Source organism: Pseudophryne corroboree, chromosome 11, assembly GCF_028390025.1.
Source record: "Pseudophryne corroboree isolate aPseCor3 chromosome 11, aPseCor3.hap2, whole genome shotgun sequence".
Classification (NCBI taxonomy): domain Eukaryota; kingdom Metazoa; phylum Chordata; class Amphibia; order Anura; family Myobatrachidae; genus Pseudophryne; species Pseudophryne corroboree.
Genome location: NC_086454.1, coordinates 155,899,114 through 156,043,292, shown reverse-complemented (window position 1 = coordinate 156,043,292; position 144,179 = coordinate 155,899,114).

Below are 144,179 nucleotides of genomic sequence, written 5' to 3'. Positions count from 1 at the left end.
CTCGCCTTTGAAGGGGCGAGGCTTCACTATGAGAGGATCCAGCAGCTCACGAGCGCCATTTTCCCTCTGCAGTGGACACAGACGCTGACTGACAGGGACGCGCAGCTCCTCCGGTGTGACTCCAAATTACCTCAGCAGTACCAGGGGGTCAAAGCAGGGGGGGAGCGTCTATTAGTATACTAAGGGGTCATTCTGAACCGTTCACACGCTGCAATATTTCACAGCCGTGCGAACGGGTCAGAACTGCACATGCGCGCGGGCGGCAATGCGCAGGCCCATCGCTGCCTGCCGAGGGCCGTTGCCGGGCAGCGAAGAGACTAAAAAAGAAAGCGTTCGCAGCGGCGAAGGCAAGAAGATTGACAGGAAGAGGCCGGCCGGGGGTATCAACTCACTGTTACCTGGGAGTGCCGAAGAAAATGCAGGCATGTTCGGCCGAATGCAGGGAAGGACCCTGACGTCAGCTCCAGGAAGGATCATCGCAACGGTGAGTAAGTCTTGAGCTGTGCAGAGACTTCACAAACTTTTTGCTTGTGCAGTCTCTGCACAGCCGATCGCAGCCCTGCAAAGCCCTAACCCCCTCCCCTGTAGGCGGCGATTACCTGGTCGCAGCAGTGCAAAAAATAGACTGCTTGCGACCGGGTCGGAATGACCCGCTAAGTTCCCTATCAGGGTACTTGGTCTGAGACCCAGCTAAGCTTGGCATTAGCAGTGAGGGCGCGGTGGGGGCTGGCACCAACAACTCTATGTCTCCCTTAAGGGCTCTTTGTGGGTTAATTGTGCTTAACCTTTTCCTGTGTGTGTGTGTGCTGTCACATTTACATTATGTCAGGCAAAGAGTGTGTTTCATGTACAGCGGAGTGTACTTCTTCACCAGAGGGCTCACTACTGGATACTCAGGGCAGTGCACCTTCCCAGAATAGCTGGGCTGGACCGGAATGGGTTAATTCTTTTAAATAAATGATCTCCACTCTTTCTACAAAATTGTCCCGCAACGAGACAGAGATGCAATACTTAAAACAGACTGTGGATGAGTTTATGAACAGAGACTCAGTCCCCAAAACAGCATCTCAATCCCCTCCCATTTGTCCGCAAAAGCGATCTCTGGCCCATATCCTGCAGTCTGACTCTGATGCTGACAGGTCATTCCATTGACACTGAGGAAGCCGCCGATGCTTATGAGTAGGCGGGGAAACGCGTCTGTCACGTACTCTCACACAGACAGCAGCATTTGGTACATCAGCTGGTCGGTGAACACAACACCCCGAAGGCAAGGGGAGGTGTGTGCCAATTTTTGCCTGACATCAGTCCACGAACCTCTGCTAAGGCTGACGAGCAGTAATACCAGCCGGGCGGCCAAGCGCCAGGAGGATAAGAGCGGCGAGTGATATAAGTATATCCCCCTCCAGAGAAAGCGGACGGTGAGGAAAAACACTAACCAGGAGGGACGCCGCATGCACGCATGCAGGGTGGACAACAGAGGCATTCTACACGGTATACTAATCTTTAATTGCTACACAGTAGTTCTAATCAGTTACAGTTGTAACAAAACTAACTTTGTGAACTGCCTAAATGGAACTGTTCAGCTGTCAGAAAGGCTGTGTTCAACAGATTGCTACTAACCACTTGCTTGGCTACAGTTACTTATCTGACTATGAATGCATGGCTTTACTCAACAGATTGCTACTAATTACATCTTGTGCAATAAGTTGCTTAATTGATTCATGAATACATGGACTTGGGCAGATTGTTCATTATCAGGAAAAGTGATTGTAGGATTTGTCTAAAATCCCAGTGCAAACGAATATATATAAACATTTAAGATTCGTTTATTGAAATCATGTTTTAATTAATTATATATAAATACTATTTGCACTCAGTTAAAATAGTTTTTTATGTGGCCGGTAGATTGTATATAACTGTGATAGTTAAATGTATATATATATTAATTTTTTTTTTAGAATTAATAAAATCTACATTGGATTTGAAAAGCGCATTCTCAGATTGTATTTCTTTTGGCCTATTCTTGGGGTAAATGACCTATTACCCCTGAGAGAGCTGCTTTCAAATCCGACAATTGCAGCGCCAGGAACATTGTGGTTGTTCAGAGATAGAGGAGGCTGAGGTGGATTTGGAGGGGGGAGGGGGGGGGGGGAGATGCAGCTCTGTCACAGGGATCTGAGGCTCTTATAGAGGCTATCAGATATGTTCTGCATATTCCTGATAAGGTGTCAGAGGAGTATGAGGAATCTTATTTTAATGAAAAAAAGAAGTCCTCAGTCACTTTTCCTGCGTCAAAGGAATTGAATACCCTCTTTGAAGAACCATGGGTTAATCCTGATAAGAGATTTCAAATCCCTAAAAGGTTGCTCTCATCTTAAGGTAGAAGAAAAATGGGAAAATCCGCCCATAGTGGACGCATCAGTCTCTAGGCTGTCATGAAAGATTGTATTGCCTGTCTCTGTTGCAGCCTCCCTAAAAGACACAGCTGATCATAAAATTGAGACTACACTCATACATTGCTAAATGGTCAGGTAACCTAATTGAGGGGTTAGATTCCTTGCCTAGGGGGGATGTTGTTTTACTCCTGCAGCATATACAGGACTCTGCAAACTTTATGGTGGAGGCCATAAAAGAGATAGGCTTGCTTAACGCACGCACCACCGATATGGCAGTGTTGGCACGCAGAGACTTGTGGCTACACCAGTGGACTGCCGACGCGAACTCCAGGCGTGGAAGGTCTATCATTCAAGGGAGAGGCCTTGTTTGGAGATGAACTAGACAAATGGATCTCCAAAGCTACTGCGGGTAAGTCTACATATCTTCCTTCCGCAGTCCCCCCAACCAAGAAGACTTATTGAGCTTCTAGATTGCAGTCCTTTTGGACGGCCAAGTTCAAGGGCAAACCCAGAAGTTCTTCTACATCCTCCAGCGGTGCAAGAGGTAAACCACGCAAACCAGCAACTGCAGGCACTCAGGAACAGAGCTCAGTCTCTGCTTCATCAAAGCCTTCAGCATGACGGTGGATCGCAATGCCTGGAAGGCTGTCAGGTGTGAGCCCGACTACGGTTCTTCAGTCAGATCTGGTCAAGTTCATGCCAGGATCCCTGGGTCATGAATCTTATTTCCCAGGGCTACAGACTGGCGTTCCAAGAGCTCCCGCCTCACAGATTCTTCAAATCAGGCTTAACAGTTTCACAAGAGGCAAGTATAACTTTACAGCATGCCATTGAAAAACTGGTACAGACTCAAGTCATTGTTCCAGTTCCACCTCATATGCAAAAAAAGGGGTACTATTCCATCCTGTTTGTAGTACCGAAGCCGGACGGTTCGGTAAGGCCGATTCTGAACCTCAAGTTGTTGAACCCGTATTTACTAGTGTTCAAATTCAAGATGGAGTCTCTGAGAGTGGTAACCTCAGGTCTGGAGGAGGGGGAATTCCTAGTGTCTCTGGATATCAAGGATGCGTACCTTCACATTCTGATCTGGTCGCCTCATCAGGCTTACCTACAGTTTGTACTGCAGGACTGTCACTACCAGTTCCAGGCCCTGCCATTTGGTCTCTCCACGGCACCGAGGGTGTTCACCAAGGTGATGGCAGAGATGATGTTTCTACTCCACAAGCAGGGAGTGAACATAATTCCATACCTGGACAATCTCCTGATAAAAGCACCGTCCAGGGAAAGGTTGCTGGACAGCATTGGTCTCTCAACCAAACTCCTCCAGGATCACGGGTGGATTCTGAACCTTCCGAAATCTCGCCTGGAGCCAACACGGAGGCTTCCATTCCTGGGAATGATACTGGACACAGAGTCGCAGAAAGTGTTCCTTTTGTTGGAAAAGGCATTGGTAATCCAGTCGATGGTTCAGGATGTCCTGAAGCCAACCCGGATATCGGTGCATCTATGCATTCACCTTCTGGGAAAAATGGTGGCCGCTTACGAGGCGCTTCAATATGGAAGGTTTCACGCAAGACCCTTCCAGCTCGATCTGTTAGACAAATGGTCCGGATCGCATCTTCACATGCACCAGAGGATCCGTCTGTCGCCAAAAGCCAGGATCTCCCTTCTGTGGTGGCTACAGACTTCTCACCTCATCGAGGTTCGCAGGTTCGGAATTCAGAACTGGATTCTGTTAACCACAAATGCAAGCCTCAGAGGTTGGGGAGCAGTCACCCAGGGGGTGCAGTTTCAAGGAAGATGGTTGTCAAAGTCAGAAAAATATCTCTATGCACACTACCATATTTGCACCTCACACAGGTCCGTGCTGCGCATGCGTACGCTTTCCCGTGCGTGCGCATACTCACAGTCGCGGGCACCCGCAGGCGCACGGTATGCGTATTTACGGTAGAGTTTATGTGATCGTAGCGTGCGACTCAATCGTTACATATTTTCAGTAATAATGTATTTTGTAGATCATGGTCCCATTGATAGATTCGGAAAGTTTAGTTAACATAGCATGTTCCTGAACAGAGAGATCCCTCTTTGTATTGTACGAAGGGTCTAACAGGGGTCATACAGTAGTGTTTGGTACCCATCGGAAGAGTATTTAAATAGCAATATTCCGGTGTTGGTTTGGAGCGGATTAGTCGCTCGTGCGAATAGTTATGGACATAAGAAGTTTATGTCCATTTACTATTATTTGTTCTTACTTAGTCATGCGGCGGGAAACCCAGTATCCCACCCACCTGAACAGTTGGAAACAGTCACAGCCCACCTGTATGAATCAACCTATGACCTTTTGTTATAATGCGAAGCCGAATTCCTGTGTCCAATGAACAATGAGATTGTAGGGACCATTGAATTGTATTGTGTGTGGAGCATAAATAAGACAAGCCTGTGGCATCCAGCACTCACTTCTCTTCAAACGGTTCTCATTGCTGATAATCGGGAGCTGGATGTCCAGAGGCGCTTGCGATCGTTTCCCCTTGTGCGTAAGTTTTCTCCGCAATCATATTGTCTTGATGTTATTGTAAGCCATCTCTCTCTCCTCTCTTTTTCCCTTATTTTCCCTTGATTGTATTGTATTGTATTGTATGGTATTTCCTGTGTAGTTATTTGGTTAGTTAGTCTATGTTATATTGTAGTGTATGCTTTGTAATGTGATTCTTTTGCAAGTATAATAGTCATAATACATACAATAGGTTTTGGACCCTAAGCCCAGGTATCTGTGTATTTCTTATAGTGTTAAGTATTCCCTGAGCGTCGGTGACGCCCAAGCAGCTTTGTAGTTAATCAGGTTACACCAGGTTGCATTTACACTCTATCACCACACTAAGGTTTACTGTATATTTCGTTGTTAAAGGTATAGATATAAAGGTTTAACGTTATAAGCGTCTGCAATAGCGTGCCTGCCTGTGATCTCTGGGCCGTAAGCGAACGTGACGCTTGAGCGTCTCGACTACGGTTGAGCGATCGTTACGCAACTTGCGTACCCTTACGGTACTTCATACATAAATAGCGTACAGTGTTCTTAGACCTCATAAAGGGTATTATATACGATAAATATTTAGCTTTATCAATTGGGGGCCGTCCAGTCCTTCACATATCTGCACTAGGTAGATCAGCAGACATTATCCATCAGCAAAGGGCGGGAGGTTGTATCCCTCGTAGTGCTGACGGGATAAGCGTCTGCTTCGCTTAGGTAAAGGGTGCTGAAGGAATCCGGGAACCGGAGGTAAGAGCAAAACGCTAGTGTCTTTTAAAACTGTTTATTTTTCTGTCTTGCGTACACACGCACGCACACATATATATCTGCATTTCTTTTTCATTTATGTATTTTCGTATATCACTCTCCTGTTTGCCAGGTTTATAGTTGATAAACGTGCTAAAAGAGATTTGCCGTTATTTCATAGTTTAAGAATAGAGGTAATATAGTTAAAGTATAGACAAACACACAGTTTTTGCCTGGGAGATAAGGCGAAGTCAGTGTGTTGTGTGGTAGATGATCAAGGATCAATCTACATTGATAAAAGTATAAATTGTGTTACGGTGGATCTTTGCTTTGCGTACACGTGTCTCTAACAAAGACTTGCGTACACAATCCAAAGGCCGACGCACGCAGCGTATATTACGCAACGGAGCGTCTGTGTACGCCCACGTAACTCAAACCACAAGTTGATTTTAACAGGCGATAAATAGCGCAACGCGATAAATAGCGCAACGCGGTAAATAGCGCAAGGCGATAAATAGCACAAATTGATTTCAGCTTTCCAAAACTTAGTTTAAATACCTTACTTTACTGTAATACCTCTGGGGAGAGCTATCAGACTACGGGAAATGATTTTTCTGATCAGAAAACTATAAGAATGATAGTGGGTTGAAAACGGTATGAGTGTATTGAATCCCGCTTTGTGGACTTTGTGGTCTATGTGATAAAACGGTATTAAATCCCGCTTTGTGGACTTTGTGATCTGTGTGATCTATGAGCACGGCCTGAAGTGAAAACGTGCAACAGAGTGTGATAAAGTTTTCGTTGTGTTACGCTCTGGCTGTTTTGGAGCACAGTAGGGAGACTCCAATGATCCTACCATTTATGGGCAACAAGTGTCTATAAGTGGTACGATTGGACCGCACGGTTGTATGTGTGACCAATAACGCAACGTGATATGAGGTCGTATATCCATGCGTAAATCTTGCCCTCATACGTGTTGTAGGGAGCACATGCAAGCGTGATTTGTGTAAAGAAAAAGGAAGGGAATTTTCTCAGGAAAATCTCTAAAGATAGGGCCTGCAACGGCTACACGTGTCTGCTAGAAGGCGGACCGGAGATACCCGGAGCAGAAGAAGTTCAGTGGAAGAGCTTTAAGGATTTCCAACGTAAATTTCTGTGTTTGGTGCATTTTAGGAAGTTTTTCTGTGTAAGGTCCACAATGGCAGCCAAGTGCACAACACAGACGTTCAGCAGTCAGGATTCAGACTCCAGAGGCTTGCAGACCCCGAGGGTCTGCTCGGTTAGTAATGTGGGGGAAATATGGTCCCCACACTGAGACCTTTTGTGATGAATGGACACGAATGACTGCGGGGGATAAGGCACCATTTCCCGGGATAGGTAGTTTTGACTCAGAGGTGTTGCATAATTTAAGGAGAAGAATATGTCTCATTAAATCAGCAAAGAGACGAATCAAGCATTATGATTGTTTACAGTTATGGCAACAGGAGGGTGAAATGCAAAGAAATGTAACTCACATACCTAACTTTCATCTTGAGAGGAGAGACATGGCAATGGAGGGGATTGTGGTTGCGGAGAAAAGCACAAGGGTGAACAATAAAAACGCTCTTAGCAACTGTAGTATAGATGATAAGAATAAGTGTAATAAATGTAACAATGCTAATTGTAATACTGTTGAATGTACAACTATTAACCCATGCAAGTCGCACCCCATGTTAAACTTCCCTCAGGAACACCAACAAGAAAGTGAACCCAGAACGATGTCGGCACCTCTTCCAGAAGCCATCACACAAGACATCCAGGTGGACGCGACCCAATCGGTAAAGACTGTAAACAAACCCCCTAATGGAGGGTCAGGTGAGGTCGTGTCCACAGGTACGTATGGTATTATACATCACACACAAACAAATGTACCTCATATTGTAGAATCAATTCAGAATGACGTTACTGGACTTATTCCTGTCAGGGTAATTGCAGTACCAAATGGGAAAACTGACTCTTCAGGAGTCACCCCCGTCAGGAACATCGCCATGTACTGCCCTTTTTCCCGAACAGAATTAAGAACAATTCTGTCTGAATTTCCTGATCCCAGGAAAGACTTAGTTGCTTGTCAAAGATACATTAGAGTGCTAGGACACACTGCAGAGCCAAATAACAAAGATTGGAGGACAGTTTTGAGGGCATGTTTACCCCCCGATGTTGATTCATTGAAATTTATCACTGATTGTAAGCTAGATGAGGAAGTGCCACTAACAGACGAGTATAACCAAGATAATGTAAAAAGAATTAATCTACAGTTGAAAGAATATTTTCCTACAGTAGTAAAGTGGAATAAAATCTTCACAATAAAACAAAAAGAAGGTGAATCCGCATCAGAGTATTTTCACCGGGCTCTGCAGGATATGGCTAGGTACACGGGTATAGATGACATTGACACTAATGTACACCACAGAGAGGTAGCTGTGTCTGTATTAATGAACAACTTAAAAGACACACTAAAAATTAGGGTACAAACTTCCATACCACATTGGAGAGGTATCTCGGTGGCGGCATTAAGAGAGTCCGCTATCGAGCATGACCGAAATATCCAAAGAACCAGGGAAGCGCAGGGAGAGCGGTTAATGGCACTGAACATCCAAGCACTAGAGGAGGCATCAAGTCGACCGGAACCCCAGGCCCCTAGCACATGGAGAAAGCCAAGGATTTGTTATCATTGTAGAAGAGAAGGGCATTATGCCAGCAACTGTAATAACCCACATAAAGTTAGACCCCCTAGACCAAGAAATGAGCAAAGTTATAACACACAAAATTATAATCAGGGATCATATAGGAAAAATTTTGGCCCACACCCATAATGTGCAGTCAGGAAAGGTGATTATTAGGACTGATGGTAAGCCTGAGGTAACGGTTAATAAATTGGGAGGTCATTCACTAAAGACACAGGAATGACCGGGTGAAAAGTTGTAAATGTATCTGTGAAATGTTTCTTTTTCTATCCCCATCTCTGACGATTATTGGTAAGAATTCAAACATTGCATATCCGCTTGGTCCTTGCAGAAATCTACCAAACCCCAGCATGACCTATCCGCCACAATGTATTCTGGCCAGATACAGACAGTGGAATATGGAGGTGCTGGTGGGGAGGGACTGCTCAAGGAAACCATTAGACACGTAGATATGACAGCCTGATAAATCTGACAATGTTTTCTTAATGCTGACCATGTTTTAAAATGTTTGAAAAAAAAAAAAATGTTTAATTTCTCTTTTCCTATTGGTGTTTATTGTTGAGTTATGTAATATGTATATATGCACATGAATTGTTCTCTATCTCTTTTGTTTTTTTTGTTTTCTCTCTCTTCTCACTCATGTTTTCATGGTTTAAAGATGGTATGTCACCCCTCAGTTGGACCAATGGTAATGCCAGATTTTTGCTCCTTACAGAAAGATCGCTGGTTAGGAAGGAATATTGCATCACCAGAATGTTCATTTGGAAGACTGAAGAGACAGCACCTTTTGAGAGGACAGCAGAACAAGAAGAACAACAAGACGAGAGAACTTATTATCGTAACAAGTTCTCTCCCCCACAAACTGTTTTCTTATACCCCCATTACAAATTTCTTCTTTTCTCCTCCTGTAAGATGGACTTGTCCCAAGAGACTGTGATATGGATTTTCATGTTGACCCTGATGTTGACCAGAGCAGTCTGTTTCGGTGAGAGTACCAGTGAGGTCGAGAAAGGATCCAGAAAGGTTCTGATGACTGAGACGGAGGTGTAAATTTCCAATAGCAACCCAATCACCAAGCAAAGGCGAGTACCGGACACGATCTAACAACCTTGTTATTTGTAAACATTTTGAAGGATTGTTAGCTGAAAAGAGAACTGTATCTGTAGGCTCTGTGACAATGTAGTTGAGGATGGGTGCATCAAGAAATGCCAATCCAGTTTTAATATCCATATGGACCGGCATCCATTGAGTGACTATCACTCCTTAGTGGGTAGCGTGTTAAATAAAACAGATTGTTGGGTATGCTCTCAAGTACCTCAAGGTCATAGCAAATCAGGACTAGTACCATTTCCTTTAACGTTAGGGGAGGTACTTGAGTTAAGTGGTGGGAGACCGGTGGACAGGAGGTTTAATATCTCCAGCCCTCCTAGTTTGAAGCTCCACCAATACCATGTGGATAGGTCCCTATTATGTTTTAACATCTCCAATCCCCGAAAGCCGGGAAATTGGGAAGTGTCATGGAGTAATCAGACCATGACCTTTTCGCATAGAGCAGATAGAATGCCTACAGATACAGAGCTCATACGCCACATAGCCGATAGTGGAAAATATTTCCGATATAGGTATACCCTAGGAAGTAGGATTACGAGAGTTGGAGAGGTATCACTAGGATACAGTGCACAGATCGTACAAACTGATAGGTGTACTAAACAGATGGGAGAATTAGGGTTAGGAGAGTTCACATGGAAAATGTGTAACATGGTAATGACATACTCCGTCCCATATGTTCTCCCCGATGATGCATATTTCATATGCGGGAGAAAGGCGTATAAAGTGGCTTGCCCCAAACTCTGAAGGATTGTGTTATATTGGAAAAGTACTACCTGAGGTAATGAGTTTAAGGAGTGAGGAAACTGTAATTAACCTGGACTTGATTTATGACCCAAATGTAGAAACAATGATGTGATGAAAATGCGATTTCTACGGTCCGTTTCTTTCACCTGTTTTTCCGTTTTCTTCAAGGTAACAAGACCCACTTGGACGAGGAATTTGATGAGCCGATATACAGACAACAGAGGGATTAAAGAAGAAGTTTTGACCACTGTAGATACGGACATTTGATGAACTTTGCCATGGATCCCCAGTTTCCCTAGAATTCTTAAACTTACGCTAGCCCAACATTTTTTTTTGTAAATCTAATGGCATTGACAAAGCTTTTTGCTCGCACCTAATGGGCAAAACAGCGCAAAGAAGACGACTTTCAACTGATACCGAACAAAACTTCAACCGACAGATGTACATTAACCTGACATAGAATACCACTGCATTTTCCATAAGTGTTCTTTATCTTCATCTCTACAACCCTCAGGTAATAACACACATAGTCGATAGGGAATACAGGCACAGATATCAGCAACCACATACCTCCCCTATTCATGTATCATCAACTAAAATGTGCTCCCCCATTTTGTTACAACCAAAGCCGAAAAGAGCTCGGTAAAGTTTGACAGCCCATCCACAGACCCGTACCACGGGATAAGAAGGAATTCAAATGTATACTTCGCAATACCTCGAAGCTTGATTTACAACACGTACGGCACGATGATACATGACCCCCCAAACATGGACTCATACACACATGCTTCTGCTATCTCACTAGGTCATACCCTTTTCCTACCATCTCCTCTCCTCCCTTACCCAACCATGTAAATGTATTAACCCCTAACATATATTTTTCTCCTTTTGAAATGTTTTCAGGAAGTGGCAGTTATTGTTGACTGCCAAAGGGTGGACTGTCAAAGTCAGAAAAATATCTCTATGCACACTACCATATTTGCACCTCACACAGGTCCGTGCTGCGCATGCGTACGCTCTCCCGTGCGTGCGCATACTCACAGTCGCGGGCAGGCGCACGGTATGCGTATTTACGGTAGAGTTTATGTGATCGTAGCGTGCGACTCAATCGTTACATATTTTCAGTAATAATGTATTTTGTAGATCATGGTCCCTTTGATAGATTCGGAAAGTTTAGTTAACATAGCATGTTCCTGAACAGAGAGATCCCTCTTTGTATTGTACGAAGGGTCTAACAGGGGTCATACAGTAGTGTTTGGTACCCATCGGAAGAGTATTTAAATAGCAATATTCCGGTGTTGGTTTGGAGCGGATTAGTCGCTCGTGCGAATAGTTATGGACATAAGAAGTTTATGCCCATTTACTATTATTTGTTCTTACTTAGTCATGCGGCGGGAAACCCAGTATCCCACCCACCTGAACAGTTGGAAACAGTCACAGCCCACCTGTATGAATCAACCTATGACCTTTTGTTATAATGCGAAGCCGAATTCCTGTGTCCAATGAACAATGAGATTGTAGGGACCATTGAATTGTATTGTGTGTGGAGCATAAATAAGACAAGCCTGTGGCATCCAGCACTCACTTCTCTTCAAACGGTTCTCATTGCTGATAATCGGGAGCTGGATGTCCAGAGGCGCTTGCGATCGTTTCCCCTTGTGCGTAAGTTTTCTCCGCAATCATATTGTCTTGATGTTATTGTAAGCCATCTCTCTCTCCTCTCTTTTTCCCTTATTTTCCCTTGATTGTATTGTATTGTATTGTATGGTATTTCCTGTGTAGTTATTTGGTTAGTTAGTCTATGTTATATTGTAGTGTATGCTTTGTAATGTGATTCTTTTGCAAGTATAATAGTCATAATACATACAATAGGTTTTGGACCCTAAGCCCAGGTATCTGTGTATTTCTTATAGTGTTAAGTATTCCCTGAGCGTCGGTGACGCCCAAGCAGCTTTGTAGTTAATCAGGTTACACCAGGTTGCATTTACACTCTATCACCACACTAAGGTTTACTGTATATTTCGTTGTTAAAGGTATAGATATAAAGGTTTAACGTTATAAGCGTCTGCAATAGAGTGCCTGCCTGTGATCTCTGGGCCATAAGCGAACGTGACGCTTGAGCGTCTCGACTACGGTTGAGCGATCGTTACGCAACTTGCGTACCCTTACGGTACTTCATACATAAATAGCGTACAGTGTTCTTAGACCTCATAAAGGGTATTATATACGATAAATATTTAGCTTTATCATGGTCAAGTCAGGAAGTCATCCTTCCAATCAACATTCTGGAACTCAGGGCTATATACAACACCCTTCTGCAGGCCTCACATCTTCTTCAAGATCGGGCCATTCAGGTCCAATCGGACAATGTGACGGCAGTAATGTACATAAACCGACAGGGCAGAATGAAAAGCAGAGCAGCAATGTCGGAGGTGTCAAGAATTCTCATCTGGGCAGAAAAAAATGCTGTGGCATTGTCAGCGGTCTTCATTCCGGGAGTAGACATCTGGGAAGCAGACTTCCTCAGCAGATATGACCTGCACCCGGAGGAGTGGGGCCTTTGCTCGGAAGTGTTCAGGTGCTTGACACGTCGATGGGGATATCCACAGATCGACATGATGGCCTCTGGCGGTATTGTTCCAGGTCGAGAGACTAACCGGCAGTGGCAATAGACACCCTGACGACTCCATGGGTCTATCAGATGGTATATGCGTTTCCCTCACTTCCTTTGATCCCAAGAATTCTAAAGCGAATAAAATGGGAAAAGGTTCAAGCAATACTCATTGCTCCGGACTGGCCATGAAGGGCCTGGTATGCGGACCTTCTGGAGATGCTCCTCGAAGATCCGTGGCCTCTACCTCTTCACGAGGATCTTCTGCAACAGGGCCTGTTCATCTGTCAGGACTTACCGTGGCTACGTTTGACGTCATGGAAGTTGAATGGCTGATTCTAGCCAGGAAAGGGATCCCTAACAAGGTTATCCCGACTATGATACAAGCCAGGAAGGGGGTAACGTCTAAGAATTACCATCGTATTTGGAAAAAGAAATTGTTCTGTGGTGGAATTTCATCTGGGACGTTTCCTGCTTTTGCTGCAGGCAGGTGTAGATGTGGGCCTACGTCTGGGCTCCATAAAAGTCTAGATTTCGGCCTTGTCCATTTTCTTTCAAAGACAATTGGCTTCTCTCCCTGAAGTCCAGACTTTCTTGAAAGGTGTTCTGCACATCCAACCTCCCATTGTGCCTCCCACGCCACCTTGGGATCTCAATGTGGTGCTGCAGTTCCTCCAATCGGACTGGTTTGAGCCGTTACATGAGGTGGACGTAAAATATCTTACATGGAAGACCGTCACACTGTTTGCCTTGGCTTCAGCTAGACGTGTGTCGGAGCTGGGGGTTTTGTCTCACAAAAGTCCCTATTTAATTTTCCATGAGGACAGAGCTGAACTCAGAACTCAATAGCAATTTCTTTCTAAAGTGGTGTCTGCTTTTCACATTAACCAACCTATTGTGGTTCCGGTTGTTACCGACATCTCTGCTACTTCAAAGTCTTTGGATGTTGTAAGGGCTTTGAAGGTGTATGTAAAATGAACAGCTCGTCACAGAAAATCGGACTCACTGTTTGTTCTTTATGATCCCAATAAAATTGGGTGTCCTGCTTCAAAACAGACAATTGCACCCCGGATCAGGCTTACTATCAAGCAGGCTTACTATCCAGCATGCTTATTCCAGGTTTGACATGTCCAAAATCTGTACAGGCCCACTCTACTAGGCCAGTGGGTTCTTCCTGAGCGGCTGCCCGGGGTGTCTCGGCTTTACAGCTCTGCCGAGCAGCTACTTGGTCAGGTTCGAACACGTTTAAGTTCTACAAGTTCGATACTTTGGCCTCTAAGGACCTTCCGTTTGGTCAATCAGTTCTGCAGGAACCTCAGCACTCTCCCACCCGATTTGGGAGCTTTGGTACATCTCCATGGTACTAAATGGAAACCCAGTATCCTCTAGGATGTAAGAGAAAATAGGATTTTAATTACCTTTCAGTAAATCCTTTTCTCGTAGTCCGTAGAGGATACTGGGCGCGCGCCCGGTGCTTCATTCTTCCTGCACTGTTACTTGGTTAAATATTGTTGGTTCAGCTGTTGCTGTTCCTGTTTAAAGTTAGGTTAGTATAGCTTTCCTCTGGTTTGTGTCTGCTGGTTCGGAATATCATCACTATCCTTTTATATCCTTCTCTCAAAGTATGTCCGTCTCCTCGGGCACAGTTTCCTAGACTGAGTCTGGTAGGAGGGGCATAGAGGGAGGAGCAAGCCTACACTATCAAATTCTTAAAGTGCCCATGGCTCCTAGTGGACCCGTCTATACCTCATGGTACTAAATGGAACCCCAGTATCCTCTACGGACTACGAGAAAAGGATTTACCGGTAGGTAATTAAAATCCTATTTTTTCTGTGCAGGGTAAATACTGGCTGCTTGTGCATATAGGGCCTAATTCAGTAAGGATTGCTGAATTGCAAAAATGCAAATCGTCCGATTATCAGCAGACTGAGCATGTGCTGCGAAGGCATTTTGTGTGCATGAAGACCAAAGTGCAAACGCTCTGCAGTCACAGGTCCAGTGAAATGTGACCGCAAAGTGATTGACAGAAAGTGAACGTTTGTGGGAGGCAACATGGCGTTTGTGTGGAGTTGGTGGGAAAATACAGGTGTGCATATGACGTCAGCTGTGATCGCTGCACTGAAAAACATGACACCCGGGGGCTAATTCAGACCTGAACGCATGCTAGGTTTTTCGCTGTGCTGTGATCAGGTCAGAACTGCACATGCGTATGCACCGTAATGCACAGGCGCGTCGTACGGGTACAAAGCGAATCGTTGCTGTGGGATGGATTGAATGAAGATTCCATTCGTACATCCGATCGCAAGGAAATTGACAGGAAGAAGGCGTTTGTGGGTGGCAACTGACCATTTTCTGGGAGTGCTTGGAAAAACACAGGCGTATTCAAGCGTTTGTAGGGCGGGTGTCTGAAGTCAAATCCGGGCCCGGACAGTCTGATGTGATCGCAGTGGCTGAGTAAGTTCTGGGCAACTTAGAAACTGCACAAAACTTTTTTGGACCGCCCGGCTGCATATGCATTCGCACATTTGCAAAGCAAAAATTCACTCCCCTACAGGCGGTGACTATCTGATTGCAGCGCTGCAAAAAATAGCTAGCGAGCGATCAGGTCTGAACTAGGCTCCCGGTGTGACTGCAATTGCATTATTTTCAGTAAGCATGGGTCAACCGCAACTGTCGATGGTGCTTGTTTTTTGTGTATGCATCGCAGTTATGCGACTGCATACGCAAATTTGCGAATGCAGTGGTGGGCATCCTTTTCAGTTTTGAGACAATCGCTATTTCAGCCTCAATAGCGATCCTTACTGACATAGGCCCAATGTCCACAAATGTTAGTCAGCTTTATTTTTACATTGCAATTTAGATTTCAGTTTGAACACACCCCACCCAAATATAAATCTCTCTGCACATGATGCATCTGCCCCACCTGCAGTCAGGGCCGGTTCTAGACCTTGTTGCACCCAGGGCGAACGTTTCCTTTGGCGCTCCTCCCCCCCCCCCTCCTCAATCAGGATGTGACAGAGGAGGGGTGTCAGGTGCATGGGGGAGGGTGTAATGTGGAAAGGGGGCATGAGGGGTGTCTGGGGTATAAGGGGTGATAAAGGTGTTACAGTGGAGGGGTGACAGGGTATGAAGGTGTCATGAGGGATGTCTGGGGTTTGAGGGAGGGAAGACATGAGGAATCTCTGGGGCAGGGCCTGATCAACCAATAGGCTTATCAGGCTGCAGCTTGGAGCGCAGAATCCTGGGGGGGTGAAGCGGGTGCGGATGTCATGACCACGCGCACGCTGCACATGGACCCTGCTACCTGATCTCCCACAACGCCGCTCGGTCATTGCCGCCCCGCCACACGCCCCGGTCATTCACTCCGTCTCTCTCCAGGCTCTCAGAGTCCTGGGCTGGACTGGTGATGCTGCTGCTTATCGCAACCTGCGCGACACTAATACTAGCGGTCACGGGCTGCGCCGGCACTGCACTGTGTGAGTGACTGTGTTCCCACCCCTGGTTTACAATCCTCCTCGCAGCGTGCGGGTTGTGATGTCACGAAGCACACCCGCTCCTGTCCTGGCTGTTCTGTGCTGTGCCAGAGTAGAGGGGCCGAGGAGCAGTGCTGGGGATGGTGATGTGTATGTGCTCACACACAATACATTCTTATCTTGCGTAAACAATGGCTGACTTTAGATTACTAATGTGACTTTGTGAAGCTGTGCAAGTTCTGTCATTTCATGTCAGTAATCCAACTACCCGCAGAATGAGATGTGAGTTAAATCCCTACTGTGCGATTAATTGGTCACAGTATTGAGTTATCTGAAATATGACTTAAGGATGAAGGCTGGTATAATGTGATATGAGATGCTTGTATAATAAATCATTACTTGTCTAGTTACTCTTTAACTTGTGATGACCTCTGTTCCACCTGTAGGGCATATATGTATCTGGCACTGTGGGGCATATATGTATCTGGCACTGTGGGCATATATGTATCTGGCACTGTGGGGCATATATGTATCTGGCACTGTGGGGAATATATGTATCTGGCATTGTGGGGACATGTGTATCTGGCACTGGGGGCATACTGTATATGTATCTGGCACTGTGGGGACATGTGTATCTGGCACTGGGGGCATACATGTATCTGGCACTGTGCAGGCGGGTGGTCTTCAGTATGCCGGCGGTCGGGCTCCCGGCGACCAGCATACCGGCGCCGGGAGCCCGACAGCCGGCATACCGACACTTATTCTCCCTCGTGGGGGTCCACGACCCCCCTGGAGGGAGAATAAAATAGTGTGGCGCGCGTAGCGCGCCACCATGCCCGTAGCGTGGCGAGCGCAGCGAGCCCGCAAGGGGCTCATTTGCGCTCGCCACACTGTCGGTAAGCCGGCGGTGGGGCTCCCGGCGCCGGTATGCTGGTCGCCGGGAGCCCGACCGCCGGCATATCGTAGTGAACCCGTGCAGGCATGTGTATCTGGCACTGGGGTCATGTGTATCTGGCACATTGGGGGCATATATGTATCTGGCACTGTGGGCATATATGTAGCTGGTGCTGGGGGCATATATGTATCTGGCACTGTGGGGACATGTGTATCTGGCACTGGGGGCATATATGTATCTGGCACTGTGGGGTATATCTGTATCTGGCGCTGTGTGGACATGTGTATCTGGCACTGAGGGCATATATGTATCTGGCACTGTGGAGGCATGTGTATCTGGCACTGTGGAGGCATGTGTATCTGGCACTGGGGGCATATATGTATCTGGCATTGTGGAGGCACTCATTTTTTGGCGTTTTTATATGTACAGTATGTGGCACTGTACTGGGGCATTATATGTGTGTGGCACTGTACAACATGACTAAAAACAGGGTTATGAGCAGGGCCGGTTCTTGCCCTTGTGGCGCCCCGGGCAAATGATAGGGGCGTGGCTTAATATGGGGGCGTGGTCAGTCACGCCGCCATTTGTAGCGCCGCTGAAAGGAAATAATAAAAATTAAAAAAAGTATACTTACTATACCGCTCCTGACTCCAGAGCTGCAGACTTCCGCCGGCGCCTCTCTTCTCCTTGGATCTATGGGAGAGACGTCAGTCATAACGTCTCTCCCATAGCACAGCATAGGCACTAGAGGTCAATTATGACCCCTAGCGTCTGTGCCACAATGCTGTGCGGTGCGCGATGACGTCATCGCGCACCGCACAGCAAAGGTCCTCTCCATGAAGGGAAACTAGACGCTTAGCGTCTGATTCCCTTCACAGCGGGGGGGGGGGGGGGGGAGGGGGGGGCAGTGCCACGAAGGAAAACCAGCGGGGGGGGCACTGCTGGGGGGCACACTGCACAGTGGCGGATCTTGCCATGGTGCAGCGCCCTCCGGAAGGCGGCGCCCCGGGCAAAAGTCCTGCTTGCCCGTGGCAAGATCCGCCACTGGTTATGACACAAGGTCATACTCCTACAAACGTCATACCAAAAGGTGTGAGCACAAAAAAAGGCCCTGACTGCAGGTGGGGCAGATGCATCATGTGCAGAGAGATTTATATTTGGATGGGGTTTGTTCAAACTGAAATCTAAATTACAATGTAAAAAATAAAGCTGACTAACATTTGTGGACTACGGGCCTAAGTCAGTAAGGATTGCTATTGAGGCTGAAATAGCGATTGTCTCAAAACTGAAAATAATGCAATTGCAGTCACACCGGGAGCCTAGTTCAGACCTGATCGCTCGCTAGCTATTTTTTGCAGCGCTGCGATCAGATAGTCACCGCCTATAGGGGAGTGTATTTTTGCTTTGCAAATGTGCGAATGCATGTGCAGCTGGGCGGTCCAAAAAAGGTTTGTGCAGTATCTAGGCTGCCCAGAACTTACTCAGCCACTGCGATCACGTCAACCTGTCCGGGCCCGGAATTGACGTCAGACACCCGCCCTGCAAATGCTTGGGAACACCTGCGTTTTTCCAAACACTCACAGAAAATGGTCAGTTGCCACCCACAAACGCCTTCTTCCTGTCAATTTCCTTGCGATCGGCTGTACGAATGGAATCTTCATTCAATCCATCCCACAGCAACGATTCGCTTTGTACCCGTACGACGCGCCTGTGCATTACGGTGCATACACATGCACAGTTCTGACCTGATCGCAGCGAAATAACCTAGCGTGTGATCAGGTCTGAATTAGCCCCCGGGTGTCATGTTTTTCATTGCAGCGATCACAGCTGACGTCAGATGCACACCTGTATTTTCCCACCAACTCCACACAAACGCCATGTTGCCTCCCACAAATGTTCACTTTCTGTCAATCACTTTGCGGTCACATTTCACTGGACCTGTGACTGCAGAGCGTTTGCACTTTGGTCTTCACGCACGCACAATGCATTCGCAGCACATGCGCAGTCTGCTGATAATCGGACGATTTGCATTTTTGCAATTTAGCGATCCTTACTGAATTAGGCCCTATATGCAAAAGCAGCCAATATTTACCCCGCACAGAAAAAATAGGATTTTAATTACCTACCGGTAAATCCTTTTCTCGTAGTCCGTAGAGGATACTGGGGTTCCATTTAGTACCATGAGGTATAGACGGGTCGGCACTGCACTGTGTGAGTGACTGTGTTCCCACCCCTGGCTTACAATCCTCCTCTCAGCGTGCTCGTTGTGACGTCACGAAGCACACCCACCCCTGTCCTGGCTGTTCTGTGCTGTGCCAGAGTGGAGGAGCCGAGGAGCAGTGCTGTGGATGGTGATGTGTATGTGCTCACACACAATACATTCTTATCTTGCGTAAACAATGACTGACTTTAGATTACTAATGTGACTTTATGAAGCTGTGCAAGTTCTTTCATTTCATGTCTGTAATCCTACTACCCGCAGAATGAGATGTGAGTTAAATCCATATATGTATCTGGCACTATGGGGACATGTGTATCTGGCACTGGGGGCATATATGTATCTGGCACTGTGGGGCATATATGTATCTGGCATGGGGGGGGACATGTGTATCTGGCACTGGGAGCATATATATATCTGGCACTGTGGGGACATGTGTATCTGGCACTGTGCGGGCATGTGTATCTGGCACTGGGGTCATGTGTATCTGGCACATTGGGGACATATATGTATCTGGCACTGTGAGCATATATGTAGCTGGTACTGGGGGCATATATGTATCTGCCACTGTGGGGACATGTATATCTGGCACTGGGGGCATATATGTATCTGGCAATGTGGGGACATATGTATCTGGCACTGGGGGTATATATGTATCTGGCATTGTGGGGTATATCTATATCTGGCATTATGGGGACATGTGTATCTGGCACTGAGGACATATATGTATCTGGCACTGTGGGGGCATGTGTATCTGGCACTGTGGGGGCATTTGTATCTGGCACTGGGGGCATATATGTATCTGGCACTGTGGAGGCACCCATTTTTTGGCGTTTTTATATGTACAGTATGTGGCACTGTACTGGGGCATTATATGTATGTGGCACTGTACAACATGACTAAAAACAGGGTTATGGCACAAGGTCCTACTCCTACAAACGTCATACCGAAAGGTGTGAGCACAAAAATGGGGTGTGGCTTTGTAACAACTAGGTCATGCCCCCATTTTTGCGTGCGCATGGTAGTGGCTTACCCTTGACTACAGATCTTTTCTGGTTCTTTGCCTCTGACTGGTTGTCCAAGGGGATGAACAGAATAAGAGACAAGAGGGAATAGTTGGAATGATAGAAATAAATGGATAGAATAAAAGACAGGAGGGGAAGAATATTAGCTTAAAAAATCTAAGCAATAAAATTGGTGGGGGGGAGGGGGGGCGGGGACGGCCCCTTCTGTATTAGTTTAGGGCAGCTGGAACTCTTAATCAGGCCCTGGTCTGGGGTATAGAGGGGAGCAGTGTATGAGGGGTGTAATGTGTGTGGAAGGGGGCATGAGGGGTGTCTGGGATATAAGGGGAGCAGTGTGTAACAGAGCAGTAGTGTCAGGTGTATGAGGGGTGTAATGTAGTGTGGAGGGGGCCATGTGGGATGTCTGGGGTGTAGGGGGAGCAGGGTGTAACAAAGGAGGGATGTCAGGTGTGTGGAGCGGGTATCAAGGATGTCTGGGGTATAGGGGGAGCAGGGTGTGACAAAGGAGGGGTGTCAGGTGTGTGGAGGGGGTATGAGGGATGTCTGGGGTATAGGGGGGAGCAGTGTGTGACAGAGCAGGGGTGTCAGGTGTATGAGGGGTGTAATGTGTGTGTAGGGGGCCATGAGGGATGCCTGGGGTATAGAGGAGAGCAGGGTGTGACAGAGGAGGGGTGTCAGGTGTATGAGGGTTGTAATGTGTGTGGAGGGGGCCTGAGGGATGTCTGGGGTATAGGGGGAGCAGGGTATGACAGAGGAGGGGTATCAGGTGTATAAGGGGTGTAAGGTGTATGGAGGGGGGCATGAGGTATAGGGTATGGGGTATAGGGGGAGCAGGGCGTGGCAGAGGAGGGGTGTCAGGGGCATGGGGGGTGTAATGTGTGGGGAATTGTCAGGTCCGGGTGTTTTTGTGAATCCGTTAACCCTGGACCAACCACAGGTGTAGGTGCTGGGGTATGAAGAAAGCAGGGAGGACGAAGGAAGTTCCGTTTCATATATTTATTAAGATAACAATTCAGTAAGGAGTTAAATGACTAGTTGTTAATCATCATTTTATACTGAAGTATTGCAGGAATGGCAGAAATAATATGCTAGAGAAAACTCACAAATAAATAAAAGAAGTGTTCATGGAAACATATGCAAAGACAAGCTGATGAATAAATGTTGAATTGTCCAAATATAAACAAGCTTGATGCTGAACTGCAGAATGTGTTTAACTGGTTAATGCAGACATGAAGAAATAACTGTAAGGATTTGCAATGGAGTTTTGAGAGTTAACTGAGAAACTGTGAAGAATTATCCTTGTTATGACAACATAGAAAATATAAAGTACTGAATTGGGTTACTTGCGGGTTCCGGAGATCACTGTGAAACTGTAGTAGATGACAAGGTGATGAATGGGTTAAATGCAGAGTTGAACAAACGAACATCTGAGGTAAATGGAATCCTCCAAACTTTGAATGGTAGGCCGACAAGGTAACCTCATGCAAGACTCTGGGAATTCAACTGCTTCCAGTAGGTGAGCAATTAACTGACAGCACAGCGGAGAGCTGGTGGATCTTTCAGCAGTGAAGGCTGCAGACGAACCTCTGGGAACGGAGGCGATATCTGGACCACGGGAATCACACAGGAATGCACGGAGAGAGCTCAGAGCTAGAGCACAGCGTTGATACAACAAAGCACTGGCCCAGAGTAACATAATCCCAGCCTACTTAAAGGCAGCACAAGCACGGGATTGGCTTACACCTGCCCACAGGTTTTTTCACAAGTGCTCTGTATTACCTATTTGGTCTCCAACATGGCCACCTCCTATACAGCAGACACACCGCAGTGCCTTAGGCCATTTGGTCCCCGCACTCACAGTTCCCAGATTCTGCATTACCTGTGCCACCGATCACGCCGCGTCCCCACACGGGCGCACAGCACCGCGAGCAACCGCACTGGCAACGGATGAACCCCAGAACCCGCAAAGGTAAGAGACCGGTTCGTGACAGTACCCCCTCTTCTACGGGTGGTCTCCGAACACCTTTGAACCTTATCAGGATTTTTGGAGAAGTATTTCTGTACCAGTCTTGGAGCATGAACATCTTCAGAGAAAACCCAGGATCTCTCCTCCGGACCGTAACCCTTCCAGTCGACCAGAAACTGTAAACGTCCATATCGGGAACGTAAGTCCACAATCTCTTTAACTTCAAATTCCTCATTCTGCAAAGAGTGAACTTTAGGAGATTTGGACTGGGTAGTACGGAACTTATTGAGAATCAAAGGCTTCAGTAAAGATGTATGAAAGGCGTTAGGAATTCTCAAAGACGGTGGCAACTTGACTTTGTATGACACAGGGTTGAGTACTTTTACAATGGGAAATGGACCAATTATACTTGGGAGCAAATTTCTTAGAAGGAACTTTGAACCTGAGATTGCGCGTAGAAATCCAAACTTGGTCTCCCACCTTGTAATTCGGTACAGCTTTACGTTTTCTATCTGCAAAAGATTTATAACGAGCGGAAGTTTTGACCAACGACTTACGCACACAACTCCAGATTCTGGATAGACGTTGAAGCTCTTGATCTGCTGCTGGAACCTCTAGGGCTGGCAATGGATGGAACTCCGGCACACGAGGATGAAAGCCGAAGTTAACATAAAAGGGCGTAGATTCTGAAGACAAATGGAAGAGATTATTATGAGCAAATTCTGCCAATGGAAGGTAGTCAACCTAGTCATCCTGTGAGGACGATATATATAGCCGGAGAAATGTTTCAAGGTCTTGGTTTACTCTCTCAGTTTGTCCATCTGTCTGAGGATGATATGCAGAAGAAAAGTTCAACTTGACATTTAAAGATGAACAAAGCGACCTCCAAAACTTGGCCACAAACTGTGTTCCCCGATCAGAGATGATCTCTCGAGGAAGGCCATGCAACTTGAAGATTTCAGAGATGAACAATTTGGCTAGTAAAGGGGCTGATGGTAATCCAGTTAATGGAATGAAATGTGCCATTTTTGAAAATCGATCCACTATCACCCAAATGGTATTTCGCCCTTTTGATGGAGGTAGATCGGTCACGAAATCCATTGAGATATGAGTCCATGGTTGCTTGGGTATGGATAATGGATGTAATAAACCTGGTGGAGAACTTCTTGGACTCTTATGTTGGGCACATTTAGGACATGCTGCAATAAACTCTTGGACATCGGCTTTGAGACGTGGCCACCAATAAGACTGTTGAATAAACTTGAGAGTCTTTAGAACCCCAGGATGACCCATGAAGGAAGAGGAGTGAGCCCAGGTAAGCAGCCGTTTTCGAAGATTTGTGGCGACAAAGGTCTTACCAGGCGGAGGAACTGGAGAGGTTCGAGTCATTAAAAATGACGTAGAATTCACAATGGCTTGATTCGTGGTAGCATCATTTGATTCAGAAGAAGCAAAGGACCGAGAAAGGGCATCTACCTTTTTGTTCTGAGACCCTGGACGATAGGTGAGCTTGAAATTAAATCGTGTGAAGAAAAGCGCCCATCGAGCTTGTCGTGGATTCAAGCACTGAGCTGACTGCAGATATAGAAGATTCTTATGATCAGTATATACTGTAATGCGATGTTGTGCTCCTTCTAGAAGGTATCTCCACTCCTCAAATGCTAACTTGATGGCAAGTAATTCTTGCTCGCCGATTGCATAATTACGCTCGGCCGGGAGGAACTTACGGGAGAAATATCCGCAGGGATGGACCTTTTTATCTTCAAAGACTTGTGACAACACAGCTCCTACTGCTTCTGTAGATGCATCCACCTCTAGTAGAAAGGGCCGATTCAAATCAGGCTGTCGAAGAATGGGGGCTGACACAAAGGCTTGCTTTAAATCAGAGAAGGCTTTGATTGCTTCAGAAGACCAGTTCGTAGGATTTGCTCGCTTGCGATTTAAGGCTGTGATGGGAGCAGCTAACGTAGAATAATTCTTAATGAATCTCCTATAGAAATTAGCAAAGCCAAGAAATCGCTGAATCCCCTTGAGAGTTGTAGGAGTGGACCAATCTCGGATAGCTTGCGTCTCTGGGATGGATAGCGGATAAATTTGGCCCCTAGGAGGGGTTTTGCCCAGAACCAGGACGATTGGGCAGTCCCATTCGCGATGAGGAGGTAGAGAGTCTGCTGCTTGTTTACTGGAAACATCCGCAAAGGATTGATACACCGGAGGTAGATCGGGAAGGCTAATTGACCGGAGTGGTACAATTGAAGCTACACAGTCCTTGGTACAAGATTTACCCCACGAAAGGACTTCCATGGTTTGCCAATTAAGTTGAGGATTATGTTTCTGCAGCCAAGGTAAACCAAGTATCACATCTTGAGAGGCTTTGGGAATCACGTAGAAGGAGAGGTATTCAGAATGGAGCACACCAACTTTCATCTTGAGACATACGGTTCGATGAGTAATTATACCATCTGGAATTCGACTTCCATCCACTGCTGTAACAGCAACTGCTGCTTCCAGAGGCATGGTTTGAACTTTAGACCGTATGACAAAGGCTGAGGAGATGAAGTTCTCGGCTGCCCCGGAATCTAGGAGAGCTGAAACTTTCACTGTAGAACTTGGAACTTCTAATTTAATAGACAAGGTTGGCTCTTTCCCAGAACGTGATTCTAAAGTAACTCCTAGCTTAACCTCTCTTGAATAGGCTAGGAGGCGAGAGTTTCCCGGTCGGAGTTTGCAGAATTTAACTAAATGTTCGGAGGACCCACAGTACATGCAGAGGTTACCCTGTCGACGACGAAGTCGTTCTTCCTCTGTGAGGCGAGAGCGCCCAATCTGCATAGGTTCTTCTGTCGTCACCGGAGACTGTGATGAAGAATCTTGTCGAGGACTAGGATGATAACGTGGACTGGATCGCTCTGCCCTGGATTTCTCTAAACATCGCTCCCTGTAGCGTAGGTCAAGTTTGTTATAGAGAGAAATCAATTCATCCAGTTTAGTAGGCACATCCCGGATAGTTAAATCATCCTTGATTCTCTCAGAAAGTCCATTCCAAAACGCGGCGATCAGGGCCTCCTCATTCCAGTTTAACTCTGAAGACAACGTGCGAAACTGAATAATATATTGACTGACAGGACGTAAACCTTGACGTAGACGGAGAATCTCCAAAGATGCTGAGGTGGTCCTGCCTGGTTCGTCAAAGATTCTCCGGAAGGATGATACGAACTCTTTGTAATTAGAGAGGATAGGATCACCTCTTTCCCATAATGGTGATGCCCACTCCAAAGCCTGACCGGAGAGGAGGGCAATAATATATGCAACCTTAGAACGAGCTGATGGGAAACTGGCGGACAACAGTTCGAACTGGATCTCGCATTGATTCAGGAATCCTCTGCAAAGTTTTGGAGTTCCGTCAAACTTACTCGGAGAGGGTAACTGCAAGCGGGACGTAGGCAGCGTCACAGGAGAAGCTGTAGTGGTTACTGGGACAACCGGAGTTGGAATCTGGACTTGAGACGTTTTAATAGCCGTATGAAGAGTCTCTAAACGGTCTGCCATAGTTTGCATAAACTGCACTATTTGTGTCTGTATAGACTCCTGGTTTTCCAGACGGGAAAGGATATCTGACGTAGCACCGCCTCCTGCGAATTGGTCACTTGACGGATCCATGTGGCCAGTGCTTACTGTCAGGTCCGGGTGTTTTTGTGAATCCGTTAACCCGGGACCAACCACAGGTGTAGGTGCTGGGGTATGAAGAAAGCAGGGAGGACGAAGGAAGTTCCGTTTCATATATTTATTAAGATAACAATTCAGTAAGGAGTTAAATGACTAGTTGTTAATCATCATTTTATACTGAAGTATTGCAGGAATGGCAGAAATAATATGCTAGAGAAAACTCACAAATAAATAAAAGAAATGTTCATGGAAACATATGCAAAGACAAGCTGATGAATAAATGTTGAATTGTCCAAATATAAACAAGCTTGATGCTGAACTGCAGAATGTGTTTAACTGGTTAATGCAGACATGAAGAAATAACTGTAAGGATTTGCAATGGAGTTTTGAGAGTTAACTGAGAAACTGTGAAGAATTATCCTTGTTATGACAACACAGAAAATATAAAGTACTGAATTGGGTTACTTGCGGGTTCCGGAGATCACTGTGAAACTGTAGTAGATGACAAGGTGATGAATGGGTTAAATGCAGAGTTGAACAAACGAACAGCTGAGGGAAATGGAATCCTCCAAACTTTGAATGGTAGGCCGACAAGGTAACCTCATGCAAGACTCTGGGAATTCAACTGTTTCCAGTAGGTGAGCAATTAACTGACAGCACAGCGGAGAGCCGGTGGATCTTTCAGCAGTGAAGGCTGCAGACGAACCTCTGGGAACGGAGGCGATATCTGGACCACGGGAATCACACAGGAATGCACGGAGAGAGCTCAGAGCTAGAGCACAGCGTTGATACAACAAAGCACTGGCCCAGAGTAACATAATCCCAGCCTACTTAAAGGCAGCACAAGCACGGGATTGGCTTACACCTGCCCACAGGTGTTTTCACAAGTGCTCTGTATTACCTATTTGGTCTCCAACATGGCCACCTCCTATACAGCAGACACACCGCAGTGCCTTAGGCCATTTGGTCCCCGCACTCACAGTTCCCAGATTCTGCATTACCTGTGCCACCGATCACGCCGCGTCCCCACACGGGCGCACAGCACCGCGAGCAACCGCACTGGCAACGGATGAACCCCAGAACCCGCAAAGGTAAGAGACCGGTTCGTGACAGGAATAGTGAAATGCTGGGGCAGGGGATACAGGCAGGAACAGTCTCATAGTCCCGAGGTCCTCTGAAGAGCTCTTCCGGTCTCCACAGCACCAGCAGCACCATGACCCCCCACACGCCAGCATCTTCCTGTCTCCCTGGAGCTGCCCGTCATATGATCAGTTGTGCCGAGAGAGGGAGGGAGAGGGTACACATTATCCGGGCCCAGGCATGCCAGGGTGCCCATGCCAGAGCACACCAGTAGCCATTTTGTTTTTTGTTTTTTGGGGTGGGGGTTATTACTTTTCTTTATTATAAATCAGGGTATGGGCGGGCGGATGGGCGAGCGGCGGGTCGGGTCAATGGGAGGAGGGATGTATGTGTGTGTCACTTGGCTGTTTGTCCCTTGTCGGGGACGTCCCTCACAGCCACTTCCAGCCAGCGTACCGCTGCTAGGATCTCATGAGATGATGATGTCATCATCTTGCAAGTCAATATCTGGATGGCCTCTTCAGAATCAGTAGCCTCCAGGTGGTGGGCAAGGGAGGGGCAGGCATGCAGCTGGCTGGGCGTGGCCCATGGGTTTAAGAAGTGGCGCAGCTCAGCTCAGTTGTAAGAATCAGCAGCAGGGCTAGTCATCTCATCAGGAGCTAGCCTGCTAGTCTGCAACATTGTGAGATGAGAACTGTGAGTGACAGACAGAGCACTGTGGTGTTGCAGGCAGCTGCTAACAATTTATAATTATATATACTATATATTCTATAATACATGCATCCATACATTACCATTAGTGTTAGTATTATATATATATATATATATATATAGATCTATATGTATATTTTTATATAAATATATATATATATTATCAGGTATAGAAATTTACATAGCTTAAAGTGGTCCTAGAGAGGTGGTGGAACTCACCCCCCCCCCCCCCCCATATAATAAATAGATTGCACGTGCCGCAAAAAAGAAAGGGGTGTGGTCACGAAATAGGATCCTCAATTCAAATTATGCCGCACAGTAGCACAATCTTATTCATATTACACCACATAGTAGTGTCCCTTATTCATGATATGACACACATTAATGGCCCTTATACACAAAACCCACAGTAGCAGCACCCCTAATACACATAATGCCCACAGTAGTGTCCCTTATACAATGCCCACAGTAGTAGTGCCCCTTATGTCCCCAGGAGTGATGCCCCTTATGAAGTGCCCCCTATACAATGCCCTCATTAGTAGTGTCACCAGTATTAATGCCCCCAGTGGTAATGCCCATATGTAGTATTGCCCCTGTAGTAGTGCCCCCAGTAGTAATGCCCCCTGTAGTATTGCCCCTGTGTAGTAGTGCTCCAGTAGTAATGCGCCCGTAGTTATGCCCAATGTAGTATTACCCCCAGTAGTTATGCCCCCAGTAGTATTGACCCTAGTGGTAATGCCCCCATATTTATGCCCCCATGTAGTATTGCCCCCAGTAGTAATGCCCCTGTAGTTATATACTAAATGGACTTTTTTAGAAGGTTCCTGCACTAAGATGCAACAATATCTTTACGGTTCCACAAGGATATAATGCCTTTTTTTGAGGATAATATTCCATGTTGGCATAAATTACAGGTGCTACCCACTGACTCTATAAATACATGTTCATCTTTCCCTTTCTCTTTGCACTGTAGTTATGCCCCCATGTAGTATTTCCCCAGTAGTTATGCCCCCAGTAGCATTGCTAACATAGTTATGCCCAGTTCTGTCTCACTTTAACCCCTGGATATATATAGATAAATATACATACTGTGGCCACACCCACTCCGGGGGGGGGGGGGATGGGAAGTTGTTGTACCGGTGCCCGGAATTTCTATTGGCAGCCCTGCACATGATACACCCAGCAATGTGTACTCAGACTCAGACATTGCCCCGCTTCCGGTAGGAGGAGCTGTATGCGCTCTCTGGATCATCACTGGAGGTGGGTTCGTGCACACAGTGGCTGGGTGATAGCGGCTACGGAGGAAGTGAGAGCCAGTGCGGGCAGCATGCATGAGTACGCAATTGAGATGGTGCTGGCTGGGTGACTGTGGCCGTGCTCCAGGCGCCCGCCCTACTCTCCCACACCTAAAATCGCTCCTGCTTGCAGTACAACATGGTTCTGCCCAGTCTTTCTAGGTGCCGGTTGTTGAAATCTGCAGCTATGACAAGGAAACTTTGTTCTCCAGACATCAAAATGACCTAAATTCTCTCTTCTTTTGTCAAAGCCATCTTCAGTCCTGTTGGAGAAAGAGTGCTATATAAATAAAATTCTTCTTCTTCTTATTCTTCAGTTACCTGCAACAAAAAAAGTGTTGTAACTTTTGAACCACAACTGCTATTTAAAATCTGTTTTCAGCAATAAACTTTTCAGCAAATTCTGATGTTGTTTGACATGTTACACAACCCCCTTTCCATTTGAAATAACTGACTTAGATTCAAGATGGCCGATATCAAGATGGCGCCCATGTTCGGTACATACCTTAAAAGATAGCCCACCTCACCCATACCTTTCTGGAGTATCCAGTTTTCCCATTTCCCTGCACAGGTTTTGAAACTTTTGAATCACCCTGTAAATGTACATAATGCACCCTAGGAATCACAAATTGCATGACAAGATTATGCATAATTTTCCAACTACTGAGATTGCCATTAGCTAAGGATACAATAAGAAAAAGAATATTAACACTTACTTTACTGCCTTGTAGCTATATAAAAAAAGAACATTTGTACATCATCACAACAGTAAAGGTAAGGGTGCAGCTCATGGGAATTATTTAGTCTGGCCTGTTCTCTGGACATGACCTTAGAGCTCTCGCATGACCCGTATTAAATTGCTAATGAAGTGATATTAAGACATGGCTTTGCTATTATCACTGTGATTAAGGCATATAATCCCTTCTAGTAAGCCAGTTAGAGTCAAAGGGAGGGCAGCTCTCTCTGCTTTTATTTATTACATGGAACAACTCCAGCTGGCAGGAGAACATCAACGATCTACTGTATATCTAGGGAAACAAGGCTGTGCGTCGGTGGTTTGTGAAAAATAACTTCAGATGCTTAAAATACACTTTGCCAATACAGCAATTCTAAACAAAGCACGCACATATACAAGTAATGGTATTTGCCTATATGTGAAGTGCTGCATATATCATATATATATATATATATCACTAGTACACAAACATATGGTTATATAATATTTACAATCTGAATTACCCCTTTAATAATGAGGATGTAAATATAAAATACTGTATATAAGTTTTTTTTTTTTAAACTGTTTTTATTTTCTTATTTTCATAATGTAAAGAGTTACATACAGTGGTAAATCAAAAGAAAAAACTACACGAAGGGCAGAAATACATACATCCCCGCAATCCAAGAACTGTGGGTATCACAGTCCCCTTCAACTCGTGCCACCTAATTCCGCATATCCTGTACTCATACACTGTAAACTATTGTCAACCACTGGTAAACTTTATAAAATGATAAGGGGAAAAACAAGAAGGGAGAGGGGAAGGGGGGAGACAAGACAAGACAAGACAATTCACTCCGTAGTCGCATGGAGTACATACAGTACAAACAATCTATGAACTCATCAACCTCAAAACAGCAAGGTGTATACTTATATCAATTAGCATCCACATGTTTATAAAGAATCCAGGAGGTATTTTTAAAGAGCCTTTCAATATGGCCCTGTGTAGCAATGTCTAGACCAGGGGTGGGCAATTATTTCAGCTGGGGGGCCGCTTAACACTTCCAGCGAATATTCGAGGGCCACACACAAAATACTCAAAAAGAGTCCCCTTTTTACACATTACGGCAGATAGCGTCCCCTTTTTACACATTACAGCAGACATCGTCCCCCTTTTTACACGTTACAGCAGACAGCGCCCCCGTTTTTACACATTACGGCAGACATTGTCCCCCTTTTTACACATTACGGCAGACTGCGTCCCCTTTTTACACATTACGGCAGACATCGTCCCCCTTTTTACACATTACAGCAGACAGCGCCCCCGTTTTACACATTACGGCAGACATCGTCCCCTTTTTACACATTACAGCAGACAGCGCCCCCGTTTTTACACATTACGGCAGACATTGTCCCCCTTTTTACACATTACGGCAGACTGCGTCCCCTTTTTACACATTACGGCAGACATCGTCCCCCTTTTTACACATTACAGCAGACAGCGCCCCCGTTTTACACATTACGGCAGACATCGTCCCCTTTTTACACATTACAGCAGACAGCGCCCCCGTTTTTACATATTACGGCAGACATTGTCCCCCTTTTTACACATTACGGCAGACATCGTCCCCCTTTTTACACATTACAGCAGACAGCGCCCCCGGGTACTAATGGTTCCCTGAAGGAGGTCTATTATTGGGATCCCGGTGCCCTCCGGAGGGGACTTTACTTCTAGTCAACGGTTGTGCTGCCCGTGTCCAATATATATATATATACACACACACATATATATATATATATACACAGTATATGTTTACAAATACTCACACACACACACACACATATATATATATATATATATACACACACACATATATATATATATATATTACACACAAACACACATTACGTATACACACCAAGCCAACACGATACAGAGCCAAATATATTCCAATTTAATAAATAGCAGCATTATAAAAAAAAACTAAGAAAAAAAAAATACAGCCAGCTTACTTTTGTCTCTGCTGCTGGCAGGCTACAAGTGACACTAGGGATTGCCATCCGTAAGTGACAGGAGAGCGAGAGTGAGAGCTCGTCCCTCCACTCATGCACCCTCCGCTGGCTCCACGTTCCACGCTTCTTTTTGCACTGCAGCCTGCATGCCCAGTAAATGACTGAGCCGTAGGCTGCACGTTTACTCTCCATTGGACAGCTGAGCCGTTGCAGCTGTCCTTCACTTCTATGCGGTGCCGCGGCTGTAATTAGGTTGTCAGGGCAACCCATGGGGAGCGCAGCGCCGCAGATCGGAGGTCTGATCTGTGTGCGGGCGCAGGGGGCCCTTTTAGGAAGGGGGGGCCTGGGGTACTCACCCCCCCCCCCCCCGGGCTCCCCCCTTAATCCGGCTCTGCGCCCAGCGCGATTGGTAACAGAGGAAATCCCGGTCAGCTGACCCTGTGACGTGACCGGGATTTCCTCAGCGGCGCCTCGTCTGAGAGCAGTGCAATGACAAGCGGCCTGTCGGGCCGCTTGTCATTGCACTCTAATGGGGCACAGCGGGCCAGGCACGATCGGTCCGCGGGCCGCCTGTTGCCCACCCCTAGTCTAGACTGTCAATGTAAAGCTCCCATTTCGAATAAAAGCGAGCAACACCCCTCTCAATGTCTGGCAAGGTGGCTTGGCGTTCAAAATAGAGAAACCGTAAAAGCACATTTTTAAATTCCCCTAAAGAGGGAGACGACTTTTTCGTCCAATGATTCAGAATAACTTTGTTAGCCACCGTGAGAATGACCGTGAGAATGGGCGTGACTCGCCTCCTATCTGGGCCAAGAGGCCAGACCTCAAAACAGTTGCATAAACAGGCTATGGGGTCTCCGGCAACCCCCAATGAGAGAGTTTGATTAATGAACACAATAACTTTGTTCCAAAACATAGCAATTTTCCTACATGTCCAAAAGCAGTGAAAGAAGGAGGCCCTTGACACGCGGCATTTTAAGCATTCACTAGTCCCATCGGGATCATATGTGCTCTTTGGGCTGGGGCTATATAAGCCCTATGTAGTAACTTAAAATACACTTCCTGAAGCTGAGCCGAGTGTAAATATTTAAATGTAAATTGACAGGATTTCAGTAGGATTGACTGCGCCGGGAAATCCGGTATATCCCCCTCCCAATTAGAAACCGTACGGTTCCACAGCTTCTCCGCCTGCACCACCTGTAAATGATCATAATAGTATGATAATCGATAAGTAGAGGCATTCGTGAGAGTGAGGAGAGTGGCTATCGGATCCGGCATGTCTGGCGAGGCCATAGTAGTGACAAAATGTCGGGCTTGCAGGTACATATAAAAATTTGAATTCGATATGCCATATCTGGACTTCAATTCCTCAAAGGACAGCATATGCCGTCCACCAGGGTCAAATACGTCTCTAATAGACGAAATTCCCAGCTCCCGCCACTGCTTAAAGTTAGCATTTTCCAGCCCAGGACTGAAACAAGGGTTCCCCCAGAAAGTTGTGTAACGGGAGGAGGTCGGGTGTCTATGTAATTTAGAATTGGAATAGTGCCAGGCTCCATGAGTATCAGAAAGAATAATATTTGTCTTAAGTGATGCCGGCAGTTTCTTTCTTTGTTGTGTGAAGGAGAGCGCTTGGGGAGAAGAGGCAAACAATTCCTCCTCCAATGTGTAATTGGTGAAGCAGGAACGCTGCCATAACCAGTCCGTGACATAACGGAACATCACTGCTCTACTGAACACTTCCAAGTCTGGAATCCCCAGCCTCCCCTCCGCCCGTGGCAACTGAAGTTTAGCATAAGAAATCCTAGGTTTCCTCCCTCCCCATAAAAATTTAGAGAACATGGAATTTACAGACTTACAGTCTTTTTTTGTAATGCGTAATGGCAGCATCTGCAAAATATATGAGAGCTTCGGGAACACCACGCTTTTAAGGACTGTGGCCCTACCCAGCAAGGACAAAGGCAAATTAACCCACCCGTTTAGGAGGACACGGACAGCCATCAGGGCCGGTGCAACATTAACTGCATATAACAGTTCCAGTGACGTGGGAATCATTATCCCCAAATATTTAAGAGCCCTCTGGGTCCTAGGGAACTGGGATAAAACCGGATGCGTATCTCCCAATAGAGGCATTAGTTCCGATTTGGAAAGATTAACCCTGTAACCCGCAAAGAATCCAAAGCTGTCAATGATGGAAACTATAGGTCCTATTGATCTGCTGGGGTCAGCGATAAATAGCAACATATCATCAGCAAACAGTGCTATCTTAACCTCCAGCCTGCCCACAAAAATGCCTCTAAAGGAAGACGCGTCACGGAGGGCTATCGCCAGTGGCTCCAGGGCCAGAGCGAAAAGCAGTGGGGATAGGGGACAGTCCTGGCGGGTGCCTCTCTGAATGTAAAAGGGGGAAGAAATATAGCCATTTCCTAATACCTGCGTGGCAGGGTCTTTGTATAAGCGGGCCAACACATCTACAAAGGCAGACGGTGCCCCAAACCTATGTAGGGTATCAAATAAATGGTCCCAAGTCACCATATCGAATGCCTTTTCGGCATCAAGTGATAGGATAACATTGGTGCCCGTATCTGAGGAAGACTGTAACCTCTGCATTACTGTTAAAACTGATGGCCCCAAATGAATTCCAACTGATCTGGGTGGACAATAGAGGGCAATATAAGTTTCATCCTGTCAGCTAATATCTTGGTAAACAACTTACAGTCCGTATTAAGCAGGGAAATAGGTCTATAAGATTCCGGGAGTTCCGGATCCCTACCCGGCTTCGGCAACACCCTAAGGAACGCTGAGTTAAAGAAACTAGGCAGGGCCTGACCTGAGAGCAATTACTTAAAAAATACCTGCAATGTGTCCCGGATATGGGGCAATAGGATTTTGTAATAATCATTGGAGAGGCCGTCCGGTCCCGGCGCCTTTCCAGTTTTCAGTGCCTTAATCACCCTCTCCACCTCCTCCCCCGAGATGGGTGCCATAAGGGATGAGGCCTGACTGTCAGACATCTGAGGTAAACTCATATTAGCCCAAAAGGCCTCTTTATTTGGCAGATTACTAGGAGGCTGAGAATACAATTGGGAATAAAAAGAACTCAGCACCTCAGTAATCTTGGCATTTGTCATGCAGCCGCCGCGGCCGCCATACTTACCTCTCCGGTGGCGCTGGGTCTCCGGGCGGCCGCCCTCGCTGGCGGTCTCCGGCTCCCGCCGTTCCGTCCAGAGCTCATAGTGTGGACGTCGCGGGTACGCCCGGCGTCCACTGAAGGTGCGGCTGACGTCATCAAGCGCTTCCCCAATCAGACGCTGGCGGGAAGTTCAAATTCAGACGCCGGGCAGAGCTCCGGCGCCTGAGTATCATCTATTCTGCTACAGAAGTTGTGATCTCCAGAGCTCCCGTATCCCTGTGGTTTCCAGCCTTCCCAGACGAACCCCAGCGCCTCCAAGCACCTCAGTGCCTCCAAGCACCTCAGCGCCTCCAAGCACTTCAGCGCCTCCAAGCACCTCAGCGCCTCCAAGCACCTCAGCGCCTCCAAGCACTTCAGCGCCTCCAAGCACCTCAGTGCCTCCAAGCACTTCAGCACCTCCAAGCACCTCAGTGCCTCCAAGCACTTCAGCCCCTCCAAGCACCTCAGTGCCTCCAAGCACTCCAGCGCCTACAAGCACCTCAGTGCCTCCAAGCACTTCAGTGCCTCCAATCACCTCGGTGCCTCCAAGCACCTCAGTGCCTCCAAGCACTTCAGCGCCTCCAAGCACTTCAGCGCCTACAAGCACCTCGGTGCCTCCAAGCACCTCAGTGCCTCCAAGCACCCAGTGCTCTCAAGCACAGTTTGTGCCTCCAGCATCCGGTACTCTTCACTGATTCATCAGCGCCTTTTCAAGTTCTGTCTTTCAGGAGACCTCCAGCGTCCACACGTGCCTCCTGTCTGCCGACCAAATCCTGCATGAGGAAAACCTACATTCGGCCATCTCTGCTGCGGTCACCGGAAGAAACCCCGAGTCCACAACACTCCCAAACCAGGTCAGTGATAGTATACTCAGGCCTCATGGACCCAGGGGATCGGAACACGGACTCAAGTGCCATCCAGAATTTGGCTTCCCGCGTGCAAAATCAGGAAGCAGCACAGGGCCAAGTAATGCAGTACCTCCAGGAGTTGTCCGGTCGTTTGGATCAGATTCAAGCATCCTTAGCTTCTGTAATTCCGGCCCCAGTTCCCATAGCCACACTAATTGCCGTGCCCAGCAATGTTCAACCATCGGCTGGTATCAGTCCGCGCCTTCAACTCCCTACTCCTTCCCGTTATAATGGGAATCCAAAAAATTGTCGAGGTTTCTTAAACCAATGCGAAGTTCATTTTGAGCTACTCGCACATAATTTTCCCACAGACCGGTCCAAGGTGGCATATATTATTTCTTTGCTTGAAGGATCTGCATTGGATTGGGTGTCTCCACTATGGGAACGATCTGATTAATTGGTTTCCAATTACACCGAATTCATCACGTCTTTCCGAAGAATTTTCGACGAGCCCGGCAGGATGACCACGGCCTCTTCTGACTTGCTACGCATCCGTCAGGGCTCCCGATCCGTGGGCCAGTACGTGGTTCATTTTCAGACCATTGCTTCTGAACTTCACTGGAATAATGACGCCCTGAGAGCTGCTTTCTGGAACGGTCTCTCTGATCGCCTGAAGGATGAGTTGGTCACTAGGGAACTCCCGGATTCGTTGGAGGAACTGACTTCTCTCTGCGCCAAGGTGGATCTCTGGATGCAGGAACGTGGAGGTGAACGTAGTCGATCGGAGCGTTCCAGGTTCCGGCTTCCTCCCTCTAGGCAAGCGGTGGTACCAAGTCCGGACGAACCCATGCAGATTAACCGGTCCCGATTGTCTCCGGAAGAACAACAGCGTCGTCGTGAGGGCAAACTCTGTCTGTACTGCGGGGCCGCAGATCACTTCATCAAATTCTGCAAATCCCATCCGGGAAACGAGCAGGCCTAGCTTGTTCCGGAGGAGTCAAGTTGGGGGTCACGACTAAATCTTCTCCGACTTTGGATTGTTTGCTTCCTGTGTCTTTGATCACCAAGTCAGTCTTCAAGTCTTGTGAGGCCCTGTTGGATTCCGGAGCTGCGGGGAACTTCATTTCTTCTTCCTGTGTCCAAAGCATGGATTTAAAGATACGGCCTATCGAGCGGCCTATTTCGTTGACGGCTATCAATGGTACTAGAATATCCAAGGGTCTCATAACGTGGCGCACGGAGCCAGTTAAGCTGCAGGTCGGAGCTCTACATCAAGAATGTCTGGAATTCTTGGTGATTCCGGAAATGCATCATGATCTGGTCCTCGGAATGTCTTGGCTCAAAATTCATAATCCCCACATTGATTGGAAGTCTTCTCAAATTCTGTCTTGGAGTTCTTTTTGTCACGCTAACTGTCTCACTCCCGTCTGTCCGCTCCGTGTCTCTTCTAAGTCGGATGAAGAGCTTATTCCGGAGGCGTATCAAGGGTTCAAGGATGTGTTTTCGGAACAGGCGGCTGACCAGTTACCACCCCATAGGCCTTGGGACTGCCCCATTGACCTTATCCCAGGGAAGATGCCGCCCCGTGGCCGCACATATCCTCTGTCACTTCCTGAGACTCAAGCTATGTCGGACTATATTAAGTCCAATCTGCTCAAGGGATTCATTCGCCCCTCTATCTCCCCGGCTGGAGTGGGCTTCTTTTTCGTGAAGAAGAAGGACGTGTGTTGAGACCATGTATCGACTACCACGGCCTAAACAATATCACCATCAAGAATAAATACCCCTTGCCACTAATCACAGAGTTATTTGATAGGGTTCGTGGCGCCCGCGTTTTCTCCAAGCTCGATTTGAGGGGAGCCTATAATCTTATACGCATCCGAGAAGGGGATGAATGGAAGACCGCCTTCAATACCAGGGATGGGCATTATGAATATCTGGTGATGCCGTTTGGCTTTATTAATGCCCCTGCCGTCTTCCAGGGATTCGTCAACGAAATCTTCCGAGACATGTTATATCGAAGTGTTGTGGTATATTTAGACGACATACTGATTTTTTCCAAAGATCTTGCTGAACACAGGACACAGGTCAAAGAGGTGCTCCACCATTTACGAAAGAATCATCTCTATGCTAAAATCTCCAAATGTACCTTCGAAGTAATATCAATTCCGTTCCTCGGTTATATCATCTCGGGGACGGAGCTTCGCATGGACCCGGAGAAACTCTCTGCCATTTGTGACTGGACTCAGCCCCTCTCTTTGAAAGCAATACAAAGATTCCTGGGCTTTGCGAATTATTACAGGAAATTCATTAGGGGTTTCTCTACTATAGTTGCACCCATTACCGCCTTGACCAGAAAGGGCTCCAACCCGGGTTTGTGGTCTCCCGAAGCCATGGAAGCTTTCACCTACTTGAAATCAGCTTTTATGTCAGCCCCGGTACTTCAACAACCAAAATTCGAAGAACCTTTTTTCCTGGAAGTTGATGCGTCCTCGGTCGGAGTCGGAGCCGTTCTCTCCCAGTACTCCTCGGATAAGAAATTGCATCCGTGTGGCTTCCACTCTCGAAAGTTCTCTCCGGCCGAACGGAATTATACTATTGGTGATCAAGTACTCTTGGCAATAAAATCCGCTTTGGAGGAGTGGAGGTATCTTTTAGAAGGGGCCAAACATGTGATTACTATTTACACCGATCACAAAAATTTGTTGTACATTAAACCCGCACAGTGTTTGAATCCTTGTCAAGCTAGATGGGCGCTTTTCTTCACTCGATTTTCTTTTGTTATCAAGTACCGGGCCTGGGACTTTCAATACTAAAGCTGATGCGCTCTCTCGTTCACAAACTCCCACAGATGAAGAGGATTCTTTTGAACGGAGTTTAATTCTGAATCCAATTTCTGTTTCCGCTGCTTCCACTACTCCGGGTCCTCCCCCTTGGAGAATGTCTGTACCAACTAAATTCCGGCCGAAAATACTGCAGTGGGCCCATATCTCCAAGTTCTCTGGTCATCCCGGCGTCCAGAAGATGCTCAAGTTTCTGCAAAGATCTTACTGGTGGGACACCATGAGGAAGGATATACAGGATTATGTTAATTCTTGTCCACAGTGTATGCAGCATAAATCTCCTCGTCTACCTCCTGCCGAGTTGCTTCATCCTCTGTCCATTCCTATGAAACCCTGGACTCATATTTCCATGGACTTCATTACCGAGTTGCCCTGTTCCAAGGGTTACAATACCATCTGGGTGATTGTCGACCGTTTTTCAAAGATGGCGCACTTCGTTCCATTGACAGGTCTGCCGACAGCTCCCAAATTGGCTCTATTGTTCATCCGGGAACACTTTCGGTTGCATGGTTTACCTCAAGAAATAGTCTCTGATCGAGGGGTACAGTTCACCGCAAGGTTTTGGAGAGCCCTCTGCTCAGCCTTACTAATTACACTTAAATTTTCGTCTGCATATCATCCCCAAACGAATGGACAAACGGAACGAGTCAACCAAGATCTAGAGACTTTCCTCCGCCTTTATCTCTCCCCTTCACAGGACAACTGGGTGGAGTTGTTACCTTGGGCTGTGTTTGCCCATAACCATTCCTTTCATTCTTCCACTGGCGAGTCTCCGTTCTTCATCAACTATGGGTTCCACCCACGAGTTCCGGAATTACCAATTCTTCCGACAGAAGAGGTACCAGCTGTGACTACCACTCTACTACACTTCAGACAAATTTGGAGTAAGATTCATGCTAGTCTTAAAAAGGTTTCTGTCCGATACAAGTTCTTCACGGATAAGAAACGGCGAGCCGCTCCTCAATACAAGGTTGGTGATAGGGTATGGCTTTCCACACGCAATCTCCGGTTAAAGGTGCCCACTATGAAGTTTGCTCCAAGATTCATCGGTCCTTATCCTGTGCTACAAGTCCTGAATCCTGTGGTCTGTAAGTTGGGTTTACCTTCTCACCTACGTATACCAAATGCCTTCCATGTTTCTCTTCTTCGTCCTCTCGTCCTTAATCGTTTTCATTCAAAGTCTTCTAGCCCCACCTCAGTAGAAACTGAAACCGGAACAGACTTCGAGATCAAAACTATTCTGGACTCTCGTTACCATCACAAGAATCTGCAATATCTGGTGGAATGGAAAGGTTATGGTCCTGAGGAGAGAAGTTGGATAAAAGCTTCTGAGGTCTCAGCTCCTCGACTAATCCGGATTTTCCATTCTAGACACCCTACGAAATCAGGAAAGTGTCCAGGGGCCACTCCTAGAGGAGGGGGTACTGTCATGCAGCCGCCGCGGCCGCCGTACTTACCTCTCCGGGGGCACTGGGTCTCCGGGCGACCGTCCTCGCTGGCGGTCTCCGGCTCCCGGCGTTCCGTCCAGCGCTCATAGTGTGGACGTCGCGGGTACGCCCGGCGTCCACTGAAGGTGCGGGTGATGTCATCAAGCGCTTCCCCAATCAGACGCTGGCGGGAAGTTCAAATTCAACGCCGGGCCGAGCTCCGGCGCCTGAGTATCATCTATTCTGCTACAGAAGTTGTGATCTCCAGAGCTCCCGTATCCCCGTGGTTTCCAGCCTTCCCAGACGGACCCCAGCGCCTCCAAGCACATCAGTGCCTCCAAGCACTTCAGCGCCTCCAAGCACCTCAGCGCCTCCAAGCACTTCAGCGCCTCCAAGCACTTCAGCGCCTCCAAGCACCTCAGCGCTTCCAAGCACCTCAGCGCCTCCAAGCACCTCAGCGCCTCCAAGCACTTCAGCGCCTCCAAGCACCTCAGCGCCTCCAAGCACTTCAGTGCCTCCAAGCACCTCAGTGCCTCCAAGCACTTCAGCGCCTCCAAGCACTTCAGCGCCTCCAAGCACTTCAGCGCCTCCAAGCACCTCAGCGCCTCCAAGCACCTCAGTGCCTCCAAGCACCCAGTGCTCTCAAGCGCAGTTTGTGCCTCCAGCATCCGGTACTCTTCACTGATTCATCAGTGCCTTTTCAAGTTCTGTCTTTCAGGAGACCTCCAGCGTCCACACGTGCCTCCTGTCTGCCGACCAAATCCTGCATGAGGAAAACCTACATTCGGCCATCTCTGCTGCGGCCCAGTTGCGGTTCCTCTTCCCGGTCACCAGAAGAAACCCCGAGTCCACAACACTCCCAAACCAGGTCAGTGATAGCATTAGTCCGGACCCTAGTACCGTCATTAGTGCGGAGGGATTTAATTATCGAAGAAGAGTGACGCCCTTTCAATAAGAAGGACATTAATTTACCTGGTTTATTACCATATCTATAAAAGGAGGCATTTCTATAAAAGGTGTGCTTGGTTTCCAAATGGTTTAGAATATTATCGAAAACGCCCTTTTTATTATTATAATCAGCCCTATTAGTTGGGGTTGATGATTGCTTAAACCTTTGAAAGGCCGTTGTCAAGTTAGCCTGGGCTTCCAAGTATGAGCCATCTAATTGCCTATCCCTGTGTGCACAGTAAGACATAATAACCCCTCTCATGATGGGCTTAGACGCCTGCCAGAACGTCAGAGGCTTCTCAGACTCACAACTAGAATTATTACTTATGTAATCTAGCCATGTTACGGAATTTCAGTGAATTAGCCAGATGCGCCGGGAACCACCACTGCCTTAACAGGCCCTTATCTACGTGCACCGACAGTTTAATCCAACATAAGGCGTGATCCGAAATGCTAATAGCTTCGATCTTAGCATCCATGACCTTAGGGAACATATGTTCTGACAACAGCAGGTAGTCAATGCGGGAGCGCGCACCATATGCAGCTGATAAGCAAGTATAATCCTGTTCTAGCGGATAGCATGCCCTCCACACATCTACCACTCGCAGTCGGCGTGTTAAATACTGAACACCAACTTTCGGGGTGCTATGCCCCCGACTCGAAGCCACATTCCTATCTAAAACATGAGACGAAACCACCTTGAAATCCCCCCTAGCACAATGTTAGAATCTGTATGACCATACAATTTGTTCAGCATATCTAGGAAAAATGCTTTGGGGCGGTTATTCGGAGCATATATGTTACATAGCAATAAGCGTGTGCAATCTACTGTGACGTCTGCAATAACATACCGACCCTGCGGGTCAACCTTTACAGAATGGACAATATGAGATAGTGAGTATCTAATCAGTATGGCCACCCCCCGTGCCTTAGAGGGGTATGGGGTCGAGGCCAACACTGACCACCGAAGTGTGTTAAGTTTGGCTATCTCTAGAGGGAGGAGGTGCGTTTCCTGCAGGAATGCTATATCCATGCGGAGCTTGTTCAGATACATAAGGATTTTTTTCCTCTTAGCCGGGGAGTTAATATCCCCCACATTCCATGTGCTAATTGTTAGAGACGACATGCAGCTAATCTAAACAAACCCAATGAAGTAATGACGAGTACATAAAGGAAGTAGTGGTTCAGCCACCGCTGCTCCATCCACCGCGACACTTGAGCAAACATACAGGGAGGACAAGACTAGACACAAAGAGGGTAGCAACACAAACAAAAAGAGACATAACAGGACAAGAGGCATCAACTCGCCTCCACCGTCCAAGAAATAAGAACTTCCAGCCATATAGAAACCCGTAAGGCTAACTTCAAACATGGCGTGCTTATCCCTAGCACACCCCAGCCAGTAGCGACATTCAAAGAGATAAATAAGAATCCCAGCTTCCACCCAGCCCAACTGAACAGATTAAACTGAGGCTAAGGAAAAGAGGGTGTCTGGTACTTATAAACTAGATGAGAATCATTTAGGCAGTTATTCCCCGTTCATGGGTACCATACAAATAGCAGGCATATGAGCAGTCCCGGCCAGAACCCCCAGGCCATCCATCAAGTAACGCATGCAACTCCCGACTCAGGATCTATGATGTGGAACGTGGAGAAGTAGGGGAAGACGAATGTCCCGATTTCCTTCCTTCAGACAGATAGCCAGCTGCGTCAGCTACATTACAAAAGTCACGAAAGGAGTCCCCCTCAAAGAGCCGTAAACATGCAGGGTACAACAGTGCAAGCTTCCTGCCCTCCTGGACCAGGCGAGAGCAAATCTGGGAGAAGTCCTTGCGAGCTCAGGATACTTCTGCAGAGTAATCCTGAAAGAGACGAATGTCCCCACCATCCCATGAAAGAGCCCTGTGTTTCCTGGAAGCAGATCAAAATAGCTTCTGTATGAAGAAAGTTTAAACAGCGAAAAATCACCACACGTGGCCTCGCGTTCTGACCCGTCCTGGGCGGTCCTAAACGGTGGGCCCTCTCCACTACCATGTCTGCGCATGTGTCTTGGATTTCCAACAACTCCGGGAGGGACACCTGTAAAAAACGGTACAGGTCTGGCCCTTTAAGAGATTCTGCTAGGCCCATGGGGGGTAATTCTGAGTTGATCGCTGCAGCAAGTTTGTTAGCAATTGGGCAAAACCATGTGCACTGCAGGTGGCGCAGATATAACATTTGCAGAGAGAGTTAGATTTGGGTGGGTTATTTCGATTCTGTGCAGGGTAAATACTGGCAGCTTTATTTTTACACTGCAATTTTGAATACACCCCACCCAAATCCAACTCTCTCTGCACATGTTATATCTGTCCCCCTGCAGTGCACATGGTTTTGCCCAATTGCTAACAAACTTGCTGCTGCGATCAACTCAGAATTACCCCCTATGGGGGTCATTCCAAGTTGATCGCAGCAGGAATTTTTTTAGCAATTGGGCAAAACCATGTGCACTGCAGGGGGGGTAGATATAACATTTGCAGATAGAGTTAGATTTGGGTGGGTTATTTTGTTTCTGTGCAGGGTAAATACTGGCTGCTTTATTTTTACACTGCAAATTAGATTGCAGATTGAACACACCACACCCAAATCTAACTCTCTCTGCAAATGTTATATCTGCCTCCCCTGCACTGCACATAGGCCCTCATTCCGAGTTGATCGTTCGCAAGGCGATTTTAGCAGAGTTGCTCACGCTAAGCCGCCGCCTACTGGGAGTGTATCTTAGCATCTTAAAATTGCGAACGATGTATTCGCAATATTGCGATTACAAACTACTTAGCAGTTTCAGAGTAGCTCCACACTTACTCGGCATCTGCGATCAGTTCAGTGCTTGTCGTTCCTGGTTTGACGTCACAAACACACCCAGCGTTCGCCCAGACACTCCTCCGTTTCCCCGGCCACTCCTGCGTTTTTTCCGGAAACGGTAGCGTTTTTTCCCGCACGCCCATAAAACGGCCTGTTTCCGCCCAGTAACACCCATTTCCTGTCAATCACACTACGATCGCCGGAGCGATGAAAAAGCAGTGAGTAAAAATACTATCTCCATTGTAAAATTACTTGGCGCAGTCGCAGTGCGAATATTGCGCATGCGTACTAAGCGGAATTTCACTGCGATGCGATGAAAAATACCGAGTGAACGACTCGGAATGAGGGCCATTGTTTTGCCCAACTGCTAAAAAATTTCCTGCTGCGATCAACTTGGAATTACCCCCTATGATCCTGAGGTTATTCCTCCTCAACCTGTTTTCCAGGTCGTCTAATTTAGTCATAACTTGGTAATAGGATTTCTGCATAGTGTCAGCATTCGTTTTTAATTCTGCCACATCTTTAAATACTTCCCCCAATCTTTGCTCAGTGTATAATACTCTCTGGGACAGCTGTTTCATCTGAGACTTAATGTACTGTGCCACCTGCGTCAGCTTAGCAGCGTGCGCGTCCATGAGGGGCCCCATCGTTACCTGGATTGCTTTCACTACATCCTCATATGAAACTAGAGCTGCAGGGTCAGGAGAGGCAGGCCGAGATCTGTCATCCAGCGGCTGAGTGCCCTCCAGTGTTTCTGGTGCGGTGGCCATACTGGAATCTGCCCGGCGCCGCTCAGAGCGGGATCTCTGCTGCTTTGCCGGCATGGGAGAGGTGAGAAAATTCTCCATAAGATGGAGGAGCCCTTCCCCTCACCGAGGCTGCGGTAACCACCAGGATTGAAGCCGCTAACGCGGCGCTGCGTGCTGTGCTGGCCGGGGTAGCAGCAGAGCTCTCACACCAAGCACCCGATCACATGGGAGCCGGAACCAGAAGTCCATATAAGTATTATTAATGCACTTTATTTATAGGGCGCCACAAGTAGTATGCAGTGCTGTACATAGGGCAAACAATCACACAGCACAGTACAGTAGTCATCAAACTACAGTAAACAAGTAACAGTTAAACACCATAAATTCTCATAACCCGTTACAGAAGCAAGGGGCAAGGGGAGCCTTTAGCGTAAGCTGAGTCCTATACTCATTTATGTCGGCACAGCTAATTGGTTGAGAGCTGCGGATAAGGTGCAAAAGCAACAAAAGGAGTGGCTATTGGGGACAGACAGCCTAATGAGGAGGTATAGAGTGTAGATGGGGTGCAAGAGATCTAGGGCAAGATATACAGTAATAAGGTCCGAGATCATCGGAGGGGAGGGATGATGGCCGATCTTGGACGTTATTTAAAGAGGCAATCACTTATAAGGCAAAACCATGCCTTGTAAGTGATTGTCCCTTAAAAAAAGTCCAAGACAGCCAGCATCCCGCATCTTCAGTGGTCTCGGGCCCTATTACATCTCGCCCGTAGTCTGTGAAAACAGCAGGGTGGAGGATTCTGCTAATGCTGTTTGGGGACTGGGAGGAGGCAGAGATTGCCTCCGTTTCTCCAAACCAAGGTATGTTGCCTCTGTTGCAGAAGAGGGAAGAGGCCAGGAACTCCATCAGAGGACAGCATTTTCCTGGCCTCTGTGTAGGACTTGTGGTGGCCAGCTTGCGCAATTCCAAGAGTCACACAGCCAGCCAATGGTGCCACTGGAAGAGCCAATACTACGTACTTGGACGCAGTTCAGATCAGTAATGCAGCAGGAGGTGTGGCACCGCCTGCTGTATTACCATATTAATGCTATTTCTGCAGCTTAAATGTATCTCCAACTCCAACCACATCTGAAATAGCCACTTTGAGGACGCAGCATTTCATGTTTTAATATTTTCACATTTGTTCACATTTTCCACGTGATATTTTGCTGGTGTTTTGTCCGTCCTCTATAGATTGCAGTAATCGAGCGGGTTGGTAAGAGATCAAAAGCTGCTTCAAGTACCTTGGGCCCTGGTCATGTATGGCTTTGAAAGTAATGCTGGGTACACACTGGCAGATATATTGGGCGATCAGTTGATCGGCCAATATATTGTTAACTGATCGGCAGGTGTGTACAAACAATATGTCATTCACAGACATATTGAGTCGGCCCTGCAGCACAGCCGATGACCAATATATCTACAGATATATTGGTTCATCATTCTGTGTATATAGCTGACCCACCCATAATAGGTCGGCCGCTCAGAGCTTCAGCTGCATGGGCCGGGTTACTGGCCAATGGGCAAGGCTTATGGAGGGGTACAATGGTGCTGGTAGGGTGCAGGCAGGCGCCAGTCGACATACTGTACTTGATGGCGATGGTAGTAGTGGCGGCATTGGTGTCTGTAGTTATGGTTATAGAGACCCTATGGCGTGATAGCATTCCTCTCCTGAATCCCGGGAGAGGAGCACTCTTTATTGGTAGAGCTGCCAATTAAATAAAATCAAGATTGCTGTGGAGAGCCAAATGTGGCTCACCGCATCATCATCCCACCCCCTTGGGGGCAAGCAGTATGATGGCAGAGGAGGAACTGGCGAGTGCTCCTGAAGACTCTAGAGTCCTGGGTGGGTGGGGGCCAATGCAAAAGAGTTCACATGGCCGCCACCCCCAGGTGAACATCACAGAAGAAGATGTCGGAGGAAGCCCTGGGGTGGCGGTGGCCATGCAAAAGTGCTCAAATGCCACCGCCCCCTAGGCGAAGGTGCAGAGAAACAAAATATTAAAACAGTCAGTGTGTTTAGTTTAATATTTCCTGTGTGCTGGTACTTGTGGTTCTCCAAGTACTAGCATGTGGGGCAGGATTGCTGGGACTTGTAGTTCCACTGTAAAGGACAATATTACTTTATACACGAGTACATGCTTTGAATCCCGCACCTACCGCCCAGGGGTGTGGGGGATAACCCTAAGCTTCAGACTAGTTAGGGGGATCAATGCTTCTTCCACCTGACACTGACAAGTGTGTCTCCTGGCTGTTGTATTACCCCTCCTACTAGTGAAGCCTGGTGCTGGTTCAGAAAATATGCAGGACCCCTACTTATTCGCCCCACCCCCCATATTTTTAGAACCAGTACTGGCTCCATGGGCCTGGCATTGGTTCATTAAATATGGGGGTTCTCTGTGAATTTTGCTTCCCATATTTTTTGAACCAGGGCTGGCTCAAAGATCCAGGGGCTGGTTATGCTTTGGAGAAAGACTGTGGGAGACGGAAGGCGTAAAAGAAAGACAGTGTGATAGAACACAGAGAAAACCCTATTTTCTTAACGTGGGTGCCCTTGAGAAGGTCAGCCCATTATGTAAACTGCAAGAAGATTTGACACATTTCATGATGACGATATGCCAGTGTGTAGTGGAAAGCTTAATTGGCCAATGTCCTCAACAACAGATATACAGTATCTGCAGAAGGCAGTGGTGACTGATCAGTGTGATTGGGTGTGTATCCAGCCTAATACTGGGTACAGACTTGTAGATATATCTGCAGATCAATTGATCTGCAGATATACAGTATCTACAGACGGACTGGGCAGTGTGTTGTTGACGTCACAAACTGGACGGGCACTTACAAGCGCCTGCCCAGTTGTGCTGTCAATCACCGCCGGCGTCTGCAGTAAGTGTACGGGCAGTCAGCTGACCGCCTGTACACACAGCACGATGCGCCAATATATAGTTAGATGTGCTGCAGAGCCGATGCGAAATGTCTGTGAACGACAGCGTTCACAGACATATTGCTCGTACACTCTGGCCGACAGACCTGCGATATGTCGGCCATTCAATAGAACGGCTGATATATCCGCCAGTGTGTACGCACCTTAAGCCAATCTTGAAAACGATTCACCATCTTACAGGCATTCCACACATGTTAAGGGTTATGTAGCTCTGAACCCCTAAGTGTAAGTCCTGTTGGTTGGCTATGCTGCAGTTTTGTCCGTTTTTTTTTTTTTAATTCAATGTTTAGTAGCAGTCACAACAAGTACAGACAATAGGCAGGATGTAATGAAGTCCAAGTTGGCTGGAGGTGCAGGTTCCCAGCCAAACTCTATTTTTTTTTTAAAGCGGCAATCATGTACAAGGCAAAACCGTGCCTTATAAATGATTGCAGCTTTAAAAACGTCCGAGTTTGTCCGGGAAACTGCACGTCTGGCCAACTTGAACTTCATTACATCTGGCCCACTAAAGGCATTCTCCAGTACAAGTATAGTATGAGTGCAATTTTTTAAACATAAACAGTAATAAAGCATACAAACAGAACCGAGATGGGGAGGGCGGGGAACAGGGTGGGAACACAGTGGAAGACAAACCCAAGGGAAGGATGGGGAGAGGAAAGGTTGTACGAAACTGGTTCTGTAAACATAATAGGTAATAGCTCTGGGGCAGTCATAAGTGGGAAAAAAGTATGTAATAGGTTCACCCTGGGTCACAAAATCTCTATAGCCAGGTCCGGTATCAGTGGAATCCTTATATTCCAACCAGGCAAACCATGTGGAAACAAATTCCTAATATCTAACCTGGCTAGAAAGTGATATAACCTCCATATCCATGAACATATCAAGTCTCAGAAACCAAACGGATATCAGAGAGGAGTGATGGGCCTTCCAATAAACTGGGATCACACCCTTAGAAGAGATTTTTTTATACTTAGAGATAGGGAGATCTATAGAATTAAGAAGCCAAGAGCTAGGGCCAGACAGTGGGGTAAATTTACTAAGATTCGTAATTTTCCGTTTGAGGTCAAAGTTCAATCACGAATGACATCGAAAGTGTAAATATGCAACTTTTTGAATTTAGTACGACTAATTTACTAAGCTGCCGTATTCTGCATTTTCGGTTTTACCGATGTCGATGTCATTCGTTTTTTTAGGCAGTGTTTTACGTGAGTGACTTGTAAAACACTGCCGACTTTAATACAATGAATCTCGGCCGGATCTGAGAGATCCGTGCTGGGCTTCATTGTGCACTTTAAAAAAAAAAAAAAATCAGTGTTAAATTAAAAAAAAAAAATGCGTGGGGTCCCCCCTCCCAAGCAAAACCAGCCTCGGGCTCTTTGAGCCGATCCTGGTTGCAAAAATATGGGGGGGGAAATGATAGAGGTTCCCCATATTTAAACAACCAGCACCGGGCTCTGCGCCTGGTCCTGGTTCCAAAAATACGGGAGACAAAAAGCGTAGGGGTCCCCCGTATTTCTGAAACCAGCACCGGGCTCCACTAGCCAGATACATAATGCCACAGCCGGGGGACACTTTTATATAGCTCCCGGCGGCCCTGGCATTACATAACCAACTAGTCACCCCTGGCCGGGGTACCCTGGAGGAGTGGGGACCCCTTCAATCAAGGGGTCCCCCCCCTCCAGCCACCCAAGGACCAGGGGTGAAGCCCGAGGCTGTCCCCCCCATCCATGGGCTGCGGATGGGAGGCTGATAGCCGTTGTGTAAAAAAATGAATATTGTTTTTAGTAGCAGTACTACAAGTCCCAGCAAGCTTCCCCCGCAAGCTGGTACTTGGAGAACCACAAGTACCAGCATGCGGAGGAAAACCGGGCCCGCTGGTACCTGTAGTACTACTACTAAAAAAATACCCCAATAAAAACATAAGACACACACCTTGAAAGTATAACTTTAATACATACATACACACCTCCATATACACATACTTACCTTATGTTCACACGAGGGTCGGTCCTCTTCTCCATGTAGAATCCATGGTGTACCTGTGGAAAAAATTATACTCACAAAATCCAGTGTCGAAGCCTCTTCTTCTTTTAATCCAGTTGTAATCCAGGTACTTGTCAAAATAAAAAAACGGACACCCGACCTCGCACTGAAAGGGGCCCCATGTTTTCACATGGGACCCCTTTCCCCGAATGCCAGGAACCCCCTCTGACTTATGTCTAAGTGGGTTCCATCAGCCAATCAGGGAACGCCACGTTGTGGCATCCTCCTGATTGGCTGTGTGCTCCTGTACTGTATGACAGGCGTCACACGGCAGTGTTACAATGTAGCGCCTATGCGCTCCATTATAACCAATGGTGGGAACTTTGTGGTCAGCGGGTGACCGAAAGTAACCTCACCCGCTGACCACAAAGTTCCCACCATTGGTTACAATGGAGCGCATGGACAAATATCAAAAGGAGATCCCGGCGTCCAGTTTGTATATATCGGAGAGAGTATGCCGAGGTGCTATCGAGCAGTGCACAAAGATTCAAAGGGAATGAGAGCCTGATTAAGTCTCTCAAAGATGTTTTTGTATGAAGTGTTTCACTTGAATGTAACGCCATAACTCCTCATCCGGCATATTTTATTTTGCCTGCAAAAAGGGGAAGGATGTAATCGCATCATTCTCCACCAGCTGACGGAGACGGATCAGGCTCCAAGTAAGTCAATGTGGTAAGGAGCAGTAGCGGCTCTTGCGACGGGCAAGCAGTACTTTTGCCCGGGGCGCCGCTGTCCCAGGGGCGCTGCCGCCGTGGCAAGAGCCGCTACTAACTAGGATGGCGGCGGTGGGTTTGAAAAGGTCCTGTCAGTGAAGAAAATCTAGACGCGCAGTGAGGTAGCATCTAGTTTCCCTTCGCGGAGAGGACCTTTCTGTGCAGCGCTATGGGAGAGACGTCATGACGTCTCTCCCATAGATCAGAGGAGCGGCGCCGGCGGCGGAGACAGTGCAATGGTCGGGAACAGGAACGGGGCTGGTAAGTATTTTTTATACAACTAATGGGGGCACAGCCGCAGGGGGCGCAACTATTGGGGCCACAACTAATGGGGGCACAGCTGCAGGGGGCACAACTAATGGGGGCACAGCTGCAGGGGCACAGCTGCAGGGGGCACAACTAATGGGGGCACAGCTGCAGGGGGCACACTAAGGGGGGCACAACTACTGGGGCCACAGCTGCAGGGGGCACAACTACTGGGGCCACAACTAATGGGGGCACAGCTGCAGGGGGCACACTAAGGGGGGCACAACTACTGGGGTCACAACTAATGGGGGCACAGCTGCAGGGGGCACACTAAGGGGGGCACAACTACTGGGGCCACAACTAATGTGGGCACAGCTGCAGGGGGGGCATAACAGCTGCTGGGGGCACAGCTGCAGGGGGCACAACAGCTGCAGGGTGCACAACACAGCTACTGTGGGCACAGCTCTACAGGGTGCCCAACGCTACAGGGGGCAAAATTACAGGGAGCAGAACTGACCACGCCCCTTTCCCATGAAGCCACGCCCCCAATTTTTGGCGCGCACTAACCCTGTTTTGCCGTCGGGGGGGGGGGGTGCGGGGAGCACCAAAGGAAACTTTCGCCCTGGGCGCCACAAGGTCTAGAACCGGCCCTGGTAAGGAGAGAGGGTGCAGTTCAGGTGGAAAGTCAGGGTTGAGGAAGAGGGAGGTAAGTGTTGTAGGTGCTGAAGATATGTACGTTGAGAATCCTATAGGGTTTGCAGTAGGACAGTGTAGGAGAAATGAGTCCGGGATGGGAGATGGGTGAACCCAAGGAGCCACTTTAATGGGGACAAGCAAAACACTGTTTGTAGGCTATGCCTCTTGACCGATCAACTATACAACTAAGGGGGTAATTCAGACTGGATCGCTGCAGCGGCAGCGATCACAGTCTGAATCCGTTTGTGGAGTGTGCTTGCGCACCCCAGTAGCCCAGTGAGATGCTAACAGCATCTCAGGGCTGCGATTGCCTCTGCCTGATTGACAGGCAGAGGCGGTCGCGGGGCGGGAGGGGCAAGGTCCGGACAATGCAGGCGCAGGGGCGGGCCACGGCGGTGTAACCGCTGCGACCTGGCATGCGGCGAGTAGCCCCCTGCCACAGGAGTTGCACAAGCATTGCTGCGCAGGCAGGGAGCTACTTGCGGGAATGGGGGGGGGGGGGGCAGAGCCAGACATGCAGAGCGGACTAGCTCTGTGCTGTGCGTCCCCCCGCATGTCTGATCAGATCTGAATTACCCCCTATGTAGGACAGCCTGATAGTAATACAAAAAGCTGAGAAGTTGAAGTCTCCCTTGATGTCAGTGTATAGAGCAGGCTTTCCCAACCACGGTCCTCAAGGCACACTAATGCATGTTTTAGTGATATCCAGGCTTCAGCACAGGTGACTTAATTAGTAGCTCAGTTATTTTGATTTAACCATCTGTGCTGCAGCCTGGATATCACTAAAACCTGCACTGTTGGTGTGCCTTGAGGACCGTGGTTGGGAAAGCCTGGTATAGAGGATACAATGTCTAAAACTCAGTCTTTTGTTACTCTACACAAAGTCTTCGAGTTTCTTATGAAGGGGGAATAAATATGGGTATTGTCTGAAATAAATGGAGCACCCTGGGAAGAATGTTAATCTTAATTATACTAATGTGTCCTAACTAAGAAACGTGCCAATTAACCCAACGTTGAAGGTCTATTTTAATAGTCTGAAGAAACGGATAAAAGTTAAGTCTAAGCAGTGGTGTAAGTAGAAATATTTTCTTAGTGGTACTGAGTGTCAAAAAATGGGCTTGGTCATGTCTTGTGAGGGGGCGTGACCACGACACTAGGGGGAATGGCTACATGACACTAGCGGCACGGCCACATGACACAGACCCTTTTCTTTGCACTCTGGAGGCAAGGCTAGAAATATATAGTAATGCCTCCAGTATAATAGAAATATATAGTGATACCCTGAGAGGGGGCGTGGCCTGTGAGGTGACTGGAAGCTCTTGCACTGGGCTCCCACCTCAACTGATTAATTAAAGGCTTTATTCCTGCCATAACCCCTTACTGAGCCACCACAGCTTCATATACTCCCCCCTAGGGCCCCCCTGTACCTAACTTGAGAAGCCGCGGAGCCGGGAGACGTCTCTGCACGTCTCTGCAGGTTGCGGCCTAGCCGGGTCCGGAAGCCGGGGGCTCGAGTGCGCGCCGCACCCGGGATTCGAGCTCCGGAGGCCGCGCGAGTCGCGCACCGGAGGAGAACGGCCGCGGACGCCTCCCAGACTACCTGCAGTGCCTGCAAACACGCCTGGACCCCTGGGCACGGAGCTGGAGGTGGAATATCTGCCTTGCATAAGCCCACACAGGGAGCTTCTAAAGCAGCAGATCTAGCAATAGGAGGCCGTGGCGGCCATCTTGGAAAATCCCTGCTGACCCTGGAGCTGGTATTTACTATCACCTGCACCCTCAACACCCCTGGGCTCAGGGGCTGGGTGAGTGCACCTTTATCACCATCTGCTGCACCCTGGCTCTGCTGCAGGCAGCTTGGTGGGATGCTGCAGTGAATCTTTGATGTGACCCTCTCTTGCCCTCCTCCACCACTCATGCTTAATGTGTCTACCACCTGACGGTCCTCCGTGTCCCGCATCTCTGTGAATAAAGTAACCTACCGCTACGCCTGTCCTGGTCCTTTACAACTACCTCTGTACTCCTCTATCATGGCCCCTAAAAAGGTAAAAGGAGCACTGCCTTCTAAAGTGTCTTTTCCTAAGCAGAAATCACCTTCGACCTCATCTTCCCCGCGGGGAGAACGCCCAGCTACTGCCTCGACCCCTCTGAAATCAAGTAATTCACTGGGCACCATGTCGATTGCTGGCATAGATGTGGACTCTGAGGCGCCCCTGACGGTGAAATCTCTATGTCAGATTCTGGTGGCATTTAAATCTGATTTAACTACCGATCTTACAGCGGCTATTAGAGAAGTCAAGACAGACTTAACTGAGGTTGGAAACCGTACAGATCATTTGGAGCATAAGATGGAGGAACTTGTGTCGTCTCACAACGATCTCATCACCGCACATGACCAGCAGAGGGCCGATCTGGACGCGCTACGAGATAAAATGGTGGATATGGAGGACCGTTCCCGCCGGAACAACGTTAAAATAAGAGGCATTCCGGACTCGGTGACTAACTCGGAATTGGAAGGCTACACCATGACCGTTTTTCGCAAGCTGTTGCCGGACGCTGACACCCGGGATTTACTTATCGACCGTATACACCGCTTGCCTCGCCCGCGTACGGTCTCTAACGATCTTCCCAGAGACACTCTACTACGCGTCCACTTCTTTTCTACCAAAGAAAAGATTCTCAAAGCGGCAAGGAACGTAGGAGATTCTGATGTTCTGGGAGGACTCCAAATCTTCCAAGACTTCTCAGCTGTAACAATGGCGAAAAGAAGGAACCTGGCTCCGATAACGACAGCACTCCGTGCTAACGACATACCCTACAGATGGGGTTTTCCGGTGAAGCTGATCATCACTAGCGACGGATCCTCGTATGTCGTTTCCTCTCTGGATGCCGGAATCAAGCTACTGTCGGACTGGGACATCTCCGTTAAACAGCCCCAGGGCCTTGGCAGTCGCCCTGGAATACGAGCCGAGTGGTCTGCTCATTGAATCTCTTGATCCCTTCTGTTGGCTAAAATATCTTGATTACACCGGGTTGTTGGTTGTTTCCTGTTCAGGACTATACCTTGCGATTGGGACTATCCCCTGGGACTATGTGAGTTATATGACGACCCAATCGTGCACACAGTAATTTTTGATATGTCACTGTGATTCATGTGTTGAGTTTTTACGTTCTCTCTCTGCCTAAATGTTTTGTTTAATTGCTGTTTAGGTTATGTTACTTATAAATTCTAAGCGCCTCGGTTGATTAGCTGTCCCGAATGTGATAAATCGGAATTATTTTAATAGTATATAAATGAGTGGCATGAGTGGTGGCGTCAGGCCACATCACCCCCTTCCTCTTGTTATTCTACTGCACCTGTTCTTCCCCTTGCAGTAGCTATGCAGGCCCGATATACAGGGCCTTCTTGGTTTATTCCCCTTTTATCTATGCCCAATTTTAGTTTATACCCATGTACCTTTCTTCCCCTGTTTCTTTTCTGTCAGTTATTTTTTTCTGGGAAACATCTACTATTTGGTAATGGGTTAGGCCGGTGGTTCACTGTACGATTGGTGGAGACTGCTGACATACATTTCATTTATCTAAACCATGGTTCGGATTCTGTCTTTAAATGTTAAGGGGTTAAACTCCCCTAATAAGAGGAGATTGGCTCTTACATACTTTTTTAAACAGAAGGTGGATATTGCTGCGGTACAAGAGACCCACTTCTCATCTTTGAAACCCCCGGTCTTTGGCGACCAAAGATATCCCCAGCGTTTTTTTGCAAATGGCCCGTTTAAGCGTAATGGGGTGGCGATTCTAATCGGTGCAAAGACACCATTTGTGTTGCAAGCACAAGCGTCTGATAAAAATGGCAGATACCTGATTGTGCAAGGCCTGTTAGCTGATAAACTGGTGACGATAGTATCGGTATATGCCCCTAATGCCAACCAACTTCCCTTTTTGCGCAAATTATTCACCAAAATTCAAGCAATATTATTCACCAAAATTCAAGCAATTCGTAAAGGTTCCTTGATGGTTCTGGGAGACTTTAACCTAGTCTTAGATCCAACCTTAGATAGATCTCCGAGAGGTGTTCCACTACGCTCGCCCCCCCTGCCCCCTCTCCAGCTTCCACTGGGTTTAGGACGTTAGTGAACGAATTTGATTTGTACGACATATGGAGAGTCCAGAATCCTTCAGCAAGGGATTACACCTTTTATTCACCGGTACATAACTCATACTCACGCATTGATATCACTTTCTGTGACAAATGGACTCTGCAGCATATCCGCTCAGTGGACATCCTTCCCATAACATGGTCAGACCATGCCCCGATACTTTGCCGGTGGGATCTTGATAGACAGTTCCTACCTCCCCACCCGTGGCGACTATCCCCCCACCTGCTCTCCAACCATGTATCTAAAAAGTTGATTGAGGATAGTATATCAGGCTATTTACTGTCCAATGCCCCCTCTGACACGTCCACATGTAATCACTGGTGTGCCTTAAAAGCTGTAGTTCGGGGAGCGGCTATTCAAGCTGGGGCATTACTAAAGCGTCAATCAGCTCAATTGCAAAGCGATTTGGAAGCTAAATTAAAATGTTTGGAAGACCAAAACAAACAAACCCCGTCTCTGTCTGTTAGAAAGGAGCTTGCCGTTGTACGGGGCCAATTGCAGAAACTCTTAATGGCCCGAACACAACAAGCTTTGAATAGATTGCGCAAGAGATTTTATATAGCGGGTAATAGACCGGGCAGATTACTGGCCCAAAAATTACGATCCCAACAAGCTCGGAATAAAATTAAATTCCTGATGTCCCCCTCCGGTTTAAAAGTATCCAATTCCCTGGATATCTCAAATCAATTTGCCCATTATTATGCCCGACTGTATAATCTCTCGTCGGACCCTACCACCCAACAACCTACAGCATCGTCCATTGATAGTTTTTTAAGTTCCTTGCACCTCCCTTCTTTGTCGGAGGCCCAGGTAGAGCTTTTGAATGCTCCCTGGGCCTTGGAGGAAGTTGTGGAGGCAATACGGTCGCTGCCCTCAGGTAAAGCTCCGGGACCGGACGGTTTCATAAACGATTTTTATAAAATGTATCAGGGACTTCTAACACCTACATTGACCAACGTTTTTAATGACATAACCGAGACGGGTTCCCCCCCCAAGGAGATGCTGGAGGCACAGGTGGTGACGTTACCTAAACCAGGGAAGGACCTCTCTTCATGCCAGAATTACCGCCCCATAGCGTTATTGAATGGTGACATTAAATTATTTGCCAAGCTTATTGCCACCCGAGTTAAACTCTTCTTACCTACCTTGATTCACCAGGACCAAGTGGGGTTTGTACCGGGAAGGCAGGCGTCGGATAACACCCGCAGAGTCTTTAATCTTCTTGATTCTTTGCCGTCTGATCGGGGTCTTCTCCTGCTATCCCTGGATGCGGAGAAGGCATTTGATCGGTTGGGTTGGCCATATATGAAATCTGTCCTATCTAAATTTGGCTTCAGCGGGCGTATTCTCTCCGGCATGCTTGCATTATACCACTGCCCCTCGGCTCGGGTGTTTAGCAATGGCTTCTTATCAGATGTATTTCCCATTACTAACGGCACGAGACAGGGCTGCCCCCTGTCCCCGCTAATATTTGCGCTCGCTATAGAACCTTTGGCAGCGAAAATCCGCCTCAGCCCCCTGTTCCCTGGTGTTTCCCTTGGGCCCCAGTCGCATAAACTGTGTCTTTTCGCTGATGATGTTTTGCTATTTGTCACGGATCCCATAGAATCCCTACCCCACTTACACTCTTTGCTAGATGATTATAGTAGAGCCTCTTATTATAAGCTCAATACTGCAAAAACGGATGCTCTGCCAATTAACCTCTCTGATTCTCTTGCCACCCTTCAATCAAAATATCCCTATAACTGGCAAACTTCGTCTCTTACCTACTTAGGTGTTTCTATATTCCCTAAAATAGAAACGGTACTGGAGGAAAATCTCAAACCCCTCCTTATCTCACTCACACTTTTAACCAGATCCTGGGCGCTTTATGATATCTCTTGGCTTGGACGCTTAGCTGCGTTCAAAATGTCCCTCCTTCCAAAGTTGATGTATCTTTTCCGAACGATACCTTACTCTTTTCCCAACCGATACCTTGACAAATTTACGGCCATTATGGTAAAGTATATATGGGCAGCCCGGGCCCCTAAAATAGCACGCACTCGAATGGTCCTACCCAAGGCTTTGGGAGGACTGGCGATGCCAGATCTTGTACTTTACCATGAGGCATGTACATTAGCACATGTAAGGATGTTTGGGGCAGCTGGATTAAACCTGGGATGGGCTAATCTGGAAAGACAAGCTTGTACGGCTTACCCGTTGGGGGACATCCTACATACCCCTAAGAGCCTTCGCCCACCTTCTCTATCAACACTTCCATCTACACGTACTTCACTGCAAACATGGGACAAATTAACTGCGAAACTGACTGCTGCACCACCTACCTTTAAATCTATTTCTCTCCATGCCCTGATGAAACTAATCCCAAATTTGAATATTTCCCGATGGCATTTATGTGGCCTCTCCAAACTGAGTGATTTATTAGACGGGTTAGTAATGATACCCTTCCCTGCCCTGCAATCTCAATTTTCCTTACCCGATTCCTCACGACTGAGCTATTACCAAATTAGTAATTGGTGGAGCTCGCTTCCTATTACTACTAGAGAGGTCCATCCATATACTCACCGGGTTTACGCTAGACTGAATGTGACAGACTCTAAGGGAGATATATCCTTTTGGTACAACGTTCTCGTGGCCCTACTGCCCAACCCTAAGGTCAAAGCACAGATTAAGTGGGAGAGGGACTTGGACCTCAGACTGTCCGATTCCCAATGGAGTACCATCTATCTATCTTCACACACTATGTCTAAGTGTCTTAACCACACTGAGATGCACACAAAGTTGCTGAACAGACTTTATCTCACCCCAGATAGACTCCATGTGTTTTGGCCCTCATGTTCAAAATTCTGTTGGCGGCACTGTGGGGAAGTAGGTGATATTTTCCACATTTTTTGGACCTGTCCCTTACTGGCCCCCTTCTGGGCGGCTGTATTTGACTTAATTAATAACGTTCTTCATATGTCCCTAAGCCCCTCTCCTGGTATGGCATTGCTCCATTTGATGCCGAATACTCTATCCTCCCGTCACAAATCTGTATTGGGTCACATTCTTATAGCGGCAAGAGCCGCTCTGGCACAAAACTGGAAACAGTCTACATTGCCTCATATTTCGAAAGTTATTCAAAAAATTGAATTTCATTGTGAGATGGAAACACAGTTTGTGGCAATGTCACTTCTCCCTTCTGCGAAACTACCAGATTGGTCATTATGGCGGGAATATGAATCAAGTAGAGCCCGGCCCCAACCCTTACCGATTATTTCCAGCCCTAACCCCAGCCAGTTCCCTTTAAACGAACCGAATGATCCCCCTGACATTAGTCCATAAATACTCCAATCTCTCAGTACTGCTATATGCTTGTGTATTTATAAGCAGATGTCATGTTCTAATTGGATGCAAAGTGAATCTGTTATCATAGATGTTTCTCTCCCCCCTAATTGTTTATAAATGTTTATAATTCCCCCCCCCCCCCCCTCCCTCTTTCTTTTGTACCCTACCCTTTTTGTTGTTGGAAAGAAAAACAATAAAAACTTAATGATGGTAGAAATATATAGTGATACCCTAAGTGTAAAAGAACTATATCATGATAGCCCCAGTATAATAGAAATATATAGTGATACCCCAGTGCAGTGGCGTAACTCCCGCCCCAGCAGCCACTGCGGATGCTTGGAGGTGCAGGGCTGCAGGGGCGCCACCACTGATTGCTGCTGTGAGTCCGGGAAGCAAACGAAGGGCACAGCGCACACCTCTCCTGTGTGTCCCTCCTGGGTCTGCGGCGGCGACGTGTCTGTTAAATTAAGTGCCGATTCAAGAGCCAATCAGACCTCGCGGACCGGCAGCCAATCAGGAGCCGCAGCTGCCGGTCCGCGAGCTCTGATTGGCTCACGAACCAGCATTTCATTTGACTGACACGCCGCTGGAGACACAGAACGGACACAGTCAGGAGAGGCGCTCTGTGCCCTCCGGCTCCTTCCCGCAGAGCAGTGGGGGAGGGAGTGTACCTGGCACAGGGGGGGGGGGGGGCATATTTGGCACTGGGGGCAAATGTGTAGCTGGCACTGTGGGGGCATATGGGTCACTGGGAGCATATGTTTTTCTGGCACTATGGGGGCATATTTTTATCTGGCACGGTGGGGGAATATCCGGCACTGGGGGCATATGTGGCACTGGAAGCACAGCCCTAGCAACAAGCATTACCCCCTGGTAACAAGCACAACACCCAGCTCATGAAATCCCTTGCAACAAGCATTACCCCCCTAGCAACGAGCACGACACCCAGTGCATGAAACCCCTGGCAATGAATATTACCCTCTGGCAACAAGATTGACACCCAGCACATGATACCCCTGGCAACAAGCATAACACCTAGCGCATGAAACCCCTGGCAACGAGCATGACACCCTGAGCATGAAAACCCCTGGCACCGTGCATGGAACCAAGAGCATGAAACCCCTGGCAACGAGCAGGTAACTTAAAAGTAATTAGAAGCCTTACTGTAGGGCTTAATGTGTAATGGGTATTGCGGTGTGTGGCATAATGTACCACGGACATTGCGGTGTGTGGCATAATGTATCACGGACATTGCGGTGTGTCATAATGTGTCACAGGCATTACGGTGTGTGGTATACTATAAAACGGGCATTGTGGTATGTGGTATAATGTCTCAGGGGCATTGCAGTGTGTGGCATAATGTATAATGGGCATTGCGGTGTGTGGCATAAGGTGTAACAGGCATTGCAGTATGTGTCGCAGGCATTGCGGTGTGTGGTATACTATATCACGGGCATTGTGGTATGTGGTATAATGTCTCAGGGGTATTGCAGTGTGTGGTATAATGTATAACGGGCATTGTGGTGTGTGTCATAATGTGTCACAGGCATGACGGTGTGTTGTGTACTGTATCATGGGCATTGTATGTGCTATAATGTCTCAGGGGCATTGCAGTGTGTAGCATAATGTATAACAGGCATTGCGATGCGTGGCATAATATGTCACAGGCATTACGATGTGTGGCATAATGTGTCGGGGGCATTATGGTGTGTGGCATATTGTGTCATGGGCGTTATTGTGTGTGGCATAATGTCTAAGGGCCATTGCAGTATGTGGCATAATGTATAATGAGCATTACTATCAGGAGGAAAAATTACAAATAATGTAAGGGGCATGAATCAGGATTATTTTTTTTCCTGTGGTGGCAAATGTCTGGGTGTGCAGGTAGCAAAACTGGGGTATAAGGCAGTCTTTTCCTGCAATGCCACGCCCCTTTATGCAAAGCCATGCCCATTTCAGCAAGACCACACCCCTTTCTTGCGTCGCGCGCAGATTCATCACTTTGCTAGTGGCAATTATGGGGGGGCACCAGAGAATGTTTTAGCTTGGGGGAGAAAATTTTCTAGTTACGCCACTGCCCCAGTATAATAAATATATATATAGTAATGCCCCCAATTTAATAACAATATATGGTAAACAGAAATAAATACTGTAGTAGTGCCCATGGTATAATAGAAAACAGGATTTTAATACCTACCGGTAAATCCTTTTCTCCTAGTCCGTAGAGGATGCTGGGGTCCACTTCAGTACCATGGGGTATAGACGGTTCAGCAGGAGCCATGGGCACTTTAAGACTTTTCCAGAGTGTGAACTGGCTCCTCCCTCTATGCCCCTCCTCCAGACCTCAGTATAGGAACTGTGCCCAGGGAGACGGACATTTCGAGAAAAGGATTTACTTTTAAGTTAACGGTGACATTCATACCAGCTCACACTACGACCATGCCGCACACATGGCATTCAACAAAACATTACAGCAACCGTGCTGAAAACATTTTTAACAGAATAACAACTGCAGGTAAAGTACGCACTGGGCTGGGTGCCCAGCATCCTCTACGGACTAGGAGAAAAGGATTTACCGGTAGGTATTAAAATCCTGTTTTCTCATACGTCCTAGAGGATGCTGGGGTCCACTTCAGTACCATGGGGTTATACCAAAGCTCCAGTACGGGCCGGAGAGTGCGGATGACCCTGCAGCACCAATTGACCAAACCGTAGGTCCTCATCGGCCAAGGTGTCAAACTTGTAAAAATAAGAATTTACTCACCGGTAATTCTATTTCTCGTAGTCCGTAGTGGATGCTGGGGACTCCGTAAGGACCATGGGGAATAGACGGGCTCCGCAGGAGACTGGGCAGTCTAAAGAAAGATTCAGTACTATCTGGTGTGCACTGGCTCCTCCCTCTATGCCCCTCCTCCAGACCTCAGTTAAGGAAACTGTGCCCGGAAGAGCTGACATTACAAGGAAAGGATTTTGGAATCCAGGGTAAGACTCATACCAGCCACACCAATCACACTGTACAACTTGTGATAAACTTACCCAGTTAACAGTATGAACAACAACTGAGCATCACTCAACCGATGCTACATAACCATAACCCTTTGTTAAGCAATAACTATATACACGTATTGCAGAAAGTCCGCACTTGGGACGGGCGCCCAGCATCCACTACGGACTACGAGAAATAGAATTACCGGTGAGTAAATTCTTATTTTCTCTAACGTCCTAGTGGATGCTGGGGACTCCGTAAGGACCATGGAGATTATACCAAAGCTCCCAAACGGGCGGGAGAGTGCGGATGACTCTGCAGCACCGAATGGGCAAACACAAGGTCCTCCTCAGCCAGGGTATCAAACCTGTAGAATTTTGCAAAAGTGTTTGAACCCGACCAAGTAGCAGCTCGGCAAAGCTGTAATGCCAAGACCCCTCGGACAGCCGCCCAAGAAGAGCCCACTTTCCTTGTGGAATGGGCTTTCACTGATTTCGGCTGCGGCAATCCCGCCGCAGAATGAGCCTGCTGAATCGTGTTACAGATCCAGCGAGCAATAGTTTGCTTTGAAGCAGGAGCACCCAGCTTGTTGGATGCATACAGGATAAACAGCGAGTCAGTCTTCCTGACTCCAGCCGTTCTGGTTACATAAATCTTCAAAGCCCGGACTACGTCCAGCAACTTGGAGTCCTCCAAGTCACGAGTAGCCGCAGGCACCACAATAGGTTGGTTCAAATGAAAAAATGACACCACCTTTGGCAGAAACTGCGGACGAGTCCGCAATTCTGCCCTGTCCATATGAAAAACCAGATAGGGGCTTTTACATGACAAAGCCGCCAATTCTGACACACGCCTAGCTGAAGCTAAAGCCAACAGCATGACCACTTTCCACGTGAGATACTTTAGTTCCACGGTCTTAAGTGGCTCAAACCAGTGGGATTTCAGGAAATCCAACACCACGTTAAGATCACAAGGTGCCACTGGTGGCACAAAAGGGGGCTGAATATGCAGCACTCCCTTAACAAACGTCTGAACCTCAGGCAGTGAAGCCAGTTCTTTTTGAAAGAAGATGGATAGGGCCGAAATCTGGACCTTTATGGACCCTAATTTTAGGCCCATAGTCACACCTGACTGTAGGAAGTGCAGGAATCGACCCAGTTGGAATTCCTCTGTAGGGGCCTTCCTGGCCTCACACCAAGCAACATATTTTCGCCATATACGGTGATAATGCTTTGCTGTCACGTCCTTCCTAGCCTTTATCAGCGTAGGAATAACTTCATCCGGAATGCCCTTTTCTGCTAGGATTCGGCGTTCAACCGCCATGCCGTCAAACGCAGCCGCGGTAAGTCTTGGAACAGACAGGGCCCCTGTTGCAACAGGTCCTGTCTGAGAGGAAGAGGCCATGGTTCCTCTGTGAGCATTTCTTGCAGTTCCGGGTACCAAGTCCTTCTTGGCCAGTCCGGAACAATGAGTATTGTTTTCACTCTTCTTTTCCTTACGATTCTCAGTACCTTGGGTATGAGAGGAAGAGGAGGAAACACATAGACCGACTGGAACACCCACGGTGTTACCAGTGCGTCCACAGCTATCGCCTGAGGGTCCCTTGACCTGGCGCAATACCTTTTTAGCTTTTTGTTGAGGCGGGACGCCATCATGTCCACCTGTGGCAGTTCCCACCGACTTGCAATCTGCGTGAAGACTTCTTGATGAAGTCCCCACTCTCCCGGGTGAAGGTCGTGCCTGCTGAGGAAGTCTGCTTCCCAGTTGTCCACTCCCGGAATGAACACTGCTGACAGTGCTTGCACGTGATTCTCCGCCCAACGAAGAATCCTGGTGGCTTCCGCCATCGCCATTCTGCTTCTTGTGCCGCCCTGGCGGTTTACATGAGCCACTGCGGTGATGTTGTCTGACTGAATCAGCACCGGTTGGTTGCGAAGCAGAGGCTCCGCTTGACTCAGGGCGTTGTATATGGCCCTTAGTTCCAGGATATTTATGTGCAGACAAGCCTCCTGACTTGACCACAACCCTTGGAAGTTTCTTCCCTGAGTGACTGCCCCCCATCCTCGGAGGCTCGCATCCGTGGTCACTAGGACCCAGTCCTGTATGCCGAACCTGCGGCCCTCGAGGAGGTGAGCACTCTGCAGCCACCACAGAAGAGACACCCTGGCCCTGGGGGACAGGGTGATCAGCCGATGCATCTGAAGATGCGATCCGGACCACTTGTCCAACAGATCCCACTGAAAGATCCTCGCATGGAACCTGCCGAATGGAATGGCTTCGTATGATGCCACCATCTTTCCCAGGACTCGCGTGCAGTGATGCACCGACACCTGTTTCGGTATTAAGAGGTCTCTGACTAGAGTCACGAGCTCCTGAGCCTTCTCCGCTGGGAGAAACACCTTCTTCTGGTCTATGTCCAGAATCATGCCCAGAAAGGGCAGACGCGTCGTAGGAATCAGCTGCGATTTTGGGATATTCAGAATCCAGCCGTGCTGTTGCAACACTTCCTGAGAGTGTGCTACGCTGATCAGCAACTGCTCTCTGGACCTCGCCTTTATGAGGAGATCGTCCAAGTATGGGATAATTGTGACTCCTTGCTTTCTCAGGAGCACCATCATTTCCGCCATTACCTTGGTAAATATTCTCGGTGCCGTGGAGAGCCCAAACGGCAACGTCTGGAATTGGTAATGACAGTCCTGTACCACAAATCTGAGGTACTCCTGATGAGGTGGATAAATGGGGACATGCAAGTAAGCATCCTTGATGTCCAGAGACACCATAAAATCCCCCTCTTCCAGGCTTGCAATGACCGCTCTGAGCGATTCCATTTTGAACTTGAATTTCTTCAGATAAATGTTCAGGGATTTTAAATTCAAGATGGGTCTGACCGAACCGTCCGGTTTCGGTACTACAAACATAGTGGAATAGTAACCCCTTCCCTGTTGAAGGAGAGGAACCTTTACAACCACCTGCTGGAGGTATAACTTGTGAATTGCTGCCAGCACTACCTCCCTTTCCATGGGGGAAGCTGGCAAGGCCGATTTTAGGTAACGGTGAGGGGGCGTCACCTCGAATTCCAGTTTGTATCCCTGAGACACAACTTGTATAGCCCAAGGATCCACCCGTGAGCGAACCCACTGGTGGCTGAAATGTCGGAGACGCGCCCCCACGGCTCCTGGCTCCGCCTGTGGAGCCCCAGCGTCATGCGGTGGTTTAGTGGAAGCCGGGGAGGACTTTTGTTCCTGGGAACTAGCTGCGTGGTGCAGCCTCTTTCCTCACCCCTGCCTCTGGCAAGAAAGGATGCACCTCTGACTTTCTTGCTCTTTTGCGAACGAAAGGACTGCATTTGGTAATACGGTGCTTTCTTAGGCTGTGGAGGGACATAAGGCAAGAAATTTGACTTCCCAGCCGTAGCTGTGGAAACTAGGTCTGAGAGACCGTCCCCAAACAATTGCTGGCCTCAGCAGCGTACCAGAATGTGTGTAAACATACTTCAGGATAGCTTCCTGCTTTCTATCCGCAGGATCCTTTAGGGCGGCCGTATCCTGAGACCTCCTAAGGCCACCTTCTTAGATCAGCGTGTCAACGCCTTGTCTACCCTGGGGGAGGATTCCCAGCGTAACCTGTCCGTTGGCGGGAAAGGATACGCCATCAGCAATCTCTTGGAAATTACTACCTTCCTATCATGCTTTTTCACATAATTCATTCAATTCATGTGACGGGGGAAAAGCCACTTCTTGCTTTTTCTCCCCATACATATAAATCCTCTTGTCAGGGACAGGATTTTCCTCAGAAATGTGTAACACATCCTTCATTGCCACAATCATGTAGCGGATGGCTTTAGTCATCTTAGGCTGCAACTTTGCATCATCGTCATCGACACTGGAATCAGATTCCGTGTCGACGTCTGTGTCAACTAACTGGGATATTGGGCGCTTTTGAGACCCTGACGGCCTCTGTGTTTTGGGAGCAGGCATGGGTTGAGACCCCGACTGTCCCAAGGCTACAGCTTTATCCAATCTGTTATGTAAGGAGCTTACATTATCATTTAACACCTTCCACATATCCATCCATTCAGGTGTCGGCCCCGTCGGGGGCGACACCACATCTATTTGCACTTGTTCTGCCTCCACGTATCCTTCCTCATCAAACATGTCGACACAGGCGTACCGATACACCGCACACATACAGGGAACGCTCTGACTGAGGACAGGACCCCACAAAGGCTTTTGGGGAGACAGAGAGTATGCCAGCACACACCCCAGCGCTATATAACCCAGGGATTACACTGTACCTTAGTGTTTACCCAGTAGCTGCTGTTTTTATATATATATATATATATATATATCTCTGCGCCTAAATTTATGTGCCCCCCCTCTCTTTTTTACCCTCTATTGCACCTGTATACTGCAGGGGAGAGCCTGGGGAGCGTCCTTCCAGCGGAGCTGTGAAGAGAAAATGGCGCTGGTGTGCTGAAGAAGAAGGCCCCGCCCCCTCAGCGGCGGGCTTCTGTCCCGCTTCTCATGTGTAAAAATGGCGGGGGCTCGCACATATATACAGTGCCTGACTGTATATATGTATACTTTTGCCATCAGGTATCTTAATTGCTGCCCAGGGCGCCCCCCCCCCCTGCGCCCTGCACCCTACAGTGACCGGAGTGTGTGGGTGTGCTGCAGGAGCAATGGCGCAGAGCTGCAGTGCTGTGCGCTACCTCAAGTGAAGACAGGAGTCTTCTGCCGCCGATTTCGATGTCTTCTTGCTTCTGCTGCTTCTGTACTTCTGGCTCTGCGAGGGGGACGGCGGCGCGGCTCCGGGAACGGACGATCAAGGTTAGGTACCTGTGTTCGATCCCTCTGGAGCTAATGGTGTCCAGTAGCCTAAGAAGCGCAACTTAGCTGCAGTGAGTAGGTTTGCTTCTCTCCCCTCAGTCCCACGTAGCAGAGAGTCTGTTGCCAGCAGAAGCTCTCTGAAAATAAAAAACCTGACAAAATACTTTCTTTTCTAGCAAGCTCAGGAGAGCCCACTAGGAGCACCCAGCTCTGGCCGGGCACAGATTCTAACTGAGGTCTGGAGGAGGGGCATAGAGGGAGGAGCCAGTGCACACCAGATGGTACTGAATCTTTCTTTAGAGTGCCCAGTCTCCTGCGGAGCCCGTCTATTCCCCATGGTCCTTACGGAGTCCCCAGCATCCACTAGGACGTTAGAGAAACTTAGTAAACGTGTTTGCTCCTGACCAAGTAGCTGCTCGGCAAAGCTGTAATGCCGAGACCCCCTGGGCAGCCGCCCAGGATGAGCGCACCTTTCTAGTAGAATGGGCATTCCCCGAATTCGGTACCGGCAATCCTGCCATAGAATGAGCATGCTGAATTGTACCTCTGATCCAGCGCGCAATAGTCTGCTTAGAAGCAGGACACCCAATCTTGTTGGGAGCATACAGGACAAACAGAGCCTCTGTTTTCCATATCCGAGCTGTTCTTGCAACATAGATTCTCAAAGCCCTGACCACATCCAGAGACTTTGAAGCAGCGTAGGTGTCAGTAGCCACTGGCACCACAATAGGTTGGTTTATATGGAAAGAAGAAACCACCTTTGGAAGAAATTGCTAACGAGTTCTTAACTTAGCCCTATCTTCATGGAAAACCAAGTAAGTTGTGCGACAAGGCCCCCAACTCAGACACCCGCCTTGCGGATGCCAAGGCCAACAGCATGACCACTTTCCAAGTGAGAAACTTCAACTCTATCTCCCGTAGAGGTTTAAACCAATTCGATTGAAGGAACTGCAACACCACGTTAAGATCCCATGGTGCCACAGGAGGCACAAATGGAGGTTGGATGTGCAGAACCCCTTTCACGAATGTCTGAACTTCTGGAAGGGAGGCCAATTGTTTCTGAAAGAAAATGGACAAGGCCGAAATCTGGACCTTGATTGAACCCAATCGTAGGCCCGCATCCACACCCGCCTGGAGAAAATGGAGAAAACGTCCTAACTGAAACTCTTCCGTTGGAGCCTTCTTGGTTTCACACCAAGATACATATTTTCTCCAAATACGGTGGTAATGTTTAGACGTTACTCCCTTCCTGGCCTGAATAAGAGTGGGAATGACTTCTTTGGGAATATCCTTTCGGGCTAGGATCCGGCGCTCAACAGCCATGCCGTCAAACGTAGCCGTGGTAAGTCTTGCTACACGCACGGCCCCTTCTGCAACAGGTCCTCGCGAAGAGGAAGAGGCCGAGGATCTTCTATGAGTAACTCCTGAAGATCTGGATACCAAGTCCTCCTTGGCCAGTCTGGGACAATGAGGATCGCTCGAACGCCTGTTCTTCTTATGAGCTTGAGAACTTTTGGAATGAGTGGAAGTGGAGGGAAGACATATACCGACTGAAACACCCACTGGGTCACTAGTGCATCCACTGCTATTGCTTGAGGGTCTCTCGACCTGGAACAATATCTCTGAAGCTTCTTGTTGAGACAAAATGCCATCATGTCTACTTGAGGAACTCCCCAAAGACCTGTCACCTCTGTGAAGACTTCTTGGTGGAGGCCCCATTCTCCTGGATGGAGATCGTGTCTGCTGAGGAAGTCTGCTTCCCAGTTGTCCACTCCCGGAATGAAAATTGCCGACAGAGCTCTTGCATGTCTTTCTGCCCAGAGGAGGATCTTTGTCACCTCTGCCATTGCCGCTCTGCTTTTCGTTCCGCCCTGACGGTTTATGTACGCGACTACTGTTACATTGCCCGACTGGATCTGAAAGGGTTGATCTTGAAGAAGATGTACCGCTTGTAGAAGACCGTTGTAAATGGCTCTCAATTCCAGAATGTTTATGTGGAGACAAGCTTCTTGACTTGACCATCTTCCTTGGAAGCTTTCACCCTGTGTGACTGCTCCCCAGCCTCGAAGACTTGCATCCGTGGTCACCAGGATCCAGTTTTGAATCCCGAACCTGCGTCCCTCTAGGAGGTGAGAACTGTGTAGCCACCACAGGAGCGAAATTCTGGCTTTGGATGACAGGATTATCCTCTGATGCATGTGTAGATGAGATCCGGACCACTTGTCCAATAGGTCCCACTGGAATACTCTGGCATGGAATCGGACAAACTGTATGGCCTCGTAGGCCGCAACCATCTATCCCAAAAACCGAATGCATTGATGAATCAACACTTTTGTTGTTTTCAGAATTTGTTTGACCATTCTCTGGATTTCCAGAGCTTATTCTACAGGAAGAAATACCCTCTGTACTTCTGTGTCCAGTATCATCCTCAGAAAGGACAATCTTGTTGTCGGTTCCAATTGTGACTTTGGAAAATTTATGATCCAACCGTGATGTTGAAGTGCTGTCAGGGAGAGTGCAATGTTCTGCACCAACCTTTCCCTGGACCTTGCCTTTATCAGGAGATCGTCCAGGTAAGGAATTATATTGACTCCTTGCTGTTGAAGGAGGACCATCATCTCCGCCATCACCTTGGTGAACACCCTCGGTGCCGTGGAGAGTCCGAACGGCAACGTCTGAAATTGGTAGTGACAAGCCTGTACAGCGAATCTCAGATAAGCTTGATGCTGAGGATAAATGGGAACATGTAAGTAGGCATCTTTTATGTCCACTGACACCATGAATTCTCCCTCCTCCAGACTGGAAATCACTGCCCTCAGAGATTCCATCTTGAACTTGAACCTTTGCAGGTAGAGAGTCAGATTTTTCAGGTTTGTTCTCTCGCTGCTATTTTTAGCAGAATTGCTAATAGGCTAAAATCCGGCAGTTCTGTGCATGCGTATGCACTGCAGGGCGCACGCGCTAAGCAATTTTACACAAAACTATGCTATTTTACTCACAGGCGAATTAAGCTTTTCAGTCGCTCTGTTGATCGGAGAATGATTGACAGGAAGTGGGTGTTTCTGGGTGGTAACTGAGTGTTTTCTGGGAGTGTGCTAAAAAACGCAGCTGTGCCAGCAGAAAACGCAGGAGTGGCTGGAGAAACGGGGGAGTGGCTGGCCGGACGCTGGGCGTGTTTGTGACGTCAAACCAGGAACCAAACGGACTGAGGTGATCGCAATCTAGGAGTAGGTCTGGAGCTACTCAGAAACTGCAAGGAAATACTTAATAGCAGAATTGCTAATCTTTCATTAGCAATTCTGCTATGCTAAGATACACTCCCAGAGGTCGGCGGCTTTGTGTTTGCATTTCTGCTAAAAGTAGCTAGCGAGCGAACAACTCGGAATGACCACCAATGTCTGATGACAAGTTTTCTGACCACTTTTCAATAGCACTACTCACCCACGCACAGGCAATGGTAGGTCTGAGTAGTGTCCCATTGGCCACATAAATAGATTTCAACGTAGTCTCCAACTTGCGGTCTGCCGCTTCCTTAAGTGAAGCCGTCCCAGGCGCTGGGAGAATCACCTTTTTTGTTAAACGTGATAGGGCACTGTCCAAAACGGGGGGTGACTCCCACCTTTTCCTGTCCTCTGCAGGGAAAGGATAAGCTACCTGAATTCTTTTGGGAATCTGGAATTTCTTTTCGGGATTTGCCCAGACACCCTCAAAGAGACTGTTCAGCTCATGAGAAGGAGGAAAAGTTACATTAATCTTCTTTTCTTTATAAAAGTAAGCCTTCTCCTGTGGTAAAGGAGGGGGCTCTGTAACTTCTAACACCTCCTTTATAGCAATAATCATGTATTGTATGTTTTTTGCTAACTTTGGATCTAAACCCCTGGAATCACTAGTGACGACACAGGAGTCAGAGTCCGTGTCGGTATCAGTTTGTACTACTTGTGCAAATGACCTTTTATGTGACCCAGAGGGGTCCCCTGTGGATGAAAAAGTAGAACTCTAAAAAATCACATCTTCAACAGATTTTCTGCAACTTTCTGCATGAGACTCAGACTTATCCAATCTCTTACTGATATGATTCACACTATAACGTAATTCTTTCACCCATTCAGGCTCCTGGTGTGCCGGCAGCGCCACCACATTACAACTCTGTATCCCTAAAATGGCTCCCTCAGGGGAAGAGCTGCCTGCCTCAGACATGTCACACACATGTACAATCACACCACAGACATTCCGGGGCTTATAGGGGACAGACCCACAGTAAAATCTGTCAGAAGGACACAGAAGGGACTTGCCAGTTCACAACTCAGCGCCAGTGTAAAGAATCGCTGTGTATCTACAGAGACCTTTAGCGCTTTTATATTCCAATTTAAGCACCACTTTTCACTCTGCCCCCCTTAATATACACCCTGATACTTGATTCAGACGTGGAGGAGGGCCAGCGTGTCTTCCCCTGCAGCTTGCCTGCGCTGGCTGACTGAGGAGGAAGCCCCGCCCCCTGCAATGGCGCGTTTCCCCTCAGAAACATGAGGTAATATTTATACTGGCGGGGGTGTATGATTGTGCCACGGCCCAATATGCTACCTTTTTGCCAGTCAGAGTAGGTTTTCATGCTGCCCAGGGCACACACCCCTTCCCCCCCCCCCCCCCCCCCCCGCGCCCTGCACCCTGCTGTGTGCTGTATATGGATAGCTTGTCCGCGCAGCGTTCCCGCCTGCTGTGCGGTACCTTGAGCCATCACGATGACCGGAGGTCTCTCTTGCAGATCTCCGGTAATAATACTCATGCGTCTTCTGACTTCTGGCTCTGTTAGGGGGGTGACGGCGTGCTGTGAGAGTGAGCGCATAGCCGCAGCTATTGTACAGTACCCTTCAGAAGCTAATGGTGTCCTGTCAGCAAGAAGCAGCGCCATTAAACTATTTAGGAAGTTGGTTGCTACTTCTTCCCCCTAAGTCCCACAAAGCAGGGAGATTGTTGCCAGCAGTTTCCCCCTTAAAATTAAAAACCTAACATAAAGTATTTTAGTGAAACTCTGTAGAGCTCCACTAGAGTGCGACCAGTCTGCCTGGGCACATTTTCTAAACCGAGGTCTGGAGGAGGGGCATAGAGGGAGGAGCCAGTTCACACTCTGGAAAAGTCTTAAAGTGCCCATGGCTCCTGCGGAACTGTCTATACCCCATGGTACTGAAGTGGACCCCAGCATCCTCTAGGACGTATGAGAAATGTATAGTATTCACATTATAATAGAAATAATAAGAATTTACTTACCGATAATTCTATTTCTCGTAGTCCGTAGTGGATGCTGGGACTCCGTCAGGACCATGGGGAATAGCGGCTCCGCAGGATACAGGGCACAAAAGTAAAAGCTTTAGGATCAGGTGGTGTGCACTGGCTCCTCCCCCTATGACCCTCCTCCAAGCCTCAGTTAGGATACTGTGCCCGGACGAGCGTACACAATAAGGAAGGATTTTGAATCCCGGGTAAGACTCATACCAGCCACACCAATCACACTGTACAACCTGTGATCTGAACCCAGTTAACAGCATGATAACAGCGGAGCCTCTGAAAAGATGGCTCACAACAATAATAACCCGATTTTTGTAACAATAACTATGTACAAGTATTGCAGACAATCCGCACTTGGGATGGGCGCCCAGCATCCACTACGGACTACGAGAAATAGAATTATCGGTAAGTAAATTCTTATTTTCTCTGACGTCCTAGTGGATGCTGGGACTCCGTCAGGACCATGGGGATTATACCAAAGCTCCCAAACGGGCGGGAGAGTGCGGATGACTCTGCAGCACCGAATGAGAGAACTCCAGGTCCTCCTCAGCCAGGGTATCAAATTTGTAGAATTTTGCAAACGTGTTTGCTCCTGACCAAGTAGCAGCTCGGCAAAGTTGTAAAGCCGAGACCCCTCGGGCAGCCGCCCAAGATGAGCCCACCTTCCTTGTGACATGGGCATTTACATATTTTGGCTGTGGCAGGCCTGCCACAGAATGTGCAAGCTGAATTGTACTACACATCCAACTAGCAATCGTCTGCTTAGAAGCAAGAGCACCCAGTTTGTTGGGTGCATACAGGATAACAGCAAGTCAGTTTTCCTGACTCCAGCCGTCCTGGAAACCTATATTTTCAGGGCCCTGACAACATCTAGCAACTTGGAGTCCTCCAAGTCCCTAATAGCCGCAGGTACCACAATAAACTGGTTCAGGTGAAACGCTGACACCACCTTAGGGAGAAACTGGGGACGAGTCCGCAGCTCTGCCCTGTCCGAATGGACAATCAGATATGGGCTTTTGTGAGATAAAGCCACCAATTCTGACACTCGCCTGGCCGAGGCCAGGGCCAACCGCATGGTCACTTTTCATGTGAGATATTTCAAATCCACAGATTTGAGCGGTTTAAAATGTGATTTGAGGAATCCCAGAACTATGTTGAGATCCCACAGTGCCACTGGAAGCACAAAAGGGGGTTGTATATGCAGTACTCCCTTGACAAACTTCTGGACTTCAGGAAGTGAAGCCAATTCTTTCTGGAAGAAAATTGACAGGGCCGAAATTTGAACCTTAATGGACCCTAATTTGAGGCCCATAGACAATCCTGTTTGCAGGAAATGCAGGAATCGACCGAGTTGAAATTTCTTCGTGGGGCCTTCCTGGCCTCACACCACGCAACATATTTTCGCCACATGTGGTGATAATGTTGTGCGGTCACCTCCTTCCTGGCTTTGACCAGGGTAGGAATGACCTCTTCCGGAATGCCTTTTTCCCTTAGGATCCGGCGTTCCACCGCCATGCCGTCAAACGCAGCCGCGGTAAGTCTTGGAACAGACATGGTACTTGCTGAAGCAAGTCCCTTCTTAGCGGCAGAGGCCATGAGTCCTCTGTGAGCATTTCTTGAAGTTCAGGGTACCAAGTCCTTCTTGGGCAATCCGGAGCCACGAGTATAGTTCTTACTCCTCTACGTCTTATAATTCTCAGTACCTTGGGTATGAGAAGCAGAGGAGGGAACACATACACCGACTGGTACACCCACTGTGTTACCAGAACGTCCACAGCTATTGCCTGAGGGTCTCTTGACCTGGCGCAATACCTGTCCAGTTTTTTGTTCAGGCGGGACGCCATTATGTCCACCTTTGGTCTTTCCCAACGGTTCACAATCATGTGGAAGACTTCCCGATGAAGTCCCCACTCTCCCGGGTGGAGGTCGTGCCTGCTGAGGAAGTCTGCTTCCCAGTTGTCCACTCCCGGAATGAACACTGCTGACAGTGCTATCCCATGATTTTCCGCCCAGCGAAGAATCTTTGCAGTTTCTGCCATTTCCCTCCTGCTTCTTGTGCCGCCCTGTCTGTTTACGTGGGCGACTGCCGTGATGTTGTCCCACTGGATCAATACCGGCTGACCTTGAAGCAGAGGTCTTGCTAAGCTTAGAGCATTGTTTTATGTGGAGAGAAGTCTCCAGACTTGATCACACTCCCTGGAAATTTTTTCCCTGTGTGACTGCTCCCCAGCCTCTCCGGCTGGCATCCGTGGTCACCAGGACCCAGTCCTGAATGCAGAATCTGCGGCCCTTTAGTAGATGAGCACTCTGCAGCCACCGCAGAAGAAACACCCTTGTCCTTGGAGACAGGGTTATCCGCTGATGCATCTGAAGATGCGATCCGGACCATTTTTCCAGCAGATCCCACTGAAAAGTTCTTGCGTGAAATCTGCCGAATGGAATCGCTTCGTAAGAAGCCACCATTTTTCCCAGGACCCTTGTGCAATGATGCACTGACACTTTTCCTGGTTTTAGGAGGTTCCTGACTAGCTCGGATAACTCCCTTGCTTTCTTCTCCGGGAGAAACACCCTTTTCTGGACTGTGTCCAGAATCATCCCTAGGAACAGCAAATTGTCGTCGGAAACAGCTGCGGTTTTGGAATATTTAGAATCCACCCATGCTGTCGTAGAACTACTTGAGATAGTGCTACTCCGACCTCCAACTGTTCTCTGGACCTTGCCCTTATCAGGATATCGTCCATTTTCTTTGAAGAAGAATCATCATTTCGGCCATTACCTTGGTAAAGACCCGGGGTGCCGTGGACAATCCAACCGGCATCGTCTGAAACTGATAGTGACAGTTCTGTACCACGAACCTGAGGTACCCTTGGTGAGAAGGGCAAATTGGGACATGGAGGAAGCATCCCTGATGTCCCGGGACACCATATAGTCCCCTTCTTCCTGGTTCGCTATCACTGCTCTGAGTGACTCCATCTTGATTTGAACCTTTGTATGTAAATGTTCAAATATTTCAGATTTAGAATAGGTCTCACCGAGCCGTCTGGCTTCAGTACCACAATATAGTGTGGAATAATACCCCTTTCCTTGTTGTAGGAGGAGTACTTTGATTATCACCTGCTGGGAATACAGCTTGTGAATTGTTTCCAATACTGCCTCCCTGTCGGAGGGAGACGTTGGTAAAGCAGACTTCAGGAACCTGCGAGGGGGAGACGTCTCGAATTTCCAATCTGTACCCCTGGGATACTACTTGTAGGATCCAGGGGTCCTGTACGGCCCCAGCGTCATGCTGAGGACTTGGCAGAAGCGGTGGAGGGCTTCTGTTCTTGGGAATGGGCTGCCTGCTGCAGTCTTCTTCCCTTTCCTCTATCCCTGGGCAGATATGACTGGCCTTTTGCCCGCTTGCCCTTATGGGGACGAAAGGACTGAGGCTGAAAAGACGGTGTCTTTTTCTGCTTAGATGTGACTTAGGGTAAAAAAAAGGTGGATTTTCCAGCTGTTGCCGTGGCCACCAGGTCCGATGGACCGACCCCAAATAACTCCTCCCCTTTATACGGCAATACTTCCATGTGCCGTTTGGAATCTGCATCACCTGACCACTGTCGTGTCCATAAACATCTTCTGGCAGATATGGACATCGCACTTACTCTTGATGCCAGAGTGCAAATATCTCTCTGTGCTCTATAGTCAATAAAATACTGTCCCTGTCAAGGGTATCAATATTTTCAGTCAGGGAATCCGACCAAGCCACCCCAGCGCTGCACATCCAGGCTGAGGCGATAGCTGGTCGCAGTATAACACCAATATGTGTGTATATACTTTTTAGGATATTTTCCAGCCTCCTATCAGCTGGCTCCTTGAGGGCGGCCGTATCTGGAGACGGTAACGCCACTTGTTTTGATAAGCGTGTGAGCGCCTTATCCACCCTAAGGGGTGTTTCCCAACGCGCCCTAACTTCTGGCGGGAAAGGGTATACCGCCAATAATTCTCTATCGGGGGAAACCCACGCATCATCACACACTTCATTTAATTTATCTGATTCAGGAAAAACTACATGTAGTTTTTTCACACCCACATAATACCCTTTTTTGTGGTACTTGTAGTATCAGAAATATGTAACACCTCCTTCATTGCCCTTAACATGTAACGTGTGGCCCTAAAGGAAAATACGTTTGTTTCTTCACCGTCGACACTGGAGTCAGTGTCCGTGTCTGTGTCTATGTCGACCGACTGAGGTAAATGGGCGTTTTAAAGCCCCTGACGGTGTTTGAGACGCCTGGACAGGTACTAATTTGTTTGCCTGCCGTCTCATGTCGTCAACCGACCTTGAAGCGTGTTGACATTATCACGTAATTCCTTAAATAAGCCATCCATTCCGGTGTCGACTCCCTAGAGAGTGACATCACCATTACAGGCAATTGCTCCGCCTCCTCACCAACATCGTCCTCATACATGTCGACACACACGTACCGACACACAGCACACACACAGGGAATGCTCTGATAGAGGACAGGACCCCACTAGCCCTTTGGGGAGACAGAGGGAGAGTTTGCCAGCACACACCAAAACGCTATAATTATACAGGGACAACCTTTATATAAGTGTTTTCCCTTATAGCATCTTAATATATAATCATATCGCCAAATAAGTGCCCTCCCTCTCTGTTTTAACCCTGTTTCTGTAGTGCAGTGCAGGGGAGAGCCTGGGAGCCTTCCCACCAGCAGTTCTGTGAGGGAAAATGGCGCTGTGTGCTGAGGAGATAGGCCCCGCCCCCTATTCCGGCGGGCTCTTCTCCCGGTTTTTCTGAGACCTGGCAGGGGTGAAATACATCCATATAGCCTCAGGGACTATATGTGATGTATTCTTTTTAGCCAGAAAAGGTATTAACATTGCTGCCCAGGGCGCCCTCCCCAGCGCCCTGCACCCTCAGTGACCGTTGGTGTGAAGTGTGCTGAGAGCAATGGCGCACAGCTGCAGTGCTGTGCGCTACCTCATGAAGACTGAAAAGCCTTCAGCCGCCGGTTTCTGGACCTCTTCTTACTTCGGCATCTGCAAGGGGGTCGGCGGCGCGGCTCCGGTGACCCATCCAGGCTGTACCTGTGATCGTCCCTCTGGAGCTAGTGTCCAGTAGCCTAAGAAGCAAATCCATCCTGCACGCAGGTGAGTTCACTTCTTCTCCCCTAAGTCCCTCGTTGCAGTGAGCCTGTTGCCAGCAGGACTCACTGAAAATAAGAAAACTATCAAAACTTTTACTCTAAGCAGCTCTTTATGAGAGCCACCTAGATTGCACCCTTCTCGGCCGGGCACAAAAACCTAACTGAGGCTTGGAGGAGGGTCATAGGGGGAGGAGCCAGTGCACACCACCTGATCCTAAAGCTTTTACTTTTGTGCCCTGTCTCCTGCGGAGCCGCTATTCCCCATGGTCCTGACGGAGTCCCAGCATCCACTAGGACGTCAGAGAAATGTAGTATTGCCCTCATAACAATATAAATATATAGTAGTGTCCACATAGCAAGTCCTCATAAACACATTCAGCCAGGCTGGGTGAATAGAAGGGATCAGCACAACCAACAAAGAAATATTTATTCCACCAATTCAGAAGTGCTTTCATAAATGCTCAAACAGACGAGTCAAACATATTACTTAAGTAGCAGCGTTTACAAGCATGTTACCACTCTTGGAGATATTCCTCCGATACCCCTGACAGCCGTTTCGGTGTCTGCACACCTTTCTCAAAGGATGTATAAAAAGGTTGTATTAAAAACTAGTAGTGTCCACATGATATTAGAAATTAATTACCCCACACAGTGAAGCCAGAGACATGCATCACACGAGCGGAGTTAAGGGAAACAGCTGCACTGCTGCACCCAGCAAGGAAAGTCTTGGGAAAGTGCACTCAGGCTCCTCTCTTTGCACCAGCCACGTCCGCCAAAGGTCCGCCAAAGGGGGAAGCGTGATGTTTGACGTCATGATGTCACCATCGCGCTCCCAATAACCCTGACAAAGTGGAAGGCTCCATCATGCTGCCAAGCACCATGGTCTTGTTGCTCGGTGACACATTATAATTGTGGTAATGGCGGTCATGGGTGCAAAGTATGTTTCTTCATTAAATAATATGTAAAAAAGGTAAATGTGTATAACATTAGACTACTGTATAACTGGAAGATGAATGAATATTATTGCTATTAGAAAAAAATCAGATTACTGAGTACAGTCACAAACACAACAAAGTAATTTATTAAATAGTGGAAGGACAGAAATAACAACTGGCAATTAGCAAATGATTCAATGTGCTACCACTAGGTGTCTCACTTTATCTATGCATAAATCACTATCTCCCATAGGGGCATATTCATCATCCTTAAAATGTTACAATTTCTATACTCCCCATGGGATGCAGAAATTGTAACATTTGTCAAACTCTGAAAAAAGCTTTTATTTCGGAGTTTGATTGGGAAACTGATTGCCACACTGAGATGGCGAACAGCCCCCTAATCCCTTCACAAGCTGGCATTTACACGGCGGCTTGTGCAGCAAAGGGGGGGGGGGGGGGGGGCGGTAGCCGCGGCTGCAGTGTGATCCCTGCAGCTGGGGAGCCCCCTGTAATAAGGTGTCAGCGCCGGGAGGGGGGGGAGAGGGGGGCCGAGGCTGCAGTGATCCTTTCTGCAGCCGGGCTGCCCCGGCGATTAGTAGCCGCCCAGGGGATGGGGAGAGGGCCTCCATTTCTTGTGGACAAACCGACAAAATAAAGAGTAAAATATCACTTTCCGAAAAACTGTCTAGGCAAAAGAAACAGTTTTTCGGAAGTGAAAAATTTATTAGACAGGAATGATAAATATTTTAAAAATTGTGACAGAGAAGGGTGAGAATTGAAAAAACTAAAAATTTCCAGTTCTCAATTTTTCATGATGAAAATGCCCCTATAATCAGGAATGTCAAATTAAACATCTTCCGTTTTAACACAGGTTCCACAAATTGAAGAATTTGTACAGTTCTTTAAACCAGTATCTAACTTTATTGGACATCACAGATGCAGCAGTAAGCCAGCGTCATCCGAAGAGCTGGATTAAGGGGGGGCTCTGGGGATAAGTACCCCTGGGCCCCATGCTGTAAGAGGGCCCCCCGCCACCCACCGCAGATCGGATCTCTATTACCGATCCGATCTGCGACGTGCGCTCCCTGCTCACCCCACTGACAGCCATCAAGCAGCCGCCAGTGCTACAGACTTTTAGTGGGCAGCCGAGCCGAATGACGGCACTGCTGTCCAATGATATGTGAATCTGCAGCCTGCGGCTCCGTGACTGGTTGGAGCGCAGGCTGCAGGGGAGAAAGGAGGCGGGATCCCGGGCATGCAGAGCCTCGGCGCGAGTGGACTGGAGGTTGTACAGTGTCGGACTGGAGCATGAAGGGCCAACCGGGGGTATGCAGTGTTAGGGGCTCATGATTAGAGGTGTAGCCAGCCTCCAAAGGGGGTGTGGCCAGCCACCGCCGAGGTTTGGCTAACCATTATAGAATACCTGGTCTGGACTCCTTGATAATTTATATAGTAATTAATGCTAGTGCATGCATGATAATGTGTCAGATTAATGACAGCAATGTACTGTAGAGAATACATCATAATCCTGTGCAGTATAAGGTAACATATGTATAATATATCATTCAAGTGAACAGTGTAGAACTTGATCCCTAGAGGAGGAGGGCCCCCCAGGCAGTAGGGCCTACCGGTGGTTTCCCCTGTACCCCTGTGGGCCAGTCCGAGCCTGGTTGTAATAACTGGCGGAGGAGAGAGGAACGTGCTCTCCTCCTGTTCTGTGTGTGTCTGCCACTCATCACAGCCTGTCTCCCATCAGCACAGCAGTGCAAAGTAAGACAGGCTGCATTACCTTTTTTGTTATTAAAATTTAAGTTAATATTATGGGTATATATATATATATATATATATATATATATGTTTATATATATATATATATATATATGTGTGTTTGTGTGTAAATATATGTATATATGTTTGTTTGTGTGTATATATATATATATATATATATAGTGTGTGCGTGTGTGTGTATATATATATATATATATAATTATATATATATATATATATATAGTGTGTGCGCGTGTATTTATATATATATATATATATGTATATATATTATAAACTACCCGATCCACCCCTAGTTGAAATTGTAGTGTGTGCCATTTTATATATATATATATATATATATATATATATATATATATCCAGCAATAAAGATGGCACTCAGAGACTTATAGCGGTGAAAAAGACATCTGTATTAGATGTTGATACATCAAACGTTTTCGGAGCTACTGCCCCGTCCTCAGGACAACATCTACAGCAAAAAACAAACACAAAACACTTACATAAATACCCTTACCTGTCCCTCGATTCCCGCTCCGTCCAGCGCTCAAACTACACGCCCGCCGGAAGTACCAACTGCTGTACTTCCTGGTGCGCGGCCTCCGTTACTATGGATACCGCTGTGAGTGCGTTCCACAGCCAGCTTCCTGCGCTCCATTTAGCCAGCAGAGGATCCCGATGTGGCTGCAGCACGAGAACTGCAGGGAAGAGGAACAATAACAAAACAAATTTAAAAACACATGGCATCAGAAAAGATACTCAGAGGCTAAACACAGGGTCAAATGCAGACAATACTATATATCAATGCCACAAGGAATTAAGCTATATGACCACAGTGACTGTAATGTATCAAAGCATACTATTCCAATAGATCTTTTCATTTAGACCCATAGGATTCGTAGTGCCCAAACGGATGATCCAACAGGATTCTTTTAACAACAATTGTTTAGCCCGATCCCCACCCCGAAGGGATACTGGCACATGATCAATGATATAATATTTTAAATCATCTAGTGAATGACCTGCCTTCTTGAAATGTCGGGATACCGGCTGGTCAATGTCTTTCCTGTTCAAGGTCATATTAATTGCCGACCTATGGGCATTCATTGTATTGTCTGCATTTGACCCTGTGTTTAGCCTCTGAGTATCTTTTCTGATGCCATGTGTTTTTAAATTTGTTTTGTTATTGTTCCTCTTCCCTGCAGTTCTCGTGCTGCAGCCACATCGGGATCCTCTGCTGGCTAAATGGAGCGCAGGAAGCTGGCTGTGGAACGCACTCACAGCGGTATCCATAGTAACGGAGGCCGCGCACCAGGAAGTACAGCAGTTGGCACTTCCGGCGGACGTGTAGTTTGAGCGCTGGACGGAGCGGGAATCGAGGGACAGGTAAGGGTATTTATTAGAGATGAGCGGGTTCGGTTCCTCTGAATCCGAAACCGTAAAGGTTTTTTACACGGGTCCGAGCAGGCTCGGATCTTCCCGCCTTGCTCGGCTAACCCGAGCGCGCCCGAACGTCATCATCACGCTGTCGGATCCTCGCGAGGCTCGGATTCTATCGCGAGACTCGGATTCTATATAAGGAGCCGCGCGTCGCCGCCATTTTCACACGTGCATTGAGAGTCATAGGGAGAGGACGTGGCTGGCGTCCTCTCCGTTTAGAGAAGAGAGAGACACAGTATTTTGGGGAGCATTATTAGGAGGAGTACTACTATACTGTATACTACTATACTACTTGCTGAAGTGATATTTATAGATTAGATAGTGTGACTGTAAGTGTATTATCTGACTTGTGGGGGAGACACTGACAGTGGGGAGCAGTTAGAGTCTGAGAGCAGGACTCAGGAGTACATATAACGTACAGTGCACACTTTTGCTGCCAGAGTCAGTGCCACACTGCCATTGTTGTGACCACACTGACCACCAGTATAATAATATATTTTGTGATTGTCTGCTTAGGCCTCGGAGTACTAGTTGCAAGTTGCAACGTGACCTGAAGTGACCACCAGTTTAATAATCAATCACCACCAGTTTAATATATATATATATATATATATATATATATATATAATTGTATATTATATATATATATATATATATATATATAAAATTGTATACCACCTACCCGTGGTTTTTTTTTTTTTCATTCTTCTTTATACATACTACTATAGTAGCTTACTGTAGCAGTCTGCGGTGCTGTGCTGACCTGACAGTGTCCAGCAGGTCCGTCATCAGTCATTACATAATAAATATATATAGTACCTGTCCGGCTGCAGTACTAGTGATATTATATTGATTTCATCTCATTATCAATAATTTATCATCCAGTCTAGACTCTATATTAGCAGCAGACACAGTACGTTAGTCCACGGCTGTAGCTACCTCTGTGTCGGCACTCGGCAGTCCATCCATAATTGTATACCACCTACCCGTGGTTTTTTTTTTTTTTTCTTCTTTGTACATACTACTATAGAGTATAGTAGCTTACTGTAGCAGTCTGCGGTGCTGCTGAGCTGACAGTGTCCAGCAGGTCCGTCATCAGTCATCATTACCTAATAAATATATTATCTACCTGTCCGGCTGCAGTACTAGTGATATTATATATACATACATATATATATTGATTTCATCTCATTATCAATCATCCAGTCTATATTAGCAGCAGACACAGTACGTTAGTCCACGGCTGTAGCTACCTCTGTGTCGGCACTCGGCAGTCCATCCATAATTGTATACCACCTACCCGTGGTTTTTTTTTTTTTTTTCTTCTTTGTACATACTACTATAGTATAGTAGCTTACTGTAGCAGTCTGCGGTGCTGCTGAGCTGACAGTGTCCAGCAGGTCCGTCATCAGTCATCATTACCTAATAAATATATTATCTACCTGTCCGGCTGCAGTACTAGTGATATTATATATACATACATATATATATATTGATTTCATCTCATTATCATCCAGTCTATATTAGCAGCAGACACAGTACGGTAGTCCACGACTGTAGCTACCTCTGTGTCGGCACTCGGCAGTCCATCCATAAGTATACTAGTATCCATCCATCTCCATTGTTTACCTGAGGTCCCTTTTAGTTGTGCCTATTAAAATATGGAGAACAAAAATGTTGAGGTTCCAAAATTAGGGAAAGATCAAGATCCACTTCCACCTCGTGCTGAAGCTGCTGCCACTAGTCATGGCCGAGACGATGAAATGCCAGCAACGTCGTCTGCCAAGGCCGATGCCCAATGTCATAGTACAGAGCATGTCAAATCCAAAACACCAAATATCAGTAAAAAAAGGACTCCAAAACCTAAAATAAAATTGTCGGAGGAGAAGCGTAAACTTGCCTCTTTTTTTCTTTGCGCCATGTGCTGTTTGGGGAGGGTTTTTTGGAAGGGACATCCTGCGTGACACTGCAGTGACACTCCTAGATGGGCCCGGTGTTTGTGTCGGCCACTAGGGTCGCTTATCTTACTCACACAGCTACCTCATTGCGCCTCTTTTTTTCTTTGCGTCATGTGCTGTTTGGGGAGGGTTTTTTGGAAGGGACATCCTGCGTGACACTGCAGTGACACTCCTAGATGGGCCCGGTGTTTGTGTCGGCCACTAGGGTCGCTTATCTTACTCACACAGCTACCTCATTGCGCCTCTTTTTTTCTTTGCGTCATGTGCTGTTTGGGGAGGGTTTTTTGGAAGGGACATCCTGCGTGACACTGCAGTGACACTCCTAGATGGGCCCGGTGTTTGTGTCGGCCACTAGGGTCGCTTATCTTACTCACACAGCTACCTCATTGCGCCTCTTTTTTTCTTTGCGTCATGTGCTGTTTGGGGAGGGTTTTTTGGAAGGGACATCCTGCGTGACACTGCAGTGACACTCCTAGATGGGCCCGGTGTTTGTGTCGGCCACTAGGGTCGCTTATCTTACTCACACAGCTACCTCATTGCGCCTCTTTTTTTCTTTGCGTCATGTGCTGTTTGGGGAGGGTTTTTTGGAAGGGACATCCTGCGTGACACTGCAGTGACACTCCTAGATGGGCCCGGTGTTTGTGTCGGCCACTAGGGTCGCTTAGCTTAGTCATCCAGCGACCTAGGTGCAAATTTTAGGACTAAAAATAATATTGTGAGGTGTGAGGTATTCAGAATAGACTGAAAATGAGTGTAAATTATGGTTTTTGAGGTTAATAATACTTTGGGATCAAAATGACCCCCAAATTCTATGATTTAAGCTGTTTTTTAGTGTTTTTTGAAAAAAACACCCGAATCCAAAACACACCCGAATCCGACAAAAAAAATTCGGTGAGGTTTTGCCAAAACGCGGTCGAACCCAAAACACGGCCGCGGAACCGAACCCAAAACCAAAACACAAAACCCGAAAAATTTCCGGCGCTCATCTCTAGTATTTATGTAAGTGTTTTGTGTTTGTTTTTTGCTGTAGATGTTGTCCTGAGGACGGGGCAGTAGCTCCGAAAACGTTTGATGTATCACATAGGCGTGCGCAGCACATTTTATTAGGGGGTGCACCATCGGAGGGGTGTGTCTAGCACCGCCTTATGGGCGTGTCTAGCACCATCTATTGACAGTCAACGCAATATAAAATATCCACCCTTGTACCAATCCTAATAAAGCAGATACATTGTCAGATGTTGTGGTGTGCACCAAACAAACACCCCTGATGGCACTCACTGCAATTACAGTGCTCCTCCTCAGCCTGGTCTGGCTCCCCCTCTCTTTCCCCTGCAAGCTGCAGCAGCTTACTTACAAGTCACTCACTCACTGACACTGACAGTCGCAGACTAGTACTGCTGCTGCTGGTAAAAACGAGTGACGTGTCAATGCTGCTGCTGACCGCCTGCCAGTATTGAATTTGTCTTCCTAAGAGGAAAGCTGGCTGCATGCTGATCCTCATCAGTGGCTGGTGTTGGCATAGCATAGAAGGAGAGAGGTGGGCATGTAGCGGGTGTGGCAGGTGGGCGTGCGAGCATGTTTTTGTACATGGAGTTTGAAAGCCGGTTGCAGTGATACCCTTGATTAACCCAGGCATCCGGTCAGTAATGCAATCCTGACAGGGTGCAGCACAGAGGGGACAGTAATCAGCATGTTCGCGATCGCTGCATCAGGCATGTGAGATCGGGGTGCCGGACATTAGGGGGTGCCTGTGCGCACCAGGAACCCCCCCTGCGCACACCTATGATGTATCAACATCTAATACAGATGTCTTTTTCACCGCTATAAGTCTCTGAGTGCCATCTTTATTGCTGGATATTCATTCATTTGGAAGGGCACCTGAGCAGCTGGGATTTTTTACATTGAGTGCCGGCATACTGTGGATGGGTATGTTTGTGCTGTCTTACAGCACCTGTTGCAAGGCACCTCCGATACAATTGACTTATTGTTTTGTTTAAATCACATCATTTACAACATACCAGTATCTGTTTACAAAGTAACACTGTGTTCAAGTGGTTCAGTATGGATCAAGCCAATTCAGCACAAGCACGTGAAACATCAGGCTTTCAAGGGTTATTACTTACTCCACCTGGAGAAACCTTTAGTTTTTCGGCTGCAGAGATCGAAAATATTTTATCTAAAGAGTTGTTAACCCCTTCTGATCCAGCATTGAAAGCGGAGGACATTTATTTCCAATTACTCAAAATGAAAAAACGTGAAACTGATTATCTATTACACAGTGTTACTTTGTCAAATTATTTTAGAGAACATAAGATACCACGAGGCTTCAGGGTCCAGAACGTTCCGACTATAGGAAGGAATAACCCTGACTTTGTGAGGAAGTGGATTGCCATCCTTAATAAATGCGCATTCGACCTCATGATCCTAGTGGTGGATGAAGCCAATAAAGAACTCACTACCATTAGGTCCAAGATCACTGTATTTGAAAGAGATAACAAACAGAAGCTTGAGGAGGATGCCAGCCAAGATTGGCTTCAGAAATTACAAACGCAATGCGATCGTTATCGCACTGATCTGTTAAAGTTCAAAAGGAACAAGAAATTTGCAGTCGATTCGGACTACGATGACAATCGTGTATATAAATGGCTGTATGGTGGTGACACTGCACAATCCACTATGGATGGCGGTAAAAAACGTAGACCTTGGCAGTAAGAACGCAAGGAGGAAGATTTGACGGCAACAAATCAAGCAGTGATAGTGACTTCAGGTTCTCTGATTCAGAGGAGAATGGAACACAGTCTGTGGTCCCTTTAGACCAACGAGAAAAGGAGGTGAGAAATCAGCACGAATCACTCCCACCCGCCGGGGTGGTCAGAACAAGAGAGCCCAGAAAAGTCACGTTGGTGAACAAAAAGAAGACTTGATCTTCAATCTGTCTAAACGGTCTCTTACTCCGACTGAATCAAGAGTACTCAATATGGGACTTAGCTTTGTTCCTACTAATAAGCACAACGAATTTGACTGGAAAGTCAATTTACATAAATTTTCTAGAAAGTTGCGACTTAAAGAACATTTTCAATTGAGTACTCCCACACACGATGACAACATTTTTACTCCCTTTTTGAAGTCTGCATCAAGGTCTAACTACGATCCTATATCAACCAATGCTTCTTTAAAAAACCTTTAATCGCCTGTTGGACGAGTCGGTGATTAAATTTACGTCTACCCCTTGCCAGGTACGTCCCAATCTCTCCAAACTGGAACATATGGCTTTGAAAGATCTGGCATCATACCAGGACATTGTCATCAGGCCCGCCGATAAAGGCGGGGCCATAGTAATCCAAGATCTAGACAAGTATAGATTGGAAATTACAAGACAGTTGGAGGATCGGGAAGTGTACATGAAATTGGGTATGGATCCTACCGCCGCTTATCAAAAAGAACTGTTTGAAATCTTGGAGAAGGCATACAACGAGAACAAAATTCCCCAAAAAGTTTTCAAGGCTCTTTGTGTGCAGCACCCTAAGGTGCCGGTGCTGTACACTTTGCCGAAAATACATAAAAACCCTACCGAACCTCCGGGTAGGCCCATAATCTCTGCAAGGGACTCGTTGTTACAACCTATCTCTCAATTACTGGACAGTGTCCTCCAGCCACTACTGCTGAAAGAAAAAACGTTCTTGAAAGATACGACTTCCTTTTTGAACCTTTTGGGTGACATTGACAGTGTACCTAGTGGAACTTTGTTATGCTGTCTAGATGTGTCCAGTCTCTATACCTCTATTCCCCATGAGGGAGGACTGACAGCTATGAGGCGTTTTCTTGAACGACATCTTCCTACATCGAGTTTTGATCATGTGCTATTTTTGACCTTATTAGAGTTAACTTTAAGGCGCAATTATTTTTTGTTTGATGGTGGGTTCTTCCTCCAATTACGAGGGTGTGCCATGGGGTCTCCCGTGGCCCCCTCGTATGCAAGTGTGTATATGTTTTTTCAGGAGGCAGATATGTTCTTCAGTGATGTAAATGTTAGTCGGCATATTTTGTTTTTCACCCGGTACATAGACGATGTGTTTCTTCTGTGGACCGGGGGGGGGGGGGGGGGAGGAAAGTTTTCTGCAACTTATGGTTTCCATTAACAGTTTTGGCTCACCCATTAAGTTTACTTACACCCATAGTACTAGTAGTGCCAACTTCCTGGATGTGCGGGTGACAGTCATTAATGGTAAAATTATGACAGATGTTTATTCGAAAAGTACTGATAGGAATACCTTTCTGAGGGCCTCAAGCCATCACCCGGTGGCCTTAAAGAAAGGTCTCCCGTTATCGCAGATGATGCGTTTTGCACGCATCACTAGTGAACCTGAACGATTGCCAGAGGCCCTGGATGGCCTTATTGTAAAATTTACTGATAGGGGGTATTGTCCATTAACCTTAGAGGAACAAAAAAGGAAGGTGTTAACTATGGATAGAGCCAGTTTACTCAATCCGGTCAAACGTTATCAAGATAACATTATCCCTTGGGTCAGTAATTATACTACGGCCAGTCCAATTATTCGGAGAGCCACTAATGCACTTTGGCCTATTGTGAGCTCCGATAAAGAGCTTCCAATCTTTAAAAACATGAGACCTTTGGCAGCTTTTAAACGTGGTAATAACCTACGTGATAGACTTGTTCACGCTGATATTACGGGGTTAGGGAGTAAAAAACCTACCAATGTGTACACCAAACCTCCAGGCTGTTACAGATGCCATAATTGCATTACCTGCAAATATATGGTAGCCTGTAGAGAATTTAAGCATCCGCACATAGATAAGATCTATGATATTAGATTTGTTCTTACATGTACCACCACCCATGTAGTGTACATCATTGTGTGTCCCTGCGGCCTATACTATATTGGCCAGACCACCCGTAAGTTTAGGGAGAGGATGAATGCCCATAGGTCGGCAATTAACATGACCTTGAACGGGAAAGACATTGACCAGCCGGTATCCCGACATTTCAAGAAGGCAGGTCATTCACTAGATGATTTAAAATATTATATCATTGATCATGTGCCAGTATCCCTTCGGGGTGGGGATCGGGCTAAACAATTGTTGTTAAAAGAATCCCGTTGGATCATCCGTTTGGGCACTACGAATCCTATGGGTCTAAATGAAAAGATCTATTGGAATAGTATGCTTTGATACATTACAGTCACTGTGGTCATATAGCTTAATTCCTTGTGGCATTGATATATAGTATTGTCTGCATTTGACCCTGTGTTTAGCCTCTGAGTATTTTTTCTGATGCCATGTGTTTTTAAATATGTTTTGTTATTGTTCCTCTTCCCTGCAGTTCTCGTGCTGCAGCCACATCGGGATCCTCTGCTGGCTAAATGGAGCGCAGGAAGCTGGCTGTGGAACGCACTCACAGCGGTATCCATAGTAACGGAGGCCGCGCACCAGGAAGTACAGCAGTTGGTACTTCCGGCGGGCGTGTAGTTTGAGCGCTGGACGGAGCGGGAATCGAGGGACAGGTAAGGGTATTTATGTAAGTGTTTTGTGTTTGTTTTTTGCTGTAGATGTTGTCCTGAGGACGGGGCAGTAGCTCCGAAAACGTTTGATGTATCAACATCTAATACAGATGTCTTTTTCACCGCTACAAGTCTCTGAGTGCCATCTTTATTGCTGGATATTCATTCATTTGGAAGGGCACCTGAGCAGCTGGGATTTTTTACATTGAGTGCCGGCATACTGTGGATGGGTATATATATATATATATATATATATATATATACACCAAGAGACTCGGCACTCCCATGGACGGAGAAAACTTGGTCCGGTGCCTTCAGCACTGCATGGCAGCAGTATATAAACAGAACTGGGAAGCGGCACTCAGGACACATACACAGCGACACTATTGTGTAGATCAAAGGTTTGAAACGTTGATCTACACAACAGTGTCGCTGTGTATGTGTCCTGAGTGCCGCTTCCCAGTTCTGTTTATATATATATATATATATATATATATATATATATATAATCACCAGTATGTTACGTATAAGAATGAGGCGACACTCCAGGGTAAGTCAAGAATCCTGTGTATTATTAATTCAGCATAATTCCAAACATGTCAACATTTCAAGGTCCGTAGATCTTTTTGTCAGGGCGTACAGCAAAGTCACTTTGCTGTACGTCCTGCGAAAAGGTCTGCGGACCTAGAAACGTTGACATGTTTGGAATTATGCTGAATTATTAATACATAGGATTCTTGACTTACACTGGAGTGTCGCCTCATTCTTATACGTAACATACTGGTGATTATTAATTTCTTTGGGAAGGCACCCTACATTTTGCAGTTTTGTCCTGAGTGCCAAGCTATTCTGCTGTGTGTGTATATATATATTTCTCTGACGTCCTAGTGGATGCTGGGAACTCCGTAAGGACCATGGGGAATAGACGGGCTCCGCAGGAGACTGGGCACTCTAAAAGAAAGATTAGGTACTATCTGGTGTGCACTGGCTCCTCCCTCTATGCCCCTCCTCCAGACCTCAGTTAGAATCTGTGCCCGGCCAGAGCTGGGTGCTCCTAGTGGGCTCTCCTGAGCTTGCTAGAAAGAAAGTATTTGTTAGGTTTTTTATTTTCAGTGAGATCTGCTGGCAACAGACTCACTGCTACGTGGGACTGAGGGGAGAGAAGCAAACCTACCTGCGTGCAGCTAGCTTGTGCTTCTTAGGCTACTGGACACCATTAGCTCCAGAGGGTTCGAACACAGGGCCTGACCTCGATCGTCCGTTCCCGGAGCCGCGCCGCCGTCCCCCTTGCAGAGCCAGAAGACAGAAGAAGGAGATGAAATCGGCGGCAGAAGACTCCGGTCTTCATTAAGGTAGCGCACAGCACTGCAGCTGTGCGCCATTGCTCCCACTGCACACCACACACTCCGGTCACTGTAGGGTGCAGGGCGCTGGGGGGGGGGCGCCCTGGGCAGCAATAAGAATACCTTTTGGCACTCATCACTACTAAATACACATAATACAGTCTGGGAAACTGTATATGTGTAAAAAAACCCGCCATTAAGCTATACAAAACGCGGGAGAAGCCCGCCGCTGAGGGGGCGGGGCCTTCTTCCTCAGCACACCAGCGCCATTTTCTCTTAACAGCTCCGCTGGAAGGACGCTCCCCAGGCTCTCCCATGCAGTATCCTGTACGAGAAGGGTAAAAAAGAGAGGGGGGGCACATAAATTTAGGCGCAAATAGGATAAAGCAGCTATTGGGAAAAATCACTCATTATAGTGTAAATCCCTGTGTTATATAGCGCTGTGGTGTGTGCTGGCATACTCTCTCTCTGTCTCCCCAAAGGACTTTGTGGGGTCCTGTCCTCAGTCTGAGCATTCCCTGTGTGTGTGTGGTGTGTCGGTACGGCTGTGTCGACATGTTTGATGAGGAGGGTTATGTGGAGGCGGAGGAGGGGCAGATAAGTGTGGTGTCGCCCCCGACGGGGCCGACACCGGATTGGATGGATATGTGGAAGGTCTTAACAGACAGTGTCAACTCCTTACATAAAAGGTTCGATGACGCAGCAGCCTTGGGACAGCCGGGATCTCAGCCCGCGCCTGCCCAAGCGTCTCAGAGGCCATCAGGGGCTCAAAAACGCCCGCTAGCTCAGATGGTAGACACAGATGTCGACACGGAGTCTGACTCCAGTGTCGATGAGGATGAGACAAATGTACAGTCTACAAAGGCCATCCGATGCATGATTACTGCAATGAAAAATGTATTGCACATTTCTGATGTTAACCCGGTTACTACCAAGAAGGGTATTATGTTTGGGGAGAAAAAGCAGCCAGTGACTTTTCCCCCATCTGATGAATTAAATGATTTGTGTGAAGAAGCGTGGAGTTCCCCCGATAAGAAACTAGTGATTTCTAAGAGGTTATTGATGGCGTACCCTTTCCCGCCAACGGACAGGTTACGTTGGGAAACATCCCCTAGGGTGGACAAGGCGCTCACACGCTTATCAAAAAAGGTGGCACTGCCGTCTCAGGATACGGCCGCCCTAAAGGAGCCTGCGGATAGAAAGCAGGAAGCTATCCTGAAGTCTGTGTATACACACTCGGGTACTATACTGAGACCTGCTATTGCTTCAGCATGGATGTGTAGTGCTGCAGCAGCATGGTCTGATACCCTGTCAGACAACATTGATTCCCTCGACAGGGATACTATTTTGCTAACCATCGAACATATAAAAGACGTCGTCTTATATATGCGGGATGCACAGAGGGACATTTGCCTGCTGGCATCTAGTGCAAACAAATGAGGTTAGGCTCTCAGCGCTGATCCCAACATTAGAAGTGAAAATTTATAAAAAAAGGTCACAAACACCGTTTTTGGAGGTTATTTTCAGGGGTTTCCCATAAGTGTCTCTCTCCTTTCTTATAGACTGACACTTACTTTTTAACCCCTTGAAGCGTTCATCAAAAGGTTTCTTTTTAAAACGTCCCTGATTCCTTCAATCACGTTCCCACTGTCAAGACCCGACTCAGCGCATCAGCAGTGATACAGACACCGTGAAGATATAAAATGGGAAAATTCCCAGCAGGGATATTTAATATACAAACAGTGATAAAATGTATCAAGATAATAGCACGTCCTATTAAAACATTGTAACAGATGGAGAGGATCGTACCCGCTGAAGATTGAGGCTGTGCGCTACCGCTGAGAAGATCCGGAATATCTCAGCGTGCTGTTCTGGCAACAGCCTCAGGCATGCAAGCGGGCTGTGTTCTCCTCACGTCCCCACGTCACAATCCAAGTCCTGCAGAATCAACGCGTTTCGGGGTACCGCCCCTTTCTCAAGATCCATTGCAGGTGACTCGGTCCTCCATAAAAATACCCAGTCCTACATCCTGATTGGTTGGGTAATCCATTACAGGTGTTTTCATCAATCACACCATCCTTTCATGCACATTTAAAGCTCCTTTTAATTTGCTTCAGAGTATTTGCATATTTAATTATATGGAATTAATCTATAGGAGATATTCTATAAATTGCACATATAATGGATTGGTACAAAATAATTTAAAATGATATTAACATACACTTTACATTAGGATACAATTCTAACCTACGCAATGTTCACAATCATTCATTGTTATATAATTGTTATAAATGTACGCATATATCCATCATGCAGTCACCATAATATGGGGATGGAGAAAAGAGAAGAAAAAAAACAGATATCAGTAACAACACAAAAACTACTCATAAAAACCATTTTGTCTCAAAGTCTTTATTTAACCCCTCGGGCACTAGTGTCTTTGCTTCAAAAATAGTTCTCATTTCAAGTTTGGCTAGTCTTTCAGTTCTATCATTAGTTCTCCAATTAGGGTCAACTTTCTTGATACCAGCAAAGAATTTAATGCATTTTGGGTCACAATTATGTTTGTTCTTAAAATGCATAGATACATTGTGGTTTTCATAACCCCTCTTTATATTGCGCACATGTTCTGCTAACCTTTCTTTCAATGTACGTATAGTACGTCCTATGTACTGCATGCCACATTGGCATTCCAAAATATATATTATATATTTGCTGTGGCATGTAATACATTCTCTTATGGATACTTTCTTTCCTGTATTGTTGAAAATAATTTCTGTAATTTTCCGATCTGTTTTGCATACTTTACACATTGGGCAATCCCCACATCTTTGAAATCCCTGTGTTAGAATGCGGGTTTCTTTCTTAGGTTGAGATGTGACACTGCTCACTAATAAATCTTTTAAACTGTCAGCTCTCCTATATACAAAGCAGGGGGTTCTGGAGATTAATTCTTTTAAACATGGATCAGCATATAGAACTCCCCAATGTTTTTTGATGATCTGTTCCAATTCTTTGTGCTGATTAGTGTACCGGGTGATAAAGGGGATATCATGTCTGTTTTTCCTAGTTGTTGTCTTGCCCTTGAGTATACCTAACCTGTCCATTTTCCTACATTTATCAATTGTGTAATCCACATGTTGTTCGTTGTAACCTTTATTTATAAATTGTTCACGCATACTCACTGCTTGGACCTCAAATGTTTCTATACTTGTACAATTCCGGCGTAACCTCTGAAATTGACTATTGGGTATGCTTGTAATCCAATTAATATGGTGATTACTTTCAGAGTTTATATAGGAGTTACAATCCGTGGGTTTGCTATAATTTTTGGTATATAGTTGACCCTCCTGTACATATATTGTAAGATCTAGGAAATGTACACTTTCATTACTAATCTGGAAAGTGAGTCGTATGTTCCTATCATTATCGTTCAGATGTTTGCAGAATGAATCAAGGGAAGACCTGTCCCCTTTCCAGACGAAGAGGATATCGTCTATAAACCGGCTGTATAGCACCAGGCTGGCACCAGTCTGTTGATGACCCCATACAGCTGTATCTTCCCAATGCGCCATAAACAGGTTGGCGTAACTTGGTGCCAGCCTGGTGCCCATCGCTGTGCCGTTGCATTGGAGATAAAAATCGCCACTATACCAAAAAAAGTTATTTTTAAGGATCATGGAGATACCTTCAAGTATGAACTGTTTATGGGTGGCAGAATGGTCGCTCTTATTAAGAAAAAATTCAGTCCCTTCCAAACCTTGTTCGTGCTGGATGCTAGTGTATAATGCCGTTACATCAGCTGTTACTATCCAATAGTCTGGTTCCCATTTAATTTCAGATATTTTGTTAATAATAGATATGGTATCCTTTAAATAGGATTTTGTATCCATTACCAAAGGTTGTAACTGGTGATCAAGATAGCATGACAAATTGGAGGTGATGGAATTAACTACTGCCACTATTGGGCGCCCTGGTGGTTTACTTAAGCTTTTATGAACTTTTGGCAATATATACAAAACCGGTATGGAGGGATTATCTATTGTGATGTATGTTGCTGTATCTTCTGTGATGGTGTTGTTGGAAGTGTACATATTCAAAAAGACTTCCAATTTTTTGGATACACTTTCACTAGGGTTCCCACGTAATTTCATATATGTATTGCAATCTGCAAGCTGATTCATTATTTCCATGTGGTAGTCATCCCTGTTCAGGATGACTACCCCTCCCCCCTTATCTGCCGGTTTGATAATTATTTGATCATTACTTTTAAGTGTTTTTATTGCCTCCCTTTGTTTTCTGCTTAAGTTTAGATTCCTACAAGGTTTGAAAGTAGTTTTCTCAAGATCTTCCTTCACTAACTTTTCGAAAGAGTCTATAAAACACCCCTTCTTATGTTGGGGGAAGAAAGTGGACTTCTTTTTGAATATTTTAACTAAAGGGTCATAAACTTCAGCATTTTCAGTTTGTTGTTCAGAAAAAAACTTTTTCAAAGTGAGTCTCCTAATAAATTTTTGGAGGTCTACGAAGGTTTCAAAATTGTCTACTTTATTAGAAGGAGCAAATTTTAAACCCCTCTCTAAAACATCTTTCTCATCCTCATTTAATGTATAATCACTAAGGTTATATACCGTAGTGCCGCCATCTTTCTTCTTCTGATCTATTGTTTCCATATTAATTGCTGGGGTATTACTCCCCTTGTTATTTCTAACTCTGTTCCGTTTCTTTCTTGAGAGTTTTAAGTGGACGCCCCCCCTTTTTCCCCTTTTTCTATGCTTCTTGGGGTGGTTGGTTTGGTCGTCCACTACTTCCCTAAAAAACGCCCCCTATCGTCACGATTCCTAGTTGTGATCCTCCTATGGTTTGGTCTTGGGGTGTCTGGTCTATCTCTCAGACTTGTATTTTCTCTATTTTTAGATGGAGGGGGATTTCTATTCTCCACCTCTCGATCAGTGACGTCCCTATATGGTCGTGACTGATAAGAAGGATTCTGTTTTTCATACCTCCCTCCCTCTTCATATTGTTTTCTCCGACTTCTGTAAATGGTTCTATCATTTTGAATAGCCCTTGTCCATCTATGTGTGTTCCCAAAATTGGGGGTGTGGTTTATTTCATGATCTCTATCTTCTCTTCTCCAATTTGTATGTGTGTATCTTCCCACTGATCTATCGTCCTGTCTTTTATTATAGGTGGAAAAATGTCTATTTCTCTCCCCCAATGGTTCATTGTTCACCCCACTGACAAATTGCTCAGTGTAATGTCTGTTATTATACCTCTGTTCTTTCTGGGTGATGTTATGCTCAATACCTTCCCTGTAATCCTGCTTATCTCGCTGATATTTCCTCCGCTTCTTTTGAATTAAATCCTTTTCATTTTTTTCTATTTTCGTAACTAAAATATCCTCTAGTTCTTTATATTCTTTTGAATTAGAGTAAGGTTTTACCAATGTTTGTACTACCTCTATCTCTTGTTCTAAATTCTTCCTTATTTTATTTCTTTCTTCTATGATATGTGACATTAGTTTCAAAGAGCAATCATCTAAAATCTGAAACCAGCCCTGTCTAAAGGTTTCAGACTCATTATCAAAGGTGGGAAGTTTATCAATGCGCAGACCTCTTGGTATAATATTCTCCTTTATGTATTGCTCCAAAGTCGCTGTTTCCCACCATATCTTCCCTTCCCTAATGAGAAGTTTCTCCAATTTGAACATAATACTATCCACATTCTCATCCCCCAAATTAACATTCTGGGTCTCTGATTGATTTTTAAATACATCATTAAAAACATCTTTGCGTAAATTTCTATGCCGTAACATGATAGGCAGCAGTTAGAGAATTTTGGTGTAGAGACAATTACTAAACAAAAACGTTTTGTTCTCTTATACTGCGCCTTCTAGATTAGCAGCTTGTCCTTCCCTCATGGTGTACACCTGCACCAATTACCAACATATGCAAACAAATGAGGTTAGGCTCTCAGCGCTGATCCCAACATTAGAAGTGAAAATTTATAAAAAAGGTCACAAACACCGTTTTTGGAGGTTATTTTCAGGGGTTTCCCATAAGTGTCTCTCTCCTTTCTTATAGACTGACACTTACTTTTTAACCCCTTGAAGCGTTCATCAAAAGGTTTCTTTTTAAAACGTCCCTGATTCCTTCAATCACGTTCCCACTGTCAAGACCCGACTCAGCGCATCAGCAGTGATACAGACACCGTGAAGATATAAAATGGGAAAATTCCCAGCAGGGATATTTAATATACAAACAGTGATAAAATGTATCAAGATAATAGCACGTCCTATTAAAACATTGTAACAGATGGAGAGGATCGTACCCGCTGAAGATTGAGGCTGTGCGCTACCGCTGAGAAGATCCGGAATATCTCAGCGTGCTGTTCTGGCAACAGCCTCAGGCATGCAAGCGGGCTGTGTTCTCCTCACGTCCTCACGTCACAATCCAAGTCCTGCAGAATCAACACGTTTCGGGGTACCGCCCCTTTCTCAAGATCCATTGCAGGTGACTCGGTCCTCCATAAAAATACCCAGTCCTACATCCTGATTGGTTGGGTAATCCATTACAGGTGTTTTCATCAATCACACCATCCTTTCATGCACATTTAAAGCTCCTTTTAATTTGCTTCAGAGTATTTGCATATTTAATTATATGGAATTAATCTATAGGAGATATTCTATAAATTGCACATATAATGGATTGGTACAAAATAATTTAAAATGATATTAACATACACTTTACATTAGGATACAATTCTAACCTACGCAATATTCACAATCATTCATTGTTATATAATTGTTATAAATGTACGCATATATCCATCATGCAGTCACCATAATATGGGGATGGAGAAAAGAGAAGAAAAAAAAACAGATATCAGTAACAACACAAAAACTACTCATAAAAACCATTTTGTCTCAAAGTCTTTATTTAACCCCTCGGGCACTAGTGTCTTTGCTTCAAAAATAGTTCTCATTTCAAGTTTGGCTAGTCTTTCAGTTCTATCATTAGTTCTCCAATTAGGGTCAACTTTCTTGATACCAGCAAAGAATTTAATGCATTTTGGGTCACAATTATGTTTGTTCTTAAAATGCATAGATACATTGTGGTTTTCATAACCCCTCTTTATATTGCGCACATGTTCTGCTAACCTTTCTTTCAATGTACGTATAGTACGTCCTATGTACTGCATGCCACATTGGCATTCCAAAATATATATTATATATTTGCTGTGGCATGTAATACATTCTCTTATGGATACTTTCTTTCCTGTATTGTTGAAAATAATTTCTGTAATTTTCCGATCTGTTTTGCATACTTTACACATTGGGCAATCCCCACATCTTTGAAATCCCTGTGTTAGAATGCGGGTTTCTTTCTTAGGTTGAGATGTGACACTGCTCACTAATAAATCTTTTAAACTGTCAGCTCTCCTATATACAAAGCAGGGGGTTCTGGAGATGAATTCTTTTAAACATGGGTCAGCATATAGAACTCCCCAATGTTTTTTGATGATCTGTTCCAATTCTTTGTGCTGATTGGTGTACCGGGTGATAAAGGGGATATCATGTCTGTTTTTCCTAGTTGTTGTCTTGCCCTTGAGTATACCTAACCTGTCCATTTTCCTACATTTATCAATTGTGTAATCCACATGTTGTTCGTTGTAACCTTTATTTATAAATTGTTCACGCATACTCACTGCTTGGACCTCAAATGTTTCTATACTTGTACAATTCCGGCGTAACCTCTGAAATTGACTATTGGGTATGCTTGTAATCCAATTAATATGGTGATTACTTTCAGAGTTTATATAGGAGTTACAATCCGTGGGTTTGCTATAATTTTTGGTATATAGTTGACCCTCCTGTACATATATTGTAAGATCTAGGAAATGTACACTTTCATTACTAATCTGGAAAGTGAGTCGTATGTTCCTATCATTATCGTTCAGATGTTTGCAGAATGAATCAAGGGAAGACCTGTCCCCTTTCCAGACGAAGAGGATATCGTCTATAAACCGGCTGTATAGCACCAGGCTGGCACCAGTCTGTTGATGACCCCATACAGCTGTATCTTCCCAATGCGCCATAAACAGGTTGGCGTAACTTGGTGCCAGCCTGGTGCCCATCGCTGTGCCGTTGCATTGGAGATAAAAATCGCCACTATACCAAAAAAAGTTATTTTTAAGGATCATGGAGATACCTTCAAGTATGAACTGTTTATGGGTGGCAGAATGGTCGCTCTTATTAAGAAAAAATGCAGTCCCTTCCAAACCTTGTTCGTGCTGGATGCTAGTGTATAATGCCGTTACATCAGCTGTTACTATCCAATAGTCTGGTTCCCATTTCTGCCAGGAGAGTATTATGGACTCGGCAGTGGACAGGTGATGCTGATTCTAAAAGACACATGGAGGTTTTGCCTTATAAGGGTGAGGAATTGTTTGGGGACGGTCTCTCGGACCTCGTATCCACAGCAACAGGTGGGAAGTCAACTTTTTTACCACAGGTTCCCTCACAGCCTAAGAAAGCACCGTATTATCATGTACCGTCCTTTCGGCCTCAGAAAGGCAAGCGGGTCAGAGGCGCATCCTTTCTGCCCAGAGGCAGGGGTAGAGGAAAGAAGCTGCACCAGGCAGCCAGTTCCCAGGAACAAAAATCCTCCCCCGCTTCCTCTAAGTCCACCGCATGACGCTGGGGCTCCACAGGCGGTGTTAGGCGCCGAGGGTCCGCCCGTCAGTGCGGCCCGGCGCCTAGCAACTAGGGACGCCGCATGCGGACAGCCGCCGGCTCCCTAGCAACGCTAGACGCCGGGCGCACGGAGCCGCTCAGACCCTAGCAACGGGGACGCCACTGTCGGACCGCGTTCCCCGTTGCTGGGTCTAGATTAATCACCTCATTGGTATCCTGGCCGTGCAGCATGCAGCTGCACGGCATGATTGTTAATTACCCTGTCTGGCTCCTGATTGGAGAGCTCCCAGTTAAAAGCACTCTCTGGACTTCTCACAGACGCCGGTAATAGCTTCCTGTTTGCTGTGTCTGTTGCAGAGAGTTTTCCAGTCCTGTCTATCCGGTCGTTCCTGTCCTCAGTGGTCCAATACTCGGAAGTTGTCATCTTTTCCTGGAGTCCTGACCGAGCACCTTTAACATCCTGTGGTGTTCGTGAGTCGCGGCGTAGCCGTGTGTTGCGGCTTGACCGCTTACTATTTATTATTTGGTTACATTGTGTTTCGGAGCTTTTGCGGAGGATTCCGCTCCCACAAATCCACTCTGGTATCCAGCGGTGCTGGATAGGAGTAACGGATTCGTGGATTTTTGGTTGTCCTTTTCCCTGGCGGTTTGTCCGCACATACTTCTGGTTTAAGTTAGTTAGCTTGTAGCCCCTGGCCTGGTTGCTTAGTCAGAGGGCCCCTTGTTATCACCCTGTCTCGGATTTCCCTTTGTCTCCCATTAAGACCTGAGGGGGCATCGGAGTTGGGCAGACATAATCCGCCCTTCAAACGCGGCTGCCATGGGCTCAAGCAACCATAGTCTCGCAGGGGATTTCTGATAACACGGGCGAGACAACGGAGTTAGGGCGCCAGGGGTTACTAGGCTTTCCTGCTCCCGTATCCAGCATTCCATTCCAGTACTCGGACCTCCGTCATAAGATCACCTCTGGTCAGACGTACTGGTATCATAACATTATTACCGGCCAGACTAAAATTTAAAATTAAACAGGGTTTGATTTTTTCCCTTATTTCAGTTTGGAAGATTTGTCGGCCTCATGAATCCCACTGGTGTAGGGCCAAATCCTGGCCAGCTTCTAGTTAGTCAGATTCAAGAACTTACTCAGATGGTTCAGGATCTATCCCTTCGGGTGAGGTCACAGGAAGATCTGTTACGGACTTCCCCGAGGGTCGTTCCTGAACCAAAAATGCATTTGCCTGACCGTTTTTCTGGGGATAGAAAGCAGTTTTTTAATTTTAAAGAGTCTTGTAAACTTTATTTTCGTTTAAGACCAGTCTCCTCAGGTACGGAATCTCAGCGGGTCGGAATTATTATTTCTTTACTTCAGGGGGATCCCCAGACCTGGGCTTTTGGTTTAAGAACTGACGATCCGGCATTGTTGTCTGTAGACGCCTTTCTGGGGTCTTTAGGGCTATTGTATGATGACCCTGATAGAGAGGCATCCGCCGAGAGTCATTTGCGTGCTCTCAGACAGGGTAAGAATCCCGCAGAGATTTATTGTACTGAGTTTCGCCGTTGGTCGAACGACTGTGGATGGAATGACCCAGCCCTGCGCAGTCAGTTTCGCCTCGGCTTATCTGAGTCTATAAAAGACAGTCACCTTCAGTATCCCGCTCCTGAGACTCTTGATAAACTCATGGAGCTTTCTATTAAGATTGATCGTCGTCTCAGAGAGCGGAGGGCTGAAAAAGGAGCATCTGTCGGGTCTACTCCTGGTGTTTTTTCCATTCCTGTGGACATAGAGGAGCCCATGCAGATAGGTCTCTCCAAGCTGTCTCCTGAAGAAAGAACCAGAAGGCAAAATTCTGGTCTTTGTTTGTACTGTGGGAGTAAGGGAAGGTTATATGCATTGTCCGGACCAGAAACTGTGGCCATGAATGAATATGTTAAAGAAAGCCTAGGGAAAGGATTTATCAGGCCGTCTAAATCCCCTTTAAGTGCAGGCTTCTTCTTTGTGGAGAAGAAGGATGGATCACTCAGACCTTGCATTGACTTTAGAGCCTTGAATAAAATCTCAGTAAAAAATACTTACCCTTTGCCGCTGATTTCTGTCCTCTTTGATCAGCTACGTTCGGCTGTGATTTTTTCTAAGATTGACCTGAGAGGAGCATATAACCTCATCCGAATCAAGTCAGGGGATGAGTGGAAAACGGCATTCAGTACTCAGTCGGGTCACTATGAGTATCTGGTTATGCCATTCGGCCTGTCTAACGCTCCGGCAGTTTTCCAGGATCTCATAAACGATGTGCTCCGTGATTTTCTTGGAAGATTCGTAGTAGTCTATTTAGACGATATCTTGATATATTCTGACTCTATTGAACAACACGTTACCCAGGTGCGTCAGGTTCTAAAAAAATTACGTGAAAATCACCTATATGCCAAGCTGGAGAAGTGTGAATTTCATGTCACGGAGGTATCCTTTTTAGGGTACATTATTTCCCCTCGGGGATTCTGTATGGAACCGAAGAAGCTCCAGGCCATCCTTAGTTGGGCGCAACCCACCAACTTAAAAGCAATTCAGCGCTTTTTAGGGTTTGCGAATTATTATAGAAGATTTATTCACTCTTTCTCCGACCTAGTTGCTCCCATTGTGGCACTGACTAAGAAGGGAGCGGATCCAACCAACTGGTCACGTGAAGCTGAGTTATCTTTTCAGGCCTTGAAACAAGCCTTTGTCTCAGCCCCGGTCCTCAGACATCCCAACCCAGAATTGCCTTTCATTGTTGAGGTTGATGCCTCGGAGGTTGGAGTAGGGGCTATCCTATCTCAGAAGGATCCGGATTCTCTAGAATTACATCCTTGTGCCTTTATGTCCAGAAAATTCTCATCTGCTGAATCCAACTACGATGTTGGTAACCGGGAATTACTGGCTATTAAATGGGCTTTCGAGGAGTGGAGGCATTGGCTTGAGGGAGCAACACATACCATTTCAGTTTTGACTGATCACAAAAATCTTCAGTACATTGAATCAGCTAAACGGCTGAATGCCCGGCAAGCTCGTTGGGCTTTATTTTTTACTCTTTTCAAGTTTATTATCACCTTCAGGCCAGGTTCCAAGAATGCCAAGGCGGATGCCCTGTCACGCAGTTTTCTTCCAGTTCATGATAACAGTCCTGTTACTCCCATACTTCCGTCTTCAGTCATTCGGGCAGGCCTCACACAAGATTTATTTACCCAGTTAAAGCAGCTTCAACATCAAGCTCCTGGAAATACTCCTGCTGGTCGTCTTTATGTCCCTGAGTTTTTGAGAGCAACTGTTTTGACGGAGTTTCATGATAGCAAAGTTGCCGGGCATCCGGGGATCGCTAAGACTTTGGAATTAGTCTCCCGCTCAGTATGGTGGCCTGGTCTTTCCAAAGACATTAAGGAGTTTGTTTTTTCGTGTCAGGTCTGTGCACAGCATAAAGTTCACCGTTCCTTGCCTATCGGTCAACTTATGCCCTTGAATGTTCCTCTCAGGCCATGGTCTCATATTTCCATGGATTTTGTGGTAGACCTCCCTCTGTCAGCCGGATGCCGAGTCATATGGGTGGTGGTTGACCGTTTTAGCAAGATGGCCCATTTCATTGCTCTTCCCCGATTGCCATCTGCCCAGGGATTGGCAGTTTTGTTCCTCCGCCATGTTTTCAGACTCCATGGGTTACCCACTGATATTGTTTCTGATCGGGGTCCACAATTCATTGCACAATTTTGGAAGTCTTTTTGTGCCTCTTTAAAGATGAAATTGTCTTTAACGTCTGGCTACCATCCCCAATCCAACGGGCAGACTGAGCGAGTTAATCAATCATTAAAACAATATTTGCGTTTGTACTCGGCCAAACTCCAAAATGACTGGTCCGAGTTTCTTCCGTTGGCGGAGTTTGCTTACAATAATGCCTGTCATTCCTCCACCAATGTGTCTCCATTTTTTACAGTTTTTGGTTTTCACCCCAGAGCTAATTCCTTTTTTCAACATTCCTCTGTCTCCTCACTGACCTTGACCGCTCATCTCAGACTCATTTGGAGAAAAGTGCACCTTGCTCTCAGAAAAGCGGCATTTCGGGAGAAAAAAATTTCTGACAGGCTCCGGCGGCCGTGCACTTTTAAAGTTGGAGATAGGGTGTGGTTGTCGACTCGCAACATTAGACTTCGACAAACCTCAGCCAGATTGGGCCCTAAATTTATTGGACCATTTCATATTATAAAAAAAGTCAATCCAGTTGCTTTCCGGTTACGTTTACCAAGAACTCTCCGGATCGGAAATACTTTCCATTGCTCCCTGTTGAAACCATACGTTTCTTCCAGTAGATTTCCTCGGAAGATCTCTCAGGGGAAATCACCAATAGATGTACAGGGTCAGCAGGAGTTCTTGGTGGAGAAGGTTCTCGATTCCAAGTTGTCCCGGGGTCGGCTTTATTTTTTGGTACATTGAGAGGTTATGGTCCAGAAGAAAGGTCTTGGGTCCTGGATGAGGATCTCCATGCCCCGAGGCTCAAAAAGGCATTTTTTCGAGAATTTCCTCAGAAACCTGGCCTTAGGGGTTCCTTGACCCCTCCTCAAGGGGGGGGTACTGTTAGGCGCCGAGGGTCCGCCCGTCAGTGCGGCCCGGTGCCTAGCAACTAGGGACGCCGCATGCGGACAGCCGCCGGCTCCATAGCAACGCTAGACGCCGGGCGCACGGAGCCGCTCAGACCCTAGCAACGGGGACGCCACTGTCGGACCGCGTTCCCCGTTGCTGGGTCTAGATTAATCACCTCATTGGTATCCTGGCCGTGCAGCATGCAGCTGCACGGCATGATTGTTAATTACCCTGTCTGGCTCCTGATTGGAGAGCTCCCAGTTAAAAGCACTCTCTGGACTTCTCACAGACGCCGGTAATAGCTTCCTGTTTGCTGTGTCTGTTGCAGAGAGTTTTCCAGTCCTGTCTATCCGGTCGTTCCTGTCCTCAGTGGTCCAATACTCGGAAGTTGTCATCTTTTCCTGGAGTCCTGACCGAGCACCTTTAACATCCTGTGGTGTTCGTGAGTCGCGGCGTAGCCGTGTGTTGCGGCTTGACCGCTTACTATTTATTATTTGGTTACATTGTGTTTCGGAGCTTTTGCGGAGGATTCCGCTCCCACAAATCCACTCTGGTATCCAGCGGTGCTGGATAGGAGTAACGGATTCGTGGATTTTTGGTTGTCCTTTTCCCTGGCGGTTTGTCCGCACATACTTCTGGTTTAAGTTAGTTAGCTTGTAGCCCCTGGCCTGGTTGCTTAGTCAGAGGGCCCCTTGTTATCACCCTGTCTCGGATTTCCCTTTGTCTCCCATTAAGACCTGAGGGGGCATCGGAGTTGGGCAGACATAATCCGCCCTTCAAACGCGGCTGCCATGGGCTCAAGCAACCATAGTCTCGCAGGGGATTTCTGATAACACGGGCGAGACAACGGAGTTAGGGCGCCAGGGGTTACTAGGCTTTCCTGCTCCCGTATCCAGCATTCCATTCCAGTACTCTGACCTCCGTCATAAGATCACCTCTGGTCAGACGTACTGGTATCATAACAGGCGGAGCCAGGTGCGGTGGGGGCGCGTCTCCGAAACTTCAGCAACCAGTGGGTTCGCTCACAGGTGGATCTCTGGGCTGTACAAATTGTATCTCAGGGATACAAGCTGGAGTTAGAGGTGACTCCCCCTCACCGTTACCTCAAATCAGCCTTGCCAGTTGCTCCCAGGGAAAGGGAGGTAGTACTGGCGGCAATTCACAAGCTGTACCTCCAGCAGGTGATAATCAAGGTTCCCCTCCTTCAACAGGGACGGGGTTACTATTCCACAATGTTTGTGGTACCGAAACCAGATGGTTCGGTGAGACCCATTCTGAATTTAAAATCCTTGAACACTTATATAAGGAAGTTCAAGTTCAAAATGGAATCGCTCAGGGCGGTTATTGCAAGCCTGGAAGAGGGGGATTTTATGGTGTCGCTGGACATCAAGGATGCTTACTTGCATGTCCCCATTTACCCACCTCACCAGGAGTACCTCAGGTTTGTGGTACAGGATTGTCATTACCAATTACAGACGTTGCCGTTTGGTCTGTCCACGGCACCGAGAGTATTTACCAAGGTAATGGCCGAAATGATGATACTCCTTCGGAAGAAGGGAGTTTAAATTATCCCGTACTTGGACGATCTCCTTATAAAGGCGAGGTCCAGAGAGCAGTGGTTAGTCAGCGCAGCACTCTCTCGGGAAGTGTTGCAACAGCACGGCTGGATTCTGAATATCCCAAAGTCGCAGCTGATTCCTGCGACGCGTCTGCTTTTCCTGGGCATGATTCTGGACACAGAACAGAAGAAGGTGTTTCTCCCGGTGGAGAAGGCCCAGGAATTGTCATCTCTGGTCAGGGACCTCCTGAAACCAAAACAGGTGTCGGTGCATCACTGCACGCGAGTCCTGGGAAAGATGGTGTGTATATATATATATATATATATATATATATATATACACAAACAAAGAACCCAGCACTCACCAAAGTAAACTCACTTATCCTCAACAATTCAATAAATAAATGATGGGGGTTTAGTTGGTGGATTGGCCAATGCACGGAAGCCTGCATACCGATTTTCAAGGTACCCCACCTTCATGCAGGTCCTACACTATCACAGAGTCTTAAAACCTGACTACTTCACTGCAGTTACACACATCATCTGCCTGCTAGATTTAATGTGTACCTGCCATAGACTTTATGGCTTTTAAAGGCACACTAGTCACCTATTGCACTGGCTCAAAGATGATTGCTAAGGAACAGCTGAGACAGGTTCAGGATAATAAAGTCCACACAGGGGTGCATGAGAAAGCTAGTGGCCACGGTTAATAAGAGCTAACCATAGATTAACCCCATCGTATACACACAGAAAAAACCACAGCACTCACCACACCAGAAGCGGGGCACAGCTATGCACTTACCACTCACAGGGTGGGGTGCATGTAACACAGCACTCTCCACCACAAAAGCGGGGTACACAGCTGTACTTACCACTCACAGGGCGGGGTGCATGTAGCCCATGACCACATCGCTCTAATAAATACAAACAAAGAACCCAGCACTCACCAAAGTAAACTCACTTATCCTCAACAATTCAATAAATAAATAATACCTACTAAACCCCCATCATTTATTTATTGAATTGTTGAGGATAAGTGAGTTTACTTTGGTGAGTGCTGGGTTCTTTGTTTGTATTTATTAGAGCGATGTGGTCATGGGCTACATGCACCCCGCCCTGTGAGTGGTAAGTACAGCTGTGTACCCCGCTTTTGTGGTGGAGAATGCTGTGTTACATGCACCCCACCCTGTGAGTGGTAAGTGCATAGCTGTGCCCCGCTTCTGGTGTGGTGAGTGCTGTGGTTTTTTCTGTGTGTATACGATGGGGTTAATCTATGGTTAGCTCTTATTAACCGTGGCCACTAGCTTTCTTATGCACCCCTGTGTGGACTTTATTATCCTGAACCTGTCTCAGCTGTTTTTTGGCAATCATCTTTGAGCCAGTGCAATAGGTGACTAGTGTGCCTTTAAAAGCCATAAAGTCTGTGGCAGGTACACATTAAATCTAGCAGGCAGATGATGTGTGTAACAGCAGTGAAGTAGTCAGGTTTTAAGACTCTGTGATAGTGTAGGACCTGTATGAAGGTGGGGTACCTTGAAAATCGGTATGCAGGCTTCCGTGCATTGGCCAATCCACCAACTAAACCCCCATCATTTATTTATTGAATTGTTGAGGATAAGTGAGTTTACTTTGGTGAGTGCTGGGTTCTTTGTTTGTATTTATTAGAGCAATGTGGTCATGGGCTACATGCACCCCGCCCTGTGAGTGGTAAGTACAGCTGTGTACCCCGCTTTTGTGGTGGAGAGTGCTGTGTTACATGCACCCCACCCTGTGAGTGGTAAGTGCATAGCTGTGCCCCGCTTCTGGTGTGGTGAGTGCTGTGGTTTTTTCTGTGTTTGTGTATATATATATATATATATATATAGAGTCACATGCCAAACACTCAAGATGAGGGTTAAGACAGAACCAGCACTCTGCGTGATTTTTCAAGATAAATTTTACTCCAAGCAGTGTTTCCAAACAACGGTAATCACATCGACATCAGCATAAGGAACAAAGGCATATACTCATCACTGGTAACATCCCAAACAGCCGTTTTCGGTGAACAACCTTCCTCAGGGGAATAACCATGCATATGATCTAGCTGCCATGTGAAAAAAGTGCTTGTGTGCCGTGAGGCACGGCACACAAGCACTTTTTTCACATGGCAGCTAGATCATATGCATGGTTATTCCCCTGAGGAAGGTTGTTCACCGAAAACGGCTGTTTGGGATGTTACCAGTGATGAGTATATGCCTTTGTTCCTTATGCTGATGTCGATGTGATTACCGTTGTTTGGAAACACTGCTTGGAGTAAAATTTATCTTGAAAAATCACGCAGAGTGCTGGTTCTGTCTTAACCCTCATCTTGAGTGTTTGGCATGTGACTCTATCCATGAATTTAACCGGACACCTGCTTTTTAATTAATGGAGAGTGTCAGTGCGGCTTCCCGGGACTTTGTTCTGTGACTTTGCTATATATATATATATATATATTTAATTTTAGACCTTAGGGCCCTCTTGTTTTAAGTACCCCGGGCCCCCCGAAGCCTTAATCCGGCTCTGGTCATCCGTATTAGATAGAATACCATCAACTATAGCATAGTGTCCGCATAAACTTGTAACAATTTATGCAAATGTATTTGATGGTCTTCTATTACAGATGACATAGGATTACTAATTTAGGGGCCAATTCAGTAAGGTTAGCAAATTCTGCTAATCAGTAGAATTTGCTAACCTTTAGCACACATGCTGGTGGCCGCCCAGCGCTGGGTAAGGCCGCCCAGCATGCTGACCGGTGCCTCCCATCTTCAACAAGCAGAAATTGCTAACAGCACGTAATTTCTGCTTGTTAGCAGAAATTAAGTATGACTCCTGCCGGCGCAGCTTAGCTGCGGCCACAGGAGTCCAGGCGCCATTTTTCCTGTCGCAGCGGCTGCGTGACATCACGCACCTGCCGTGACCGCACCCCCGACATGCCCCCGTTCGCGCGTACCAGCCCACCGTTTTGGCTGGCACGCCCCCGCAACGCTCCGTTTCCTCCAAGAAAACGGAGCATTGCCACCCCCCTCCCACCCCGCGACTGCCTCTGCCTGATTGACAGGCAGATGCGATCGCATTTTCTGCGGCCCCCCACTGCGCATGCGCCCACACCACCTCAGCAAAAATTCCGTACGAATCGCTACTTGCGATTCTTACTGAATTTGCCCCTATATCCATATGTGACAAATGTGTAATAAGCTCAGAAACTGGTTTTAAAGAACTATTACCGGTTCTTCAGTTGGTCGCCGCAAACGACCTTTTTTCATTCGGAGTCTGAGGAAGAGGTTCTAGATTCCTCTTTTTTCTTTGGAGGCAGGAAGCACCACCAACTGGACATGCTTCCTTAATTGGAAGGGGCGCGGATCTCCTTTTTCCGTTATCATGAATGTGTAAGATCACCTTAGGACTATCCCTTTTATTCATTTAGGGGTATATTCATGAAAGGATGAAAAATACTTTTAGTCGTGTATAGGGATTGTTTTTTTTTTTTTTTTTCCTTTTTGCTGGGGACAAGGCTTTGCCATATACACAAAGGTGATAACACATGCCAGTGGTAACTTTGGCTGCATGATGCCAGCGATCTTTCCCGTGCAAAGCATTGGGAAGCCTAGTTAGCAGGAATTGTGCCAGTACAAGTACAGCTGCAAATTGTCCTATGTTATCACCATCTCCAAAAAAATGTCTATAATAGCAAATATGTACGATGATCGAAAAAATGGTGCCATAGTTTATTGTATGAACCATAGTAGTGCAACACAGTATCCCCAAATTACATTATGACATTGCCCCCAGTTCATATTATGCCACACTACAGTGCCTCCACTTCATATTGTGCCACTTTACAGTGCCCCAGTTCATATTATGTAACATCATAATGCCCTCCAGTTCACTTATACCACATTACAAAAAGCAAGTCCAGGGGTGTAACTAGAAGCACTGCAAGTGTGCGGGTACGGGTGGGTGCGGCGTACCCTTAAGAATTTAGCTGTGGGTACGCCGTACCCACGCCACCGGGCCGCTGCTCCTCCCTACCCTGCTGCTGCTCACCGCGCCGCTGCTACCTTCAATTCGGCGCCGGCCTGTGATCACGGATCGGCGCCTAATTGAAGGTAGACACTGAGGGGCAGGAGAGGTGCACGCTGCGCTCTCCTCCCCTCACACACAGGAAGCAGCAGCGCAGTAAGCAGCAGGGGAAGGGGGGGGAGAGGGGCATGTGTATCTGGCACTAGGGGCATATCTGGCACTGTGGGGACATATGTATCTGGCACTGGGGGCATATCTGGCACTGGTGGGAATTTCTGTATCTGGCACTTGGGGCATCTCTGTATCTGGCACTGGGGGGCATATCTGGCACTGGGGGCATACCTGGCACTGGGGGCATCTCTGTATCTGGCACTGGAGGCATCTCTGTATCTGGCATTGGGGGCATATCTGGCACTGGGGGGACATGTGTATCTGGCACTGGGGGCATATATGTATCTGGCACTGGGGGCATATTTGGCGCTGTGGTGGCATTTCTGAATCTGGCACTGGGGGGCAATGTATATCTGACACAGTGGGGGCATTTGTGTATCTGGCACAGTGGGACAATGTATATCTGACACAGTGGGGGCATTTGTGTATCTGACACTGTGAGGCAATGTATATCTGGCACTCTGGGGGCATTTGTGTATCTGGCACTTCCTGGGGCATTTGTGTATCTGGCACTGTGGGGCAATGTGTATCTGGCACTGTGGGGCAATGTGTATCTGGCACTCTGGGGGCATTTGTGTATCTGGCACTGTCGGGCAATGTATATCTGGCACTCTGGGGGCATTTGTGTATCTGGCACTCTGGGGGCATTTGTGTATCTGGCACTGTCGGGCAATGTATATCTGGCACTGTGAGGCAATGTATATCTGGCACTCTGGGGGCATTTGTGTATCTGGCACTGTGAGGCAATGTGTATCTGGCACTGTGGGGCAATGTGTATCTGGCACTCTGGGGGCATTTGTGTATCTGGCACTGTGAGGCAATGTATATCTGGCACTCTGGGGGCATTTGTGTATCTGGCACTGTCGGGCAATGTATATCTGGCACTGTGAGGCAATGTATATCTGGCACTCTGGGGGCATTTGTGTATCTGGCACTGTGGGGCAATGTGTATCTGGCACTGTGGGGCAATATATATCTGGCACTGTGGGGCAATGTATATCTAGCACTGTGGGGCAACATGTATCTGGCACTATTGGGGTCATATGTGTATCTGCCCCCCCCCCCCCCATATGTGTACCACGCCCCCATTTCCATTGGCCACACCCCATGTGGCATTTGGCCACACCCATTTTTGGAGCGAAGACATTTTTTCTTCTTGCACCACTGGTAACTAGATATATTGTAGGCCACAAGGCAAAAGTCTGTAAGAGCTCCTATGTACCTCCCAATGGTGACAAACATATATAACACATGTAACTTTGACAGGGAAGGTGGGCCCCTCTCAGCTCTGGGCCCCATAGCAGCTGCACTGCTTACACCTATGGTAGCTACGTCTTTGTCTCTGAGTATTGCTAATCTGACTCTGCGACATTTAATTTATAGAGTTTATACCAGATTTATTTTGTCGCTGTAAAAAGCAGCATTGCTAAATAAATGATATCACTGTTGTTAGGGACGGCTTCAGGCCTTCAAGCACCATGTGTGAGAATTTTTGCGCCCCCCCCCCTCTTCCCCCCCAACATGTGCCTGTGGTGGGGTGTTGTTTGCACACACCGAAGGCACGTGTGCTCCTGGAAAAGTGGGCATGGCCTCACAACAAGGGTGTGGTTTCGTAACAAGGAGCGTGACCTTGAAGGGAATGCTGTATCCATCTGACATGGAGAGGGTGATGCTTTGAAGGGGCAAAGCATACCTCCCAACTGTCCTGATTCCAGCGGGACAGTTCAGTTTTCTGGGACTGTCTCGCAGTCCTACCCTCGGGCTGCAGTGTCCTGCGGCAGGGTAGGAGTTTGGGGAGGACACTCAGACAGCACTACTTTGCATGCGCCCATCATCCACAGACACTGTGCTGGCTCCAGGAGAGGCTGGGAGACTGTTCAGCATCTCCGGAAGTGCTGGGTAAGCCACCATCATGACGTAAAATGGTGGGCGGGAATCTCTGGCTTGGCATTGTGCTCGAGGCCATGTTCCCTTGCCGCTAAGGCACAGCCCCTATTTTTGGGACAGCATCTCAGAAGTTCAGAGGTATGGCTACGGGTGACAGGAAAGAGAGGGTGAAGGGAAGATAGTGACACGGGGAGAGGCAGAGGGTGAGGCAGTGTGTTGCCCCTTATATATTATACCCACAGAGTAGTAGTGCCCCTTACACATTACACCCACACCGTAGTACTCCTTATACCGTTACACCACACAGTAGTGCCCTTTTCACATTATGTCAAAACTGTAGTACTCCTTATATACGTTACGCCACACAGTAGTACCTCTTACACCCACACAGTAATCGTGCCCCTTACACATTACACAGACACAATAGTATTCCACCTTCACAGCTAGAGTGATCCGAAATGATCCCCATGAAATTTAATGTCAATCATCACACACCACACATGACACGCACCTGGGTGACCTCACCACCAGCACCACAACCATCATTATAACCTCCTCCACCTTCTGGTTAAAAACAAAGTCTCCTCCTCGTTCTGGTCCCTCTAGCAGCTCAGGCTGTCTTGTCATGTCACTCACAGGCGCTCAGCTCACTCACCAGTTCAGTCTGCTGCATGCAGTCCATGGGTGATGCACCTCACTGCCACCTCAGCCCATTGCCGACAGAGTCGGTCACTCAACACCCGGCACCACGACTCCACCGTGTGACACTGTCCACCACCACGCCTGCCCCTGCCACCCACCGCATCAGCATGTGTGTCACTGCAGTCACCACTCACAGTGTCAGTGAGTGACTGTGCGTGGGTAGGTATGGCGTGTGATGTCACACGCCAATTCGCTGTCTTTTAAGGGGCCACTCTGCGCTACCCGATCCTGGCTGGCTGACACTCTGGTAGTGGGTGTGTCTTAGAAAGCCGGTCAGGCAACAGGGATTCTACACTGCATAAACACCTTAAAGGGCCAGTCAGAAAGAAAATGGCGACGGAAAATATGCGTGCCCACTGTGGGTAGCGCCTTTGTACAGCTGCTCAGATGGAACGTGCCTAGATACCTAGAGCTGGCCCTGACTGTTAATAAATTGTTCCCTTATTCTTTTTTTTATTTTCTCCTAAAATTTCTCATACGTCCTAGATGATGCTGGGGATGACATCAAGACCATGAGGTATAGACGGGATCCGCAGGAGACATGGGCACTCTAAAGACTTTTCATTGGGTGTGAACTGGCTCCTCCCTCTATGCCCCTCCTCCAGACTTCAGTTTTAGAAATGTGCCCAGGTCGACTGGATGCACTCTGAGGAGCTCTACTGAGTTTCCCTGAAAAGACTTATGTTAGGTTTTTTTTATTTTCAGGGAGATCTGCTGGCATCAGACTCCCTGCTTCGTGGGACTGAGGGGGGAGAAGCAGAACCAACTTTCTAAAGAGTTTCATGTCTCTGCTTCTGGCTGACAGGACACCATTAGCTCCTGAAGGGTACTGAACGCTAGCCGTGTCTAGATGCTCACTCCCACAGCACCCCGTCACCCCCCTCGCAGAGCCAGAAGTCAGAAGACAGGTGAGTATGAGAAGAATGATCTTCAATCAAGTAAGTGACGGCTGAGGTGCGGCGCGGCTGGCGGGACCGCAGTGCGCCATTGCTGCCCACACACACAGGCACTGCAGAGAGCAGGGCGCGGGGGTGGGGGGCGCCCTGGGCAGCAAGAAAAATACCTCAAACTGGCTAAAAGGGGGCATAAGATGCCACTGGCACAGCCCTACACCCGCCAGTATAAATAATATGTCATTTACTGAGTGTAAGGACGCGCCATTGTGGGGGCGGAGCTTCTTCCTCAGGCAGCCAGCACACTACTCAGTGCCATTTTCTCTCTCTCCTCAGGCTGCAGAGAACACGCTGGTCCTCTCCTCCACTTCTGACAAGTACAGGGTGCTATAAAGGGGGAACAAAAAACGATTGTGGTGCATTTGATAGTGTATATTACTATTTAAAAGCGCTTTTGGGCTGTGGACATACTGTGTTCACAGGCAATACTGGTGCTGGGTTTGTGAACTGGCTGCTCCTATCCTGTGTCCCTCTGACAGATTTTACTGTGGGTCTGTCCCCAAAATAAGTCCCAGTGTGTCTGTGAGTGTGGTGTACACGTGTGAGGCATGTCTGAGGCAGGGAGTTCCTCCCCGGAGGAAGCCATTTCAGGGACACAGAGTTGTAATGTGGTGGCACTACCGGCACACCAAGAGCCTGCATGGGTGAAAGAGCTACGTGACAGTATGCATCTGATTAACCATAGATTGGATAAGTCTGAATGTAAGGCTGCATGCTGGAGAAAATCTGTGGAAGATGTGATTTTTCAGGATGCTGTTATTCCTTATGCGGGCGGCCCCTCTGGATCACATAAGAGACCATTTGCAAATGTTGTAAACACTGATACCGACACGGATTCTGATTATTGTGTCGAAGATAGTGAATCCAGAGAGATAGATCATAAATTGGCAAAAAGTATACAATATATGATTGTGGCTATAAGGGACGTGTTGGAGGTTACAGAAAGCACTCCTGTACCTCAGGAGAAGGCTTATTTATGTAAGGAAAAGAAATCCAAAGTCACGTTCCCTCCTTCACACGAACTAAATGCTCTGTTTGAAGGGATGTGGGTGAATCCTGATAAAAAAAAATTTGTATTCCCAAAAGGATTCACATAGCTTATCCTTTCCCGGCTGAAGACAGGAAAAAATGGGAGTCACCCCCTGTGTTAGACAGTGCACTTTTCAGGTTGACAAAGAAGGTAATTCTCCCTGCTCCTGGCACGGCTTCTCTTAAAGAGCCGGCAGACTGCAAAATGGAAACGACATTGAAATCCTTTTATGTTACCAATGGTACACTGCTCAGGCCCACTATTGCCTGCGCATGGGTGAGTCGCGCTATTGAAAAATGGTCAGAAAGCGTGTCATCAGAAATTGACATGATTAATAAAGATGAGATACTCCTTAAGTTAGAGAATATCAAAGACGCTGCCGCCTACATGCTGGAAGCAATGAAGGATATTGGACTCTTGAGTTCACAAGCCGCTACCATGGCAATATTGGCTAGGCGAGCATTGTGGATTCGCCAGTGGAACGCGGATGCAGATTCCAAAAGAAACATGGAGGCTCTCCCATATAAAGGTGAGGCCTTATTTGGTGATGGTCTGGATGCGTTAGTCTTGGCGGCTACCGCAGGTAAGTCAACATTTTTGCCCTCTGCGCCTGCACCGGCAAAAAAGACCTATCACCCGCAAATGCAGTCCTTTCTGCCCAATAAATACAATAAGATGAAAGGTTCCCCCTTCTTTGCAGGTAGGGGAAGAGGAAGGGGAAAGAAGCCCACAACGGCTCCAGGTTCCCAAGAGCAGAAGTCTACCCCTAATTCTGCCAAATCCCCAGCATGACGCTGGAACTTCCTTGCGGGAGGCCGCTCGGGTGGGGGCACGTCTCAAATTCTTCAGCAAGGATTGGATTCTGTCTGGCATGGATCCCTGGGTGTTGCAAATAGTATCCCAGGGATACAAACTAGAGTTTCAAGACGTTCCCCCATGCCGATTTTTCAAATCGACCTTGCCAGCTTCTCCGCCAGAGAGAGAAGCAGTAACAGCGGCAATCCAAAAATTATGTCAAGACCAGGTCATAGTCCTGGTACCGTTGTCACAACAAGGGCGGGGTTTTTATTCAAGCCTCTTTGTTGTTCCGAAGCCAGACGGCTCGGTCAGACCGATCCTAAATCTAAAAGATCTGACTTTCTTCCTGAAAAGGTTCAAGTTCCCATTTATCCTCCTCACCAGGCTTATCTGAGATTCGCGGTCCAGGATTGCCATTACCAATTCCAGACGTTACCTTTCGGTCTCTCCACGGCGCCGAGGGTATTCACCAAGGTGATGGCGGAGATGATGGTCCTCCTTCGTCAGAAAGGAGTCAATATAATCCCTTATCTGGATGATCTCCTGATAAAGGCGAGATCCAGGGAGCAGTTGTTACAAAACATATCCCTCTCCCTGTCAATACTCCAACAACACGGGTGGATCATAAAATACCCAAAGTCACAGTTGGAACCGACGACAAGGTTGTTTTTCCTCGGGATGATTCTGGACACAGAAGTTCAGAGAGTATTTCTTCCGCTGGAAAGGCTCTGGAAATCCAGAAAATGGTAAAACAGATATTGAAACCATCAAGTGTGTCGATCCATCAGTGCATTCGGTTGTTGGGGAAGATGGTGGCGGCCTACGAGGCCATACAATTTGGCAGGTTCCATGCCAGAGTATTCCAGTGGGACCTGTTGGACAAGTGGTCGGGGTCACACCTACACATGCACAGAAAGATAATCCTGTCGTCAAAAAACAGGATTTCGCCCCTGTGGTGGTTGCACAGCTCTCACCTGCTAGAGCGACGCAGGTTCGGGATTCAGGACTGGGTCCTGGTAACCACGGATGCAAGTCTCCGAGGCTGGGGAGCTGTCTCTCAGGGAGAAAACTTCCAGGGACGTTGGTCACATCAGGAAGCCTGCCTTCACATAAACGTACTGGAGCTAAGAGCCATTTACAACGGCCTTCAACAAGCGGTACATCTTCTTCAAGACCGTCCCATGCAAATCCAGGCGGACAATGTAACAGCAGTCGCATACATAAACAGGCAGGGCGGAACGAAAAGCAGAACGGCAATGGCAGAGGCAAAAAAAATCCTCCGCTGGGCAGAAAGACATCTACAAGCTCTGTCGGCAATATTCATTCCGGCAGTATACAACTGGGAAGCAGACTTCCTCAGCAGACACGATCTCCATCCAGAGAGTGGGGCCTCCACCAAGAAGTCTTCGCAGAGGTGACAAGTCTTTGGGTAGTTCCTCAAATAGACATGATGGCGTCCCGTCTCAACAAGAAGTTTCAGAGATACTGTTCCAGGTCAAGAGACCCTCAAGCAGTAGCAGTGGATGCACTGGTGACCCAGTGGGTTTTTCCGTCAGTGTATGTCTTCCCTCCACTTCCGCTGATCCCAAAAGTACTCAGGATCATAAGAAAAACAAGGGTACGAGAGATCTTCATTGCCCCAGACTGGCCAAGGAGGGCTTGGTACCCAGATCTTCAGCAGTTGCTCATAGAAGATCCTCGGCCTCTTCCTCCTTGGGAGGACCTGCTGCAGCAGGGGCCATGCGTGTACCAGGACTTACCGCGGCTACGTTTGACGGCATGGCTGTTGAGCGCCGTATCCTAGCCAGGAAGGGTATTCCTAAGGAGGTCATCCCCACCCTTATTCAGGCCAGAAAGGGAGTAACGTCGAAACATTACCACCGTATTTGGAGAAAATATGTGTCTTGGTGTGAATCCAAGAAAGCTCCTACGAAAGAGTTTCACTTAGGACGTGTTCTCCATTTTTTGCAGGATGGTGTGGAGGCGGGCCTACGGTTGGGATCAATCAAGGTCCAGATTTCGGCCTTGTCAGTGTTCTTCCAAAAACAATTGGCCTCTCTTCCAGAGGTTCAGACCTTCGTGAAAGGGGTTCTGCACATCCAGCCTCCATTCGTGCCTCCAGTGGCACCATGGGACCTTAACGTGGTATTGCAGTTCCTTCAATCGGATTGGTTTGAGCCTCTACAAAAGATAGAGTTGAAGTTTCTCACTTGGAAAATGGTGATGCTTTTGGCATTGGCATCCGCAAGGCGGTTGTCTGAATTGGGGGCCTTGTCTCACAAAAGCCCTTACCTGATTTTCCATGAAGATAGGGCAGAGTTGCGAACTCGCCAACATTTTCTTCCAAAGGTGGTTTCTTCTTTCCACATAAACCAACCTATTGTAGTGCCAGTAGTTACTGACACATTCACTGATTCAAAGGGGTTTATTTACTAATATTCGTGTTTTGTCCGTTTTGAAGGGTGTTTGAACTCGAATGGTATCGGGTGCATTTTACTGCAACTTTTTGAATCCTGATACGGTCATTCACTAAGCTGCCGAGTTTTGCACAATCGTTTTTTCCGATGTCGATGTGATTCGTAATATCAGGCAGTGTTTTTCGGGAGTGATGAGTAAAACACTGCCTGAAAAAACACAAGGAAACCCGGCCGGATCTGTGAGATCCGTGCAGGGCTTCATTGTGAACCTTAAAAAGTTCATTAAAGTCTTTAAAATCCTGGAAAAAATTGCGTGGGGTCCCCCCTCCTAATCATAACCAGCCTCGGGCTCTTTGAGCCGATCCTGGTTGAAAAAATATTGGGGAAAAAATTACAGGGGTTCCCCCATATTTAATCAACCAGCACCGGGCTCTGCGCCTGGTCCTGGTTCCAAAAATACGGGGGACAAAAAGCGTAGGGGTCCCCCGTATTTCTGAAACCAGCACCGGGCTCCACTAGCTGGGGAGATAATGCCACAGCCGGGGGACACTTTGATATTGGTCCCTGCGGCCGTGCCATTAAAACCCCAACTAGTCACCCCTGGCCGGGGTACCCTGGAGGAGTGGGGGCCCCTTCAATCAAGGGGTCCCCCCCTCCAGCCACCCAAGGGCCAGGGGTGAAGCCCGAGGCTGTCCCCCCCATCCAAGGGCGGCGGATGGGGGGCTGATAGCCTTGTTGAAAAAATGTGAATATTGTTTTTAGTAGCAGTACTACAAGTCCCAGCAAGCCTCCCCCGCAAGCTGGTACTTGGAGAACCACAAGTACCAGCATGCGGTGGAAAACCGGGCCCGCTGGCACCTGTAGTACTACTACTAAAAAAATACCCCAATAAAAACAGGAGACACACACCTTGAAAGTATAAGTTTATTACATACATGCACACCTCCAAACATACATACTTACCTATGTTCACACGAGGGTCGGTCCTCTTCTTCATGTAGAATCCATGGGGTACCTGTGGAAAAAATTATACTCACATAATCCAGTGTAGATCGGTCCTCTTCTGTTCTCTGTATAATCCACGTAAAAATAAAACGCAAACCCGACCACGCACTGAAAGGGGTCCCATGTTTTCACATGGGACCCCTTTCCCCGACTGCCAGGACCCCCCCCTGACTCCTGTCTAAGAGGGTTCCTTCAGCCAATCAGGGAGCGCCACGTCGTGGCACCCTCCTGATTGGCTGTGTGCTCCTGTAGTGTCTGTCAGGCAGCACACGGCAGTGATACAATGTAGCGCCTATGCGCTCCATTGTAACCAATGGTGGGAACTTTGTGGTCAGCGGTTGACCGAAAGTAACCTCACCGCTGACCACAAAGTTCCCACCATTGGTTACAATGGAGCGCATAGGCGCTACATTGTATCACTGCCGTGTGCTGCCTGACAGACACTACAGGAGCACACAGCCAATCAGGAGGGTGCCACGACGTGGCGCTCCCTGATTGGCTGAAGGAACCCTCTTAGACAGGAGTCAGGGGGGGGGGGGGGTCCTGGCAGTCGGGGAAAGGGGTCCCATATAAAAACATGGGGCCCCTTTCAGTGCGTGGTCGGGTTTGCGTTTTATTTTTTTGACAAATACGTGGATTATACAGAGAACAGAAGAGGACCGATCTACACTGGATTATGTGAGTATAATTTTTTCCACAGGTACCCCATGGATTCTACATGGAGAAGAGGACCGACCCTCGTGTGAACATAGGTAAGTATGTATGTTTGGAGGTGTGCATGTATGTAATAAACTTATACTTTCAAGGTGTGTGTCTCCTGTTTTTATTGGGGTATTTTTTTAGTAGTAGTACTACAGGTGCCAGCGGGCCCGGTTATCCACCGCATGCTGGTACTTGTGGTTCTCCAAGTACCAGCTTGCGGGGGAGGCTTGCTGGGACTTGTAGTACTGCTACTAAAAACAATATTCACATTTTTTCAACAAGGCTATCAGCCCCCCATCCGCCGCCCTTGGATGGGGGGGACAGCCTCGGGTTTCACCCCTGGCCCTTGGGTGGCTGGAGGGGGGGACCCCTTGATTGAAGGGGCCCCCACTCCTCCAGGGTACCCCGGCCAGGGGTGACTAGTTGGGGTTTTAATGGCACGGCCGTAGGGACCGATATCAAAGTGTCCCCCGGCTGTGGCATTATCTCCCCAGCTAGTGGAGCCCGGTGCTAGTTTCAGAAATACGGGGGACCCCTACGCTTTTTGTCCCCCGTATTTTTGGAACCAGTACCAGGCGCAGAGCCCGGTGCTGGTTGATTAAATATGGGGGAACCCCTGTCATTTTTCCCCCCATATTTTTTCAACCAGGATCGGCTCAAAGAGCCCGAGGCTGGTTATGATTAGGAGGGGGGACCCCACGCAATTTTTTTTTCAGATTTTAAACTAAACAGACCCTTTCCCATAGATAACCATGCACAGATCTTACTGATCCTGGCATGGTTATCCAAACTCGACTGGAAAAAGCAGGTCTATTTTTTTGCTGCTTTTTTTAACGAATCGAAAAAAAACAGACCTGCACTTGAGCACTCAGAAACTAACACCCAAATACGAATGAATAGTGAATGGCCGTATTCTATGAAATAACAGCCGCGTTTGACCGATGGTCTATTCATTCGTATTTCGGGACGTTGTCATTCAGACCATTACGAATAGACCAGACACTGCCAAGATTGGTGCTTAGTAAATTCCCGGATTGGGACTTAGAAAAAACCCCACAAATCGACCAAACTCGGATTTTTAGTAAATACTGGCCAAAGTCTCTAGATGTGGTTAGAGCTTTGAAAATCTATGTTGCTAGAACGGCTCGTATACGGAAAACAGAGGCTCTGTTTGTCCTGTATGATCACAACAAGATTGGCTGTCCTGCGTCCAAGCAGACTATTGCACATTGGATTAGAAATACGATTCAGCAAGCTAAAACTACAGCTGGATTGCCGTTGCCAACGTCGGTAAAGGCCCACTCCACTAGGAAGGTGGGCTCATCCTGGGCGGCTGCCCGGGGGGTCTCGGCATTACAACTTTGCCGAGCAGCTACTTGGTCAAGGTCAAACACATTTGCTAAGTTCTACAAGTTTGACACCTTAGCCGATGAGGACCTCAAGTTTGGTCAATCGGTGCTGCAGGGTCATCCGCACTCTCCCGGCCGTACTGGAGCTTTGGTATAGACCCCATGGTCTTGATGTCGTCCCCAGCATCCTCTAGGACGTATGAGAAAATGGGATTTTGATAACCTACCGGTAAATCCTTTTCTCCTAGTCCGTAGAAGATGCTGGGCGCCCGTCCCAGTGCGTACTTTACCTGCAGTTTAGTTATTAGAGTTACACAAGTTGTGTTATCTTGGTTTCAGCATGTTGCTGCAATTGGTTCATGCCGGTTGGCGTGTGTTATGTTGAATGCCATGTGTGCAGCATGGTTGAGGGTGTGAGTTGGTAGATATCTCACCACTAGTTAAGTAATTCCTTTCCTCAAAATGTCAGTCTCCCTGGGCACAGTTCCCACAACTGAAGTCTGGAGGAGGGGCATAGAGGGAGGAGCCAGTTCACACCCAATGAAGAGTCTTTAGAGTGCCCATGTCTCCTGCGGATCCCGTCTATACCCCATGGTCTTGATGTCGTCCCCAGCATCCTCTACGGACTAGGAGAAAAGGATTTACCGGTAGGTTATCAAAATCCTATTATTACTTTGTCCACACCTAACCCCCCCTCCCTGAAACCTAACTCTAACCCTCCCCACGGCAGCCTAAACCTACACCACCTTCATTCCCCCCTCCCCTTCCCCCGCGCGGATTACCTCTCCGGTGGCTCGGAAAATTGTGATCCTAGCAGGGATGCCAGCGCCGGTATTTGGTGCAGTGCCGGGATTCCAACGTCCATATTTCGGTTTCCTAACCAGATCCCCTTGAAAGAGTTGTGTCTTTGCCATCCAGAGGCCTGTCAGCTAGAGGAGGCATGTCTTACCCCACCCATGGGTTTTGTCTTTCCCTACTCTATTTTCCACATTATAGAGGTACATGGCAGGCTGGTATCAGTGGCAGTGATATAAGGAGACATGGCAGGCTGGTATTAATGACAGTGATATAAGGGGGACATGATCAGCTGGTATCAGTCACACTGTGACAGTAATTATCCAGACATGGCAGGCTGGCATCAGGCAAACTGTAACAGCAATCAGGCTTGGACTGGCCCACAGGGGTACAGGGGAAACCACCGTAGGCCCCACTGCCTGGGGGCCCACCTCCTGCTCTAAGGATCTGGTTCTAGACTGTGCACTTGAATTATACATTATACATATGTTACCTTATACTGGACTGTGGTGTATTTTCTACAGTGCATTGCTGTTATTAATCTGTTATTAATTTGGCACATTATCATGCATGCAGCAGCTGAATTTACTGTGTGTGTGTGTATATATATATATATATATATATATATATCAACAGCAACTGTAGTCGGCAGCACACGGCGTAATAACCACAAAGAGTCAGGATTACTGCAACGTTTCGATGTATATTTTACATCGTCATCAGGCAAAGAATATACAAACACAAAACTCTGCTCACCTTATATCCCCACCATGTGCAGCGGCGGCCACGGCGTCCGGAAACAGGAAGTGAGGCGCCCACAAGTGACGTCATCACACCCCGTCCGTAGCCATGGTAACCACTTGTAAACAATATAGTGAACAATAAAAACGGCAGCAGCGAGGGCAGTAACACCAAATGGAAACGACACAGGACACAAGAAACACAAAAAATACAAAAAAACATAAAAAATCGGCTTGTTAAATATAGATATAATACAATACAAACCATCAAAAATCCTATCACAAATAACCCTGCACCATAAATGCACATAGAGCCAGTCTGAATACCATGGGGAGAGTATAATAGACCATTATATATTAAATAAATGCATGTAAACCCAAATTATCATTAAGACCACGGGGCGCAAGAGAACCTAATCTAAAAATCCAACCAGATTCACATTTAAGCAATTTAAGTGAACGATTACCCCCCCGCAATGATGGAGGAATATGATCAATGATCATGTATCTAAGATTGGCCATGCTGTGACGCGCCTCTAAAAAGTGGCGCGCCACAGGATGGTCACTTTTACCAGAATCAATGGCAGCACGTATAGTGGAACGGTGTCCCGCCATTCGTTCCCGTAAAGTCCTGTCGGTTTTACCGACATAAATCAGTCCACATGGACATTTGATGATATACACAATGAATTTAGTTGTGCATGTCACCTTATGTCGAATGAAGAACTTTTTTCCATTATATGGATGACAGAAACTTTCTCCAGCTATCAAATACCGACAGGTAACACAATTAACACACTTGTAGCAACCATTACGTCGACTCAAAAAATGTTGAGAACTGATAGTATTCGACATATTGGAGACGTCAGTTTTAACAACCCAGTCACGAATATTCCGTCCCCTGGTGTAGCATGACATGAGTCTATTATCACCAAGGTTGAGTTCCTGATCAGTACTCACTATAGGCCATAGTTGTTTCGACACAGATTTAATAGCACCACTACACACATTAAAGTGATTGACCCATGGTAGACACTTGTCCAAGGTCCTCTCTCTCTTTGTGTGCAGTAATTAACTTCTAGCCTTACCTAGTGCTTTCTTTTTAGCCAGAATGAGCTGTGGTAAAGAATAACCTCTGGACAAGAATTTATCAATCATGTTATCGATTTGGATACATGCATCATTGGCATTGCTGCAAATGCGACAAGCTCTAAGAAACTGTGAATAGGGGAGTCCATATTTCAAAGATTTAGGATGAAAACTAGTCGAATGTAACAAAGTATTTCTATCAGTATTCTTAGTGTGCAAATTAGTGGAAATATGTTGATTCTCAATTGAGACCATCACATCAAGAAAATTAATGGACTTATCACTAATATCACATGAGAATTTAATAGGACAATCAGACCCGTTGTGTACCTCAACAAATGATACTAACTGTTCTTTAGTACCAGTCCAAATCAAAAATAAATCATCTATGTACCGAACGTAAAAAAATATTTTATCAAAAATATTAATATTACTGAAAAAAATATCCTGCTCTGCTCCTGCTCTCAATATAATCTCCAAAAGGTCACAAATCAGGTCTATGTCAGGTCCAACATATAGAGGATTGTTAGTTAATAAATGACGCACTGCAGCAATGCCATCAGGATTAGGAATAATGGTATATAAACTAGACACATCCAAACTACATAGAAGACTGTTATCAGGAATATTCTCAATTTCTGATAATTTGTTCAAAAAGGACCTGACATAGACCTGATTTGTGACCTTTTGGAGATTATATTGACATGTAATTACTTTATTTTTGACGGCCGATTTTATTTACAAGTCTCCGGTTGTGCGATGGGGTCGAATGTGGCCCCATCGTACGCTAATTCTTACATGTTTAGAGCAGAGCAGGATATTTTTTTCAGTAATATTAATATTTTTGATAAAATATTTTTTTACGTTCGGTACATAGATGATTTATTTTTGATTTGGACTGGTACTAAAGAACAGTTAGTATCATTTGTTGAGGTACACAACGGGTCTGATTGTCCTATTAAATTCTCATGTGATATTAGTGATAAGTCCATTAATTTTCTTGATGTGATGGTCTCAATTGAGAATCAACATATTTCCACTAATTTGCACACTAAGAATACTGATAGAAATACTTTGTTACATTCGACTAGTTTTCATCCTAAATCTTTGAAATATGGACTCCCCTATTCACAGTTTCTTAGAGCTTGTCGCATTTGCAGCAATGCCAATGATGCATGTATCCAAATCGATAACATGATTGATAAATTCTTGTCCAGAGGTTATTCTTTACCACAGCTCATTCTGGCTAAAAAGAAAGCACTAGGTAAGGCTAGAAGTCTTTGCACACAAAGAGAGAGAGGACCTTGGACAAGTGTCTACCATGGGTCAATCACTTTAATGTGTGTAGTGGTGCTATTAAATCTGTGTCGAAACAACTATGGCCTATAGTGAGTACTGATCAGGAACTCAACCTTGGTGATAATAGACTCATGTCATGCTACACCAGGGGACGGAATATTCGTGACTGGGTTGTTAAAACTGACGTCTCCAATATGTCGAATACTATCAGTTCTCAACATTGCTTGAAAGGTCTGGACAAGCTACCCCCTGATACAATCTTGGCTACACTGGATGTTAAAAGCCTCTATACTATCATCCCACACGCTAGAGGGATGGAGGCCATGGAGAGATTCTTGGTCCAAAATAAGTTTGAATCCTTGGATATACAGTTGTTTCTCCAGCTACTGCACTTTACCCTCACACACAACTACTTCATCCATAATGGGGGATACTATCTCCAGTTGACAGGCTGTGCAATTGGATCAAATGTAGCGCCAATGTATGCGAATGTGTACATGTTTGATGTAGAAAAAGATCTGTTCCTGACCCATAGATCCATCAGTAGGAATATCCTACTGTATAAACGATATATAGACGATCTATTACTGTTTTGGCTTGGGGAACAAGGAGCCTTGGAGGAGTTGGTGGACGTCAATAACAACAGTGAATCACCAGTTAAACTGTCCCTTACCTGTAGTTGCCAATCAATCAACTTTCTGGATGTTAGCATTACAGTCACAGGTGGTGAAGTAATTACAGAGGTCTTCAATAAACCAACGGACCGGAATACTCTTCTCCTGCACAGTAGCTTCCATCCGCCGGCCCTTAAGAATGGCTTACCTAAGTCACAGTTTATGAGGGCGGCCAGGATAACAAGTGATGGACAAAAGCTGGAACCGGCGCTGGATGCAGTAGTAGACAAATTTCAAGCCAGAGGCTATCATAAGGGCCCACTACTCGCCTTAAAGAATGAGGTGTTGGGCATGTCCAGAGAGGAGCTACTCAGCTCAACCCCTAAAAATAATGGGGAGAAGAGGATTCCACTCATTACTGAGTTCACGACGGCCAGCTCAGTACTTCCCAGGGCAACGAGAGCCCTGTGGCCGTTGGTGTCCTCAGATCCAGCAGTACCTTGCTTTAAGGGAAGTGCCATTATGCCGAGCTACAAAAGGGGCCGCAATTTGAAGGACAGAGTGGTGAAACTAGATGTCACGAAGAGAGCCATGGGTCCTAGTCGAAAAGGGTGCTTTAAATGCCCGAAATGTGAGACCTGTAACTATATGTTGACAGGGAGCAATTTTAGACACCCTAAAACCGAGAAGGAATATGACATCAGACACCATCTCTCCTGCACATCCCAGTTTGTCATATATGCGATTGTGTGCCCCTGTGGAAGTATTTATGTGGGTCAAACAATAAGGACTTTCCGTGAGCGCATGGCGCTACATAGGTCGGCCATCAGAGCAGCACTTGAGGGGAGAGGCAATGACCAACCGGTAGCACGGCACTTTAAAGCAGCTAACCATACGCTGTCACAGTTGAGACACATGATTCTGGACCATGTGCCCAAACCGGTTCGGGGTGGCAACCGCGCCAGGATGCTGTCGCAGAAAGAAGTAAAATGGATCTATATGCTTGACTCTCTGGCCCCTAATGGCCTTAATGAACAGTTAATGTGGAATGTCTTTTTGTAATATCTAACCTGTTTCTCTCTTCCAGCGATATAGTCTATAAGTTTGCATAAACGGATAGTAGTAAGCATTTCCTTTAGGCTTTAGCATACGCTTCACTAAGTTAGATTGATCTCCCTTTTTCCTTAAATATATATGTACATAGATTCATTGCTGTATGTAGATCTGTGCTGCAGCCCAACAGCTATCTCAGTATTTTAATTCTTTAATTTTTCAAGTCTTTCAAGTTTTTAACGTTCACAGTGCAACCGTAATTGGTTGCTCACTTATCACGTTGTGACTTTTACATTATGCATTAGTGTTTTATTGTCATGCACAGTGTTCACCCCTGTATTGTTCTCGTCTGTTAGGTCCGGTTCCCTAGGTTACGGTTGAGCCGCGGTTACCAGGCAACGGCGGAAGGGACAGGAGTTCACGTCACAGCTGCGGCCCACGTGACCGGAACTCAGGGCTGCCGCGGCTTCCGGCCTCGGGACGCCGGCCGGCGCGAACGAACAGGGAGGATCACACGAACACTCAGGTATTTATACATCACTGGAAAGTTGTTACAGACATGTTTGTTTTTGCTGCTTGTCACGTTGCACTTTATAGCATAGCACCTTGAAAAAAACGCCGGATGGGCGTTGAAACGTCGGTGGTTTGCACTATGCTGGATTAAATTTATTTTGCACTGTCACTTTAATACAAATTTTTGCTTGAACAAAATCCTTGGAGTGCCGCCTGGTTTCCTTTTCTATGGACAATAGTTGAAGGTACCCTACATTGGTCTATATATATATATATATATGAAGGGGCCCAGACGTTGCACTCTCTAATGGTTAGTCAAACCAATGAGGTGACAGGCCACACCCCCTCAGCAGACTGGCCACACCCCTAAATATGGGCCCCTTCCATTGCATTCCCCCGGTGGGCCCTACATGCCCCAGTCCAACACTGACAGCAATTATCCAGACACGGCAGGCTGGTATCAGGCAAACTGTAACAGCAATTATCCAGACATGGCAGGCTGGTATCAGGCAAACTGTACCAGCAATTATCCAGACATGGCAGGCTGGCATCAGTCACACTGTAACAGTAAAAAATCGAGACATGGCAGGCTGGTATCAGTGGCAGTTATATAAGGAGACATGGCAGGCTGGTATCAGTAACAGTGTGAAAGTAAAGTATCCAGACATGGTTGGTTCTATATCTGAGGGGCTGAAGGGACCTTGTGACGTATTGAGAGGAGGAGCTACGTCGCCAGGGGGAGGAGCTACGGGCGAACAGGGTACCCGAAAAGTACCCTCGCGGGCTCGCTTCGCTCGCCACGCTTCGGGCACGGTGGCTCGCTCCGCTCCGCTCCGCTCACCACCTAATTACTAAAGGTAATAGTTGGTGGCGTGGATAGTAGAGGAACTATCCCGCTGGCCTAGCTCCTCCCCCTTGCGTCGTAACTCCTCCCCCTTACTGAAAAGGTCCCTTAGCCCACTTGATTCTAGCATCTACCATCCAGACATGGCAGGCTGGTATCAGTGGCAGTGATATAAGGAGACATGGCAGGCTGGTATCAGTCACACTGTGACAGTAAAGTATCCAGACATGGCAGGCTGGTATCAGTCACACTGTGACAGTAAAGTATCCAGACATGGCAGGCTGGTATCAGTGGCAGTGATATAAGGGGACATGGCAGCCTGGTATCAGTCACATTGTGACAGCAATGTAGGCAGACCATGTCTCCCAACTTTTTAAAAGGAGAAAGAGGTACCTTGGCGCGCGAGCGCCCGGGGACGTCGCCTATATGATAGGGGGTGTGGCCTCGCAGCAGAGCCGCAAACATGAGTCACGCCCTCTTTTACCGTCACTGAGGTGGCATGCCCAGCGCTCTCTGAGCCGCTGGCATGCCCCCTCTCCCTCTGTCACCTGTGAATAGACACAGGTCTGTTCAGTGCAGCAGTGACAGGAGCCTCCCAACTGCCCCCCCCCCCCCACTGCGGGACACTGCGGCCCGCGGGTGGGACAGCAGGACAGTTAAAAAAAAATGGGACTGTCCTGCGAAAATTGGGACAGTTGGAAGGTATGGCAGACAAGGCAAGCTGGTATCAGAGGCAGTAATGTAGGGGAACATTGTGGTGGAACATTAATAATAGTACTAAAGGGCTACAGGGGGACATGACAGTTGATAGGAGGACATATGGAGAGGACACGACAAGCTTTTATCAGGTACCATATGCATAAGCAAATGGGACACAGCATTACTAGGCAGTGCGAACCTGATATTATGAGCAGTCTGGAAAGTGGGAAAATCACTGGCTGTGGATACCATAATATGGAAGATGTCACCAGCAGGGACATGCAGTGAGGTAAATGGCTCAGGAGGCACTGGCTTTTACCAGAGCCAGATTTCTCTAACGTCCTAGTGGATGCTGGGAACTCCGTAAGGACCATGGGGAATAGCGGGCTCCGAAGGAGGCTGGGCACTCTAGAAAGATCTTAGACTACCTGGTGTGCACTGGCTCCTCCCACTATAACCCTCCTCCAAGCCTCAGTTAGATTTCGTGCCCGGCCGAGGTTGGATGCACACTAGGGGCTCTCCTGAGCTCTTAGAAAGTTATAGTCTTAGAATTTGTTATTTTCAGTGAGACCTGCTGGCAACAGGCTCACTGCAGCGAGGGACTAAGGGGAGAAGAAGCGAACTCGCCTGCTTGCAGCCGGATTGGGCTTCTTAGGCTACTGGACACCATTAGCTCCAGAGGGATCGACCGCAGGCCCAGCCTTGATGTTCGGTCCCGGAGCCGCGCCGCCGTCCCCCTTACAGAGCCAGAAGCAAGAAGATGGTCCGGAAAATCGGCGGCATGAAGACATCCTGTCTTCACCAAGGTAGCGCACAGCACTGCAGCTGTGCGCCATTGCTCCTCATACACACTTCACACTCCGGTCACTGAGGGTGCAGGGCGCTGGGGGGGGGGGTGCCCTGAGGCAGCAATAAAAACACCTTGGCTGGCTAAAATATTTCAATATATAGCCCCTGGGGCTATATATGAGGTAAATACCCCTGCCAGAATCCCATAAAAAGCGGGAGAATAGGCCGCGAAAAAGGGGCGGAGCCTATCTCCTCAGCACACTGGCGCCATTTTTCCCTCACAGCTCGGCTGGAAGGAAGCTCCCTGGCTCTTCCCTGCAATTCTACAGTACAGTAAGAGGGAAAAGAGAGGGGGGGCATTAAAATTGGCACTGTATACAGTATATTATATAAAAAGCAGCTATTAGGGACATAACTCAGTTAGTCCCTGTATATATATAGCGCTCTGGTGTGTGCTGGCATACTCTTACTCTGTCCCCCCAAAGGGCTTTTGTGGGTCCTGTCCTCTATTTGAGCATTCCCTGTGTGTGTGGAGTGTGTCGGTACGGCTGTGTCGACATGTTTGAGGAGGATAATGATGTGGAGGGGGAGCAGATGCCTTTAGCAGGGATGTCACCCCCTGGGGGTCAGACACCTGAGTGGATGGTATTATGGCAGGAAATGAGTGCACGTATAGACTCCTTACATAAAAAATTTGACGACATGCCGACTGTGGGACAGCCGAGTCTTCAGCTCGTGCCTGTCCAGGTGTCTCAAAAGTCATCAGGGGCTCTGAAACGCCCGTTATCTCAGGTGGCACAAGTAGATGTCGACACGGATACTGACACCAGTGTCGACGACGATGAGTCAAATTTAATGCCCGTTAAGGCCATTCACTGCATGATTGAGGCAATGAAAGAGGTGTTAAATATTTCTGATTTACATCCAGGTACCACAAAAAAGGGTATTATGTTTGGGGAGAAAAAACTACCTGTAGTTTTTCCCCCGTCAGATTAATTAAATGAAGGGGCTTCCCCTGATAAGAAATTGGTAATTCCTAAGAAGCTACTAATGGCGTTCCCTTTCCCGCCAGAGGATAGGTTACGTTGGGAAACACCCCCGAGGGTGGATAAAGCGCTCACACGTTTGTCTAAAAAGGTGGCATTACCGTCCCAGGATACGGCCGCCCTTAAGGCACCTGCTGATAGAAAGCAGGAGGCGATCCTGAAGTCTGTATATACACACTCAGGCATTATACTCAGACCAGCTATTGCGTCAGCATGGATGTGCAGTGCTGCCGCTGCGTGGTCAGATAAACTGTCAGAAAATATTGACACGTTAGACAGAGACACGATCCTGCTAACAATTGACCATATAAAAGACTCAGTCTTATACATGAGAGATGCACAGAGGGAAATCTGCCGGCTGGCATCTAAAATAAGTGCATTATCTATCTCTGCTAGGAGATGCTTATGGACTCGCCAGTGGACTGGAGATGCAGATTCCAAAAGGCACATGGAAGTCTTGCCTTATAAGGGGGAGGAATTATTTGGGGATGGTCTCTCCGACCTAGTTTCCACAGCAACGTCTGGGAAGTCAGCATTTTTACCCCATGTCCCCTCACAGCCTAAGAAGGCGCCATTTTATCAGGTTCAGTCCTTTCGGTCCCAGAAAAACAAGCGGGGAAAAGGAGGGTCTTTTCTGTCAAGAGGCAGAGGCAGGGGAAAAAGGCTGCAGCAAACAGCAGGTTCCCAGGAACAAAAGTCCTCCCCCGCTTCCTCTTCCAAGTCCGCCGCATGACGGTGGGGCTTCACAGGCGGAGCCAGGTACGGTGGGGGCCCGCCTCAGGAATTTCAGCGATCAGTGGGCCCGCTCACAGGTGGATCCCTGGATCCTTCAAATAGTATCTCAGGGATACAGGCTGGAATTCGAGGCGACTCCACCCCGCCGTTTCCTAAAATCCGCCTTGCCGATTGCTCCCTCAGACAGGGAGGCGGTGCTAGCAGCGATTCACAAGCTGTATTCCCAGCAGGTGATAATCAAGGTACCCCTACTTCAACAAGGCCGGGGTTACTATTCCACACTATTTGTGGTGCCGAAACCGGACGGTTCGGTGAGACCCATTTTAAATTTGAAATCCTTGAACACATACATAAAAAAATTCAAGTTCAAGATGGAATCGCTCAGGGCGGTTATTGCAAGCCTGGACGAGGGGGATTACATGGTATCCCTGGACATCAAGGATGCTTACCTGCATGTCCCCATTTACAATTCTCACCAGGAGTACCTCAGATTTGTGGTACAGGACTGCCATTACCAATTCCAGATGCTGCCGTTTGGACTCTCCACGGCACCGAGGGTATTTACCAAGGTTATGGCGGAAATGATGATACTCCTTCGAAAAAAGGGAGTTTTAATTATCCCATACTTGGACGATCTCCTAATAAAGGCACGATCCAAGGAACAGTTGTTAGTGGGAGTAGCACTATCTCAGGAAGTGCTGAGCCAGCACGGCTGGATTCTGAATATCCCAAAGTCACAGCTGGTCCCCACGACACGTCTAATGTTCCTGGGAATGATTCTGGACACGGCCCAGAAAAAAGTGTTTCTCCCGGAGGAGAAAGCCAGGGAGTTGTCTTCTCTAGTCAGAGACCTCCTAAAACCAAAACAGGTATCGGTGCATCACTGCACGCGGGTCCTGGGAAAGATGGTAGCTTCTTACGAAGCAATTCCATTCGGCAGGTTCCATGCCAGGATTTTTCAGTGGGACCTGTTGGACAAGTGGTCCGGATCGCATCTTCAGATGCATCGTTTAATAACCCTGTCTCCACGAACCAGGGTGTCTCTTCTGTGGTGGCTGCACAGTGCTCATCTTCTGGAGGGCCGCAGATTCGGCATACAGGACTGGGTCCTGGTGACCACGGATGCCAGCCTACGAGGCTGGGGGGCAGTCACAAAGGGAAGAAATTTCCAAGGACTATGGTCAAGTCAGGAGACTGCCCTTCACATAAATATTCTGGAACTAAGGGCCATTTACAATGCCCTAAGTCAAGCAAAATCCCTGCTCCTACACCAGCCGGTGCTGATCCAGTCAGACAACATCACGGCAGTCGCCCATGTGAATCGACAGGGCGGCACAAGAAGCAGGACGGCGATGGCAGAAGCCACAAAGATTCTCCGATGGGCGGAGAATCATGTACTAGCACTGTCAGCAGTGTTCATCCCGGGAGTGGACAACTGGGAAGCAGACTTTCTCAGCAGGCACGACCTCCACCCGGGAGAGTGGGGACTTCATCCAGAAGTCTTCCAAATGATTGTAAATCAATGGGGTCGTCCACAGGTGGACATGATGGCGTCCCGCCTAAACAAAAAACTAGAGAAGTATTGCGCCAGGTCAAGAGACCCTCAGGCGATAGCTGTGGACGCTCTAGTGACACCGTGGGTGTACCGGTCAGTTTATGTGTTCCCTCCTCTACCTCTCATACCAAAGGTATTGAGAATAATAAGAAAGCGAGGAGTAAACACAATTCTCGTGGTTCCGGATTGGCCGAGAAGAGCGTGGTACCCGGAACTTCAAGAGATGATCTCAGAGGACCCGTGGTCTCTGCCGCTCAGACAGGACCTGCTGCAGCAGGGCCCCTGTCTGTTCCAAGACTTACCGCGGCTGCGTTTGACGGCATGGCGGTTGAACGCCGGATCCTGAAGGAAAAGGGCATTCCGGAGGAAGTCATTCCTACGCTTATTAAAGCCAGGAAAGATGTTACGGCAAAGCATTATCACCGCATATGGCGGAAATATGTTGCATGGTGCGAGGCCAAAAAGGCCCCAACAGAGGAATTTCAACTAGGTCGATTTCTGCATTTCCTGCAAGCAGGAGTGAATATGGGCCTAAAATTAGGTTCCATTAAGGTACAGATCTCGGCTCTGTCGATTTTCTTTCAAAAAGAACTAGCTTCAGTACCTGAAGTTCAGACATTTGTAAAAGGAGTGCTGCATATTCAGCCCCCATTGTGCCTCCTGTGGCACCTTGGGATCTCAACGTGGTGTTGAGTTTCTTAAAATCACATTGGTTTGAGCCACTAAAGACCGTGGATCTGAAATATCTCACGTGGAAAGTGGTCATGTTATTGGCCTTGGCTTCGGCCAGGCGAGTATCAGAATTGGCGGCTTTATCATGTAAAAGCCCTTATCTAATTTTCCATACGGATAGGGCAGAATTGAGGACTCGTCCCCAGTTTCTCCCTAAGGTGGTGTCAGCGTTTCACCTGAACCAGCCTATTGTGGTGCCTGCGGCTACTAAGGACTTGGAGGACTCCAAGTTGCTAGACGTTGTCAGGGCCCTGAAAATATATGTTTCCAGGACGGCTGGAGTCAGAAAATCTGACTCGCTGTTTATCCTGTATGCACCCAACAAGCTGGGTGCTCCTGCTTCTAAGCAGACTATTGCTCGTTGGATTTGTAGTACAATTCAGCTTGCACATACTGTGGCAGGCCTGCCACAGCCAAAATCTGTCAATGCCCATTCCACAAGGAAGGTGGGCTCATCTTGGGCGGCTGCCCGAGGGGTCTCGGCTTTACAACTTTGCCGAGCAGCTACTTGGTCAGGGGCAAACACGTTTGCAAAATTCTACAAATTTGATACCCTGGCTGAGGAGGACCTGGAGTTCTCTCATTCGGTGCTGCAGAGTCATCCGCACTCTCCCGCCCGTTTGGGAGCTTTGGTATAATCCCCACGGTCCTTACGGAGTTCCCAGCATCCACTAGGACGTTAGAGAAAATAAGAATTTACTCACCGGTAATTCTATTTCTCGTAGTCCGTAGTGGATGCTGGGCGCCCATCCCAAGTGCGGTTTATCTGCAATACTTGTACATAGTTATTGTTAATTAAATCGGGTTATTGTTGAGCCATCTGTTGAGAGGCTCTATTGTTTCATACTGTTAACTGTGTTTCATATCACGAGTTGTACGGTGTGAGTGGTGTGGCTGGTATGAGTCTTACCCGGGATTCAAAATTCTTCCTTATTGTGTACGCTCGTCCGGGCACAGTACCTAACTGAGGCTTGGAGGAGGGTCATAGTGGGAGGAGCCAGTGCACACCAGGTAGTCTAAGATCTTTCTAGAGTGCCCAGCCTCCTTCGGAGCCCGCTATTCCCCATGGTCCTTACGGAGTTCCCAGCATCCACTACGGACTACGAGAAATAGAATTACCGGTGAGTAAATTCTTATTTTACACACAATATATGAGCCAAAGAGTTCACGTGGGTATTATACACAGGTGCAGCAGAATATACTGCTGGAAATTTGGTGAGTTTTGATCACAGATGTGTGGATAAGTTAGGCTATGTCATAGACTTTTTCCTCGAGAGTGTTAACTATAAAAATGATTAGAATAATACAAAGAAGATATTTCTAATATATTATTTGTATTTTTCATATACTGTATATAGTCAAAACTCTGGCGTATACATTAGTATGGCAGGAAAGGATCTGCCTCACCTCACCCACATCACTGGTCACCAGTTGGGACAGCAGCAGATATACTGGAGGTGTCAGACAGACATACAATGACGGTGATTGCAGTGGAGAGTTGTATAATGGGACACATGTCAGTCATCGCCGGGAGGTATGTACAGGACAGGGACAGAGCAGCCTGAAGTCAGGGACAGGGGAACAGAGCTTGAGGCGGCGGAGCATCCTCCATCTCCTCGCAGCCAGGGGCAGGCTGTCAACTTTTAGCCTAAGGGGGACGGGGGGGAAGGGACGGGGGCATAATGCATGCAGGTGGCCCTAGCTTTTCTATTTGTGCACACGGAAAATGGGTGTCACCCAAGCGTACGCAAGCATAAGACATGCAGAGTTGTACGCATTGGAAGCGAACTTCCACTTATGACTGAAGGGGCATAACTGGGCTGCAATAGGCAATGTAACGCAGATGAAGCTCAGTGAGGGTATGTTGTCAGAACTGCGGCAACAGAGTTGGTCATAAGTGTTCATACTCCTGTTTCCAGAGCATCTTCTGCAGCAAGTGTAAGCTGACAGGCACTGATGATGAAGATTAGTAACAAACCAAACATATGTATAGGGGACAGGAGTACCACAAGATGTATAAAACTCTCCATATGGGCAAATGCACAGCTATTTTCTGTAAAAAAAAAAGTAGAGCACATATTCCCAATTCTGGCGAACGTGTGCATGTACGGAGGAATTCTCCCTCTTACAGCCAAACTATAAAAGACAACATACACATTTATATGTAATAAAAGCCATTGTCCCCCACTCCTTTCCATATACAGTATACCTTTAATGATTTTGTGTACCCTATTACACACACACATATATATATATATATATATATATATATATATATATTTAAGAATGTTGTGCCTAGGGGTTAAAGTGAGAGGAAACGAGGTGGAACAGAGTTCCATCACCTCTAATGGTAGGGGGAACTAGTTCCACCACCTCCATTTCCCTGCACTGTAATTCCAACAGAAAAACCTGCCCCATCACCTACATCAATAGATGTGTTACTGACGAGCTGCAGTCACCTCCCCCTTCCTCAGGTCCTGGTGGCTCCATGGTCCTCCTCCATCTATAACCCTCCCCTCCTGGTACTCACACACACTGTGTCTGTTGGATAGCATTCATCCCCTCCTCAGGGCCCGCTAGCTTCTTTTTCCGTCACGGCGTATGTGATGTCATGCTGTCACCGCTGCTGAAGTGAAGAGGAGCCATGAAGAGGAGCAGGCTCTGTGCATCTTGAAGACAAGATGAGAGGGGGCTGGAGTGACAATATAAGTGGGGAAGCTTCTGGAGGGATACAGGGCATGGAGCTGCTGGAGTGACAGAGGCAGAGATGTGTATAAGGGGCACCACTATTGTGGGCATTATGTGTAAGAGGCACTACTCCTGTGGGCATTCTGTATAAAAGCGGCACTACTACTGTGGGCATTGCGTGTATAAGCGGCACTTCTGTGGCCACTATGTGTATAAGCGACACTACTGTGGTCATTATATGTAAGGGGCACTACTACTGTGGGAATTGTGTATAAGGGGCACTACTGTGGGTACTGTATATAAGGGGCACTACTGTGTTGCATAACATGTATAGAGGGTACCACTGTGTAGTGCAATGTGCATAAAGGGCACCAATGAGTGATGTAACCTGAATAAGGGGCATTATTATGCTGTGTAATCTGAATAAAATTGTGCTACTGTGTTGTACAATTTGAATTGAAAGTACTATTATGTGACCATGTTGCTTCTTTGTGATATCAATGTCCCTTTATAAAGTATGGGAAGTATTGCACTAATTTACAGTTTGCAGGGGGGTACCAAAAACACTAGCACTGGCCCTGGCTCCGCTTAATGTGAGGAGTGGGAGGCGGGTGGCTGGGTAAATGAGTTCCACCAACTCTCCTGGACCACTTTAAGCTCTGGTTGTGCCCCTCCCACATACCTGTGAGGGGGTGGACTTGGATGGGATGAGGGGGGGGCAAATCATTTTGCCGCACCTGGGCCCACCGCTCGCTAGTTCCGCCACTGAATACTTCATATATCTAGTTTTTCTTTTTCTGCTATTTGCTGCTTCAGGAAGATCAGAATCAGACTGTTTACACACAGCTTCTAGAACATGATGACACCTCACACTTCACGTCTTTATTAGAACTAATTTTGACTGATAGAGGGGGGGAGGGGGGGGGCTGTAGGCTGAACTTTTGCCTAGGGTGCCAAAAAACCTTGCACCGGCCCTGACCATGTTGCTTCTTTGTGAGATCAATGTCCCTTTATAAAGTATGGGAAGTAGGGCACTAATTTACAGTTTGCAGGGGGGTACCAAAAACACTAGCACTGGACCTGGCTCCGCTTAATGTGAGGAGTGGGAGGCGGGTGGCTGGGTAAGTGAGTTCCACCACCTCTCCAGGACCACTTTAAGCCCTGGTTGTGCCCCTCCCACATACCTCCTCATATACCTGCTGATGCTTGCCTGCCGTGCCTGGTCAGTAATATAAGTCAGAAGCCCACTACAGGCTAACAGGCATTTAGCATGGCCCCAAATGCTAGAAAGTGAATGGCCCAGGGGGCAGATGTCACCCTGCCCCCCTGCCCAGCCCGCCACTGCTTGCAGGTGACAGCTACGCTGCTCGGGAACTGACAGATCTGGAGGGGGCAGTGCAGGCCTGCAGCTATGTGAGAGGACAGGTCTGTACCACAGACAGTGGGGGATACCCAGGAACAATATGTCGCCATGTCCCAAAGGCCTGTTCTCTCTGATCCCCACACTACACTGGTGCTGGAGTCATGATGTGATTAGTGCAGACAACCACAGAGGACGGAGCCGTCTGTCACTCAAAAGCGCTTTGGGAGTCTGTCGGGTCTATTCATGAAGCAGTGAAAACAGTGGAGAAGTTGCCCATTGCACCTAATCAGCTGCTCTATATAATTTTATAGTATGCAAATTATAAATGTTACTTCAATGCTGATCAATTCTCCACACTTTTCACTGCTTCATGAATAGACCCCTAACTCTCTGCAGGGCTGCTGTCAAACCTGGGAGACTGTATTATTTATTTATTACCAGTTATTCATATAGCGCGCACATATTCCACAGCGCTTTACGGAGAATATTTGCTATATTCACTATCACATGTACACACATTCATACTAGGGTTAATTTTGTTGGGAGCCAATTAACCTACCAGTATATTTTTGGATTGTGGGAGGAAACTGGAGTACCCGGAGGAAACCCACGCAAGTACGGGAAGAATATATAAACTCCATACAGTTAGGGCCATGGTGGGAATCAAACCCACGACCTCAGTGCTGTGAGGCAGTAATGCTAACCATTACACCATCTGTACCCACCCAGCACAAAGCGGTACAGCCTGTTTGGTATGTGCTGACTAAAACCGATCCTAAATCTAAAAGATCTGAATTTCTTCCTGAAAAGGTTCAAGTTCCCATTTATCCTCCTCACCAGGCTTATCTGAGATTCGCGGTTCAGGATTGCGATTACCAATTCCAGACGTTACCTTTCAGTCTCTCCACGGCGCCGAGGATATTCACCAAGGTGATGGCGGAGATGATGGTCCTCCTTCGTCAGAAAGGAGTCAATATAATCCCTTATCTGGATGACCTCCTGATAAAGGCGAGATCCAGGGAGCAGTTGTTACAAAACATATCCCTCTCCCTCCAACAACACGGGTGGATCATAAAATACCCAAAGTCACAGTTGGAACCGACGACAAGGTTGTTTTTCCTCGGGATGATTCTGGGCACAGAAGTTCAGAGAGTATTTCTTCCGCTGGAAAAGGCTCTGGAAATCCAGAAAATGGTAAAACAGATATTGAAACCATCAAGTGTGTCGATCCATCAGTGCATTCGGTTGTTGTGGAAGATGGTGGTGGCCTACGAGGCCATACAGTTTGGCAGGTTCCATGCCAGAGTATTCCAGTGGGACCTGTTGGACAAGTGGTCGGGGTCACACCTACACATGCACAGAAAGATAATCCTGTCGTCAAAAACCAGGATTTCGCCCCTGTGGTGGTTGCACAGCTCTCACCTGCTAGAGAGACGCAGGTTCGGGATTCAGGACTGGGTCCTGGTAACCACGGATGCAAGTCTCCGAGGCTGGGGAGCTGTCTCTCAGGGAGAAAACTTCCAGGGACGTTGGTCACATCAGGAAGCCTGCCTTCACATAAACGTACTGGAGCTAAGAGCCATTTACAACGGCCTTCAACAAGCGGTACATCTTCTTCAAGACCGTCCCATGCAAATCCAGACGGACAATGTAACAGCAGTCGCATACATAAACAGGCAGGGCGGAACGAAAAGCAGAACGGCAATGGCAGAGGCGACAAAAATCCTCCGCTGGGCAGAGAGACATCTACAAGCTCTGTCGGCAATATTCATTCCGGGAGTAGACAACTGGGAAGCAGACTTCCTCAGCAGACACGATCTCCATCCAGAAGAGTGAGGCCTCCACCAAGAAGTCTTCACAGAGGTGACAAGTCTTTGGGGAGTTCCTCAAATAGACATGATGGCGTCCCGTCTCAACAAGAAGTTTCAGAGATACTGTTCCAGGTCAAGAGACCCTCAAGCAGTAGCAGTGGATGCACTGGTGACCCAGTGGGTTTTTCCGTCAGTGTATGTCTTCCCTCCACTTCCGCTGATCCCAAAAGTACTCAGGATCATAAGAAAAACAAGGGTTTGAGAGATCTTCATTGCCCCAGACTGGCCAAGGAGGGCTTGGTACCCAGATCTTCAGCAGTTGCTCATAGAAGATCCTCGGCCTCTTCCTCCTCGGGAGGACCTGCTGCAGCAGGGGCCATGCGTGTACCAGGACTTACCGCGGCTACGTTTGACGGCATGGCTGTTGAGCGCCGTATCCTAGCCAGGAAGGTTATTCCTAAGGAGGTCATCCCCACCCTTATTCAGGCCAGAAAGGGAGTAACGTCGAAACATTACCACCGTATTTGGAGAAAATATGTGTCTTGGTGTGAATCCAAGAAAAAGCTTCTACGGAAGAGTTTCACTTAGGACGTGTTCTCCATTTATTGCAGGATGGTGTGGAAGCGGGCCTACGATTGGGATCAATCAAGGTCCAGATTTCGGCCTTGTCAGTGTTCTTCCAAAAACAATTGGCCTCTCTTCCAGAGGTTCAGACCTTCGTGAAAGGGGTTCTGCACATCCAGCCTCCATTCGTGCCTCCAGTGGTACCATGGGACGTTAACATGGTATTGCAGTTCCTTCAATCGGATTGGTTTGAGCCTCTACAAAAGATAGAGTTGAAGTTTCTTACTTGGAAAATGGTGATGCTTTTTTTTTTCCATCAATATTTTTTATTGTGAAGAAAAAAAATCACTTTTATGGGGTACAAAACAAAAAGGGGGTTACATAACAGCTCAGTATACAGGTAGATATGAGAGGGGTATATTGGGGTAGGTGGGGGGGGGGGGGATAGCGTCCAGACTAGATGTGGAGGCTAGTACATCGGAGCCAAACAAATATAATACAGCAGTTACAATAATTTATAGGAGACGTCCATACATTGCAGCTGGGAGTTAGGTCTCCAACAGAGGAGGTCAGGGCATATAAGCCTAGATGTAGATGGGGTAAAGAGGGGAATTTAGATTAGGATTACCATGGTGTGGTTGGGGGGGGGGCATATTTCTCTACATTGCTGGTGGAAATTACTCTAACAGCCTATATCCTATAGCATCAGGTAGAGTCTGGTAGCTCAGTTAAACTAAAGGGGCCGGGGGTGTGTACGTCTGTTTTTTTATAGTATTGGGAACCTTCATCCGAGGATACGTAGCGGTGCCATAGGGACCAGCTTGTTTTATGGGAAGTTGCGCTGGTGGTAGGGGGAATGTATTCCGTTTCCATGAGGAAATTATGATTTATCTTATGGATAACTTTTATCAGGGTAGGGGGTGAGGGTTGTTTCCACAGTTGAGCTAGGTTGGCACGAGCGGCTATTAGGATATGACCCAGGACATATCTGGCAGGAGGGGGAACAGAGGGGGGGAAAACATGAAATAGTGCCAGGGTCGGGTCTGGTGTGATACGTATGGACAAAACCTTGTTTATTAGGACAAATACCTTTGACCAATATTCGGCGATCACCGGGCATGTCCAGAATATATGGTATATATGGCCTATTGAGCCACAAAGTCTCCAACACTTATTACTCTGGGAGGGCCAAAATTTATGGAGCCTATCTGGGGTCAAGTACAGTCTGTTTATTAATTTTATATGCATTTCAGTGTGGTTGAGACACTTGGACATGGAATAGGAGGTTAAAAATACTAGACTCCAATCATTTGGGGTCAGGGTTCTTCCTAGGTCTTGTTCCCATTTCAATTGCGCATTAGTTTTGGGATGGGATGTGGGGGTTATCAGTAGCTTGTACCAGTATGTGATGTCGCCTTTAGATTCAGTTAAGGAGAGGCGAGAGAAGAGGGTGAAAGAGGTTGAGCGTAGCGATGAGTACGTAGGGGGGATTGATCTCCACCAGTGTGCAATTTGCATATAGTGGAAGAACTCTGTGGCTGGTAGATGGAACTTTGACTGGAGAGCTGGGAAAGGTGTCAGAGTTAATCCATCAAGTAGGTCGCCTAGGCGTAAAATACCTGCATGTCTCCACTTGGACAGATTAAGGTGGGGTATCATTAATGCCAATGTCGTAGTGGAGATCTGAGAGATATGAGAGATGGGGGATGGAAGGGAGGTGGATAATTTGTCCCAGGCTCGTAGTGTAGCCTGCGTGGAGGAAAGGAGAGTTATAAAGGTGGGTCGGAGCGATTTTGGGATATGGAAAAGATCAGCTAGAGGGATTGGGTTTGCTCGTAATTGTTCCAGCTCCACCCAGCTCTGATGGGGGTAGGTTCCAAAATAATGTTTAGCAGAGGCTAAAAGAGAGGCTTCGTGATATAGGGGAATATTAGGTAGATTAAAACCTCCGAACGGTCGCGGTAGGACCATTCTGGAGAGAGCCAGCGAGGGTGGTTTTGAGGCCCAGATATATCTAGACATGATAGAAGAGCAGGTTTGTAGGGTCTTTTTTGGGAAGGAGTATGGAATTGTACGGAAAAGGTACATTAGCTTGGGTAGTAGGGACATTTTAAATGCTGCCATACGTCCCAGCCAGGAGACCTCATAGGATGACCAAGATTTTGTAAGAGTTTCCAACGTCTCTATCAGTGGGAAGAGGTTTGCAGAGAAAGCATCGGAAGTGGAAACAGGTATATTGATGCCTAAGTATTTCAGTGTGTGCTTCCGCCAGTTGTATGGGAAGGAGGCTTGGAGTGCCGGGAGAGAATGGGATAGGTTGAAGGGGAGGGCGTCCGTTTTGTTTGTGTTAAGTTTATAATAAGATGCTATGCTATAGGCATCTAGGGTTGAGTGCAAGACAGGTAGGGTTGTAGCGGGATTAGAGATGAAAAGAAGAACGTCGTCTGCAAAGAGGCTTAGTTTGTGGGTAGATGGGCCAAGCTGTAACGCCAGGATATGTGGGTTATCCCGTATAGTAATAGCAAGGGGTTCGATTGATAGGACAAATATAAGAGGGGATAGCGGGCACCCTTGTCTAGTACCATTTGTGATAGGGAAAGGATCAGACAGGAAGCCACCGCTGAACACTCGGGCCGTTGGAGAGCTATATAGCGCCAGAATAGAGGTTAGAATACGGTCTCTAAAACCGAATCTAAGGAGGGCTTCTCGCATGAAATTCCAATTTAATCTGTCAAAGGCCTTCTCCGCATCCAAGGACAGCAAGAGAAGGCCCTGGTCTCCGGATAGGGAGTCTATTAGGTTGAAGACCCTTCGCGTGTTATCAGATGCTTGTCTTCCAGGGACGAAACCAGTTTGGTCCGGGTGTATCAGCAGTGGGAGGAATTTGTTAATGCGTGTTGCAATCATTTTGGCATAGAGTTTGATGTCACAGTTAAGTAATGCGATGGGTCGGTAGTTATGTACATAGGCGGGGTCCTTACCGGGGTCCTTACCGGGTTTAGGGATGGTGACAATACGTGCTTCTAGGAGTTCTGAGGGGAGGGAGCCGTGGTCTGAAACTGTGTTGAAGAGGGCAGTCAGGTGGGAGAGAGAGCGTCATGAAAGGTGGCATAAAAATCAGAGACAAATCCGTCTGGGCCAGGGGCCTTGTTTCTAGGGGTGGATTTAATAGCTGCGGAGGTTTCCTCCGTCGACCATGGGGCATTAAGTGAAGATATTTGGTCCTGGGTAAGGGTAGGGAAAGAGAGGTTGTCTAAGAAAGAAGAAATAGAAGGTGGGGTGGGTTGAGGAGTAGAAGGATCGGTCGCTAGGTTATATAGTTTAGCGTAATACTGAGCAAATTGGTCCGTTATGTCTTTGGGGTTTAATATCTTTTGTTTGGTGGGGGAGTATATACACTTGATCTTGTTCCTGGCTTGTTGAACTCTTAATTTACGCGCTAGCATTTTGCCAGCTTTATTGCCAAGGAGGTAGAATTTGTGGCGCAGTTTATTCAGAGCCGCTTGGGTGCGGGCAAGTAGTATTTTTTGGAGTTGGCCTCGAATGGTAGTGTCACGATCCGGGTATCTGGACGCCATTTCTTACCTATCAGATGCCTCCTAAGGCTGGCTCAGCGCTCCAGGACCGGATCCCATCTGTTATCCTGATGTGCACAGGATTACTGTTTTCCAGACCACATGGATTACAATCCAAACTTCCCTCCAAGTGTCTGCATGGGCGCAGCCATCTTGGATTCTGTCAGCTGATCTTTCCTACCAATCTGTTGTCAGTATTATTAATTTGCATAATTGCCTAGCCAATGCCTTCCTTGCTGCAGGTATAAATAGGTTGTGCCTGAGCAAGGAAGGCGACAGTGCTTTGGTTGTCAAACCTAGTTCCAGTTTGTCTCTCTCCTGTGATTATCTTCCAGGTTCCAGCTCCTGTCTCCAGACTTCTGCTATAGAGACCCGCACCAGCATTCCATCTGCGGTGTAGCCTGACTCTCCGATCCATTCTGGACTCACCTGTTTCCAGCTACAACATCACCTGCTTCCAGCTCAGCTTCCAGCAGTGTACAGCTTCTCTTAAAGGGCCGGTGTCCTTTCTGCAGTTTACCACTCTCCACCGGTATTATTATTTCTCCGCTCTCAAATTCTACATTTCATCTATATTGCATCGCTCTCAAGCTTTATTTATTATTTAACTGGTTCCAGCCAGTATCCACTCCGTGCCAACACCTGTCTGGTTCTAACCAGTACCCACAGCAGCATTTTATCTACAGCAGTCCAGCTTTCCCTGGAACACCAGCTGGTACGACCCTGGGCTTTCCTCATTGCTACAGTTGAGCCTGGTAAGGACTTTCCAACTTGCAGATAATAAGAACTGTCTCATACCACCAGAGCTCTGTGGCCCCTGCCACCCTGTAGTACCCAGGAACTGTATTATTATTTCTCTGCTGATTTTTATGTTTCTTTTTACTGCTACTGTGATGCATGGAGTTTGTCATAAATAAATATCATTGACTTTTACTCAAGTTGTCGTGGTCACGCCTTCGGGCGGTTTCTCTTCATGTTACTTACATGTCCAGGGGTCTGATACAACCTCCAAGGTTCCGGTACATCTCAGCCCCTACAACTGAGGCTGCCTTCCGTCAGCTCAGGCCCTCAGTTGTGACAGTAAGCACTGACCAAATGAATCCAGCCGGAGACCAGGATCAAGCGGCCAGGCCGATGCAAGAACTGGCAGCCCGACTTGAACATCAGGAGGCTGCACAGGGCCACATCATCCGCTGTCTCCAGGATCTCTCTACTCGGCTGGATGGGATTCAGACAACTCTCCGTGGATCAGGCGCATCTGGGGCGTCAACCACAGTGACTCCAACTATAACCCCACCCACCTTACCCGTTTCTGCTCCACGTCTTCATCTTCCAACGCCAGCAAAATTTGACGGATCTCCAAGATTCTGCAGGGGATTTCTCAACCAGTGTGAGATTCAGTTTGAGCTACAACCTGGCAATTTTCCCAGTGACCGTACAAAAATTGCCTACATCATCTCTCTTCTCAGTGGCTCAGCCCTCGACTGGGCATCACCGTTATGGGAGAGGTCCGACACCCTGCTATCTTCTTACACTGCATTCGTGTCAACATTCAGGCGCATCTTCGACGAGCCAGGCCGGGTAACTTCAGCTTCGTCTGAGATTCTCCGTTTACGCCAGGGATCACG